This window comes from Oncorhynchus tshawytscha, unplaced genomic scaffold, assembly GCF_018296145.1.
Source record: "Oncorhynchus tshawytscha isolate Ot180627B unplaced genomic scaffold, Otsh_v2.0 Un_contig_3602_pilon_pilon, whole genome shotgun sequence".
Taxonomy (NCBI): Eukaryota; Metazoa; Chordata; class Actinopteri; order Salmoniformes; family Salmonidae; genus Oncorhynchus; species Oncorhynchus tshawytscha.
This window is the reverse complement of record NW_024609728.1, coordinates 30,668-174,846: the sequence shown is the minus strand read 5'-3', so window position 1 is coordinate 174,846 and position 144,179 is coordinate 30,668. Positions and strand designations below refer to the sequence as shown.

Here is a 144,179-nt window from a genome sequence, read left to right as displayed (position 1 = left end):
ATGCATATGAGATGAATAATGTAGGGTAAGTAACATCATATAAGGTAGCATTGTTTAAAGTGGCTAGTGATATATTTACATCATTTCCCATCAATTCCCATTATTAAAGTGGCTGGAGTAGAGTCAGTGTCATTGACAGTGTGTTGGCAGTAGCCACTCAATGTTAGTGGTGGCTGTTTAACAGTCGGATGGCCTTGAGATAGAAGCTGTTTTTCAGTCTCTCGGTCCCAGCTTTGATGCACCTGTACTGACCTCGCCTTCTGGATGACAGCGGGGTGAACAGGCAGTGGCTCGGGTGGTTGATGTCCTTGATGATCTTTATGGCCTTCCTGTAGCATCGGGTGGTGTAGGTGTCCTGGAGGGCAGGTAGTTTGCCCCGGTGATGCGTTGTGCAGACCTCACTACCCTCTGGAGAGCCTTACAGTTGAGGGCGGTGCTGGTCTTAGGCACTGCAATGCAGTGCCTAAGACCAGCCCGCCACTCGGGAGCTAAATGCCTTCTATGCTTGCTTCGAGGCAAGCAACACTGAACCCCGCATGAGAGCACCAGCTGTTCTAGATGACTGTCTGATCTCGCTCTCCGTAGCCGATGTGAGTAAGACCTTTAAACAGGCTAACATTCGCAAGGGCGCAGGGCCAGACGGAATACCAGGATGTGTACTCCGAGCATGCGCTGACCAGCTGGCAAGTGTCTTCACTGACATTTTCAACCTCTCCCTGACCTGGTCTGTAACAATAACATGTTTCAAGCTCACCACCATAGATCCCATGCCCAAGAACGCCAAGGTAACCTGCCTAAATGACTATTGCCCCGTATCACTCACATCTATAGCCATGAAATGCTTTGAAAGACTGGTCATGGCTCACATCACCCTGGACCCACTCAAATTCGCATACCGCCCCAACAGATCATGCGATGTCTATTGCATTCCAGAGTGCCCTCACCCACCTGGACAACAATAATAACTTTGTTAGAATGACTTTCATTGACTACAGCTCAGCATTCAACACCATAGTCCCCTCCAAGCTCATCACTAAGCTAAGGAGCCTGGGACTGAACACCTCCCTTTGCAACTGGATCCTGGACTTCCTGAGAGACCTCAGGTGGTGAGGGTAGGCAACAACAGATCTGCCACGCTGACCCTCAAAACGGGGCCCCTCAGGGGTGCATGCTTAGTCCCCTCCTGCCCTCCCTGTTTACCCAAGACTGCGTGGCCGCGCACGACTCCAACACCATCATCAAGTTTGCTGACGTCATGACGGTGGTTGGACTGATCACTGACAACAATTAGGCAGCCTATAGTAATAGACCTGGCAGTGTAGTGCCAGGACAGCAACCTCTCCATCAACGTCAGCAAGACAAATGAGCTGATGGTGATGATGACTACAGAAAACGGAGGTGCGAGCACGCTCCAATCCACATTGATGGGGCTGTAGTGGAATCGAGAGCGTCAAGTTCCTCGGTGTCCACATCACTAAGGCTCTGTCATGGTCCAAACACACCAGCACAGTCGTGAAGAGGGCATGACAACGCCTCTTCTCCCCCAGGAGGCTGAAAACAATTTGACATGGGCCCTGAGATCCTCAATAAGTTGTACAGCTGCACCATTGAGAACATCTTGACTGGCTGCATCAACACTTGGTACGGCGGGGCAAGATGCAGAACACCTGCTCGTCCAACATCTCATTCCATCATCATGGGCATTAATATGGAGTTGGTCCCCCCTTTGCTGCTAGGAAGGCTTTCCACTAGATGTTGGAACATTGCTGCTATAACAGCCTCCACTCTTCTAGGAAGGCTTTCCACTAGATGTTGGAACATTGCTGCTATAACAGCCTCCACTCTTCTAGGAAGGCTTTCCACTAGATGTTGGAACATTGCTGCTATAACAGCCTCCACTCTTCTAGGAAGGCTTTCCACTAGATGTAGGAACATTGCTGCTATAACAGCCTCCACTCTTCTAGGAAGGCTTTCCACTAGATGTTGGAACATTGCTGCTATAAAAACCTCCACTCTTCTAGGAAGGCTTTCCACTAGATGTTGGAACATTGCTGCGGGGACTTGCTTCCATTCAGCCACAAGAGCATTAGTGAGGTCGGGCACTGATGTTGGGCGATTAGGCTTGGCATCCGCCAAACCCAGATTCGTCCATCGCATTGCCAGATGGTGAAGTGTGATTCATCACTCCAGAGAACACATTTCCACTGCTCCAGAGTCCAATGGCGGCGAGCTTTACACCACTCCTGCCGACGGTTTGCATTGCATATGGTGATCTTAGGCTAGTGTGTGCCTGCTCGGCCAAGGAAACCTATTTATAGAAGCTCCTGAATGAACAGTTCTTGTGCTGATGTTGCTTCTACAGGCAGTTTGGAACTTGGTAGTGACTGTTGCAAACGAGGGCAGACTCTTTTTACGTGGTCCTCAGCACTCGGCGGTCTTCTTCTGTGAACTTGTATAGCCTACCACTTCGCGACTGAGACATGTCCACTTCACAATAACAGCACTTACTGGGGCAGCTCTAGCAGGACAGCTCTGGGGCAGCTCTAGCAGGGCAGCTCTGGGGCAGCTCTGGGGCATCTCCAGCAGGGCGGATTTTTTGATGAACTGACTTCCTGGAAAGGGGGCATCCTATGACGGAGCCACGTTGAAAGTCACTTAGCTCTTCAGGAAGGCCATTTTACTGTCAATGTCTGTCTATGGAGATCGCATGGCTGTGTGCTCGATTAATACACCTGTCAGCAACGGGTGTGGCTGAAAAAGACAAATCCACTCATTTGAAGGGGTGTCCACATACTTTTGTATATATAGTGTAGCTAATCAAATGGCTTCCTGGACTACCTGCATTGACCCTTTTTGTTGAGGGTTGAAGGCGATGTGAGTCTGGACCTCCAGTCTAGAGAAATTACCCAGCGAGAAGCGGAGAGAATACAAACTGGCTCAGTGGGCCCCTACAGCCTGGCTGCAGTCAGTGGTTTCCATAGCACTACATGCTATTTATCTAACGTATTGACCCATTACCCACCCCTGTGTTACATAGAACTGCCGAGGGATATCATGCAGTCCCCAGCAGGCACAGAGGAGGACGGGGCTGGGAGGAGGACGGGGCTGGGAGGAGGACGGGGCTGGGGCTGGGAGGAGGACGGGGCTGGGAGGAGGACGGGGCTGGGAGGAGGACGGGGCTGGGAGGAGGACGGGGCTGGGGCTGGGAGGAGGAAGGGGCTGGGAGGAGGGGCTGGGGCTGGGAGGAGGACGGGGCTGGGAGGAGGATGGGGCTGGGAGGAGGATGGGGCTGGGGCTGGGAGGAGGATGGGGCTGGGAGGAGGATGGGGCTGGGGGGCTGGGGCTGGGGCTGGGGGCTGGGAGGAGGATGGGGCTGGGAGGAGGATGGGGCTGGGGCTGGGAGGGAGGGGCTGGGAGGAGGATGGGGCTGGGAGGAGGATGGGGCTGGGAGGAGGATGGGGCTGGGAGGAGGATGGGGCTGGGAGGGGAGGAGGGGGCTGGGAGGAGGATGGGGCTGGGAGGAGGATGGGGCTGGGAGGAGGGGAGGAGGACGGGGCTGGGAGGAGGACGGGCTGGGAGGAGGATGGGGCTGGGGCTGGGAGGAGGACAGGGCTGGGAGGAGGATGGGGCTGGGGCTGGGAGGAGGATGGGGCTGGGAGGAGGATGGGGCTGGGAGGAGGATGGGGCTGGGAGGAGGACAGGGGCTGGGAGGAGGACGGGGCTGGGAGGAGGAATGGGGCTGGGAGGAGGATGGGGCTGGGAGGAGGATGGGGCTGGGAGGAGGATGGGGCTGGGAGGAGGATGGGGCTGGGAGGAGGATGGGGCTGGGGAGGGAGGAGGATGGGGCTGGGAGGAGGATGGGGCTGGGAGGAGGATGGGGCTGGGAGGAGGATGGGGCTGGGAGGAGGACGGGCTGGGAAGAGGATGGGGCTGGGAGGAGGACGGGGCTGGGAAGAGGATGGGGCTGGGGCTGGGAGGAGGATGGGGCTGGGAGGAGGACGGGGCTGGGAGGAGGACGGGGCTGGGAGGAGGACAGGGCTGGGAGGAGGACGGCGCTGGGGCTGGGGCTGGGAAGAGGATGGGGCTGGGAGGAGGACGGGGCTGGGAGGAGGATGGGGCTGGGGGAGTCCGGGGCTGGGAGGAGGACCGGGGCTGGGGCTGGGAGGAGGACGGGGCTGGGGCTGGGAGGAGGATGGGGCTGGGAGGAGGATGGGGCTGGGAGGAGGATGGGGCTGGGAGGAGGATGGGGCTGGGAGGGGGAGGACGGGGCTGGGGCTGGGAGGAGGATGGGGCTGGGAGGAGGATGGAGGGGAGGAGGATGGGGCTGGGAGGAGGATGGGGCTGGGGCTGGGGAGGACGAGGCTGGGGCTGGGAGGGACGAGGCTGGGGCTGGGAGGAGGATGGGGCTGGGAGGAGGACAGGGCTGGGAGGAGGATGGGAGGAGGATGGGGCTGGGAGGAGGATGGGGCTGGGAGGAGGATGGGGCTGGGAGGAGGACAGGGCTGGGAGGAGGATGGGGCTGGGAGGAGAATGTGGCTGGGTGGAGGATGGGGCTGGGAGGAGGATGGGGCTGGAGCTGGGAGGAGGATGGGGCTGGGAGGAGGACGGGGCTGGGAGGAGGACGGGGCTGGGGATGGGAGGAGGATGGGGCTGGGAGGAGGATGGGGCTGGGAGGAGGATGGGGCTGGGAGGAGGATGGGGCTGGGAGGAGGACGGGGCTGGGAAGAGGATGGGGCTGGGAGGAGGACGGGGCTGGGGAGGATGGGGCTGGGGCTGGGAGGAGGACGGGGCTGGGAGGAGGACGGGGCTGGGAGGAGGACGGGGCTGGGAGGAGGACAGGGCTGGGAGGAGGACGGCGCTGGGAGGAGGCTGGCTGGGAAGAGGATGGGGCTGTGAGGAGGACGGGGCTGGGAGGAGGATGGGGCTGGGAGGAGGAAATGTCCGGGGCTGGGAGGAGTCCGGGGCTGGGGCTGGGAGGAAAAAAAACTACTGGGCTGGGGCTGGGAGGAGGATGGGGCTGGGAGGAGGATGGAGTTGGGAGGAGGATGGGGCTGGGAGGGATGGGGCTGGGGCTGGGGAGGATGGGGCTGGGGCTGGGAGGAGGATGGGGTTGGGGGAGGAGGATGGGGCTGGGAGGAGGATGGGGCTGGGGCTGGGGAGGACGAGGCTGTGGCTGGGAGGGACGAGGTGTGGCTGGGAGGAGGATGGGGCTGGGAGGAGGATTTGGCTGGGAGACTCTAATTTGGATCATGGGGCTGGGAGGAGGATGGGGCTGGGGCTGAGAGGAGGATGGGGCTGGGAGGAGGATGGGGCTGGGAGGAGGATGGGGTTGGGAGGAGGATGGGGCTGGGAGGAGGACAGAGCTGGGGCTGGGAGGAGGATTGATTTGGGAGTTATTCTATTTCTGCAGACAGACTCTTAATCATCCTGCAGGTTGTGCGTCTCTATCTCTCTCTTTCTGTTTCTCTCTCTCTCTCTCTCTCTGTGTGTCTCTATCTCTCTCTCTGTGTGTCTCTATCTCTCTCTCTCTCTGTGTGTCTCTATCTCTCTCTTTCTCTGTCTATCTCTCTCTCTCTCTCTCTCTCTCTCTCTGTGTCTCTCTCTCTCTCTGTGTGTCTCTATCTCTCTCTCTCTGGTGACAAGCCTCTCTCTCTCTGTGTTTCTCTCTCTCTCTCTGTGTTTCTCTCTCTCTCTCTCTCTCTCTGTTTCTCTCTCTCTGTTTCAATTCAATTCTAATGGCTTTATTGGCATGGGGAAACATATGTTTACATTGCCAAAGCAAGTGAAACAGATAAATAATCTATTTTCTTTCTCTCCCCCTCCCTCCTCCCCTCCCTCCCTCCCTCCCTCCCTCCCTGAGGGTCAGCAGCACAAACAAGCATTGTCAGGCAGTTCCTACAGTTTGGTAACATACTTCTAACTCTAGATGAAATCAAAGGCTCAGCTCTCTGGTTAAACATTTCTCCATAAAAACAACCAATGTTTCCCCCCGGTGCTTGTTTTGGTTTCTTTGTCTCTATTACCTTCCCAGAGAGTTTGTGTGGATACAATTGCCCAATGTGTTTGAAATGGATATTTAATTGTCTCATTTAGAGACTTAAATAGTTCGATCAATTCTGTACTGATAAATAAGGCTATGTGTTGTCATCAGAAAGAGACAGGCCTCTAACTGAATCACACCGGTTCTTAAGTCATAACCAGGATATGGAAAGTGATTATTGTGTTGTCATCAGAAAGAGACAGGCCTCTAACTGAATCACACCGGTTATTAAGTCATAACCAGGATATGGAAAGTGATTATTGTGTTGTCATCAGAAAGAGACAGGCCTCTAACTGAATCACACCGGTTATTAAGTCATAACCCTTGATATGGAAAGTGATTATTGTGTTGTCATCAGAAAGAGACAGGCCTCTAACTGAATCACACCGGTTCTTAAGTCATAACCAGGATATGGAAAGTGATTATTGTGTTGTCATCAGAAAGAGACAGGCCTCTAACTGAATCACACCGGTTATTAAGTCATAACCAGGATATGGGAAGTGATTATTGCATCTCAGAAACAAAGTGTTTTTAAGAACGATGCTAAGGACAGGAAACACAGCGGATCGTTTTAAGTAGCTTTAAGTGACTCTGTTTATTCCAGGTTGATGAATACGGCTGAACAGTAATGTCTCTTATCGATGGCAGTTATGATGTCATTTAGGACCTTGAGCGTGGCTGAGGTGCACCCATGACCAGCTCTGAAACCAGATTGCATAACGGAGAAGGTACGGTGGGATTTGAAATGGTCGGTGATCTGTTTGTTGACTTGGCTGTCGAAGACCTTAGAAAGGCATGGTAGGATAGATATAGGTCTGTATCAGCTTGGGTCAAGAGTGTCCCCCCCTTTGAAGAGGGGGATGACCGCAGCTGCTTTCCAATCTTTGGGAATCTCAGATGATATGAAAGAGAGGTTGAATAGGCTAGTGATAGGGGTTGCAACTATTTCGACAGATAATTTTAGAAAGAGAGGGTCCAGATTGTCTAGCCCGGTTGATTTGTAGGGGTCCAGATTTTGCAGCTCTTTCAGAACATCAGCTGTCTGGATTTGGGTGAAGGAGTTGCGGGGAGTGCAGGGCTGTTGACCGTTGTAGGGGTAGCGAGGTGGAACGCATGGCCAGCCGTAGAAAAATGCTTATTGAAATGCTCAATTATCGTATATTTATCTGTGGTGACAGTGTTTCCTAGCCTCAGAGCAGTGGGCAGCTGGGAGGAGGTGCTCTTATTCTCCATGGTCTTTACAGTGTCCCAGAAGGAGGTGCTCTTATTCTCCATGGTCTTTACAGTGTCCCAGAACTTTTTTGAGTTTGTGCTACAGGATACAAAAATCTGCTTGAAAAAGCTAGCCTTTGCTTTCCTAACTGCCTGTGTACATTGGTTCCTAACTTCCCTGAAAAGTTGCATATCTCGGGGGCTATTCGATACTAATGCAGAACGCCACAGGATGTTTTCATGCTGGTCAAGGGCTGTCAGGTCTGGAGAGAACCATGGGCTCTATCTGTTCCTGGTTCTACATTTTTTGAAAGGGGCATGCTATTCTATGATTGTGAGGAAGGCACTTTTAAAGAATGACCAGGCATCCTCTACTGATGGGATGAGGTCAATTCCCTTCCAGGATACCCGGGCCAGGTCGATTAGAAAGGCCTGCTTGCTGAAGTGTTTTAGGGAGCGTTTGACAATGGTTAAGGCAATGGTTAGAGGTAATGTTTGGAGGTAATGGTTGGAGGTAATGGTTGGAGGTAATGGTTGGAGGTAATGGTTGGAGGTAGTGGTTGGGTAGGTGGTGGTAGTGGTTGGAGGTAGTGGTTGGAGGTAGTGGTTGGAGGTAGTGGTTGGAGGTAATGGTTGGAGGTAATGGTTGGAGGTAATGGTTGGGTAGGTAATGGTTGGTTAGGTAGTGGTTAGAGGTAATGGTTAGTGCTAATGGTTAGTGCTAATGGTTGGAGGTAATGGTTGGAGGTAATGGTTAGAGGTAATGGTTAGTGGTAATGGTTGGAGGTAATGGTTGGTGGTAGTGGTTGGTGGTAATGGTTAGAGGTAATGGTTGGTGGTAATGGTTGGAGGTAATGGTTGGAGGTAATGGTTAGTGGTAATGGTTGGTGGTAATGGTTGGAGGTAATCAAAATCAAATCAAATCAAATCAAATTTTATTTGTCACATACACATGGTTAGCAGATGTTAATGCGAGTGTAGCGAAATGCTTGTGCTTCTAGTTCCGACAATGCAGTAATAACCAACAATTAATCTAACTAACAATTCCAAAACTACTGTCTTATACACAGTGTAAGGGGATACAGAATATGTACATAAGGATATATGAATGAGTGATGGTACAGAGCAGCATAGGCAAGATACAGTAGATGATATCGAGTACAGTATATACATATGCATTTTAGTCACCTCAGCACTCCCATAATCAGGAGTTCATTCTTTAGCCTGTCAGCTTCCTACTGGGAGGGGTGACTCTGTAGTCAATTTCTCCCTCCGGCAGCGTGACCTCATCTCTACCTGGCTGAGTCCCAAATGGCAACCTGTACTCTATAAAGTGGTACTGAGCCCTAGTCCCAACTCTCTGACTCAGCAATACTCACCCTGTACTCTATAAAGTGGTACTGAGCCCTAGTCCCACCTCTCTGACTCAGCAATACTCACCCTGTACTCTATAAAGTGGTACTGAGCCCTAGTCCCACCTCTCTGACTCAGCAATACTCACCCTGTACTCTATAAAGTGGTACTGAGCCCTAGTCCCACCTCTCTGACTCAGCAATACTCACCCTGTACTCTATAAAGTGGTACTGAGCCCTAGTCCCACCTCTCTGACTCAGCACTACTCACCCTGTACTCTATAAAGTGGTACTGAGCCCTAGTCCCAACTCTCTGACTCAGCACTACTCACCCTGTACTCTATAAAGTGGTACTGAGCCCTAGTCCCAACTCTCTGACTCAGCACTACTCACCCTGTACTCTATAAAGTGGTACTGAGCCCTAGTCCCACCTCTCTGGCTCAGCACTACTCACCCTGTACTCTATAAAGTGGTACTGAGCCCTAGTCCCACCTCTCTGGCTCAGCACTACTCACCCTGTACTCTATAAAGTGGTACTGAGCCCTAGTCCCACCTCTCTGGCTCAGCACTACTCATACTGGGATGATGATGGATATCTTTAGAGGGAGGGATGGAGGCAGCTGCAGGTATGCAGAGGTAGTCCTCTCTCCAGTCCTCTGCTTGTCCCAACACTAGGAGAGAGGATAGAGGGGGGGGGTGGAGGTATGCTCTCTCCAGTCCTCTGCTTGTCCCAACACTAGGAGAGAGGATAGAGGGGGGGTGGAGGTATGCTCTGTCCAGTCCTCTGCTTGTCCCAACACTAGGAGAGAGGATAGAGGGGTGGAGGTATGCTCTCCCCAGTCCTCTGCTTGTCCCAACACTAGGAGAGAGGATAGATGGGAGGGGGGGTGGAGGTATGCTCTCTCCAGTCCTCTGCTTGTCCCAACACTAGGAGAGAGGATAGAGGGGGTGGAGGTATGCTCTCTCCAGTCCTCTGCTTGTCCCAACACTAGGAGAGAGGATAGAGGATAGAGTCCTCTGGTCCCAACACTAGGAGAGAGGATAGGGGGTATGCTCTGTCCAGTCCTCTGCTTGTCCCAACACTAGGAGAGAGGATAGAGGGGGGGGTGGAGGTATGCTCTCTCCAGTCCTCTGCTTGTCCCAACACTAGGAGAGAGGATAGGGGGGGTCCCACCTCTCTCCAGTCCTCTGCTGTCCCAACACTAGAGGTATGCTCTCTCCAGTCCTCTGCTTGTCCCAACACTAGGAGAGAGGATAGAGGGGTCCCAACACTCTGTGGAGGTATGCTCTGTCTAGTCCTCTGCTTGTCCCAACACTAGGAGAGAGGATAGAGGGGGGGTGGAGGTATGCTCTCTCCAGTCCTCTGCTTGTCCCAACACTAGGAGAGAGGATAGAGGGGGGAGGGCTCTGGTCCTCTGCTTGTCCCAACACTAGGAGGTATGCTCTGTCCAGTCCTCTGCTTGTCCCAACACTAGGAGAGAGGATAGGGGGGTGGAGGTATGCTCTCTCCAGTCCTCTGCTTGTCCCAACACTAGGAGAGAGGATAGGGGGTGGGGGGATGGAGGCAGCTGCAGGTAAACATCCAATGATTTTGCAGAGAGCCACATCAATTTACAAAAATTCTCATAATACATTTTGGTGAAAATACAAGTGTTATGCATGGAACTTTAGATACTCTTCTCCTTAATGCAACCGCTGTGTCAGATTTCAAAAAAGCTTTACGGAAAAAGCAAACCATGCAATAATCTGAGTACGGCTCTCAGAGAACAAACCAGCCAAAGAAATATCCAGTCAGAAATAAAATTATAAATATTCACTTACATTTGATGATCTTCATCAGAATGCACTCCCAGGAATCCCAGTTCCACAATAAATGTTTGTTTTGTTCGATAAGGTCCATCATTCATGTCCAAATAGGTACTTTTGTTAGCGCTTTTGGAAAACAAATCCAACCTCACGAAGTGTTCACTAGGAGCACTCAAGAGAAAGCTTCAAACTGTAACCAGTGCCTGCAACCTGGTTCAGGTTATCAGTCAACCTACCAGGGTAGTTACAAACAGCACAGGAATGACATCATCAATATGTATTGATCACATCTTTACTAATGCTGCAGAAATCTGCTCTAAAGCAGTATCCAGATCCATTGGATGTAGTGATCATAATATAGTAGCCATGTCTAGGAAAACCACAGTTCCAAAGGCTGGTCCTAATATAGTGTATAAGAGGTCAGGCTGGGTCTAATATAGTGTATAAGAGGTCAGGCTGGGCCTAATATAGTGTATAAGAGGTCAGGCTGGGTCTAATATAGTGTATAAGAGGTCAGGCTGGGCCTAATATAGTGTATAAGAGGTCATACAATAAGTTGTGTAGTTATTGATGTAAAGAACATTTGTTGGTCCATGGTGTGTAATGAGGATAAACAGACACTGCACATTTATGAAATTGCTTATCCCAGTTACTAATAAGCACCCATTAAGGAAATGACTGTAAAAACTGTTAAATCCCTGTGGCTTGATGAGGAATTGAAGAATTGTATGGTTGAGAGGGAAGAGGCAAAAGGAATGGCAAGTAAGTCTGGCTGCACAACCGATTTGGCAAACATACTGCAAACTGAGAAATCATGTGACTAAACTGTGTAAAAATAAGAAGAAACTGCACAATGAAACAAAGAAACATGACACAAAGAATGATAGTTAAAAAGCTTTGGAGCACCTTGAATTAAAGTTTGGGAAAGAAAGGCAAACTCAGCTCCATCATTCAGTGAATCAGATGGCTCATTCATCACAAAACCCACTGATATTGCCAAGTACTTTGTAATAGGGACAGCCCCATTTTTTTCAATGTTCGCCTGAAATGACCCAAATCCAACTGCCTGTAGCTCAGGCCCTGAAGCAAGGATATGCACATTCTTGGTACCATTTGAAAGGAAACACTTTGAAGTTTGTGGAAATGTGAAATGAATGTAGGAGAATATAACACATTAGATCTGGTAGAAGAAAATACAAAGAAAAAAAACGGTCTTTTTCTACCACCATCTTTGAAATGCAACAGAAAGGTCCCAGTTCCAGCCATCACTCTGGTCCCACATCTAGCCATCACTCTGGTCCCACATCTAGCCATCACTCTTGTCCCACATCTAGCCATCACTCTTGTCCCACATCTAGCCATCACTCTGGTCCCACATCTAGCCATCACTCTGGTCCCACATCTAGCTATCACTCTGGTCCCACATCTAGCCATCACTCTGGTCCCACATCTAGCCATCACTCTGGTCCCACATCTAGCCATCACTCTGGTCCCACATCTAGCCATCACTCAGGCTGGGTATAATATAGGTCCCACATCTAGCTATCACTCTGGTCCCACATCTAGCCATCACTCTTATCCCACATCTAGCCATCACTCTGGTCCCACATCTAGCTATCACTCTGGTCCCACATCTAGCCATCACTCTGGTCCCACATCTAGCCATCACTCTGGTCCCACATCTAGCCATCACTCTGGTCCCACATCTAGCCATCACTCTGGTCCCACATCTAGCCATCACTCTGGTCCCACATCTAGCCATCACTCTGGTCCCACATCTAGCCATCACTCTGGTCCCACATCTAGCCATCACTCTGGTCCCACATATAGCTAGCCAGTTCACCATCTTCTGGTCCCACATCTAGCCATCACTCTGGTCCCACATCTAGCCATCACTCTGGTCCCACATCTAGCCATCACTCTTGTCCCACATCTAGCCATCACTCTTATCCCACATCTAGCCATCACTCTTGTCCCACATCTAGCCATCACTCTGGTCCCACATCTAGCCATCACTCTGGTCCCACATCTAGCCATCACTCTGGTCCCACATCTAGCCATCACTCTGGTCCCACATCTAGCCATCACTCTGGTCCCACATCTAGCCATCACTCTGGTCCCACATCTAGCCATCACTCTGGTCCCACATCTAGCCATCACTCTTATCCCACATCTAGCCACCACTCTTGTCCCACATCTAGCCATCACTCTTGTCCCACATCTAGCCATCACTCTTGTCCCACATCTAGCCATCACTCTGGTCCCACATCTAGCCATCACTCTGGTCCCACATCTAGCCATCACTCTGGTCCCACATCTAGCCATCACTCTGGTCCCACATCTAGCCATCACTCTGGTCCCACATCTAGCCATCACTCTGGTCCCACATAGTTCTAGCCATCACTCTGGTCTTTTTCTACCACCATCTTTGAAATGCAACAGAAAGGTCCCAGTTCCAGCCATCACTCTGGTCCCACATCTAGCCATCACTCTGGTCCCACATCTAGCCATCACTCTAGCCATCTGTCCCACATCTAGCCATCACTCTTGTCCCACATCTAGCCATCACTCTTGTCCCACATCTAGCCATCACTCTTGTCCCACATCTAGCCATCACTCTTATCCCACATCTAGCCATCACTCTTGTCCCACATCTAGCCATCACTCTGGTCCCACATCTAGCCATCACTCTGGTCCCACATCTAGCCATCACTCTGGTCCCACATCTAGCCATCACTCTGGTCCCACATCTAGCCATCACTCTGGTCCCACATCTAGCCATCACTCTGGTCCCACATCTAGCCATCACTCTGGTCCCACATCTAGTCACTCTTATCCCACATCTAGCCAACTCTTGTCCCACATCTAGCCATCACTCTTGTCCCACATCTAGCCATCACTCTTGTCCCACATCTAGCCATCACTCTGGTCCCACATCTACATCTAGCCATCACTCTGGTCCCACATCTAGCCAGCCATCAGCTCTGGTCCCACATCTAGCCATCAGGTCCCACATCTAGCCATCACTCTGGTCCCACATCTAGCCATCACTCTGGCTGTAGTTCTAGCCATCACTCTGGTCTTTTTCTACCACCATCTTTGATATGCAACAGAAAGGTCCCAGTTCCAGCCATCACTCTGGTCCCACATCTAGCCATCACTCTGGTCCCACATCTAGCCATCACTCTGGTCCCACATCTAGCCATCACTCTTGTCCCACATCTAGCCATCACTCTGGTCCCACATCTAGCCATCACTCTGGTCCCACATCTAGCCATCACTCTGGCTGTAGTTCTAGCCATCACTCTGGTCCCACATCTAGCCATCACTCTGGTTGTAGTTCTAGCATCACTCTGGGTGTAGTTCTAGCCATCACTCTGGTTGTAGTTCTATCCATCACTCTGGTTGTAGTTCCAGCCATCACTCTGGTTGTAATTCTAGCCATCACTCTGGTTGTAGTTCCAGCCATCACTCTGGAGGTAGTTCTAGCAATCACTCTGGTACAACATCTAGCCATCACTCTGGTCCCACATCTAGCCACCACTCTGGTTGTAGTTCTAGCCATCACTCTGGTCATAGTTCTAGCCATCACTCTGGTCCCACATCTAGCCATCACTCTGGACCCACATCTAGCCATCACTCTGGTCCCACATCTAGCCATCACTCTGGTTGTAGTTCTAGCCATCACTCTGGTCCCACATCTAGCCATCACTCTGGTTGTAGTTCTAGCCATCACTCTGGTCCCACATCTAGCCATCACTCTGGTTGTAGTTCTAGCCATCACTCTGGTCCCACATCTAGCCATCACTCTGGACCCACATCTAGCCATCACTCTGGACCCACATCTAGCCATCACTCTGGTCCCACATCTAGCCATCACTCTGGTCCCACATCTAGCCATCACTCTGGTCGTAGTTCAGATGGTGTCCACAAGATGGCAGCAGTGTATGTGCAATGTTTCAGACGGATAACTTGAAGTATGAGTGAACTACATGACATTTAGTGTGAAGTCACCCAGGTACATTTGGGCAAATCGTGACGGAGACATTCGCATTCATGTAATATTTTTCTGCAAGAATATCGTCAAATCTGTGTACTTGGACTTTGATTCAGCTTTTCCAGTATTAGTAGACATTATAAGTTCAACATTTCCAAAACAACCAGTTTTCATAACTTCATAACTCTGAATATTCTTATGATTTTTGTCCGAAAGGAAAAGGCATGCTGTCGCACAAGGTTAGTAGCTACATTTTACGACAGATACAGGGTTTCCTGATACTCCCGTAAAGCCCAGCTCATTGGCTATCTAGCTAGCTTTGTTTGATCCCATTTGGTGTTTATTTGACAAAGATACAGTCGATCAAATGAAGACCGGCCACGTCATCAAATTATTTTTGTCTATCAACAATGACAAGCCACCGAGGTCTGACAACTTGGATGGAAAATTACTGAGGATAATAGCAGACGATATTGCCGCTCCTATTTGTCACATCTTCAATCTAAGCTTACTAGAAAGTGTCTCAGGCCTGGAGGGAAGCTAAATCATTCCGCCCCCTAAGAATAGTAAAGCATTTACTGGCTCAAATAGCCAACCAATCAGCCTGTTACCGACCCTTAGTAAACTTCTGTAAAAAATGGTGTTTGACCAGATACAATGCTATTTTACACCAAATTGACAACAGACTTACAGCATGCTGATAGGGAAGGCATTCAACAAGCACAGCTCTTACACAAATGACTGATTGGCTGAGAGACATTTATGACAACATTTTGTGGGGGCTGTTTTGTTAGACTTCATTGCTGCTCTTGACCTATGGATCATAGTCTGCTGCTGGAGAAACGTCTGTGTCACGGCTTTACACCCCCTGCTGTAATGTGGATAAAGAGTTACCTGTCTAACAGAACACAGAGGGTGTTATGGCTTTACACCCCCTGCTATAATGTGGATAAAGAGTTACCTGTCTAACAGAACACAGAGGGTGTTATGGCTTTACACCCCCTGCTGTAATGTGGATAAAGAGTTACCTGTCTAACAGAACACAGAGGGTGTTATGGCTTTACACCCCCTGCTGTAATGTGGATAAAGAGTTACCTGTCTAACAGAACACAGAGGGTGTTATGGCTTTACACCCCCTGCTGTAATGTGGATAAAGAGTTACCTGTCTAACAGAACACAGAGGGTGTTATGGCTTTACACCCCCTGCTGTAATGTGGATAAAGAGTTACCTGTCTAACAGAACACAGAGGGTGTTATGGCTTTACACCCCTGCTGTAATGTGGAGAAAGAGTTACCTGTCTAACAGAACACAGAGGGTGTTATGGCTTTACACCCCTGCTGTAATGTGGATAAAGAGTTACCTGTCTAACAGAACACAGAGGGTGTTATGGCTTTACACCCCTGCTATAATGTGGATAAAGAGTTACCTGTCTAACAGAACACAGAGGGTGTTATGGCTTTACACCCCTGCTGTAATGTGGATAAAGAGTTACCTGTCTAACAGAACACAGAGGGTGTTATGGCTTTACACCCCTGCTGTAATGTGGATAAAGAGTTACCTGTCTAACAGAACACAGAGGGTGTTATGGCTTTACACCCCCTGCTGTAATGTGGAGAAAGAGTTACCTGTCTAACAGAACACAGAGGGTGTTATGGCTTTACACCCCCTGCTGTAATGTGGAGAAAGAGTTACCTGTCTAACAGAACACAGACGGTGTTATGGCTTTACACCCCCTGCTGTAATGTGGATAAAGAGTTACCTGTCTAACAGAACACAGAGGGTGTTCTTTAATGGAAGCCTCTCCAACATAATCAAACCAAACCAAATCTAATTTTATCAGTCACATATGCCCCGAATACAACAGTGAAATTATTACTTACAAGCCCTTAACCAACAATGCAGTGTTCAGAAAATATTTACTAAATAAACTGAAAAAAATAAATAAACATGAACACAATAAAACGTAAATCTCCTGTGTGTTTGGACCATGATAGTTTGTTGATGATGTGAACACCAAAGAACTTACAACTCTCGACCCGCTACACTACAGCCCCGTCAATGTGAATGGGGTCGTGTTCAGCCATCCTTTTCCTGTAGTCCACGATCATCTCCTTTGTCTTGCTCACGTTGAGGGAGAGGTTGTTGTCCTGGCACCACACAGCTAGGTCTCTGACCTCCTCCCTTATTGGCTGTCTCATTGTTGTCGGTGATCAGGCCTACCACCGTTGTGTCATCAGAAAACTTAATGATGGTGTTGAAGTCGTGCTTGGCCACGCAGTCGTGGGTGAACTGGGAGTACAGGAGGGGTCTGAGCACGCACCCCTGAGGGGCCCCCGTGTCGAGGATCAGCGTGGCAGATGTTTTGTTGCCTACCCTTTCCACCTGGGGGCGGACCGTCAGGAAGTCCAGGATCCAGTTGCAGAGGGAGGTGTTTAGTTCCAGGGTCCTTAGCTTAGTGATGAGCTTTATGGGCATTATGGTGTTGAACGCTGAGCTGTAGTCAATGAACAGCATTCTCACATAGGTGTTCCTTTAGTCCAGGTTGGAAAGGGCAGTATGGAGTGCGATTGAGATTGTGTCATCTGTGGATCTGTTGGGGTGGTATGTGAATTATTGTTGGGGTGGTATGCAATTCATGGCTACAGACGTGAGTGCTACGGGGCGGTAATCATTTAGCCAGATTACCTTCGCTTTCTTGGGCACAGGGACTGTGGTGGTCTGCTTGAAACATGTTGGTATTACAGACTCAGTCAGGGAGAGGTTGAAAATGTCAGTGAGGACACTTGCCAGTTGGTCTCCGCATGCTCTGAGTACACGTCCTGGTAATCCGTCTGGCCCCCACGGCCTTGTGAATGCTGACCTATTTAAAGGTCTTGTCCACATCGGCTACAGAGAAACCAGGTAGAATCAGGAATTCCCAGGGCAGATGTGTAGGCCCCTTACTTTTTCAATCTTTACTAACGATATGCCACTGGCTTTGTGTAAAGCTCGTGTGTCTATGTATGCTGATGACTCAACACTATACACGTCAGCGACTGAAATGACTGCAACACTCAACAAAGAACTGCAGTTAGTTTCAGAATGGGTGGCAAGGAATAAGTTCATCCTAAATATTTAAAAAACGAAATCATTCACAGATCATAATTATAAACTAAACCTCAACTAAATATTGAAATAAATAAGTTGAGGAGAGTGAACCACATGGAGTAAACCTGGATTGTTAACTGTCATGGTCAAAACATATTGATACAACAGTAGCTAAAATGGGGAGAAGTCTGTCCATAATAAAACACTACTCTACCTACTACCTCTGCCTATCTTCATCTTTTCTTTTTATTGGTTTCATCACTTTTTTCAATCTTCCTCTGTCCAGTGTCTGTGTTCTTTTGCCCATCTTAATCTTTTATTTGCATTTGCCAGTCTGAGATATGGCCTTTTCTTTGCAACTCTGCCTAGAAGGCAGTCATCCCGGAGTTGCCTCTTCACTGTTGATGTTGAGACTGGTGTTTTGCGGGTACTATTTAAGGAAGCTGACAGTTGAGGAATTGTAAGGCGTCTGATTCTCAAACTAGACACTCTAATGTACTCTTGCTCAGCTGTGCACCAGGGCCTCCCACTCCTCTTTCTATTCTGGTTAGTGCCAGCCTGCGCTGTTCTGTGAAGGTAGTAGTACACAGCATTGTACGAGATATTTAGTTTTTTGGCAATTTCTCGCATGGAATAGCCATCATTTCTTAGAACAAGAATAGACTGAAGACTTTCAGAAGAAAGTCTTTGTTTCTGGCCATTTTGAGCCTGTAATCAAACCCACAAATGCTGATTCTCCAGATACTCAACTAGTCTAAAGAAGGCCAGTTTTATTGCTTCTTTAACCAGAAAGACAGTTTTCCGCTTTGCTAACATAATTGCAAAAGGGTTTTCTAATGATCAATTATCCTTTTAAACTGATCATCTTGGATTAGCTAACACAACGTGTCATTGGAACACAGGAGTGATGGTTGCTGATAATGAGCCTCTGTACGCCTATGGAGATATTACATAAATCATCCGTTTCCAGCTACAATAGTCATTTACAGCATTAATAATGCCTTGGTTTCTCAAATGATTGCCTCGCCTGGTTCACCAACTACTTCTCTGATAGAGTTCAGTGTGTCAAATCGGAGGGTCTGCTGTCCGGACCTCTGGCAGTCTCTATGGGGGTGCCACAGGGTTCAATTCTTGGACCGACTCTCTTCTCTGTATACATCAATGAGGTCGCTCTTGCTGCTGGTGAGTCTCTGATCCACCTCTACGCAGACGACACCATTCTGTATACTTCCGGCCCTTCTTTGGACACTGTGTTAACAACCCTCCAGGCAAGCTTCAATGCCATACAACTCTCCTTCCGTGGCCTCCAATTGCTCTTAAATACAAGTAAAACTAAATGCATGCTCTTCAACCGATCACTACCTGCACCTACCCGCCTGTCCAACATCACTACTCTGGACGGCTCTGACTTAGAATACGTGGACAACTACAAATACTTAGGTGTCTGGTTAGACTGTAAACTCTCCTTCCAGACCCATATCAAACATCTCCAATCCAAAGTTAAATCTAGAATTGGCTTCCTATTTCGCAACAAAGCATCCTTCACTCATGCTGCCAAACATACCCTTGTAAAACTGACCATCCTACCAATCCTCGACTTTGGCGATGTCATTTACAAAATAGCCTCCAATACCCTACTCAACAAATTGGATGCAGTCTATCACAGTGCAATCCGTTTTGTCACCAAAGCCCCATGTACTACCCACCATTGCGACCTGTACGCTCTCGTTGGCTGGCCCTCGCTTCATACTCGTCGCCAAACCCACTGGCTCCATGTCATCTACAAGACCCTGCTAGGTAAAGTCCCCCTTATCTCAGCTCGCTGGTCACCATAGCATCTCCCACCTGTAGCACACGCTCCAGCAGGTATATCTCTCTAGTCACCCCCAAAACCAATTCTTTCTTTGGCCGCCTCTCCTTCCAGTTCTCTGCTGCCAATGACTGGAACGAACTACAAAAATCTCTGAAACTGGAAACACTTATCTCCCTCACTAGCTTTAAGCACCAACTGTCAGAGCAGCTCACAGATTACTGCAACGGGACATAGCCCACCTATAATTTAGCCCAAACAACTACCTCTTTCCCTACTGTATTTAATTTTAATTTATTTATTTATTTTGCTCCTTTGCACCCCATTATTTTTATTTCTACTTTGCACATTCTTCCATTGCAAAACTACCATTCCAGTGTTTTACTTGCTATATTGTATTTACTTTGCCACCACGGCCTTTTTTGCCTTTACCTCCCTTCTCACCTCATTTGCTCACATTGTATATAGACTTGTTTATACTGTATTATTGACTGTATGTTTGTTTTACTTCATGTGTAACTCTGTGTCGTTGTATCTGTCAAACTGCTTTGCTTTATCTTGGCCAGGTCGCAATTGTAAATGAGAACTTGTTCTCAACTTGCCTCCCTGGATTAAATAAAGGTGAAATAAAAATAAGTAAAATAAATACAAATAATGAGTTATTAGTTTATAATGGGTTATTAGTTTATAATGGGTGTTAGTTTATAATGGGTGATTAGTTTATAATGGGTGTTAGTTTATAATGGGTTATTAGTTTATAATGGGTTATTAGTTTATAATGGGTGATTAGTTTATAATGTGTTATTAGTTTATAATGGGTTATTAGTTTATAATGGGTTATTAATTTATAATGGGTTATTAGTTTATAATGGGTTATTAGTTTATAATGGGTTATTAATTTATAATGGGTTATTAGTTTACAATGGGTTATTAATATATAATGGGTTATTAGTTTATAATGGGTGTTAGTTTATAATGGGTTATTAGTTTATAATGGGTATTAGTTTATAATGGGTTATTAATTTATAACAGGTTATTAGTTTATATATTGTATTTCTAATCAATTTGATGTTATTTTAATGGACATAAAAATGTGCTTTTCTTTCAAAACAAGGACATTTCTATTAATTTATAATGGGTTATTAGTTTATAATGGGTTATTAGTTTATAATGGGTGTTAGTTTATAATGGGTTATTAGTTTATAATGGGTTATTAATTTATAATGGGTTATTGGTTTATAGTGGGTGTTAGTTTATAATGTTTATTAGTTTATAATGGGTTATTAGTTTATAATGGGTTATTCATTTATAATGGGTTATTCATTTATAATGGGTTATTAGTTTATGATGGGTTATTAGTTTATAATGGGTTATTAGTTTATAATGGGTTATTAATTTATAATGGGTTATTAGTTTATAATGGTTTATTAGTTTATAATGGGTGTTAGTTTATAATGGGTTATTAGTCTATAATATTAATTCATAATGGGTTATTAGTTTATAATGGGTTATTGGTTTATAATGGGTTATTAATTTATAATGGGTTATTAGTTTATAATGGGTTATTAGTTTATAATGGGTTATTAATTATAATGGGTTATTAGTTTATAATGGGTGTTAGTTTATAATGGGTTATTAGTTTATAATGGGTATTAGTTTATAATGGGTTATTAATTTATAACAGGTTATTAGTTTATATATTGTATTTCTAATCAATTTGATGTTATTTTAATGGACATAAAAATGTGCTTTTCTTTTAAAACAAGGACATTTCTAAGTGACCCCAAACTTTTGAATGGTGGTCTGTACAGTACCAGTCTGTGTGGATTTGATTTGATTTGAGTGGTGGTCTATACAGTACCAGTCTGTGTGGATTTGATTTGAGTGGTGGTCTGTACAGTACCAGTCTGTGTGTGGATTTGATTTGATTTGAGTGGTGGTCTATACAGTACCAGTCTGTGTGGATTTGATTTGATTTGAGTGGTGGTCTGTATAGTACCAGTCTGTGTGTGGATTTGATTTGAGTGGTGGTCTGTACAGTACCAGTCTGTATGTGGGATTTGATTTGATTTGAGTGGTGGTCTGTACAGTACCAGTCTGTATGTGTGGATTTGATTTGATTTGAGTGGTGGTCTGTACAGTACCAGTCTGTGTGTGGATTTGATTTGATTTGAGTGGTGGTCTATACAGTACCAGTCTGTGTGGATTTGATTTGATTTGAGTGGTGGTCTGTATAGTACCAGTCTGTATGTGTGGATTTGATTTGATTTGAGTGGTGGTCTGTACAGTACCAGTCTGTATGTGTGGATTTGATTTGATTTGAGTGGTGGTCTGTATAGTACCAGTCTGTATGTGTGGATTTGATTTGATTTGAGTGGTGGTCTGTACAGTACCAGTCTGTATGTGTGGATTTGATTTGATTTGAGTGGTGGTCTGTACAGTACCAGTCTGTATGTGTGGATTTGATTTGATTTGAGTGGTGGTCTGTACAGTACCAGTCTGTATGTGTGGATTTGATTTGATTTGAGTGGTGGTCTGTACAGTACCAGTCTGTATGTGTGGATTTGATTTGATTTGAGTGGTGGTCTGTATAGTACCAGTCTGTATGTGTGGATTTGATTTGATTTGAGTGGTGGTCTGTACAGTACCAGTCTGTATGTGTGGATTTGATTTGATTTGAGTGGTGGTCTGTACAGTACCAGTCTGTATGTGTGGATTTGATTTGATTTGAGTGGTGGTCTGTACAGTACCAGTCTGTGTGGATTTGATTTGAGTGGTGGTCTGTACAGTACCAGTCTGTGTGTGGATTTGATTTGATTTGAGTGGTGGTCTGTACAGTACCAGTCTGTGTGGATTTGATTTGATTTGAGTGGTGTTCTGTACAGTACCAGTCTGTGTGGATTTGATTTGATTTGAGTGGTGGTCTATACAGTACCAGTCTGTGTGGATTTGATTTGAGAGGTGGTCTGTACAGTACCAGTCTGTGTGGATGTGATTTGATTTGAGCGGTGGTCTGTACAGTACCAGTCTGTGTGGATTTGATTTGAGAGGTGGTCTGTACAGTACCAGTCTGTGTGGATTTGATTTGATTTGAGCGGTGGTCTGTACAGTACCAGTCTGTGTGGATTTGATTTGATTTGAGTGGTGGTCTGTACAGTACCAGTCTGTGTGTGGATGTGATTTGATTTGAGTGGTGGTCTGTACAGTACCAGTCTGTGTGGATTTGATTTGATTTGAGTGGTGGTCTGTACAGTACCAGTCTGTGTGGATTTGATTTGATTTGAGTGGTGGTCTGTACAGTACCAGTCTGTGTGGATTTGATTTGATTTGAGTGGTGGTCTGTACAGTACCAGTCTGTGTGTGGATGTGATTTGATTTGAGTGGTGGTCTGTACAGTACCAGTCTGTGTGTGGATGTGATTTGATTTGAGTGGTGGTCTGTACAGTACCAGTCTGTGTGTGGATGTGATTTGATTTGAGTGGTGGTCTGTACAGTACCAGTCTGTGTGTGGATGTGATTTGATTTGAGTGGTGGTCTGTACAGTACCAGTCTGTGTGTGGATGTGATTTGATTTGAGTGGTGGTCTGTACAGTACCAGTCTGTGTGGATGTGATTTGATTTGAGTGGTGGTCTGTACAGTACCAGTCTGTGTGGATTTGATTTGATTTGAGTGGTGGTCTGTACAGTACCAGTCTGTGTGTGGATGTGATTTGATTTGAGTGGTGGTCTGTACAGTGCCAGTCTGTGTGGATGTGATTTGATTTGAGTGGTGGTCTGTACAGTACCAGTCTGTGTGTGGATGTGATTTGATTTGAGTGGTGGTCTGTACAGTACCAGTCTGTGTGGATGTGATTTGATTTGAGTGGTGGTCTGTACAGTACCAGTCTGTGTGGATTTGATTTGAGAGGTGGTCTGTACAGTACCAGTCTGTGTGGATGTGATTTGATTTGAGTGGTGGTCTGTACAGTACCAGTCTGTGTGGATGTGATTTGATTTGAGTGGTGGTCTGTACAGTACCAGTCTGTGTGGATGTGATTTGATTTGAGTGGTGGTCTGTACAGTACCAGTCTGTGTGGATGTGATTTGATTTGAGTGGTGGTCTGTACAGTACCAGTCTGTGTGGATGTGATTTGATTTGAGCGGTGGTCTGTACAGTACCAGTCTGTGTGGATGTGATTTGATTTGAGCGGTGGTCTGTACAGTACCAGTCTGTGTGGATGTGATTTGATTTGAGTGGTGGTCTGTACAGTACCAGTCTGTGTGGATGTGATTTGATTTGAGTGGTGGTCTGTACAGTACCAGTCTGTGTGGATGTGATTTGATTTGAGTGGTGGTCTGTACAGTACCAGTCTGTGTGGATGTGATTTGATTTGAGTGGTGGTCTGTACAGTACCAGTCTGTGTGGATGTGATTTGATTTGAGCGGTGGTCTGTACAGTACCAGTCTGTGTGGACGGTGTCCAGTCAATCATTGAGAGAGACTCAGATATTACATTCATTTGTATCGACTGAATACTTGAGTCACGGCAAAGTTGTTTTCTGTTTCAGTCACGTCTTTGGTCACATTCACCTGTCAAACAAAACCCCTCCTAATGATTGGTTCACAATAGCTCCTCCCACAGTGCAGCTGATGATTGGTTGACAATAGATCCTCCCACAGTGCAGCTGATGATTGGTTGACAATAGATCCTCCCACAGTGCAGGTGATGATTGGTTGACAATAGATCCTCCCACAGTGCAGGTGATGATTGGTTGACAGTAGATCCTCCCACAGTGCAGGTGATGATTGGTTGACAGTAGATCCTCCCACAGTGCAGGTGATGATTGGTTGACAGTAGATCCTCCCACAGTGCAGGTGATGGCTGCTGGAGGAAGCTGGTGAAGAGCAACAGCAGAAACCTGCAGTCGACTGCAGTCCAAACTTCATGACCTTTTGATCACAAGATGTTTGTAAAGTTGGTGCAAGTCCGAAAGTGTTTGACCCCATAATGCAACAGTTTGACCCTGACACAAATGATCTGCTCGAACAAGCCCTTTGTCACAGGTCATCACTGGAGTGTGTGTAGCGTGTCACTGGAGTGTGTGTAGCGTGTCACTGGAGTGTGTGTAGCGTGTCACTGGAGTGTGTGTAGCGTGTCACTGGAGTGTGTGTAGCGTGTCACTGGAGTGTGTGTAGCGTGTCACTGGAGTGTGTGTAGCGTGTCACTGGAGTGTGTGTAGCGTGTCACTGGAGTGTGTGATATTGAATTCAATATTACACCTTTTAAATCTCAAACACCTTTTAAATCTCAAACACCTTTTAAATATCCTACAGGGAGGAGACATGATGAGAGGGGAGGGCAGGGGAGGAGACAAGAGGGGAGGGTAGGGGAGGAGACAAGAGGGGAGGGTAGGGGAGGAGACAAGAGGGGAGGGCAGGGGAGGAGACAAAAGGGGAGGGCAGGGGAGGAGACATGAGGGGAGGGCAGGGGAGGAGTCATGAGGAGAGGGGGAGGGCAGGGGAGGAGTCATGAGGAGAGGGGAGGGCAGGGGAGGAGTCATGAGGAGAGGGGAGGGCAGGGGAGGAGACAAGATGAGAGGGGGAGGGCAGGGGGAGGAGACAAGAGGAGAGGGGAGGGCAGGGGAGATTACAAGAGGAGAGGGGAGGGCAGGGAGGAGTCATGAGGAGAGGGAGGGCAGGGGAGGAGTCATGAGGAGAGGGGAGGGCAGGGGAGGAGACAAGAGGAGAGGGGAGGGCAGGGGAGGAGACATGATGAGAGGGGAGGGCAGGGGAGGAGATAAGAGGAGAGGGGAGGGCAGGGGAGGAGATAAGAGGAGAGGGGAGGGCAGGGGAGGAGACATGATGAGAGGGGAGGGCAGGGGAGGAGAGGGGAGGGGAGGGCAGGGGAGGAGACAAGAGGAGAGGGGAGGGCAGGGGGAGGAGACATGAGGAGAAGAATAGACAGAATAGAAGAGAGGTTGATTTTAGGTAGGTAGAGTGCAGCTCTATCTGCTGATGTCTATCAGAAAGAAGAGGAGGGGAGAGGGAGGAGAGGAGGGGAGGCAAGAGGGGAAGAGGAGAGGAGGGGAGGCGAGAGAGGAAGAGGAGAGAGCGAGAGATCCTCTCTAGATAAGATGAATCACTGTACGTACAGTCCTCTGACTCACTGTTATGTAACCTCATACATTCAAACCAGATGCAGAGGAGGGAAAGAGGAAGGAAGCTGCATCTAAACAGAGTTTCACGCCTGTCTCCCAAACGACTCCTTATTCTCTATATAGTGTGTTACTTTAGCCCAGGGCCCTATGGAGGGATTAGAGTGCCATTTGGGACTCATCACCTCGTGATCTGCATAAAGTTACCATGGATACTATGTTACGATTAGTGAGGTGACACCATGTATACTACGTTACCATGGATACTACGTTACGATTAGTGAGGTGAGACCATGTATACAACGTTACCATGGATACTACATTACGAATAGTGAAATGAGACCACGTATACAACGTTACCATGGATACTACATTACGAATAGTGAAATGAGACCACGTATACAACGTTACCATGGATACTATGTTACGGTTAGTGAGTTGAGACCATGGACACTACGTTACCATAGATGTTACATTACGATTAGTGAGGTGAGACCATGGACACTACGTTACCATGGATACAACGTTACGATTAGTGAGGTCAGACCACGGACACTGCGTTACCATGGATACTACATTACGATTAGTGAGGTGAGACCATGGACACTACGTTACCATGGATACAACGTTACGATTAGTGAGGTCAGACCACGGACACTGCGTTACCATGGATACTACGTTACGATTAGTGAGGTGAAACCACAGACCTGTCAGAGAGACAAGGTGTGACTGTCAAACTGACTCCACCAGGCTCCTTCCTGTCAGAGAGACAAGGTGTGACTGTCAAACTGACTCCTTCCTGTCAGAGAGACAAGGTGTGACTGTCAAACTGACTACTTCCTGTCAGAGAGACAAGGTGTGACTGTAAATCAGAGAGAGACCTCCATGACAGGTGGTTGTTTTATCAGAGAGAGACCTCCATGACAGGTGGTTGTTTTATCAGAGAGACCTCCATGACAGGTGGTGGTTTTATCAGAGAGACCTCCATGACAGGTGGTTGTTTTATCAGAGACCTCCATGACAGGTGGTTGTTTTATCAGAGACCTCCATGACAGGTGGTTGTTTTATCAGAGAGACGTCCACGACAGGTGGTTGTTTTATCAGAGACCTCCATGACAGGTGGTTGTTTTATCAGAGAGACCTCCAGGACAGGTGGTTCTTTTATCAGAGAGACCTCCAGGACAGGTGGTTGTTTTATCAGAGACCTCCATGACAGGTGGTTGTTTTATCAGAGAGAGACCTCCATGATAGGTGGTTGTTTTATCAGAGAGACCTCCATGACAGGTGGTTGTTTTATCAGAGAGACCTCCATGACAGGTGGTTGTTTTATCAGAGAGAGACCTCCATGACAGGTGGTCGTTTTATCAGAGACCTCCATGACAGGTGGTTGTTTTATCAGAGAGACCTCCATGACAGGTGGTTGTTTTATCAGAGACCTCCATGACAGGTGGTTGTTTTATCAGAGACCTCCATGACAGGTGGTTGTTTTATCAGAGAGACCTCCATGACAGGTGGTTCTTTTATCAGAGAGACCTCCATGACAGGTGGTTGTTTTATCAGAGAGACCTCCATGACAGGTGGTTGTTTTATCAGAGACCTCCATGACAGGTGGTTGTTTTATCAGAGACCTCCATGACAGGTGGTTGTTTTATCAGAGAGACCTCCATGACAGGTGGTTGTTTTATCAGAGAGACCTCCATGACAGGTGGTTGTTTTATCAGAGACCTCCATGACAGGTGGTTGTTTTATCAGAGAGAGACCTCCATGACAGGTGGTTGTTTTATCAGAGAGAGACCTCCATGACAGGTGGTGGTTTTATCAGAGACCTCCATGACAGGTGGTTGTTTTATCAGAGAGACCTCCATGACAGGTGGTTGTTTTATCAGAGACCTCCATGACAGGTGGTTGTTTTATCAGAGAGACCTCCACGACAGGTGGTTGTTTTATCAGAGACCTCCATGACAGGTGGTTGTTTTATCAGAGACCTCCATGACAGGTGGTTGTTTTATCAGAGAGAGACCTCCATGACAGGTGGTTGTTTTATCAGAGAGACCTCCATGACAGGTGGTTGTTTTATCAGAGAGACCTCCATGACAGGTGGTTGTTTTATCAGAGACCTCCATGACAGGTGGTTGTTTTATCAGAGACCTCCATGACAGGTGGTTGTTTTATCAGAGAGACCTCCATGACAGGTGGTTGTTTTATCAGAGAGACCTCCATGACAGGTGGTTGTTTTATCAGAGACCTCCATGACAGGTGGTTGTTTTATCAGAGAGACCTCCATGACAGGTGGTTGTTTTATCAGAGAGAGACCTCCATGACAGGTGGTGGTTTTATCAGAGACCTCCATGACAGGTGGTTGTTTTATCAGAGAGACCTCCATGACAGGTGGTTGTTTTATCAGAGAGACCTCCATGACAGGTGGTTGTTTTATCAGAGACCTCCATGACAGGTGGTTGTTTTATCAGAGAGACCTCCATGACAGGTGGTTGTTTTATCAGAGAGACCTCCATGACAGGTGGTTGTTTTATCAGAGTGACCTCCATGACAGGTGGTTGTTTTGTCAGAGACCTCCATGACAGGTGGTTGTTTTATCAGAGAGAGACCTCCATGATAGGTGGTTGTTTTATCAGAGAGACCTCCATGACAGGTGGTTGTTTTATCAGAGACCTCCATGACAGGTGGTTGTTTTATCAGAGAGACCTCCATGACAGGTGGTTGTTTTATCAGAGAGACCTCCATGACAGGTGGTTGTTTTATCAGAGACCTCCATGACAGGTGGTTGTTTTATCAGAGAGACCTCCATGACAGGTGGTTGTTTTATCAGAGAGAGACCTCCATGACAGGTGGTCGTTTTATCAGAGACCTCCATGACAGGTGGTTGTTTTATCAGAGAGACCTCCATGACAGGTGGTTGTTTTATCAGAGACCTCCATGACAGGTGGTTGTTTTATCAGAGAGACCTCCAGGACAGGTGGTTCTTTTATCAGAGAGACCTCCAGGACAGGTGGTTGTTTTATCAGAGACCTCCATGACAGGTGGTTGTTTTATCAGAGAGAGACCTCCATGATAGGTGGTTGTTTTATCAGAGAGACCTCCATGACAGGTGGTTGTTTTATCAGAGAGACCTCCATGACAGGTGGTTGTTTTATCAGAGAGACCTCCATGACAGGTGGTTGTTTTGTCAGAGACCTCCATGACAGGTGGTTGTTTTATCAGAGAGACCTCCATGATAGGTGGTTGTTTTATCAGAGAGCGACCTCCATGACAGGTGGTTGTTTTATCAGAGACCTCCATGACAGGTGGCTGTTTTATCAGAGACCTCCATGATAGGTGGTTGTTTTATCAGAGAGACCTCCATGACAGGTGGTTGTTTTATCAGAGACCTCCATGACAGGTGGTTGTTTTATCAGAGAGACCTCCATGACAGGTGGTTGTTTTATCAGAGAGAGACCTCCATGACAGGTGGTTGTTTTATCAGAGACCTCCATGACAGGTGGTTGTTTTATCAGAGAGAGACCACCATGACAGGTGGTTGTTTTATCAGAGAGACCTCCATGACAGGTGGTTGTTTTATCAGAGACCTCCATGACAGGTGGTTGTTTTATCAGAGAGACCTCCATGACAGGTGGTTGTTTTATCAGAGAGACCTCCATGACAGGTGGTTGTTTTATCAGAGACCTCCATGACAGGTGGTTGTTTTATCAGAGAGACCTCCATGACAGGTGGTTGTTTTATCAGAGACCTCCATGACAGGTGGTTGTTTTATCAGAGAGAGACCTCCATGACAGGTGGTTGTTTTATCAGAGACCTCCATGACAGGTGGTTGTTTTATCAGAGACCTCCATGACAGGTGGTTGTTTTATCAGAGACCTCCATGACAGGTGGTTGTTTTATCAGAGAGACCTCCAGGACAGGTGGTTGTTTTATCAGAGAGACCTCCATGACAGGTGGTTGTTTTATCAGAGAGAGACCTCCATGACAGGTGGTTGTTTTATCAGAGAGACCTCCATGACAGGTGGTTGTTTTATCAGAGAGACCTCCATGACAGGTGGTTGTTTTATCAGAGAGAGACCTCCATGACAGGTGGTTGTTTTATCAGAGAGAGACCTCCATGACAGGTGGTTGTTTTATCAGAGAGAGACCTCCATGACAGGTGGTTGTTTTATCAGAGACCTCCATGACAGGTGGTTGTTTTATCAGGGACCTCCATGACTCCCTCCCTCTCTCTCTCTGTCCAACCCTGTCCTACCCCCCACCCCCCACCACTCTGTCTTGAATAGTTTTTGAAAAGCAATTCCCTTTTCAAAAGTTTTCAGAACCCTTGACTTTACAAATTGTTAGTTTACAACCTCAATATAAAATTTATTAAATAATTGGTCTCCCCTTTTTTTTGTTGCAACCTTCCAGTTACTAGTCCAACGCTCCAACCACTAGGCTACCCTGCCGTCCCTCATCAATCTACACACAATACCTCATAATGACAAAGCAAAAACAGGTTTTTGGAAATGTTTGCAAATTTATCACAATTAAAAACAGAAAAATGACATTTCCATAAGTATTCAGACCCTTTACTCAGTACTTTGTTGAAGCACCTTTGGCAACGATTACAGCCTTGAGTCTTCTTGGGTATGACGCTACAAGCTTGGCACACCTGTATTTGGGGAGTTTCTCCCATTCTTCTCTGCAGATCCTCTCAAGCTCTGTCAGGTAGGATGGGGAGTTTCTCCCATTCTTCTCTGCAGATCCTCTCAAGCTCTGTCAGGTAGGATGGGGAGCGTCGCTGCACAGCTGTTTGCAGGTCTCTCCAGAGTCCCGGCTCTGGCTGGGCCACTCAGGGACATCAGAGACTTGTCCCGAAGCCACCCCTGCATTGTCTTGGCTGTGTGCTCAGGGTCATTGTCCTGTTAGAAGGTTAACCTTAGTCCTAGTCTGAGGTCCTGAGCGGTCTGGAGCATGTTTTCAACTCTACAGACAATTCCTTTGACCTCATGGCTTGATTTTTGCTCTTACATGAACCTTATATAAATAGGTGTGTGCCTTTCCAAATCATGTCCAATCAATTGAATTTACCACAGGTAGACTCCAATCAAGTTGTAGAAACATCTCAAGGATGATCAATGGAAACAGGATGACCTGAGATCAATTTGGAGTCTCATAGCGAAGGGTCTGAATACTTATGTAAATAAGGTGTTTTAAATGTGTTTTTAAATGCCACATAAAGGGTCTGAATACTGATGTAAATAAGGTATTTCAGGTTTTTTTTTTGTACATTTGCAAATAAATCTAAAATACTGTTTTCGCTTTGTTATTATGGTGTATTGTGAGTAGATTGATGAGGAAAACGTTTTATTTAATCCGTTTAAGAATAAGGCTGTACTGTAACAAAATGTGTAAAAGGGGAAGGGGTCTGAATGCTCCCAGGTTTGTGTTCATGGATGTTCCCAGGTGTCAGATATGACCCTGCCCTGCCTTGCCAGGAGGAGGGACTTGATGCTTGGTACAAACTTCTGCTCTGTTCGTTTTCCCTTCAAGTGCCAGGGCCCTAGTCCTTCTTGCTACGACGAGTCCGACCACCGAGAACTTGGAGTCCGGTAACGTTACAAGCGTACAGACACGACCGTGGAACCTAGAATACACCACACCGCGGTTAAAATATGAAAAGAGAACGCTTTCATATCTTTATCGTATAATATATATATTTTATTTTCCTCATCGGGGGTCTTGGAAAACGGAAGACCATAAGTACACTACAGAAGCGAGGATATAGCAGCGATACCTTCCTTCACACGCACGGTCACATATCCTCCATATACACCCTCACAGACACACAACTAGAACCAAAACAGTCATATCTACAATTCTACTCCAGCCCACAAACGAAGACTTATTTTTGGATAAACACCCTTTTCTGGACCGAGTCATGGATGTGTGTTCGTACTGGAGCAGGATATGCTGTCGGAGGGTGTTGTTTCTGTTCTGTGTGTTCCAGGAATATCTCAGCTCGATGTTGGACTGCCCGCCAACCTGCAGCTGCTCGCTCACCGAGATATATTGTAATAAATCCGACACCGGGAAATTCTTCCCTGTGGTGGCGCTCCAAGACACCGGGAGCTCAGGCAACAGCAGTGTGGATATAGCCGAGCTTTTCAACAATATCTCGTCCATGTAAGTAGCCTAGCCTGTCCTGCAGTAAAATGTTTGATGTGTGAAGTGTCTAACTGTCCGTAGCCTAGATAGTTATGCCCTTATTGGTCATATAATGCCATATCAGTCAGGAGCCCGCTCTGTCTACATCATACCCGCAATATCATTCAGTCATAATGATTCACTCCTGTAACCTTAAGGTACTCGACTGTAAGACGTTGATTTAAATCCGTTATGTTCAGCTCACAGCAAATATGTAAGGTCATATTGGCCCCAAGACTGACACAAGGTATTGTTGTCTTTAATGGCTTAGTTGTAGTCGTTTTATACCACATCATTAGCCGATGCATCAAGCCTCAACGCGAAGAGGTGGAACGTGACCAAAGAAAAACTTTGTGTGTAACATGACAGTAGTCTATCGTAACACGGTAAAACACCGGTTAAAACACTTAACATTAGAATTATTGTCACATTTCTGTGTAGATAAATGCTGCGATACACGACGAAGAAGAGGGAGCCTCCATGAAAGATATGGTGTTGGTTAAATGTTGATCTTTCAGCCATTTACCGAGGGACTGACTGACTATATACGTCTTAGAAAAGAACCGTCAATTTGAAATAGAACACACAGAGCGCCGATGACGCGTACGTCTCTCGGAGGCTTTCCTCTCCTCTCCTTTCCTCTCCTCTCCTTTCCTTTCCTCTCCTCTCCTCTCCTTTCCTTTCCTCTCCTTTCCTCTCCTCTCCTCTCCTTTCCTTTCCTTTCCTTTCCTCTCCTTTCCTTTCCTCTCCTTTCCTTTCCTTTCCTCTCCTTTCCTCTCCTTTCCTTTCCTCTCCTTTCCTCTCCTTTCCTCTCCTTTCCTTTCCTTTCCTCTCCTTTCCTTTCCTTTCCTTTCCTTTCCTTTCCTTTCCTTTCCTTTCCTTTCCTCTCCTTTCCTTTCCTCTCCTTTCCTTTCCTTTCCTCTCCTTTCCTCTCCTTTCCTTTCCTTTCCTTTCCTTTCCTTTCCTTTCCTCTCCTTTCCTTTCCTTTCCTTTCCTCTCCTTTCCTCTCCTTTCCTTTCCTTTCCTCTCCTTTCCTTTCCTTTCCTCTCCTTTCCTTTCCTCTCCTTTCCTTTCCTTTCCTCTCCTTTCCTTTCCTCTCCTTTCCTTTCCTCTCCTTTCCTCTCCTTTCCTTTCCTTTCCTTTCCTCTCCTTTCCTTTCCTTTCCTTTCCTCTCCTTTCCTTTCCTCTCCTTTCCTTTCCTTTCCTCTCCTTTCCTCTCCTCTCCTTTCCTATCCATTCCTTTCCTTTCCTTTCCTCTCCTTTCCTTTCCTCTCCTTTCCTTTCCTCTCCTTTCCTTGCCTTTCCTTTCCTCTCCTTTCCTCTCCTTTCCTTTCCTTTCCTTTCCTTTCCTCTCCTTTCCTTTCCTTTCCTCTCCTTTTCTTTCCTCTCCTTTCCTTTCCTTTCCTCTCCTTTCCTTTCCTCTCCTTTCCTTTCCTCTCCTTTCCTCTCCTTTCCTTTCCTTTCCTTTCCTCTCCTTTCCTTTCCTTTCCTTTCCTCTCCTTTCCTTTCCTCTCCTTTCCTTTCCTTTCCTCTCCTTTCCTTTCCTTTCCTCTCCTTTCCTTTCCTTTCCTTTCCTTTCCTTTCCTTTCCTTTCCTTTCCTTTCCTTTCCTTTCCTCTCCTCTCCTTTCCTTTCCTTTCCTCTCCTTTCCTCTCCTTTCCTTTCCTCTCCTTTCCTCTCCTTTCCTCTCCTTTCCTTTCCTCTCCTTTCCTTTCCTCTCCTTTCCTCTCCTTTCCTTTCCTTTCCTTTCCTCTCCTTTCCTCTCCTTTCCTTTCCTTTCCTCTCCTTTCCTTTCCTTTCGAGCCGAAGTCAGTGTATTATCTCTCTCTCACATCATCACCATCCCCACAGTCATCCTCTCTCTCTCTCTCTCTGTCTCTCTCTCTCTCTGTCTCTCTCTCTCTCTGACTCTCTCTCTGTCTCTCTCTCTGTCTCTCTCTCTCTCTCTCTGTCTCTCTCTCTGTCTCTCTCTGTCTCTCTCTCTCTCTGTCTCTCTCTCTCTCTCTCTCTCTCTCTCTCTCTCTCTCTCTCTCTCTCTCTCTCTCTCTGTCTCTCTCTCTCTCTGACTCTCTCTCTGTCTCTCTCGATTCCACAGCAGAGCAGACATCACATAGCTTTTTTGTTGTTGTGAAAAGTCAATGCAATAAGAAGGGTGGCTATATTATGACTGACAACACTCCATGCAAGCTGTCATGTTTTATAAGAAGGGTGGCTATATTATGACTGACAACACTCCATGTAAGCTGTCATGTTTTATAAGAAGGGTGGCTATATTATGACTGACAACACTCCATGTAAGCTGTCATGTTTTATAAGAAGGGTGGCTATATTATGACTGACAACACTCCATGTAAGCTGTCATGTTTTATAAGAAGGGTGGCTATATTATGACTGACAACACTCCATGCAAGCTGTCATGTTTTATAAGGGTGGCTATATTATGACTGACAACACTCGGCAGACGCATAAAGGCCATTAACCTGTGATGTGATTCGTTGAGTGTCTGTCGCTTGTTATCGAGTGATTGACATCTGAGGAGCTAAGCTTAGGCTACGGTTGGGTTGCCTACTCTCTCACCCCATCTCTCAAACAGATAACGGCTAATGTTGTGTGAGTGGGCTCATTTTGCTCGCCACCTGCCCAGACCGCTACATGGTAGGCTGCCTTGTAGCGAAGGTAGGAAACACGTTACAATGCTAGAAATCATGAAATCAGAAATCCGGAGGTATTTCTAATGGATTTGTCAACGCAAACTAAACACGTGGTTGAGCTGTATGCGTGTCCGCTGGGCTGCCTCAGTCCAGCTGCAGTTAGCTCAGTACAACCTAGAGGCAGAGAAAGCGGCTTGGTTTTCAGCACCAGGTTGGCTGGACAGCTCCCACTGTTAGCGGAACGGCCTCGCGTTATATGGCCTGCACTGGGCACTCTGAATACGGTGGATTTTCTCTCTCTCTCTGTCTCTCTCTGTCTCTCTCTCTCTCAAATTCAAGCTGCTTTATTGGCATGAAAAACATTGTGTCAATATTACCAAAGCAACAATGTATACAATATACATTGTAACAAAAATATAAATGATAGCAAATGGTAGTAAATAATAATACAAAATTAAATATAATAACAATAAAATGGTAACAGTCAATAGTAGAAATGCAATAAATATAAAATCAAATTATGGAAAATGAAACTATAACTAACTTATAACTAAATAACGGTCATCTTCTTCTTTATATCAGTACTACAACTACAATCATCATTACTACGACTACTACAACCATCACTAAACTGTTATCACTACCATTACCACCCATATTTGGAATGATAAACATGAATAATTAAAGTAATAACAATAATAGTAATAATAAGTAAGTTACTGTTTACTATGCAGATGTTATTATTCAGTGTCCCTCAGGCTATGGCAGGAAAATACATATTTGGCTGCAAGAGGAGCCATTGCTCCTTCGCCCATGAGTATTCTTAGTTTTTCCTCTGGGTTCAATTTGTAAAAATGTGGAATACATGTAGTCATTTCTGTGAATAATGAATCTCTTTGTGAGGAATATTTATCACAGTAAAGGAGAAAGTGCATCTCTGTCTCTACCTCCCCTGTCATGCATTGACCACATACACGCTCCTCTTTGGGTAGCCATGTCTTTTTATGTCTGCCGGTTTCTATTGCCAATCGGTGGTCACTCAGCCTGTACTTGGTAAGGTTCTGTCTCTGCTTCGTATCTCTGACAGAGTAGAGATAATCAGCCAATTCATAATCTCTGTTTAGGGTCAGATAGCAATTTAGTCGGCTTTGGGATTTTGTTTAGTTTTTCCAATATTGTAAATATGAGTCCTTTGATTGGTTCATGATTTTGCTTATTGGAATTCTTTCTTTTGAAGCAGTGCTGGTGTCAGCTTGGTTGGTGAGGTCCAACACCAGCTGACTGAGAGGGCTCGTTTCTGGGCTCAGCTCTTGGGTTTGAAGTGCTTTAAATTGCAGACTCGAATTTGGACTTGAATTTAGATGATTTTTTAGATAAATTTTAATGATCTTTTCTGTATTTTCATTATTACTGGAAAACGGCCCAATTCTGCCCTACATGCATTAGTTGGTGTATTTCTCTGGACTTGTAGGATTTTCCGACAGAATTCTGCATGTAGGGCTTCAATTGGATGTTTGTCCCACATTTTAAAATCCAGTTTATTGAGTGGCCCCCAAACCTCACTTCCATAAAGTGCTATTGGTAGGATTACACTGTCAAATATTTTAGTCCAAATTTTAATTGGGATGTTGATTTTGAATAATTTCATTTTTATTGCATACATTGCTCTGCGGGCTTTTTCTTTGAGTCCATTCACTGCCATATTAAAGTTTCCCGATGCAGATATGGTCAGACCAAGGTAGGTGTAATTTTTTGTGTGTTCAATTAAGGTGTTGTTCAGGGTGAATTTACATTTGTGTTTCTGACATCTGTTTTTTTTTGGGAAAATCATGATTTTAGTTTTTGGAAATTTACTGCCAGGGCCCAATTATGGCAATATTGCTCCAGAATATTCATGTTTTGTTGAAGACCTTCTTTGGTTGGTGATAGAAGTACCAAGTCATCAGCATATAGCAGGTATTTCACCTCTGTGTCAAATAGTGTGAGTCCTGGGGCTGGAGATTGGTCCAACATGTCTGCTAATTCATTGATATAAATGTTGAAAAGATTTGGACTCAAATTGCAGCCTTGTCTCACACCTCGACATTGTGAAAAAAATTCTGTTCTTTGGTTTTTGATTTTTATTGCACACTTGTTTTCTGTGTACATACATTTTATTAAGTCATACACCTTACCACCACTTTGGAGAATATTGCAGAATAGCCCTTCGTGCCAAATCGAATCAAAAGCTTTTTTAAAGTCAATAAAGCAAGCAAAGATTTTGCCCTCTTTTTTTTGAAAGACGTGTTTATTAATTAGTGTGTGTAAGGTGTATATATGGTCAGTAGTGCAATGGTTAGGAAGAAAGCCAATTTGATATTTACTTATTACATTTTTTTCTTGAAGAAAGGTTTGAATTCTTGAATTCAAAATGCTACAGAAAATCTTTCCCAAGTTACTGTTTACGCAAATTCCCCTGTAATTATTGGGGTCTGATTTGTCTCCACTTTTGTGGATAGGGGAGATGAGCCCCTGGTTCCAGACATCAGGGAAGCAGCCAGAAGTTAACACCATGTTGAACAATTTAAGCACAGCATTTTGCAACTCAGGTGTGCTGTGTTTCAGCATTTCATTTCTGATGTTGTCTACACCACAAGCCTTCTTTGATTTAATAGATTTGAGCTTTTCATTTAGTTCTTGTTGTGTTATTGGGTAATCTAAGGGATTTTGGTTGTTTTTAATGACTGATTCAAGGATGTTCAATTTTTCTTTAATTTCTAATTGGTTCTGTTGTAAGTCTTTTTGTGGGATGTTTTTGTATAGATTATCAAAATAAGTTTTCCAAATTCCTACATCTTGTATGGCTAATTCTTGTGGCTTTGTTGTGCTTAAATTGTTCCACATGTCCCAGAACTGATTTTGGTCAATTGCGTTTTCAATTTCATCAAGTGTCTTGTTGGTATAATTCAATTTCATGCATTTCAGTGTTTGTTTATACTGTTTCAGAGTTTCAAAGTATTCATATCGTAGCTCTGGGTTGTTTTGCTGCTTATGTTTTTTGTTTGACATTTGTCTTAGGTGTTTTCTAATTGTTTTACATTCATTATCAAACCATTTGTCAGAAACATTTAGATTTTTGCTTCTGATGTTGCATTGCTTTGGTTTTCTCAAATTTGCTTTTGATGCTGCTTTTGGAATATGCAGTTGATGTTTTGGGTGGATGAATTGACACCATCTTTATTGTTTTGGTACTGTGAGTTATTGAAAAACTGTATAGAGTTCATCATTTCATTTGAGTTCAATGTTTCAATGAATGTCTCTGCACTGTTTGGAGCCCATCTGTACGATTGGTTTATGTTGTAGAGTTTATTGGGCTGTTTTTTTGAATATATATATATATATATATATATATATATACATACATACATACATACATACATACATACATACATACATACATACATACATACATACATACATACAGTGCCTTGCGAAAGTATTCGGCCCACTTGAACTTTGCGACCTTTTGCCACATTTCAGGCTTCAAACATAAAGATATAAAACTGTATTTTTTTGTGAAGAATCAACAACAAGTGGGACACAATCATGAAGTGGAACGACATTTATTGGATATTTCAAACTTTTTTAACATCAAAAACTGAAAAATTGGGCGTGCAAAAATATTCAGCCCCCTTAAGTTAATACTTTGTAGCGCCACCTTTTGCTGCGATTACAGCTGTAAGTCGCTTGGGGTATGTCTATCAGTTTGTGGGTCTAGTAGAGCTGTGTTGTGATGGGACGGGTCTAGTAGAGCTGTGTTGTGATGGGACGGGTCTAGTAGAGCTGTGTTGTGACGGGCCGGGTCTAGTAGAGCTGTGTTGTGATGGGACGGGTCTAGTAGAGCTGTGTTGTGATGGGCCGGGTCTAGTAGAGCTGTGTTGTGATGGGCCGGGTCTAGTAGAGCTGTGTTGTGATGGGCCGGGTCTAGTAGAGCTGTGTTGTGATGGGCCGGGTCTAGTAGAGCTGTGTTGTGATGGGCCGGGTCTAGTAGAGCTGTGTTGTGATGGGCCGGGTCTAGTAGAGCTGTGTTGTGATGGGCCGGGTCTAGTAGAGTTGTGTTGTGATGGGCCGGGTCTAGTAGAGCTGTGTTGTGATGGGCCGGGTCTAGTAGAGCTGTGATGGGCCGGGTCTAGTAGAGCTGTGTTGTGATGGGCCGGGTCTAGTAGAGCTGTGTTGTGATGGGCCGGGTCTGGTAGAGCTGTGTTGTGATGGGGTCTAGTAGAGCTGTGTTGTGATGGGACGGGTCTAGTAGAGCTGTGTTGTGATGGGACGGGTCTAGTTGTGCTGTGTTGTGATGGGGTCTAGTAGAGCTGTGTTGTGATGGGCCGGGTCTAGTAGAGCTGTGTTGTGATGGGCCAGGTCTAGTAGAGCTGTGTTGTGATGGGACGGGTCTAGTAGAGCTGTGTTGTGATGGGACGGGTCTAGTTGTGCTGTCCTGAGGCAGGTCTGGTCTGGTAAATATGTGCTGTGTTGGGCCTGGTCTAGTAGAGCTGTGCTGTAATAAGCCATGTCTGGCTCTTTTCTCTTCGGGATGGTGGAGGTACTGTTGTTTCAGAAGGTGGGGCGGGGGACCTCTGTAGCTGGGGTGGTGGGTGTGTGGGTCCCTGCCAAGTGTTGCATGTTTTAGGTCCTTGGCAAAGGTTCTGATGCTGTCCTGATCAAGATGTATATTATCATATAAGTGTTGACATGTCAGAGTGGGGTGGTGAGCCGTTCTGACGTTGAGCAGTGAGGCACAGTCCACAGTGATCTGTTGATTTATTTTGTCCATCAACTTTCCTGGGAAGTCTTTTCTTGGTAGGAGGGTGGACACAACTATATTGGTTGTTGGGAACATAGCCTGTGCCCGTTCTGCCACTCTTCTCACTGCCCCAGATACATTTTCACCTTTGGCATGAAGGTCGTTTGTGCCAGTGTGGATGATGATGTTGTCAGGGGTGTCAATCCTGTTCTGACTGAGTAGCTGCATTACACTCTCAGTTGTAGGACACCAGAACTTATACACCTGGTGTCTAGGGAATCATCTTTCCTGGACTAAGAACTTCCCATTTGAATCAATTAGGATTGCAGTTGTGGGTGAGGCTGGTAGGTTGACCTGGGCTGGAGCAGACTGGGAGGCTGGTATTCTGACCTGGGCTGGAGCAGACTGGGAGGCTGGTATTCTGACCTGGGCTGGAGCAGACTGGGAGGCTGGTAGGTTGACCTGGGCTGGAGCAGACTGGTAGGCTGGTGCAGTGTCATCAGGCTGTGTGGTGGAGGCCATGCTGGTCTCAGGTTCTGCTTGTGTTGTACCAAGCTGGTGGACATGTTCTCTAGATGCAGAGGACACAATGACTCTCTGCCGGTTGAGGGTGTCAATGTACCTCTCTTTTTGTTCGAGCTCCTTTCTTGTTGTGCTCAGATGGTCTCTGAGGTCATTATTTGTCTGACTCAGTTTGTCCATTCTGCTTTCTAATTTAGCAATAGATGCTCTGCTCTCCTCCCTGTTCCCTCTCCTCCCTGAACTGTTTCATCTCTTCTTTTAGTTTCTGGACAGTGTCCTCCTCTTGAAGCTTGTTCTCTCTGAGTTCTATGACCTCTGCTTCGACTAGAGAGAGGGTGTTGTGGAAACGTTGTTTCTCTCTGTTTCTCTCTGTCTCTGTCTCTGTCTCTGTCTCTGTCTCTGTCTCTCTCTGTCTCTGTCTCTGTCTCTGTGTCTCTCTCTCTCTGTTTCTCTCTCTCTCTGTCTGTCTCTCTCTCTGTCTCTGTCTCTGTCTCTCTCTCTCAATTCAATTCAATTCAAGGGCTTTATTGGCATGGGAAACATGTGTTAACATTGCCAAAGCAAGTGAGGTAGATAATATATAAAGTGAATATATAAAGTGAAATAAACAATACAAATTAACAGTAAACATCACACATACAGAAGTTTCAAAACAATAAAGACAATAAAGATATTACAAATGTCATATATATATACAGTGTTTTAACAATGTTTCTCTCTCTGTCTCTCTCTGTTTCTCTCTCTCTTTCTCTCTCTCTCTTTCTCTCTCTCTGTTTCTCTCTCTCTGTTTCTCTCTCTCTGTTTCTCTCTCTCTGTTTCTCTCTCTCTGTTTCTCTCTCTCTGTTTCTCTGTCTCTGTTTCTCTCTCTGTGTCTGTCTCTCTGTGTCTCTCTGTGTCTGTCTCTCTGTGTCTGTCTCTCTGTGTCTCTCTCTGTCTCTCTCTGTTTCTCTCTCTCTGTTTCTCTCTCTCTTTCTCTCTCTCTGTTTCTCTCTCTCTGTTTCTCTCTCTCTGTTTCTCTCTCTCTGTCTCTCTCTCTCTGTTTCTCTCTCTCTGTTTCTCTCTCTCTGTTTCTCTCTCTCTGTTTCTCTCTCTCTGTTTCTCTCTCTGTGTCTGTCTCTCTGTGTCTCTCTCTGTCTCTGTCTCTCTGTGTCTGTCTCTCTCTCTCTCTGTTTCTCTCTCTGTCTCTGTCTCTCTATCCTTCTCTCTCTGCACACATTTACTTCCCGTCTTGATCTGTGGTACTGATAATTAGAGGGAATATGAAACGGTAACAGCACCAGCTACCAGGGACCCCAGGCTACAGTGTATTCCCACCAGCTACCCATCCCGAAACTAGGGGACTTGGGACCCCAGGCTACAGTGTATTCCCACCAGCTACCCATCCCGAAACTAGGGGACTTGGGACCCCAGGCTACAGTGTATTCCCACCAGCTACCCATCCCGAAACTAGGGGACTTGGGACCCCAGGCTACAGTGTATTCCCACCAGCTACCCATCCCAAAACTAGGGGACTTGGGACCCCAGGCTACAGTGTATTCCCACCAGCTACCCATCCCAAAACTAGGGGACTTGGGACCCCAGGCTACAGTGTATTCCCACCAGCTACCCATCCCGAAACTAGGGGACTTGGGACCCCAGGCTATAGTGTATTCCCACCAGCTACCCATCCCGAAACTAGGGGACTTGGGACCCCAGGCTACAGTGTATTCCCACTAGTGTATGAAAACTAGAGGACTAGAGACCCTATATTCCCACTAGTGTATGAAAACTAGAGGACTAGAGACCCTATATTCCCACTAGTGTATGAAAACTAGAGGACTAGAGACCCTATATTCCCACTAGTGTATGAAAACTAGAGGACTAGAGACCCTATATTCCCACTAGTGTATGAAAACTAGAGGACTAGAGACCCTATATTCCCACTAGTGTATGAAAACTAGAGGACTAGAGACCCTATATTCCCACTAGTGTATGAAAACTAGAGGACTAGAGACCCTATATTCCCACTAGTGTATGAAAACTAGAGGACTAGAGACCCTATATTCCCACTAGTGTATGAAAACTAGAGGACTAGAGACCCTATATTCCCACTAGTGTATGAAAACTAGAGGACTAGAGACCCTATATTCCCACTAGTGTATGAAAACTAGAGGACTAGAGACCCTATATTCCCACTAGTGTATGAAAACTAGAAACACTTGGGACCCCAGGCTACAATGTATTCCCACTAGTGTTTTTCACAGTAATTTTTCTCAGAATGATCTCTGTTCAGTGAGTAACATAAGGCTTCATGTGGAAAGCAGAGCACTTTGTTTCTAGACAGCAGGCAGCTGAAGTCTTGTACATGCAACTCTGCTCTGTTGAAGTGTTTGAGAGGCTGAGAGACTGAGAGACTGAGAGACTGAGAGGCTGAGAGGCTGAGAGGCTGAGAGGCTGCTTGATGAGACCATTAAGAGTCCCTGTCTGCGTCCCAAATGGGACCCTATTCCCTTTATAGTGCACTGCTTTTGACCAGAGCTGAGAAGCATAGCTGTCCTAAACGCCACCCTATTCTCCATAAGTTCCATTTGTCTCTGGTCTAAAGTAGTGCACTATAAACGGAATAGGGTACCATTTGGCCTGCAGAATAGTCTCTCTTACATCTCCTGGTACACTCTTAGAAAGAAAGGTGCTATCTAGAACTAAAAACCGTTCTTCAGCTATAGGAGAACCCTTTGAAGAACCAAAGTAGAACCATTTTAGTTCCATGTGGAAACCTTTTGGAGGAGTAGAGAGTAGTGTGGGAGTAGAGAGGAGGGTGGGAGTAGAGAGGAGGGATGGAGGGAGTAGAGGGGATGTGATCTGATAGGGCCATGATGTAGATCAAGGAGAGGTTTTCTTCTTTCAGAGCGAATTGTTTGTTTTCTGGTTTCCGAGATTCATCAACAGTTTAGTCATTTGTCTGGATCTGTGGGTGGACATGGAGGAGACCTCTTCTGCTAATTAGCCATCCCTAAGGCCTGTAGTGTAATGGAGGAGACCTCGTCTGCTCATCAGCCATCCCTAAGGCCTGTAGTGGAGGACACCTCGTCTGCTCATCAGCCATCCCTAAGGCCTGTAGTGTAGTGGAGGAGTCCTCTTCTGCTAATTAGCCATCCCTAAGGGCTGTAGTGTAGTGGAGGAGAACTCGTCTGCTAATTAGCCATCCCTAAGGCCTGTAGTGTAGTGGAGGACACCTCGTCTGCTCATCAGCCATCCCTAAGGCCTGTAGTGTAGTGGAGGAGACCTCGTCTGCTCATCAGCCATCCCTAAGGCCTGTAGTGTAGTGGAGGAGACCTTGTCGGCTCATCAGCCATCCCTAAGGCCTGTAGTGGAGGAGACCTCTTCTGCTCATCAGCCATCCCTAAGGCCTGTAGTGTAGTGGAGGAGACCTCTTCTGCTAATTAGCCATCCCTAAGGCCTGTAGTGGAGGAGACCTTGTCTGCTCATCCGCCATCCCTAAGGCCTGCAGTGTAGTGGACTAGACCTCGTCTGCTCATCAGCCATCCCTAAGGCCTGTAGTGTAGTGGAGGAGACCTCGTCTGCTCATCAGCCATCCCTAAGGCCTGTAGTGTAGTGGAGGAGACCTCGTCTGCTCATCAGCCATCCCTAAGGCCTGTAGTGTAGTGGACTAGACCTCGTCTGCTCATCAGCCATCCCTAAGGCCTGTAGTGGAGGAGACCTCGTCTGCTCATCAGCCATCACTAAGGCCTGTAGTGTAGTGGAGGAGACCTCGTCTGCTCATCAGCCATCCCTAAGGCCTGTAGTGGAGGAGACCTCGTCTGCTCATCAGCCATCACTAAGGCCTGTAGTGTAGTGGAGGAGACCTCGTCTGCTCATCAGCCATCCCTAAGGCCTGTAGTGTAGTGGAGGAGACCTCTTCTGCTCATTAGCCATCCCTAAGGCCTGTAGTGTAGTGGAGGAGACCTCGTCTGCTCATCAGCCATCCCTAAGGCCTGTAGTGGAGGAGACCTCGTCTGCTCATCAGCCATCCCTAAGGCCTGTAGTGTAGTGGAGGAGACCTTGTCTGCTCATCAGCCATCCCTAAGGCCTGTAGTGTAGTGGAGGAGACCTCTTCTGCTCATCAGCCATCCCTAAGGCCTGTAGTGGAGGAGACCTCGTCTGCTCATTAGCCATCCCTAAGGCCTGTAGTGTAGTGGAAGAGACGTCTTCTGCTCATCAGCCATCCCTAAGGCCTGTAGTGTAGTGGAGGAGACCTCGTCTGCTCATCAGCCATCCCTAAGGCCTGTAGTGTAGTGGACTAGACCTCATCTGCTCATCAGCCATCCCTAAGGCCTGTAGTGGAGGAGACCTCGTCTGCTCATTAGCCATCCCTAAGGCCTGTAGTGTAGTGGAGGAGACCTCTTCTGCTCATCAGCCATCCCTAAGGCCTGTAGTGTAGTGGAGGAGACCTCGTCTGCTCATCAGCCATCCCTAAGGCCTGTAGTGTAGTGGAGGAGACCTCTTCTGCTAATTAGCCATCCCTAAGGCCTGTAGTGGAGGAGACCTTGTCTGCTCATCCGCCATCCCTAAGGCCTGCAGTGTAGTGGACTAGACCTCGTCTGCTCATCAGCCATCCCTAAGGCCTGTAGTGGAGGAGACCTCGTCTGCTCATCAGCCATCACTAAGGCCTGTAGTGTAGTGGAGGAGACCTCGTCTGCTCATCAGCCATCCCTAAGGCCTGTAGTGTAGTGGAGGAGACCTCGTCTGCTCATTAGCCATCCCTAAGGCCTGTAGTGTAGTGGAGGAGACCTCTTCTGCTCATCAGCCATCCCTAAGGCCTGTAATGTAGTGGACTAGACCTTGTCTGCTCATCAGCCATCCCTAAGGCCTGTAGTGGAGGAGACCTCGTCTGCTCATCAGCCATCACTAAGGCCTGTAGTGTAGTGGAGGAGACCTCGTATGCTCATCAGCCATCCCTAAGGCCGGTAGTGTAGTGGAGGAGACCTCGTCTGCTCATCAGCCATCCCTAAGGCCTGTAGTGTAGTGGAGGAGACCTCTTCTGCTCATCAGCCATCCCTAAGGCCTGTAGTGTAGTGGAGGAGACCTCGTCTGCTCATCAGCCATCCCTAAGGCCTGTAGTGTAGTGGAGGAGACCTCGTCTGCTCATCAGCCATCCCTAAGGCCTGTAGTGTAGTGGACTAGACCTCGTCTGCTCATCAGCCATCCCTAAGGCCTGTAGTGGAGGAGACCTCGTCTGCTCATCAGCCATCACTAAGGCCTGTAGTGTAGTGGAGGATACCTCGTCTGCTCATCAGCCATCCCTAAGGCCTGTAGTGGAGGAGACCTCGTCTGCTCATCAGCCATCACTAAGGCCTGTAGTGTAGTGGAGGAGACCTCGTCTGCTCATCAGCCATCCCTAAGGCCTGTAGTGTAGTGGAGGAGACCTCTTCTGCTCATCAGCCATCCCTAAGGCCTGTAGTGTAGTGGAGGAGACCTCTTCTGCTCATCAGCCATCCCTAAGGCCTGTAGTGGAGGAGACCTCGTCTGCTCATTAGCCATCCCTAAGGCCTGTAGTGTAGTGGAAGAGACGTCTTCTGCTCATCAGCCATCCCTAAGGCCTGTAGTGTAGTGGAGGAGACCTCGTCTGCTCATCAGCCATCCCTAAGGCCTGTAGTGGATGAGACCTCGTCTGCTCATTAGCCACCCCTAAGGCCTGTAGTGTAGTGGAGGAGACCTCTTCTGCTCATCAGCCATCCCTAAGGCCTGTAGTGTAGTGGAGGAGACCTCGTCTGCTCATCAGCCATCCCTAAGGCCTGTAGTGTAGTGGAGGAGACCTCTTCTGCTCATCAGCCATCCCTAAGGCCTGTAGTGTAGTGGAGGAGACCTTGTCTGCTCATTAGCCATCCCTAAGGCCTGTAGTGTAGTGGAGGAGACCTCTTCTGCTCATCAGCCATCCCTAAGGCCTGTAGTGTAGTGGAGGAGACCTCTTCTGCTCATCAGCCATCCCTAAGGCCTGTAGTGTAGTGGAGGAGACCTCTTCTGCTCATCAGCCATCCCTAAGGCCTGTAGTGTAATGGAGGAGACCTCTTCTGCTCATCAGCCATCCCTAAGGCCTGTAGTGTAGTGGAGGAGACCTCTTCTGCTCATCAGCCATCCCTAAGGCCTGTAGTGTAGTGGAGGAGACCTCGTCTGCTCATCAGCCATCCCTAAGGCCTGTAGTGTAGTGGAGGAGACCTCTTCTGCTCATCAGCCATCCCTAAGGCCTGTAGTGTAATGGAGGAGACCTCTTCTGCTCATCAGCCATCCCTAAGGCCTGTAGTGTAGTGGAGGAGACCTCTTCTGCTCATCAGCCATCCCTAAGGCCTGTAGTGTAGTGGAGGAGACCTCGTCTGCTCATCAGCCATCCCTAAGGCCTGTAGTGTAGTGGAGGAGACCTTGTCTGCTCATTAGCCATCCCTAAGGCCTGTAGTGTAGTGGAGGAGACCTCTTCTGCTCATCAGCCATCCCTAAGGCCTGTAGTGTAGTGGAGGAGACCTCGTCTGCTCATCAGCCATCCCTAAGGCCTGTAGTGTAGTGGAGGAGACCTCTTCTGCTCATCAGCCATCCCTAAGGCCTGTAGTGTAGTGGAGGAGACCTCGTCTGCTCATCAGCCATCCCTAAGGCCTGTAGTGGAGGACACCTCGTCTGCTCATCAGCCATCCCTAAGGCCTGTAGTGTAGTGGAGGAGTCCTCTTCTGCTAATTAGCCATCCCTAAGGGCTGTAGTGTAGTGGAGGAGAACTCTTCTGCTAATTAGCCATCCCTAAGGCCTGTAGTGTAATGGAGGAGAACTCTTCTGCTAATTAGCCATCCCTAAGGCCTGTAGTGTAATGGAGGAGACCTCGTCTGCTCATCAGCCATCCCTAAGGCCTGTAGTGTAGTGGAGGAGACCTCTTCTCCTCATCAGCCATCCTTAAGGCCTGTAGTGTAGTGGAGGAGACCTCTTCTCCTCATCAGCCATCCCTAAGGCCTGTAGTGTAGTGGAGGAGACCTCTTCTCCTCATCAGCCATCCCTAAGGCCTGTAGTGTAGTGGAGGAGACCTCATCTGCTCATCAGCCATCCCTAAGGCCTGTAGTGTAGTGTAAATGGAGGAGACCTTGTCTGCTCGGTAGTGACACTGTAAATTCTGTGTTATATGCATATCATCAAGTTTGCATGAGGCTGTCTTTGTGTTAACTAGGTCAGCTTCACCATGTGAGAATTAGGAGAGAAGAGGAGAGGAGAGGCGAGCATAGTCAGAGAACAAGAGGGGATAGGAGAGAAGATAAGAGGGAGGAGAAGAGGAGAGGGAGTAAAGAAGAGGATGGTATAGAAGAGAGTAGAGGGGAGGTAGGGGGAGGAGAGGAGGGGAGGGGAGGAGGGTGGGGGAGGAGTGGGGAGGGGAGGAGGGTGGGGGAGGGGTGTAGGGGTGGTGTGAGGAGAGGAGGGGGAGTGGGGAGGGGAGTGTTTGGATCCCCTGCATACAGAGCTGTAATGAAAAGACCATGTGACCCGTCTTCTCCCACGCAGTCACACATCTGCAGCTAGCGAGGAGCAGGAACACGCATACTAATGAAGCATCTGTATCTTAATAACCAGAAGATGCTTTCAGAACTAGAACCAGGGATGTGACTGACTAGCCTGAAGGCTACGCTAGCAACATAAAGTCAGAGGGAGGTGTGTGAGTGACTGACTAGCCTGAAGGCTACGCTAGCAACATAAAGTCAGAGGGATGTGTGTGAGTGACTGACTAGCCTGAAGGCTACGCTAGTAACATAAAGTCAGAGGGGTGTGTGTGTGAGGACAGCAACATCAAGTCAGAGGGATGTGTGTGAGGACAGCAACATCAAGTCAGAGGGATGTATGTGAGGACAGCAACATCAAGTCAGAGGGATGTGTGTGAGGACAGCAACATCAAGTCAGAGGGCAGATGGATGTGTGTGAGGACAGCAACATCAAGTCAGATGGATGTGTGTGAGGACAGCAACATCAAGTCAGATGGATGTGTGAGGACAGCAACATCAAGTCAGAGGGATGTGTAGTGAGGACTGCAACATCAAGTCAGAGGGATGTGTGTGAGGACAGCAACATCAAGTCAGAGGGGTGTGTGTGAGGACAGCAACATCAAGTCAGAGGGATGTGTGTGAGGACAGCAACATCAAGTCAGAGGGATGTGTGTGAGGACAGCAACATCAAGTCAGAGGGATGTGTATGAGGACTGCAACATCAAGTCAGAGGGATGTGTAGTGAGGACAGCAACATCAAGTCAGATCGATGTGTAGTGAGGACAGCAACATCAAGTCAGAGGGGTGTGTGTGAGGACAGCAACATCAAGTCAGAGGGATGTGTGTGAGGACTGCAACATCAAGTCAGATCGATGTGTAGTGAGGACAGCAACATCAAGTCAGAGGGGTGTGTGTGAGGACAGCAACATCAAGTCAGAGGGATGTGTGTGAGGACAGCAACCTCAAGTCAGAGGGATGTGTGTGAGGACAGCAACCTCAAGTCAGAGGGATGTGTAGTGAGGACAGCAACATCAAGTCAGATCGATGTGTAGTGAGGACAGCAACATCAAGTCAGATCGATGTGTAGTGAGGACTGCAACATCAAGTCAGAGGGATGTGTAGCGAGGACAGCAACATCAAGTCAGAGGGATGTGTAGTGAGGACAGCAACATCAAGTCAGAGGGGTGTGTGTGAGGACAGCAACACCAAGTCAGAGGGATTCAGATTCAGAAAACTTGAATGTCCCCAAAGAGACATTCAGCAGTCATAAAACATATAACATCTAAAAATGTAAAATAAATAGTAAAGGATATTTACAAACTAATAGGCAGGATAAGTGCTGTTTCACAGTGCAAGTGCTAAGTGAAATTAGTCCAACATTATTAAGTTGCAGAATTGCATTCGGAATTAAAGGGAACTTGGCCCTATTTTTTATTTTACGTTAGGTAGTCTGTACCTGTGTCCAGAGGGAAGGAGCTGGAATTCAGGGTGGAGTGGATGGGAAGAGTCAAACACTGTATGGAGGGCTCTGCCCAGGTAGAGAGATGGAGGGCTCTGCCCAGGTAGAGAGATGGAGGGCTCTGCCCAGGTAGAGAGATGGAGGGCTCTGGCCAGGTAGAGAGATGGAGGGCTCTGACCAGGTAGAGAGATGGAGGGCTCTGCCCAGGTAGAGAGATGGAGGGCTCTGCCCAGGTAGAGAGATGGAGGGCTCTGCCCAGGTAGAGAGATGGAGGGCTCTGCCCAGGTAGAGAGATGGAGGGCTCTGCCCAGGTAGAGAGATGGAGGGCTCTGCCCAGGTAGAGAGATGGAAGGCTCTGGCCAGGTAGAGAGATGGAGGGCTCTGACCAGGTAGAGAGATGACCAGGTAGAGAGATGGAGGGCTCACATGGGGTTTACTGCCCACCAAATGTATGATACGCACATGGGGTTTACTGCCCTCCAAATGTATGATACGCACATGGGGTTTACTGCCCTCCAAATGTATGATACTCACATGGGGTTTACTGCCCTCCAAATGTATGATACTCACATGGGGTTTACTGCCCTCCAAATGTATGATACTCACATGGGGTTTACTGCCCTCCAAATGTATGATACGCACATGGGGTTTACTGCCCTCCAAATGTATGATACTCACATGGGGTTTACTGCCCTCCAAATGTATGATACGCACATGGGGTTTACTGCCCTCCAACTGTATGATACTCACATGGGGTTTACTGCCCTCCAAATGTATGATACGCACATGGGGTTTACTTCCCTCCAAATGTATGATACGCACATGGGGTTTACTTCCCTCCAAATGTATGATACTCACATGGGGTTTACTGCCCTCCAAATGTATGATACTCACATGGGGTTTACTGCCCTCCAAATGTATGATACTCACATGGGGTTTACTGCCCTCCAAATGTATGATACGCACATGGGGTTTACTGCCCTCCAAATGTATGATACGCACATGGGGTTTACTGCCCTCCAAATGTATGATACGCACATGGGGTTTACTGCCCTCCAAACACATGTACACCAGATGTAAGATCAAAAGGTCCCTCTCTCTGACCGGTATGCAAATTGGAGGGGGTCAATAAGGTGGGGTTGATGTATGCCTTGATGATCTTTTCAAGAGATTTAATCAAGAGAGGGGGTCAGAGTGAACAGATCTGTAATCATTTGATGCAGACAGATGAGAGGTTTTTGGGACAGGTACAACAATAGATCTTTTTCCCATAAAGATGGAATTTCCAATGTATCCAGGGACCTCTGAAAGAGAGAGCAGAAGACACCTCTCAGCTGAACAGTGTTTCAAGACACGACCACTGATGTGATCAGGCCCCGGGCTCTTTCGTGCTCCAGTGCTTTTGAACACTCGTTGTACGACTTCCTCATCAATGACAAGCGCGCTCTTGGTTGCCATGACACCCTCCTCCAGACAGGCCAGGGTAGTGGGGGTGACCCCAGAATTGGTTTAGTTCATTGGCTGTAGAGAGGCTGTGTGTTTTTGTGAGGACAGCAATATAAAGTCAGAGAGATGTGTGTGAGGACAGACTACACTGAATCATCGGACCCACTGAAGAGATGAGTCTCCATAAAGACTTAAAGGTTTCGACAGAGTCTGCGTCTCTGACATGGGTAGGCAGACCGTTCCATAACAATGGAGCTGTATAGGAGAAAGCCCTGCCTCCAGCTGTTTGCTTAGAAATTCAAGGGACAATAAGGAGGCCTGCTTCTTGTGACCGTAGTATCCGTTTAGGTATGTACGGCAGGACCATATCGGAGGTAGGAGCAAGTCCATGTAATGCTTTGTAAGTTAGCAGTAAAACCTTGAAATCAGCCCGAGCTTTAACAGGAAGTCAGTGTAGAGAGGCTAGCACTAGTACTACTGGTCTCTACAGTCGTGGCCAAAAGTATTGACAATGACACAAATATAAATTTTCACAAAGTCTGCTGCCTCAGTTTGTATGATGGCAATTTGCATATACTCCAGAATGTTATGAAGAGTGATCAGATGAATTGCAATTAATTGCAAAGTCCCTCTTTGCCATACAAATGAACTGAATCCCCCCCAAAAAAATTCTCTGCATTTCAGCCCTGCCACAAAAGGACCAGCTGACATCATGTCAGTGGTGGAGCTTGGAATCATTATTCTTCCTCTGTCAACCATGGTTAACTGCAAGGAAACATGTGCAGTCATCATTGCTTTGCACAAATAGGGCTTCACAAGCAAGGATATTGCCTCCAGTAAGGTTGTACCTAAATCAACCATTTATCGGATCATCAAGAACTTCAAGGAGAGCAGTTCAGTTGTTGTGAAGAAGGCTTCAGGGCGCCCAAGAAAGTCCAGCAAGTGCCAGGACCGTCTCCTAAGTTGATTCAGCTGTGGGATCGGGGCACCACCAGTACAGAGCTTGCTCAGGAATGGCAGCAGGCAGGTGTGAGTGCATCTGCACGCACAGTGAGGCGAAGACTTTGGTGTCAAGAAGGGCAGCAAAGAAGCCACTTCTCTCCAGGAAAAACATCAGGGACAGACTGATATTCTGCAAAAGGTACAGGGATTGGACTGCTGAGTACTTGGGTAAAGTAATTTTCTCTGATGAATCCCCTTTCCGATTGTTTGGGGCATCCCGAAAAAAGCTTGTCCGGAGAAGACAAGGTGAGCGCTACCATCAGTCCTGTGTCATGCCAACAGTAAAGCATCCTGAGACCATTCATGTGTGGGGTTGCTTCTCAGCCAAGGGAGTGGGCTCACTCACAATTTTGCCTGAGAACACACCCATGAATAAATAATGGTACCAACACATCCTCCGAGAGCAACTTCTCCCAACCATCCAGGAACAGTTTGGTGATGAACAATGCCTTTTCCAGCATGATGGCGCACCTTGCCATAAGGCAAAAGTGGCCAACTAAGTGGCTCGGGAACAAAACATCAATATTTTGGGTCCATGGCCAGTGTCGTGTCTTTACTATCATTAACTGAAGACTGATAGTTTTTATCAAAGATTCTCTGTAATTAGTTACTATGCGATCAACTGATTAATCAAAATCAAATCAAATCAAATTTATTTATATAGCCCTTCGTACATCAGCTGATATCTCAAAGTGCTGTACAGAAACCCAGCCTAAAACCCCAAACAGCAAGCAATGCAGGTGTAGAAGCACGGTGGCTAGGAAAAACTCCCTAGAAAGGCCAAAACCTAGGAAGAAACCTAGAGAGGAACCAGGCTATGTGGGGTGGCCAGTCCTCTTCTGGCTGTGTCGGGTGGAGATTATAACAGAACATGGCCAAGATGTTCAAATGTTCATAAATGACCAGCATGGTCGAATAACAATAAGGCAGAACAGTTGAAACTGGAGCAGCAGCACAGTCAGGTGGAAGTTGAAACTGGAGCAGCAGCATGGCCAGGTGGACTGGGGACAGCAAGGAGTCATCATGTCAGGTAGTCCTGGGGCATGGTCCTAGGGCTCAGGTCCTCCGAGAGAGAGAAAGAAAGAGAGAAGGAGAGAATTAGAGAACGCACACTTAGATTCACACAGGACACCGAATAGGACAGGAGAAGTACTCCAGATATAACAAACTGACCCCAGCCCCCGACACATAAACTACTGCAGCATAAATACTGGAGGCTGAGACAGGAGGGGTCAGGAGACACTGTGGCCCCATCCGAGGACACCCCGGACAGGGCCAAACAGGAAGGATATAACCCCACCCACTTTGCCAAAGCACAGCCCCCACACCACTAGAGGGATATCTTCAACCACCAACTTACCATCCTGAGACAAGGCTGAGTATAGCCCACAAAGATCTCCGCCACGGCACAACCCAAGGGGGGCGCCAACCCAGACAGGATGACCACAACAGTGAATCAACCCACTCAGGTGACGCACCCCCTCCAGGGACGGCATGAGAGAGCCCCAGTAAGCCAGTGACCCAGCCCCTGTAATAGGGTTAGAGGCAGAGAATCCCAGTGGAAAGAGGGGAACCGGCCAGGCAGAGACAGCAAGGGCGGATCGTTGCTCCAGAGCCTTTCCGTTCACCTTCCCACTCCTGGGCCAGACTACACTCAATCATATGACCCACTGAAGAGATGAGTGGTTTGATTTGGTAATCACGTAACTAATTAACTAGGAAGTCGGGGCACCAAGGAAATATATTCAGATTATAATGTTATCATTTCCTAAAATAACTTTTCAGATATTTTATCTGATCAATTAGTCTTCTTTCCCATAAAGATGGAATTTCCAATGTATCCAAGGACCGCTGAAAGAGAGAGCAGAAGACACCTCTCAGCTGAACAGTGTTTCAAGACACGACCACTGATGTGATCAGGCCCCGGGCTCTTTCGTGCTCCAGTGCTTTTGAACACTCGTTGTACGACTTCCTCATCAATGACAAGCGCGCTCTTGGTTGCCATGACACCCTCCTCCAGACAGGCCAGGGTAGTGGGGGTGACCCCAGAATTGGTTTAGTTCATTGGCTGTAGAGAGGCTGTGTGTGTTTTTGTGAGGACAGCAATATAAAGTCAGAGAGATGTGTGTGAGGACAGACTACACTGAATCATCGGACCCACTGAAGAGATGAGTCTCCATAAAGACTTAAAAGGTTTCGACAGAGTCTGCGTCTCTGACATGGGTAGGCAGACCGTTCCATAACAATGGAGCTGTATAGGAGAAAGCCCTGCCTCCAGCTGTTTGCTTAGAAATTCAAGGGACAATAAGGAGGCCTGCTTCTTGTGACCGTAGTATCCGTTTAGGTATGTACGGCAGGACCATATCGGAGGTAGGAGCAAGTCCATGTAATGCTTTGTAAGTTAGCAGTAAAACCTTGAAATCAGCCCGAGCTTTAACAGGAAGTCAGTGTAGAGAGGCTAGCACTAGTACTACTGGTCTCTACAGTCGTGGCCAAAAGTATTGACAATGACACAAATATAAATTTTCACAAAGTCTGCTGCCTCAGTTTGTATGATGGCAATTTGCATATACTCCAGAATGTTATGAAGAGTGATCAGATGAATTGCAATTAATTGCAAAGTCCCTCTTTGCCATACAAATGAACTGAATCCCCCCCCAAAAAATTCTCTGCATTTCAGCCCTGCCACAAAAGGACCAGCTGACATCATGTCAGTGGTGGAGCTTGGAATCATTATTCTTCCTCTGTCAACCATGGTTAACTGCAAGGAAACATGTGCAGTCATCATTGCTTTGCACAAATAGGGCTTCACAAGCAAGGATATTGCCTCCAGTAAGGTTGTACCTAAATCAACCATTTATCGGATCATCAAGAACTTCAAGGAGAGCAGTTCAGTTGTTGTGAAGAAGGCTTCAGGGCGCCCAAGAAAGTCCAGCAAGTGCCAGGACCGTCTCCTAAGTTGATTCAGCTGTGGGATCGGGGCACCACCAGTACAGAGCTTGCTCAGGAATGGCAGCAGGCAGGTGTGAGTGCATCTGCACGCACAGTGAGGCGAAGACTTTGGTGTCAAGAAGGGCAGCAAAGAAGCCACTTCTCTCCAGGAAAAACATCAGGGACAGACTGATATTCTGCAAAAGGTACAGGGATTGGACTGCTGAGTACTTGGGTAAAGTAATTTTCTCTGATGAATCCCCTTTCCGATTGTTTGGGGCATCCCGAAAAAAGCTTGTCCGGAGAAGACAAGGTGAGCGCTACCATCAGTCCTGTGTCATGCCAACAGTAAAGCATCCTGAGACCATTCATGTGTGGGGTTGCTTCTCAGCCAAGGGAGTGGGCTCACTCACAATTTTGCCTGAGAACACACCCATGAATAAATAATGGTACCAACACATCCTCCGAGAGCAACTTCTCCCAACCATCCAGGAACAGTTTGGTGATGAACAATGCCTTTTCCAGCATGATGGCGCACCTTGCCATAAGGCAAAAGTGGCCAACTAAGTGGCTCGGGAACAAAACATCAATATTTTGGGTCCATGGCCAGTGTCGTGTCTTTACTATCATTAACTGAAGACTGATAGTTTTTATCAAAGATTCTCTGTAATTAGTTACTATGCGATCAACTGATTAATCAAAATCAAATCAAATCAAATTTATTTATATAGCCCTTCGTACATCAGCTGATATCTCAAAGTGCTGTACAGAAACCCAGCCTAAAACCCCAAACAGCAAGCAATGCAGGTGTAGAAGCACGGTGGCTAGGAAAAACTCCCTAGAAAGGCCAAAACCTAGGAAGAAACCTAGAGAGGAACCAGGCTATGTGGGGTGGCCAGTCCTCTTCTGGCTGTGTCGGGTGGAGATTATAACAGAACATGGCCAAGATGTTCAAATGTTCATAAATGACCAGCATGGTCGAATAACAATAAGGCAGAACAGTTGAAACTGGAGCAGCAGCACAGTCAGGTGGAAGTTGAAACTGGAGCAGCAGCATGGCCAGGTGGACTGGGGACAGCAAGGAGTCATCATGTCAGGTAGTCCTGGGGCATGGTCCTAGGGCTCAGGTCCTCCGAGAGAGAGAAAGAAAGAGAGAAGGAGAGAATTAGAGAACGCACACTTAGATTCACACAGGACACCGAATAGGACAGGAGAAGTACTCCAGATATAACAAACTGACCCCAGCCCCCGACACATAAACTACTGCAGCATAAATACTGGAGGCTGAGACAGGAGGGGTCAGGAGACACTGTGGCCCCATCCGAGGACACCCCGGACAGGGCCAAACAGGAAGGATATAACCCCACCCACTTTGCCAAAGCACAGCCCCCACACCACTAGAGGGATATCTTCAACCACCAACTTACCATCCTGAGACAAGGCTGAGTATAGCCCACAAAGATCTCCGCCACGGCACAACCCAAGGGGGCGCCAACCCAGACAGGATGACCACAACAGTGAATCAACCCACTCAGGTGACGCACCCTCCAGGGACGGCATGAGAGAGCCCCAGTAAGCCAGTGACCCAGCCCCTGTAATAGGGTTAGAGGCAGAGAATCCCAGTGGAAAGAGGGGAACCGGCCAGGCAGAGACAGCAAGGGCGGATCGTTGCTCCAGAGCCTTTCCGTTCACCTTCCCACTCCTGGGCCAGACTACACTCAATCATATGACCCACTGAAGAGATGAGTGGTTTGATTTGGTAATCACGTAACTAATTAACTAGGAAGTCGGGGCACCAAGGAAATATATTCAGATTATAATGTTATCATTTCCTAAAATAACTTTTCAGATATTTTATCTGATCAATTAGTCTTCTAATTAATTATTTACTTTACCTCACGTTAGTCTCATTCCAAACGCCGTAAATTGTTGGTTATCTGCACGAACCCAGTCTTCACTATGAGTCATCCATACATCAATTGTCTTAAATCATTTATTTATTACTAACTAAGTAATTCACAGAAATGCATAAACAAACAAACAAAGGTAAATGTAATTATAGGAGGATGTGCCCTAGTGGGCTAAACCGGCATGGCGGCTTGTTGGACAAAGGAGAAGTGGGGGTCGACTAAGAAGTCACTACAGAGTTAATATAACAATTGAAATGCTAATCCTTCACTCATTCTGGGAACAATTGCAATCAATATATATACACTGCTCAAAAAAATAAAGGGAACACTTAAACAACACAATGTAACTCCAAGTCAAACACTTCTGTGAAATCAAACTGTCCACTTAGGAAGCAACACTGATTGACAATAAATTTCACATGCTGTTGTGCAAATGGAATAGACAACAGGTAGAAATTATAGGCAATTAGCAAGACACCCCCAATAAAGGAGTGGTTCTGCAGGTGGGGACCACAGACCACTTCTCAGTTCCTATGCTTCCTGGCTGATGTTTTGGTCACTTTTGAATGCTGGCGGTGCTTTCACTCTAGTGGTAGCCTGAGACGGAGTCTACAACCCACACAAGTGGCTCAGGTAATGCAGCTCATCCAGGATGGGATATCAATGCGAGCTGTGGCAAGAAGGTTTGCTCTGTCTGTCAGCGTAGTGTCCAGAGCATGGAGGCGCTACCAGGAGACAGGCCAGTACATCAGGAGACGTGGAGGAGGCCGTAGGAGGGCAACAACCCAGCAGCAGGACCGCTACCTCCGCCTTTGTGCAAGGAGGAGCAGGAGGAGCACTGCCAGAGCCCTGCAAAATGACCTCCAGCAGGCCACAAATGTGCATGTGTCTGCTCAAACGGTCAGAAACAGACTCCATGAGGGTGGTATGAGGGCCCGATGTCCACAGGTGGGGGTTGTGCTTACAGCCCAACACCGTGCAGGACGTTTTCATTTGCCAGAGAACACCAAGACTGGTAAATTCGCTACTGGCGCCCTGTGCTCATCACAGATGAAAGCAGGTTCACACTGAGCACATGTGACAGACGTGACAGTCTGGAGACGCCGTGGGAGAATGTTCTGCTCCTGCAACATCCTCCAGCATGACCGGTTTGGCGGTGGGTCAGTCATGGTGTGGGGTGGCATTTCTATGGGGGGCCGCACAGCCCTCCATGTGCTCGCCAAAGGTAGCCTGACTGCCATTAGGTACCGAGATGAGATCCTCAGACCCCTTGGTGCGGTTGGCCTTGGGTTCCTCCTAATGCAAGACAATGCTAGACCTCATGTGGCTGGACTGTGTCAGCAGTTCCTGCAAGAGGAAGGCATTGATGCTATGGACTGGCCCGCCCGTTCCCCAGACCTGAATCCAATTGAGCACATCTGGGACATCATGTCTCGCTCCATCCACCAACGCCACGTTGCACCACAGACTGTCCAGGAGTTAGCGAATGCTTTAGTCCAGGTCTGGGAGGAGATCCCTCAGGAGACCATCCGCCACCTCATCAGGAGCATGCCCAGGTCCTACAGGTATGTGGAGGCCACACACACTACTGAGCCTCATTTTGACTTGTTTTAAGGACATTACATCAAAGTTGGATCAACCTGTAGTGTGGTTTTCCACTTTAATTTTGAGTGTGACTCCAAATCCAGACCTCCATGGGTTGATAAATTTGATTTCCATTGATAATTTTTGTGTGATTTTGTTGTCAGCACATTCAACTATGTAAAGAAAAAAAGTACTTAATAAAAATATTTCATTCACTGTGAATTAAAAATCCTTCAATGTGATTTTCTAGATTTTTTTCTAATTTTGTCTGTCATAGTTGAAGTGTACCTATGATGAAAATGACAGGCCTCTCTCATCTTTTTAAGTGGGAGAACATGCACAATTGGTGGCTGACTAAATACTTTTTTTTTTTTTTTTACCCCACTGTATAACAGTATATATACAGGATATATAACAGTATTCCTCTACAGTATATAACAGTATATATAACAGTATTCCTCTACAGTATATATAACAGTATTCCTCTACAGTATATATAACAGTATTCCTCTACAGTATATAACGGGGTAGCCCCCGCTCTGTGCTCTGCCGGCAGACTGGGGGCTACCCCGGCAGGGCGCAGACTGTGGGCTACCCTGGCAGAGCGCAGACTGTGGGCTACCCCGGCAGAGAGCAGACTGTGGGCTACCCCGGCAGACTGTGGGCTACCCCGGCACACTGTGGGCTACCCCGGCAGAGGGCAGACTGGGGGCTACCCCGGCAGGGCGCAGACTGTGGGCTACCCCGGCAGAGCGCAGACTGTGGGCTACCCTGGCGGAGCGCAGACTGTGGGCTACCCCGGCAGAGAGCAGACTGTGGGCTACCCCGGCAGACTGTGGGCTACCCCGGCACACTGTGGGCTACCCCGGCAGAGGGCAGACTGGGGGCTACCCCCGGCAGGGCGCAGACTGTGGGCTACCCCGGCAGAGCGCAGACTGTGGGCTACCCCGGCAGAGAGCAGACTGTGGGCTACCCCGGCAGACTGTGGGCTACCCCGGCAGACTGTGGGCTACCCCGGCAGACTGTGGGCTACCCCGGCAGACTGTGGGCTACCCCGGCAGACTGTGGGCTACCCCGGCAGACTGTGGGCTACCCCGGCACACTGTAGGCTACCCCGGCAGAGCGCAGACTGGGGGCTACCCCGGCAGAGCCCAGACTGGGGGCTACCCCGGCAGAGCCCAGACTGGGGGCTACCCCGGCAGAGCGCAGACTGGGGGTTACCCCGGGCAGAGCGCAGACTGGGGGTTACCCCGGGCAGAGCCCAGACTGTGGGCTACCCCCGGCAGAGCGCAGACTGTGGGCTACCCCGGCAGAGAGCAGACTGTGGGCTACCCCGGCAGAGAGCAGACTGTGGGCTACCCCGGCAGAGAGCAGACTGTGGGCTACCCCGGCAGAGAGCAGACTGTGGGCTACCCCGGCAGAGCGCAGACTGTGGGCACCCCGGCAGAGCGCAGACTGTGGGCTATCCCGGCAGAGCGCAGACTGTGGGCTACCCCGGCAGAGCGCAGACTGTGGGCTACCCCGGCAGAGCGCAGACTGTGGGCTACCCCGGCAGAGCGCAGACTGTGGGCTACCCCGGGCAGAGCGCAGACTGGGGGCTACCCCGGGCAGAGCGCAGACTGGGGGCTACCCCGGGCAGAGCGCAGACTGGGGGCTACCCCGGGCAGAGCGCAGACTGGGGCTACCCCGGGCAGAGCGCAGACTGGGGGCTACCCCGGGCAGAGCGCAGACTGGGGCTACCCCGGGCAGAGCGCAGACTGGGGGCTACCCCGGGCAGAGCGCAGACTGGGGGCTACCCGGCAGAGCGCAGACTGGGGGCTACCCCGGGCAGAGCGCAGACTGGGGGCTACCCCGGGCAGAGCGCAGACTGAGGGCTACCCCGGGCAGAGCGCAGACTGGGGGCTACCCCGGGCAGAGCGCAGACTGGGGGCTACCCCGGGCAGAGCGCAGACTGGGGGCTACCCCGGGCAGAGCGCAGACTGGGGGCTACCCCGGGCAGAGCGCAGACTGGGGGCTACCCCGGGCAGAGCGCAGACTGGGGGCTACCCCGGCAGAGCGCAGACTGGGGGCTACCCCGGGCAGAGCGCAGACTGGGGGCTACCCCGGGCAGAGCGCAGACTGGGGGCTACCCCGGGCAGAACCCAGACTGGGGGCTACCCCGGCAGAACTCAGACTGTGGGCTACCCCGGCAGAGAGCAGACTGTGGGCTACCCCGGCAGAGAGCAGACTGTGGGCTACCCCGGCAGAGAGCAGACTGTGGGCTACCCCCGGCAGAGAGCAGACTGTGGGCTACCCCGGCAGAGCGCAGACTGTGGGCTACCCCGGCAGAGAGCAGACTGTGGGCTACCCCGGCAGAGCGCAGACTGTGGGCTACCCCGGCAGAGCGCAGACTGGGGGCTACCCCGGCAGAGCGCAGACTGGGGGCTACCCCGGCAGAGCGCAGACTGGGGGCTACCCCGGCAGAGAGCAGGCTGTGGGCTACCCCGGCAGAGAGCAGGCTGTGGGCTACCCCGGCAGAGCGCAGACTGTGGGCTACCCCGGCAGAGAGCAGACTGTGGGCTACCCCAGCAGAGAGCAGAATGGGGGCTACCCCGGCAGAGAGCAGAATGGGGGCTACCCCGGCAGAGAGCAGAATGGGGGCTACCCCGGCAGAGAGCAGAATGGGGGCTACCCCGGCAGAGAGCAGAATGGGGGCTACCCCGGCAGAGAGCAGAATGGGGCTACCCCGGCAGAGAGCAGAATGGGGGCTACCCCGGCAGAGAGCAGAATGGGGGCTACCCCGGCAGAGAGCAGAATGGGGGCTACCCCGGCAGAGAGCAGAATGGGGGCTACCCCGGCAGAGAGCAGAATGGGGGCTACCCCGGCAGAGAGCAGAATGGGGGCTACCCCGGCAGAGAGCAGAATGGGGGCTACCCCGGCAGAGAGCAGAATGGGGGCTACCCCGGCAGAGAGCAGACTGTGGGCTACCCCGGCAGAGAGCAGACTGTGGGCTACCCCGGCAGAGAGCAGAATGGGGGCTACCCCGGCAGAGAGCAGAATGGGGGCTACCCCCGGCAGAGAGCAGAATGGGGGCTACCCCGGCAGAGAGCAGAATGGGGGCTACCCCGGCAGAGAGCAGAATGGGGGCTACCCCGGCAGAGAGCAGAATGGGGGCTACCCCGGCAGAGAGCAGAATGGGGGCTACCCCGGCAGAGAGCAGAATGGGGGCTACCCCGGCAGAGAGCAGAATGGGGGCTACCCCGGCAGAGAGCAGAATGGGGGCTACCCCGGCAGAGAGCAGAATGGGGGCTACCCCGGCAGAGAGCAGAATGGGGGCTACCCCGGCAGAGAGCAGAATGGGGGCTACCCCGGCAGAGAGCAGAATGGGGGCTACCCCGGCAGAGAGCAGAATGGGGGCTACCCCGGCAGAGAGCAGAATGGGGGCTACCCCGGCAGAGAGCAGAATGGGGGCTACCCCGGCAGAGAGCAGAATGGGGGCTACCCCGGCAGAGAGCAGAATGGGGGCTACCCCAGCAGAGAGCAGAATGGGGGCTACCCCAGCAGAGAGCAGAATGGGGGCTACCCCAGCAGAGAGCAGAATGGGGGCTACCCCAGCAGAGAGCAGAATGGGGGCTACCCCAGCAGAGAGCAGAATGGGGGCTACCCCAGCAGAGAGCAGAATGGGGGCTACCCCAGCAGACCTCGCTAGACTATAATTATCACAACATGATTATGTTTGTCCTGTTTACAGAAGAGCTCAGAACACCTAAGTTTGTTAATATAGTATTTGTAATGCTTGATGCTCATATTCCATATTTTTGGGTGGGTATTTATTTATTTATTTGATTTGGATTAGACAGTGAAGAGGAGGCAGGAATGGTAGGAGAGTTTGTGAGTCAGAAGGGCATGAGTCAGCTGTGAACCTGTGCTGACTCTAGTAGTCTAGACTGGACATGTGATCCAAGGTCCACCACACTAACTGTTGGACCACACAGAACACAGGGCTCCATACTGTACATTATGGATGTAACTTTCTCTCGCAGAACGGGACCAGAAAGGAAACAGAAAGGAAGTAGAAAGGACACAGAAAGGAAACAGAAAGGGAACAGAAAGGGAACAGAAGGACACAGAAGGACACAGAAAGGGAACAGAAAGGGACAGAGAGGGAACATAAAGGAAACAGAAAGGAAGTAGAAAGGAAACAGAAAGGAAGTAGAAAGGAAACAGAAAGGAAACAGAAAGGGAACAGAAAGGACACAGAAAGGAAACAGAAAGGGAACAGAAAGGGAACAGAAAGGGAACAGAAGGACACAGAAGGACACAGAAAGGGAACAGAAAGGGACAGAGAGGGAACAGAAAGGAAACAGAAAGGAAAATAAGTGAATGTAGAATGCAGGGAGAGCACTCCTGAGATGTTATATTTTATTTAACATTGCCCCATTAAGTCAGAAGTAGCAGTGTTGTAGATCATAATAACCACCTCATAAATCATGTAGAGACAGTCCTGTTGGAATCAATAGAGAGAATCAGCCCTATTGGAAACAAGAGAGAATCAGAGAAGATTACAATTTGGGAGACCTTGGATGTTTGTGTAGGGTGGCCTCTTGACAAGATCGTGAAATAGTGAGTTGGTTTAACAACAAATAGAAGTGATTCCTCAGAGGAGAGGAGAGGAGGGAGGGAGGGACAGTTTCACACAGTATTACATCTATTACACTACTTCTTTATTTTGGAAAGCACTCAAATGGCACCCTATTCCCTACATTCCTATAGGGCTCTGGTCAAAAGTAGTGCACTATCTCTGGTCAAAAGTAGTGCACTATTTAGGAAATAGGGTGTCATTTGGGACAGTAACTTGTTGTCTCTGAGGGTATACTTTGGTGTGCTACAGTATGATAAAGGACTATCATATTCCCCTCCTAGTATACACCCCTCTCATCTGTCAACACTACTCTGATGTTGGACAGGATTCCTCCTCTCATCTGTCAACACTATGTTGTTGGACAGGATTCCTCCTCTCATCAGTCAACACTAGACTGTTGTTGGACAGGATTCCTCCTCTCATCAGTCAACACTACTCTGATGTTGGACAGGATTCCTCCTCTCATCAGTCAACACTACTCTGATGTTGGACAGGATTCCTCCTCTCATCAGTCAACACTACTCTGTTGTTGGACAGGATTCCTCCTCTCATCAGTCAACACTAGACTGTTGTTGGACAGGATTCCTCCTCTCATCAGTCAACACTAGACTGTTGTTGGACAGGAGTCCTCCTCTCATCAGTCAACACTAGACTGTTGTTGGACAGGATTCCTCCTCTCATCAGTCAACACTACTCTGATGTTGGACAGGATTCCTCCTCTCATCAGTCAACACTACTCTGTTGTTGGACAGGATTCCTCCTCTCATCAGTCAACACTAGACTGTTGTTGGACAGGATTCATCCTCTCATCAGTCAACACTAGACTGTTGTTGGACAGGATTCCTCCTCTCATCAGTCAACACTACTCTGTTGTTGGACAGGATTCCTCCTCTCATCAGTCAACACTACTCTGTTGTTGGACATGATTACCTCTGTCACCTGTCTGCATCAGTCATCTGTCAACACTACTGTGTTGTTGGACATGATTACCTCTGTCATCTGTCTGCATCAGTCATCTGTCAACACTACTGTGTTGTTGGACAGGATTACCCCTGTCATCTGTCTTCAACAGTCATCTGTCAACACTACTGTGTTTTTGGACAGGATTACCCCAGTCATCTGTCAACACTACTGTGTTGTTGGACAGGATTACCCCATTACCACTAGTATCATTTATTCAACGACACATTCAATCAGTTAAAACCCTATTTTAATAGGTATTGAATTAGTTTTTTAATTAAGTAGAATGCCCTGCATACTATCTCAGTTAATTCACTGCATCATTAAGGTTACCAGTTTAGCTTATTTTTTAACCTAAGTAATTGTAGTGTGCGCAGTACTCTATATATTTTGGTCTAATTCCCTGAGATCTGGATCTTCTCTGGAAAATCATTATTTTAGTATTTTTGGGGTTTACTGCCAGGGCCCAGGTCTGGTCGTACTGCTCTAGCAGGTCCAGGCTCTGCTGTAGGCCATGTGCTGTGGGTATTTACTGCCAGGGCCCAGGTCTGGCAGTACTGCTCTAGCAGGTCCAGGCTCTGCTGTAGGCCATGTGCTGTGGGTGACAGCAGGCATAGGTCATCTGCTGAAGAGCAGGCATTTAACCTCTGAACTGTGGAGACTAACACCATGAGTTGAGGATTTTTCTAGAATAGTGGCCAATTCGTTGATGTAAATATTGAAGACTGCAGGGCTTTTGCAACCCTGGCGAAGGCTCCGCCCCCTGGTTAAAGAATGATGTTATTTTCTTGCCAGTTTTGATGCTGCACATATTGGCAGTAGACATTGATTTAATTATGTCATGTTTTACCCCCTACACCACTTTCAATAACTTTGTAGAACAGTCCTGTATGCCAAATAGAATCAAATGCTTTTTGGAAGTCGATAAAGCAAGAATACATTTTAGTATTATTTTGGTGGACATGTTAATCTATCAGGGTGTGTAGGGTGTAAATATGGTCAGTCGTGTGATGTTTTGGTATTATTTTGGTGTAAATATGTTCAGTCATGTGATGTTTTGGTATTATTTTGGTGTAAATATGGTCAGTCGTGTGATGTTTTGGTATTATTTTGGTGTAAATATGGTCAGTCGTGTGATGTTTTGGTATTATTTTGGTGTAAATATGGTCAGTCGTGTGATGTTTTGGTATTATTTTGGTGTAAATATGGTCAGTCGTGTGATGTTTTGGTATTATTTTGGTGTAAATATGGTCAGTCGTGTGATGTTTTGGTATTATTTTGTTACTGCTGCCCTGTTACTACTGCCCTTATTTTGTTACTACTGCCCTGTTACTGCTGACCTGTTACTACTGCCCTGTTACAACTGCCCTGTTACTACTGCCCTGTTACTACTGCCCTGTTACTACTCACCTGTTACTGCTGCCCTGTTACTACTGACCTGTTACTACTGCCCTGTTACTACTGCCCTGTTACTGCTGCCCTGTTACTGCTGCCCTGTTACTACTGCCCTGTTACAGCTGCCCTGTTACTACTGCCCTGTTACTACTGCCCTGTTACTGCTGACCTGTTACTACTGCCCTGTTACTGCTGCCCTGTTACTACTGCCCTGTTACTACTGCCCTGTTACTACTGACCTGTTACTGCTGCCCTGTCACTACTGACCTGTTACTGCTGCCCTGTTACTGCTGCCCTGTTACTGCTGCCCTGTTACTGCTGCCCTGTTACTACTGACCTGTTACTACTGCCCTGTTACTACTGCACTGTTACTACTGCACTGTTACTACTGCCCTGTTACTACTGCCCTGTTACTGCTGATGAATGAAAATGATTTGTTACTCTGTTTCAGACACATAGAGAACTGGACAGGACTGCAGACTCTGAGAGACGTGGACATGGAGCTGTACACTGGACTACAGAGGCTGTAAGTGTTGATACAACAGGGTAGCATCCCAAGTGTTACCCTATTCCCTATAAATTGCACTACTTTAGAGCCCTATGGCACCCGATTCCCTATATAGTGCACTACTTTAGACCAGGGCTCTATGACACCCTATTCCCTATATAGTGCACTACTTTAGACCAGGGCCCTATGACACCCTATTCCCTATATAGTGCACTACTTTAGACCAGGGCTCTATGGCACCCTATTCCCTATATAGTGCACTACTTTAGACCAGGGCCCTATGACACCCTATTCCCTATATAGTGCACTACTTTAGACCAGAACCCTACGGAGCCCTATTCCCTATAAATTGCACTACTTTAGAGCCCTATGGCACCCGATTCCCTATATAGTGCACTACTTTAGACCAGAGCCCTATGCCACCCTATCCCCTATATAGTGCACTACTTTAGACCAGAGCCCGACGGCACCCTATTCCCTATATAGTGCACTACTTTACACCAGGGCCCTATGGCACCCGATTCCCCTATATAATCCACTACTTTTGACTTTGAAGTAGTGACCTATGTTTAGCAATACAGCCATAGGCAGCTGTCTAAAGAAAGGCTAAGCTATGGGAATATAGGCAGCTGTCTAAATAAAGGCTAAGCTATGGGAATATAGGCAGCTGTCTGAAGAAAGGCTAAGTTATGGGAATATAGGCAGCTGTCTAAAGAAAGGCTAAGCTATGGGAATATAGGCAGCTGTCTAAAGAAAGGCTAAGTTATGGGAATATAGGCAGCTGTCTAAAGAAAGGCTAAGTTATGGGAATATAGGCAGCTGTCTAAAGAAAGGCTAAGCTATGGGAATATAGGCAGCTGTCTAAAGAAAGGCTAAGTTATGGGAATATAGGCAGCTGTCTAAAGAAAGGCTAAGCTATGGGAATATAGACAGCTGTCTGAAGAAAGGCTAAGCAGCTGTCTAAAGAAAGGCTAAGCTATGGGAATATAGACAGCTGTCTAAAGAAAGGCTAAACTATGGGAATATAGGCAGCTGTCTAAAGAAAGGCTAAACTATGGGAATATAGACAGCTGTCTAAAGAAAGGCTAAGCTATGGGAATATAGACAGCTGTCTAAAGAAAGGCTAAGCTATGGGAATATAGGCAGCTGTCTAAAGAAAGGCTAAGTTATGGGAATATAGACAGCTGTCTAAAGAAAGGCTAAGCTATGGGAATATTTGCTGCAAACGTGGAACTAGACCCAGAGAGCTAGCCATGGGAATGTGTCCATTATGGGGACTGGTAGAGGGGTGCTAGCCATGGGAATGTGTCCATTATGGGGACTGGTAGAGGGGGTGCTAGCCATGGGAATGTGTCCATTATGGGGACTGGTAGAGGGGGTGCTAGCCATGGGAATGTGTCCATTATGGGGACTGGTAGAGGGGGTGCTAGCCATGGGAATGTGTCCATTATGGGGACTGGTAGAGGGGGTGCTAGCCATGGGAATGTGTCCATTATGGGGACTGGTAGAGCAGCATATGCTGTTTGCACTGTAACTCTTAGAAGAACGGTGAATCAATGTGGAGGCTATAAACAGGGGACTGGTACTGAGTCAATGTGGAGGCTATATACAGGGGGTACCGGTACAGAGTCAATGTGGAGGCTATAAACAGGGCTACCGGTACTGAGTCAATGTGGAGGCTATATACAGGGGGTACCGGTACAGAGTCAATGTAGAGGCTATATACAGGTTGTACTGGTACTGAGTCAATGTGGAGGCTATATACAGGGGTACCAGTACAGAGTCAATGTGGAGGCTATAAACAGGGCTACCGGTACTGAGTCAATGTGGAGACTATATACAGGTTGTACCGGTACTGAGTCAATGTGGAGGCTATATACAGGGGGTACCGGTACAGAGGCTATATGGAGGCTATATACAGGGGTACCGGTACCGGTACTGAGTCAATGTGGAGACTATATAAAGGGGGTACCAGTACAGAGTCAATGTGGAGGTTATATACAGGGGGTACCGGTACAGAGTCAATGTGGAGGCTATATACAGGGGGTATACTGTGTCAATGTGGAGGCTATATACAGGGGGTACCGGTACTGTGTCAATGTGGAGGCTATATACAGGGGGTACCGGTACTGTGTCAATGTGGAGGCTATATACAGGGGGTACCGGTACTGAGTCAATGTGGAGGCTATATACAGGGGGTACCGGTACTGTGTCAATGTGGAGGCTATATACAGGGGGTACCAGTACAGAGTCAATGTGGAGGCTATATACAGGGGGTACCGGTACAGAGTCAATGTGGAGGCTATATACAGGGGGTACCGGTACAGAGTCAATGTGGAGGCTATATACAGGGGGTACCGGTACAGAGTCAATGTGGAGGCTATATACAGGGGGTACCGGTACTGAGTCAATGTGGAGGCTATATACAGGGGGTACCGGTACTGTGTCAATGTGGAGGCTATATACAGGGGGGTACCGGTACAGAGTCAATGTGGAGGCTATATACAGGGGGTACCAGTACAGAGTCAATGTGGAGGCTATATACAGGGGGTACCGGTACAGAGTCAATGTGGAGGCTATGTACAGGGGGTTCTTGTACTGAGTCAGTGTGCGGGGGTACAGGTTAGTCAAGGTAATTTGTACATGTAGGTAGGGGGAAGTGACTAGGCATAGATAATAAACAGCGAGTAGCAGCAGTGTACAAAACAATTGGAAAGGGGGGTCAATGTAAATTGTCCGGTTGCCATTTGATGAATTGTTCAGCAGTGTTATGGCTTGGGGGTAGAAGCTATTTGCTCTTTGCATAAATCCATGTAGATGACACACAGGCAACGGGACAGTCACCATTCACACCGCCATTGTCCATGACCAAGCTGATTATAATATGACCAAGCTGATTAAAGACCAAGCTATTATAATATGACCAAGCTGATTATAATATGACCAAGCTGATTATAATATGACCAAGCTGATTAAAGACCAAGCTGATTATAATATGACCAAGCTGATTATAATATGACCAAGCTGATTAAAGACCAAGCTATTATAATATGACCAAGCTGATTAAAGACCAATTATAATATGACCAAGCTGATTATAATATGACCAAGCTGATTATAATATGACCAAGCTGATTAAAGACCAAGCTGATTATAATATGACCAAGCTGATTATAATATGACCAAGCTGATTAAAGACCAAGCTGATTATAATGTGACCAAGCTGATTAAAGACCAAGCTGATTATAATATGACCAAGCTGATTAAAGACCAAGCTGATTAAGGACCAAGCTGATTATAATATGACCAAGCTGATTAAAGACCAAGCTGATTAAAGTCCAAGTTGATTATAATATGACCAAGCTGATTAAAGACCAAGCTGATTAAAGTCCAAGCTGATTATAATATGACCAAGCTGATTAAGACCAAGGTGATTATAATATGACCAAGCTGATTAAAGACAGAGCTGATTATAATATGACCAAGCTGATTAAAGACCAAGGTGATTATAATATGACCAAGCTGATTAAAGACAGAGCTGATTATAATATGACCAAGCTGATTATAATATGACCAAGCTGATTAAAGTCCAAGCTGATTAAAGTCCAAGCTGATTAAAGTCCAAGCTGATTAAAGACCAAGCTGATTATAATATGACCAAGCTGATTATAATATGACCAAGCTGATTAAAACATGACCACGCTGATTATAACATGACCAAGCTGATTATAATAAGACCAAGCTGATTATAATATGACCACGCTGATTAAAGACCAAGCTGATTATAAAATGACCAAGCTGATTATAATATGACCAAGCTGATTATAATATGACCAAGCTGATTAAAGACCAAGCTGATTATAATATGACCAAGCTGATTATAACATGACCAAGCTGATTATAATATGACCAAGCTGATTACAGACCAAGCTGATTATAATATGACCAAGCTGATTATAATATGACCAAGCTGATTATAATACGACCAAGCTGATTAAAGACCAAGCTGATTATAATATGATCAAGCTGATTATAATATGATCAAGCTGATTATAATATGACCAAGCTGATTATAATATGACCACGCTGATTAAAGACCAAGCTGATTATAATATGACCAAGCTGATTAAAGACCAAGCTTATTGTAATATGACCAAGCTGATTAAAGACCAAGCTGATTATAATATGACCACGCTGATTATAATAAGACCAAACTGATTATAATATTACCAAGCTGATTAAAGACCAAGCTGATTATAATAAGACCAAGCTGATTATAATATGACCAAGCTGATTATAATATGACCAAGCTGATTATAATATGACCAAGCTGATTAAAGACCAAGCTGATTATAATATGACCAAGCTGAATAAAGACCAAGCTGATTATAATAAGACCAAGCTGATTAAAGACCAAGCTGATTATAATATGACCAAGCTGATTAAAGACCAAGCTGATTATAATAAGACCAAGCTGATTATAATATGACCAAGCTGATTATAATATGACCAAGCTGATTATAATATGACCAAGCTGATTAAAGACCAAGCTGATTAAAGACCAAGCTGATTATAATATGACCAAGCTGATTATAATATGACCAAGCTGATTATAATATGACCAAGCTGATTATAATATGACCAAGCTGACTATAATATGACCAAGCTGATTAAAGACCAAGCTGATTAAAGACCCAGCTGATTAAAGACCAAGCTGATTAAAGACCAGGCTGATTATAATATGACCAAGCTGATTAAAGACCAAGCCTATTATAATATGACCAAGCTGATTATAATATGACCAAGATGATTAAAGACCAAACTGATTATAATATGACCAAGATGATTAAAGACCAAGCTGATTATAATATGACCAAGCTGATTAAAGACCAAGCTGATTATAATATGACCAAGCTGATTAAAGACCAAGCTGATTATAATATGACCAAGCTGATTATAATATGACCAAGATGATTAAAGACCAAACTGATTATAATATGACCAAGATGATTAAAGACCAAGCTGATTATAATATGACCAAGCTGATTAAAGACCAAGCTGATTATAATATGACCAAGCTGATTAAAGACCAAGCTGATTATAATATGACCAAGCTGATTATAATATGACCAAGCCGATTAAAGACCAAGCTGATTATAACATGACCAAGCTGATTATAATATGACCAAGCTGATTATAATATGACCAAGCTGATTATAATATGACCAAGCTGATTATAATATGACCAAGCTGATTATAATATGACCAAGCTGATTATAGACCAAGCTGATTATAATATGACCAAGCTGATTATAATATGACCAAGCGGATTATAATATGACCAAGCGGATTATAATATGACCAAGCTGATTAAAGACCAAGCTGATTATAATATGACCAAGCTGATTAAAGACCAAGCTGATTATAATATGACCAAGCTGATTATAATATGACCAAGCTGATTATAATATGACCAAGCTGATTATAATATGACCAAGCGGATTATAATATGACCAAGCGGATTATAATATCACCAAGCTGATTAAAGACCAAGCTGATTATAATATGACCAAGCTGATTAAAGACCAAGCTGATTATAATATGACCAAGCTGATTATAATATGACCAAGCTGATTATAATATGACCACGCTGATTAAAGACCAAGCTGATTATAATATGACCAAGCTGATTAAAGACCAAGCTTATTGTAATATGACCAAGATGATTATAATATGACCAAGCTGATTAAAGACCAAGCTGATTATAATATGAACAAGCTGATTATAATATGACCAAGCTGATTAAAGACCAAGCTGATTATAATATGACCAAGCTGATTATAATATGACCAAGCTGATTATAATATGACCAAGCTGATTATAATATGACCAAGCTGATTATAATATGACCAAGCTGATTATAATATGACCAAGCTGATTATAATATGACCAAGCTGATTATAATATGACCAAGCTGATTAAAGACCAAGCTGATTATAATATGACCAAGCTGATTAAAGACCAAGCTGATTATAATATGACCAAGCTGATTATAATATGACCAAGCTGATTAAAGACCAAGCTGATTATAATATGACCAAGCTGATTATAATATGACCAAGCTGATTATAATATGACCAAGCTGACTATAATATGACCAAGCTGACTATAATATGACCAAGCTGATTATAATATGACCAAGCTGATTATAATATGACCAAGCTGATTATAATATGACCAAGCTGATTAAAGACCAAGCTGATTATAATATGACCAAGCTGATTAAAGACCAAGCTGATTATAATATGACCAAGCTGATTATAATATGACCAAGCTGATTATAATATGACCAAGCTGATTATAATATGACCAAGCTGATTATAATATGATCAAGCTGATTATAATATGACCAAGCTGATTATAATGTGACCAAGCTGATTATAATATGACCAAGCTGATTATAATATGACCAAGCTGATTATAATATGACCAAGCTGATGATAATATGACCAAGCTGATTATAATATGACCAAGCTGATGATAATATGACCAAGCTGACTATAATATGACCAAGCTGATTATAATATGACCAAGCTGATTATAATATGACCAAGCTGATTAAAGACCAAGCTGACTATAATATGACCAAGCTGATTATAATATGACCAAGCTGATTATAATATGACCAAGCTGATTAAAGACCAAGCTGACTATAATATGACCAAGCTGATTATAATATGACCAAGCTGACTATAATATGACCAAGCTGACTATAATATGACCAAGCTGATTAAAGACCAAGCTGACTATAATATGACCAAGCTGATTATAATATGACCAAGCTGATTATAATATGACCAAGCTGACTATAATATGACCAAGCTGACTATAATATGACCAAGCTGATTATAATATGACCAAGCTGATTATAATATGACCAAGCTGATTAAAGACCAAGCTGATTATAATATGACCAAGCTGATTATAATATGACCAAGCTGATTATAATATGACCACGCTGATTATAATATGACCAAGCTGATTATAATATGACCACGCTGATTATAATATGACCAAGCTGACTATAATATGACCACGCTGATTATAATATGACCAAGCTGATTATAATATGACCAAGCTGATTATAATATGACCAAGCTGACTATAATATGACCAAGCTGATTATAATATGACCAAGCTGACTATAATATGACCAAGCTGATTATAATATGACCAAGCTGACTATAATATGACCAAGCTGATTATAATATGACCAAGCTGATTATAATATGACCAAGCTGATTATAATATGACCAAGCTGACTATAATATGACCAAGCTGATTATAATATGACCAAGCTGATTATAATATGACCAAGCTGACTATAATATGACCAAGCTGATTATAATATGACCAAGCTGACTATAATATGACCAAGCTGATTATAATATGACCAAGCTGATTATAATATGACCAAGCTGATTATAATATGACCAAGCTGATTATAATATGACCAAGCTGACTATAATATGACCAAGCTGACTATAATATGACCAAGCTGATTATAATATGACCAAGCTGACTATAATATGACCAAGCTGATTATAATATGACCAAGCTGACTATAATATGACCAAGCTGACTATAATATGACCAAGCTGACTATAATATGACCAAGCTGATTATAATATGACCAAGCTGACTATAATATGACCAAGCTGACTATAATATGACCAAGCTGACTATAATATGACCAAGCTGATGATAATATGACCAAGCTGACTATAATATGACCAAGCTGATTATAATATGACCAAGCTGATTATAATATGACCAAGCTGACTATAATATGACCAAGCTGATTATAATATGACCAAGCTGATTATAATATGACCAAGCTGATTATAATATGACCAAGCTGATTATAATATGACCAAGCTGACTATAATATGACCAAGCTGACTATAATATGACCAAGCTGATGATAATATGACCAAGCTGATTATAATATGACCAAGCTGATGATAATATGACCAAGCTGATTATAATATGACCAAGCTGATTATAATATGACCAAGCTGATTATAATATGACCAAGCTGACTATAATATGACCAAGCTGACTATAATATGACCAAGCTGATGATAATATGACCAAGCTGATTATAATATGACCAAGCTGATGATAATATGACCAAGCTGATTATAATATGACCAAGCTGATTATAATATGACCAAGCTGATTAAAGACCAAGCTGACTATAATATGACCAAGCTGATGATAATATGACCAAGCTGACTATAATATGACCAAGCTGATTATAATATGACCAAGCTGATTATAATATGACCAAGCTGACTATAATATGACCAAGCTGATTATAATATGACCAAGCTGATTATAATATGACCAAGCTGATTATAATATGACCAAGCTGATTATAATATGACCAAGCTGACTATAATATGACCAAGCTGATGATAATATGACCAAGCTGATTATAATATGACCAAGCTGATGATAATATGACCAAGCTGATTATAATATGACCAAGCTGATTATAATATGACCAAGCTGATTAAAGACCAAGCTGACTATAATATGACCAAGCTGATTATAATATGACCAAGCTGATTATAATATGACCAAGCTGATGATAACATGGGAGAACATTAGAAGACTCCTGCCTTCTGAAATCATTCAGTACTTCTTCTACTGTCTGTTTGTTCACGTGTCTTTCAGAATCATTATAAACTGCAGTCTGCACTCTATCCAGGCCCGGGCTTTCTCCCAGAACCCTCATCTACGATACATGTGAGTCTATAAATATGACCTGAACTTTGACTTCAGACAGAACGTCCTGCTGGGCCATGGGGACAGGCTACAATAAAGAGTTCAGGCTGAATGTCTGTCTCTGGGTTGGTAGAGAGGCTTCTATGACACCTACCTACACAACCACTGGCTGTATGATGCATGACATCAGTTACTGTCTCTGTGTAACACGTGTCTCAGAGTGACCCCTATGTAACCTTGTGTCTCAGAGTGACCCCTATGTCACCTTGTCCCTCAGAGTGACCCCTATGTCACCTTGTCCCTCAGAGTGACCCCTATGTAAACTTGTCTCTCAGAGTGACCCCTATGTAACCTTGTCTCTCAGTGTGACCCCTATGTAACCTTGTCTCTCAGTGTGACCCCTATATAACCTTGTCTCTCAGTGTGACCCCTATGTAACCTTGTCTCTCAGTGTGACCCCTATATAACCTTGTCTCTCAGTGTGACCCCTATATAACCTTGTCTCTCAGTGTGACCCCTATGTAACCTTGTCCCTCAGAGTGACCCCTATATAACCTTGTCTCTCAGTGTGACCCCTATGTAACCTTGTCCCTCAGAGTGACCCCTATATAACCTTGTCCCTCAGAGTGACCCCTATGTCACCTTGTGTCTCAGAGTGACCCCTATGTCACCTTGTGTCTCAGAGTGACCCCTATGTAACCTTGTCTCTCAGTGTGACCCCTATATAACCTTCTCTCAGTGTGACCCCTATGTAACCTTGTGTCTCAGAGTGACCCCTATATAACCTTGTCTCTCAGAGTGACCCCTATGTCACCTTGTGTCTCAGAGTGACCCCTATATAACCTTGTGTCTCAGAGTGACCCCTATGTCACCTTGTGTCTCAGAGTGACCCCTATATAACCTTGTCCCTCAGAGTGACCCCTATGTAACCTTGTCTCTCAGTGTGACCCCTATATAACCTTCTCTCAGTGTGACCCCTATGTAACCTTGTCCCTCAGAGTGACCCCTATATAACCTTGTCCCTCAGAGTGACCCCTATATAACCTTGTCTCTCAGAGTGACCCCTATATAACCTTGTCTCTCAGAGTGACCCCTATATAACCTTGTCTCTCAGTGTGACCCCTATGTCACCTTGTCTCTCAGTGTGACCCCTATATAACCTTGTCTCTCAGTGTGACCCCTATATAACCTTGTCTCTCAGTGTGACCCCTATATAACCTTGTCTCTCAGAGTGACCCCTATGTAACCGTGTCTGAGAACATTAGATTTGTGTTAGCTCACTGAGCCTAATTCCCAAGCTTTATCTCAGCAGCTGACACAGTCTTGTGATGTGCATGACACCCAGACTGGAACAGTTGGTGTCAACAGCACAAACAGACTATTAGAAATACCTGACTGGTACATGCCCTTTGTAGAGATATGAGGATATGCTTTTGAGACAACTGACTCAACTATATATGAGACAACTGACTCAACTATATATGAGACTACTGACTCAACTATATATGAGACTACTGACTCAACTATATATGAGACTACGGACTCAACTATATATGAGACTACTGACTCAGATATATATGAGACAACTGACTCAACTATATATGAGACTACTGACTCAACTATATATGAGACAACTGACTCAACTATATATGAGACTACTGACTCAACTATATATGAGACTACTGACTCAACTATATATGAGACTACTGACTCAACTATATATGAGACTACGGACTCAACTATATATGAGACTACTGACTCAGATATATATGAGACTACTGACTCAACTATATATGAGACAACTGACTCAACTATATATGAGACTACTGACTCAACTATATATGAGACTACTGACTCAACTATATATGAGACTACGGACTCAACTATATATGAGACTACTGACTCAGATATATATGAGACAACTGACTCAACTATATATGAGACAACTGACTCAACTGTATATGATACAACTGACTCAACTATATAAGAGACAACTGACTCAATTATATATGAGACAACTGACTCAATTATCTGAGACAACTGACTCAACTATATATGAGACAACTGACTCAACTAAATGAGACAACTGACTCACCTATATATGAGACAACTGACACACCTATATATGAGACAACTGACTCAACTTCATATGAGACAACTGACTCAACTTCATATGAGACAACTGACTCAACTTCATATGAGACAACTGACTCAACTGTACATGAGACAATTAATTTGAAACAACTATATATGAGACAACTGACTCAACTTCATATGAGACAACTGACTCAACTATATATGAGACAACTGACTCAACTATATATGAGACAACTGACTCAACTATATATGAGACAACTGACTCAACTATATATGAGACAACTGACTCAACTATATATGAGACAACTGACTCAACTATATGTGAGACAACTGACTCAACTATATATGAGACAACGGACTCAGCTATATATGAGACAACTGACTCAACTTCATTTGAGACAACTGACTCAACTATATATGAGACAACTGACTCAACTTCATTTGAGACAACTGACTCAACTTCATTTGAGACAACTGACTCAACTTCATTTGAGACAACTGACTCAACTTCATTTGAGACAACTGACTCAACTTCATTTGAGACAACTGACTCAACTTCATATGAGACAAACTATTGTTTTGGCAAGTCGGTTAGGACATCTACTTTGTGCATGACACAAGTAATTTGTCCAACAATTGTTTACAGACAGATTATTTCACTTATAATTCACTGTATCACAATTCCAGTGGGTCAGAAGTTTACATACACTAAGCTGACTGCCTTTAAACAGTTTGGAATATTCCAGAAAATGATGTCATGGCTTTAGAAGCTTCTGATAGGCTAATTGACATCATTTGAGTCAATTGGAGGTGTACCTGTGGATATATTTCAAGGCCTACCTTCAAACTCAGTGCCTCTTTGCTTGACATCATGGGAAAATCAAAAGAAATCAGCCAAGTCCTCAGAATGTTTTTTGTAGACCTCCACAAGTCTGGTTCATCCTTGGGAGCAATTTCCAAACACCTGAAGGTACCACGTTCATCTGTACAAACACCATGGGACCACGCAGCCATCATAACGCTCAGGAAGGAGACGCGTTCTGTCACCGAGAGAATAATGTACCTTGGTGCGAGAAGTGCAAATCAATCTTGGAACAACAAACAGCAAAAGCCCTTGTGAAGATGCTGGAGGAAACAGGTACAAAAGCATCTATATCCACAGCAAAACGAGGCCTATATTGACATAACCTGAAAGGCCGCTCAGCAAGGAAGAAGCCACTGCTCCAAAACCGCCATAAAAAAGCCAGACTTTGGTTTGCAACTGCACATGGGGACAAAGATCATACTGCACATGGGGACAAAGATCATACTGCACATGGGGACAAAGATCATACTGCACATGGGGACAAAGATCATACTGCACATGGGGACAAAGATCATACTGCACATGGGGACAAAGATCATACTGCACATGGGGACAAAGATCATACTGCACATGGGGACAAAGATCATACTGCACATGGTGACAAAGATCATACTGCACATGGAGACAAAGATCATACTGCACATGGGGACAAAGATCATACTGCACATGGGGACAAAGATCATACTGCACATGGGGACAAAGATCATACTTCTTGGAGAAATGTCCTCCGGCCTGATGAAACAAAAATATAACTATTTGGCCATAATGACCATCGTTATGTTTGGATGAAAAACGGGGATGCTTGCAAGCCGAAGAACACCTTCCCAACCATGAAGCACGGGATGGCAGCATCATGTTGTGGGGGTGCTCTGCTGCAGGAGGGACTGGTGTACTCCACAAAATAGGTGGCATCATGAGGATGGAAAATGATGTGGATATATTGAAGCCACATCTCAAGACATCAGTCAGGAAGTTGTAGCATGGTCGCAAATGGGTCTTCCTAATGGACAATGACCCCAAGCATACTTCTAAAGTTGTGGCAAAATGGCTTAAGGACAGCAAAGTCAAGATACTGGAGTAGCCATCACAAAGCCCTGACCTCAATCCTATAGAAAATTTGTGGGCAGAACTGAAAAAGCATGTGCGAGCAAGGAGCCCTACAAACCTGACTCAGTTACACCAGCTCTGTCAGGAGGAATGTGCCAAAATGCACCCAACTTATTGTGGGAAAGTTGTGGAAGGCTACCCGAAACGTTTAAACGACTTGCCAAAACTATAGTTTGTTAAAACTGAGTTTTAATGACTCCAACTTATGGCTTGGAGACAGAGAGAGTTGAGTCTGTATGTTGGGAGCAGCCTCTCCATGTTAGTGATGGCTGTTAACAGTCTGATGGATTGGAGACAGAGAGAGTTGAGTCTGTATGTTGGGAGCAGCCTCTCCATGTTAGTGATGGCTGTTAACAGTCTGATGGATTGGAGACAGAGAGAGTTGAGTCTGTATGTTGGCAGCAGCCTCTCCATGTTAGTGATGGCTGTTTAACAGTCTGATGGCTTGGAGACAGAGAGAGTTGAGTCTGTATGTTGGGAGCAGCCTCTCCATGTTAGTGATGGCTGTTAACAGTCTGATGGATTGGAGACAGAGAGAGTTGAGTCTGTATGTTGGGAGCAGCCTCTCCATGTTAGTGATGGCTGTTTAACAGTCTGATGGATTGGAGACAGAGAGAGTTGAGTCTGTATGTTGGCAGCAGCCTCTCCATGTTAGTGATGGCTGTTTAACAGTCTGATGGATTGGAGACAGAGAGAGTTGAGTCTGTATGTTGGCAGCAGCCTCTCCATGTTAGTGATGGCTGTTAACAGTCTGATGGCTTGGAGACAGAGAGAGTTGAGTCTGTATGTTGGCAGCAGCCTCTCCATGTTAGTGATGGCTGTTTAACAGTCTGATGGCTTGGAGACAGAGAGAGTTGAGTCTGTATGTTGGGAGCAGCCTCTCCATGTTAGTGGTGGCTGTTTAACAGTCTGATGGCTTGGAGACAGAGAGAGTTGAGTCTGTATGTTGGGAGCAGCCTCTCTATGTTAGTGATGGCTGTTTAACAGTCTGATGGCTTGGAGACAGAGAGAGTTGAGTCTGTATGTTGGCAGCAGCCTCTCCATGTTAGTGATGGCTGTTAACAGTCTGATGGCTTGGAGACAGAGAGAGTTGAGTCTCTATGTTGGCAGCAGCCTCTCTATGTTAGTGATGGCTGTTAACAGTCTGATGGCTTGGAGACAGAGAGAGTTGAGTCTGTATGTTGGCAGCAGCCTCTCTATGTTAGTGGTGGCTGTTTAACAGTCTGATGGATTGGAGACAGAGAGAGTTGAGTCTGTATGTTGGGAGCAGCCTCTCTATGTTAGTGATGGCTGTTTAACAGTCTGATGGCTTGGAGACAGAGAGAGTTGAGTCTGTATGTTGGCAGCAGCCTCTCCATGTTAGTGATGGCTGTTAACAGTCTGATGGCTTGGAGACAGAGAGAGTTGAGTCTGTATGTTGGGAGCAGCCTCTCCATGTTAGTGGTGGCTGTTTAACAGTCTGATGGCTTGGAGACAGAGAGAGTTGAGTCTGTATGTTGGGAGCAGCCTCTCTATGTTAGTGATGGCTGTTAACAGTCTGATGGCTTGGAGACAGAGAGAGTTGAGTCTGTATGTTGGCAGCAGCCTCTCCATGTTAGTGATGGCTGTTAACAGTCTGATGGCTTGGAGACAGAGAGAGTTGAGTCTGTATGTTGGGAGCAGCCTCTCCATGTTAGTGGTGGCTGTTTAACAGTCTGATGGCTTGGAGACAGAGAGAGTTGAGTCTGTATGTTGGGAGCAGCCTCTCTATGTTAGTGGTGGCTGTTTAACAGTCTGATGGCTTGGAGACAGAGAGAGTTGAGTCTGTATGTTGGGAGCAGCCTCTCTATGTTAGTGATGGCTGTTAACAGTCTGATGGCTTGGAGACAGAGAGAGTTGAGTCTGTATGTTGGCAGCAGCCTCTCTATGTTAGTGATGGCTGTTAACAGTCTGATGGCTTGGAGACAGAGAGAGTTGAGTCTGTATGTTGGGAGCAGCCTCTCCATGTTAGTGGTGGCTGTTTAACAGTCTGATGGCTTGGAGACAGAGAGAGTTGAGTCTGTATGTTGGCAGCAGCCTCTCCATGTTAGTGATGGTTGTTTAACAGTCTGATGGCTTTGAGATAGAAGCTGTTTTTCAGTCTCTCGGTCCCAACTTTGATGCACCTGTACTGACCTCGCCTTCTGGATGATAGCGGGGTGAACAGGCAGTGGCTCGGCTGGTTGTTGTCCTTGATGATCTTTATGGCCTTCCTGTGACATCGGGTGGTGTAGGTGTCCTGGAGGTTAGGGAGTTTGCCCCTGGTGATACGTTGTGCAGACCTCACTACCCTCTGGAGAGCCTTACGGTTGTGGGCGGAGCAGTTGCCGTACCAGGCGGTGATGCAGCCCGACAGGATGCTCTCGATTGCGCATCTGTAAAAGTTTGAGTGTTTTTGATGACAATCCACATTTCTTCAGCCTCCTGAGGTTCTTCACCACATCGTCTGTGTGGGTGGACCATTTCAGTTTGTCCGTGATGTGTACGCCGAGGAACTTAACTTTCCATCTTCTCCGCTACTGTCCTGTCGATGTGGATAGGGGGGTGCTCCCTCTGCTGTTTCCTGAAGTCCACGATCATCTCCTTTGTTTTGTTGACGTTGAGTGTGAGGTTATTTTCCTGGCACCACACTCCGAGGGCCCTCACATCCTCCCTGTAGGCCGTCTCGTCGTTGTTGGTAATCAAGCCTACCACTGTAGTGTCGTCTGCAAAGTTGATGATTGAGTTGGAAGTGGCCACGCAGTCATGGGTGAACAGGGAGTACAGAAAAGGGCTGAGAACGCACCCTTGTGGGGCCCCCAGTGGGGTGCATTCTCAGCCCTCTCCTGTACTCATCATGAGGCTAATGGTGACGTTAAATGGGGGGCCCGAGTGGGGCAGCGGTCTAAGGCACTGCATTGTAGTGCTAGAGGCGTCACTACAGACCCTGGTTCAGTGGTCTAAGGCACTGCATCTCAGTGCTAGAGGCGTCACTACAGACCCTGGTTCAGCGGTCTAAGGCACTGCATTGTAGTGCTAGAGGCGTCACTACAGACTCGGGTTCACACAATTGGCCCAGCATCGTCCGGGTTAGGGGAGGGTTTGACCGGGGTAGGCCGTCATTGTAAATAAGAATTTGTTCTTAACTGACTTGCCTAGTTAAATAAAGGTTAAATAATAAAACATAAAAAATTATTACAGAGTTTAATGGTTGTGAGGAGAAAACTGAGGATGGATCAACAGCATTGTTACTCCAGATTAGTAACCTAATTGACAGAGTGAAAAGAAGGAAGCCTGTACAGAATAAAAATATTCCACAACATGCATCCTGTTTACAACAAGGCACTAAAGTAAAGCTGCAAAAAAATGTGGCAAAGCAATTAACTTCTTGTGTGAATATGAAGTGTTATGTTTGGGGCAAATCCAACACTTTACTGAGTACCGCTCTCCAGATGTTCCAGGATAGTGTTGGCTGCATCAGGTGGTGGTGGCTGCATCAGGTGGTGGTGGCTGCATCAGGTGGTGGCTGCATCAGGTGGTGGTAGCTGCATCAGGTGGTGGTGGCTGCATCAGGTGGTGGTGGCTGCATCAGGTGGTGATGGCTGCATCAGGTGGTGGTGGCTGCATCAGGTGGTGGTGGCTGCATCAGGTGGTGGTGGCTGCATCAGGTGGTGGTGGCTGCATCAGGTGGTGGTGGCTGCATCAGGTGGTGGTGGCTGCATCAGGTGGTGATGGCTGCATCAGGTGGTGGTGGCTGCATCAGGTGGTGGTGGCTGCATCAGGTGGTGGTAGCTGCATCAGGTGGTGGTAGCTGCATCAGGTGGTGGTGGCTGCATCAGGTGGTGGTGGCTGCATCAGGTGGTGGTGGCTGCATCAGGTGGTGGTGGCTGCATCAGGTGGTGGTGGCTGCATCAGGTGGTGATGGCTGCATCAGGTGGTGGTGGCTGCATCAGGTGGTGGCTGCATCAGGTGGTGGCTGCATCAGGTGGTGGCTGCATCAGGTGGTGGTGGCTGCATCAGGTGGTGGTGGCTGCATCAGGTGGTGTTGGCTGCATCAGGTGGTGGTGGCTGCATCAGGTGTTGGCTGCATCAGGTGGTGGTGGCTGCATCAGGTGGTGATGGCTGCATCAGGTGGTGGTGGCTGCATCAGGTGGTGGTGGCTGCATCAGGTGGTGGTGGCTGCATCAGGTGGTGATGGCTGTATCAGGTGGTGTTGGCTGCATCAGGTGGTGGTGGCTGCATCAGGTGGTGGTAGCTGCATCAGGTGGTGGTGGCTGCATCAGGTGGTGGTGGCTGCATCAGGTGGTGGTGGCTGCATCAGGTGGTGATGGCTGCATCAGGTGGTGATGGCTGCATCAGGTGTTGGCTGCATCAAGTGGTGATGGCTGCATCAGGTGGTGGTAGCTGCATTAGGTGGTGGTGGCTGCATCAGGTGGTGGTGGCTGCATCAGGTGGTGGTGGCTGCATCAGGTGGTGGTAGCTGCATCAGGTGGTGGTAGCTGCATCAGGTGGTGGTGGCTGCATCAGGTGGTGGTGGCTGCATCAGGTGGTGGTGGCTGCATCAGGTGGTGGTGGCTGCATCAGGTGGTGGTGGCTGCATCAGGTGGTGGTGGCTGCATCAGGTGGGGGCTGTATCAGGTGTTGGCTGCGTCAGGTGGTGGTGGCTGCATCAGGTGGTGGTGGCTGAATCAGGTGGTGGTGGCTGAATCAGGTGGTGGCTGAATCAGGTGGTGGCTGAATCAGGTGGTGGCTGCATCAGGTGGTGGTAGCTGCATCAGGTGGTGGTAGCTGCATCAGGTGGTGGTAGCTGCATCAGGTGGTGGTAGCTGCATCAGGTGGTGGTGGCTGAATCAGGTGGTGGCTGCATCAGGTGGTGGTGGCTGCATCAGTTGGTAGCTGCATCAGGTGGTGGTAGCTGCATCAGGTGACGGCTGCATCAGGTGGCGGCTGCATCAGGTGGTGGTGGTTGCATCAGGTGGTGGTAGCTGCATCAGGTGACGGCTGCATCAGGTGGTGGCTGAATCAGGTGGTGGTGGCTGCATCAGGTGGTGGTGGCTGCATCAGGTGGTGGTGGCTGCATCATGTGGTGGCTGCATCAGGTGGTGGCTGCATCAGGTGGTGGCTGCATCAGGTGGTGGCTGCATCAGGTGGTGGCTGCATCAGGTGGTGGCTGCATCAGGTGGTGGCTGCATCAGGTGGTGGCTGCATCAGGTGGTGGCTGCATCAGGTGGTGGCTGCATCAGGTGGTGGCTGCATCAGGTGGTGGTGGCTGCGTCAGGTGGTGGTGGCTGCATCAGGTGGTGGTGGCTGCATCAGGTGGTGGTGGCTGCATCAGGTGGTGGTAGCTGCATCAGGTGGTGGTAGCTGCATCAGGTGGTGGTGGCTGCATCAGGTGGTGGTAGCTGCATCAGGGGTGGTGGCTGCATCAGGTGGTGGCTGCATCAGGTGGTGGCTGCGTCAGGTGGTGGTTGCTGCATCAGGTGGTGACTGCATCAGGTGGTGGCTGCATCAGGGGTGGTGGCTGCATCAGGTGGTGGTGGCTGCATCAGGTGGTGGTGGCTGCATCAGGTGGTGGCTGCATCAGGTTGTGGTGGCTGCATCAGGTGGTGGTGGCTGCGTCAGGTGGTGGTGGCTGCGTCAGGTGGTGGTGGCTGCGTCAGGTTGTGGTGGTTGCATCAGGTTGTGGTGGCTGCATCAGGTGGTGGTGGCTGCATCAGGTGGTGGTGGCTGCATCAGGTGGTGGTGTCTGCGTCAGGTGATGGTGGCTGCATCAGGTGGTGGTGGCTGCATCAGGTGGTGGTAGCTGCATCAGGTGGTGGTAGCTGCATCAGGTGGTGGTGGCTGCATCAGGTGGTGGTAGCTGCATCAGGTGGTGACTACATCAGGGGGTGGTGGCTGCATCAGGGGGTGGTGGCTGCATCAGGTGGTGGCTGCATCAGGTGGTGGTTGCTGCATCAGGTGGTGACTGCATCAGGTGGTGGCTGCATCAGGAGGTGGTGGCTGCATCAGGTGGTGGCTGCGTCAGGTGGTGGTTGCTGCATCAGGTGGTGGCTGGATCAGGTGGTGGTGGTTGCATCAGGTGGTGGTGGCTGCATCAGGTGGCTGCATCAGGTGGTGGCTGCATCAGGTGGTGGTGGCTGCATCAGGTGGTGGTGGCTGCATCAGTTGGTGGTGGCTGCATCAGGTGGTGGCTGCATCAGGTGGTGGTGGCTGCATCAGGTGGTGGTGGCTGCATCAGGTGGTGGTGGCTGCATCAGGTGGTGGTGGCTGCATCAGGTGGTGGTGGCTGCATCAGGTGGTGGTGACTGCATCAGGTGGTGGTGACTGCATCAGGTGGTGATGGCTGCATCAGGTGGTGGTGACTGCATCAGGTGGTGGTGGTGGCTGCATCAGGTGGTGGTGGTGGCTGCATCAGGTGGTGGTGGCTGCATCAGGTGGTGGTGGCTGCATCAGGTGGTGGTGGCTGCATCAGGTGGTCGTGGCTTCATCAGGTGGTGGTGACTGCATCAGGTGGTGGTGGCTGCATCAGGTGGAGTGTTGCATCAGATTACCTTGCCTCCACAATCACCCGACCTCAACCTAATTGAGATGGTTTCAGATGAGTTGGACCACAGAGTGAAGGAAAAGCAGCCAACAAGTGCTCAGTATATGTGGGAACTGGTTCAAATTTATTCCAGGTGAAGCTGGTTGAGAGAATGCCAAGATAATGCAAAGCTGTCATCAAGGCAAAGGGTGGCTACTTTGAAGAATCTAAAATCAAAAATATTTTTAATTTGTTTAACACATTTTTGGTTACGACATGATTCCATATGTGTTATTTCATAGTTTTGATATATTCACTAATGTTCTACAATGTAGAAAATAGTAAAAATAAAGAAAAACCTTTGAATGAGAAGGCGTGTCCGACCCTTTGACTGGTACTATAGGTAAATAAAATATTTATTTTTCTTTTTCAATAAATTTGCAAGATTTTAAATAAATGTTTTTACTATGTCATTATTGTGTTTTGTGTGTAGATGGGTGAGAGAGAAAAACTCTTCTGGTGCAACATCCCAAAAAATCACAAAGTTTATCTAACTCTGAATCTATATTTTTGTAAAAACATGCTCTCTCTCTCTCCTTTCTCTCTCTCTCTCTCTCTCTCTCTCTCTCTCTCTCTCTCCTTCCCCTCTTTCTCCCTCTCTCTCTCTGCTCTTCTCTCTCTTCCTCTCTCTCTCACTCTCTCCTCTGTCTCTCTCTCTCTCTCCTTCTCTCTCTCTCACTCTCTCCTCTGTCTCTCTCTGCTCTTCTCTCTCTTCCTCTGTCTCTGCCTCTCTCTCTCTGTCTCTCTCTCTCTGTCTGTCTCTCTCTCTCTCTCTCTCTCTCTCTCTCTCTCTCTCTCTCTATCTTCCTCTGTCTCTCTCTCTCTCTCTCTCTCTCTCTCTTCCTCTCTCTCCCTCTCTCTCTCTCCTCTGTCTCTCTCTCTCTCTCTCTCTCTCTCTCTCTCTCTCACACTCTCACTCTCTCCTCTGTCTTTCTCTCTCTCTCTCTCTCTCTCTCTTTCTAGAAACCTATCCAAGAACCCTCTAACCACCTTGTCCTGGCAACTGTTCCAGAACCTGCAACTTTCCGAGCTGTAAGTTACATTCTCATTCAAGCTAAAGTGTGTGTGTGTGTGTTTCAGAACCTGCACACAGCAAAACAACCACGTAAAACACAACACACTATCTGTGTGAGTCTCAAACAGCATCTTGTTCTATATATAGTCCCATAGGGCTCTGGTCTAAAGTAGTGCACTACATAGGGAATAGGGTGTCATTTGGGACCTACCGGCGGTGTCATGGCACTGTGATCTGGAAGTCAGTTACCAGCATAATTAAGACACTGCAGAGAGTTAGAGGCAGTCTGACCTCATTGTCCTGTTAGTTATGAATATTGCAGTAAAAGTCAGGCGCAATCTGATGCTCCTTCAGCACCACTAGTAGAATATTACAGTCCGGTCCAGTCTGGTCCAGTCTGATGCTCCTTCAGCACCACCAGTAGAATATTACAGTCTGGTCCAGTCTGGTCCAGTCTGATGCTCTTTCAGCACCAACAGTAGAATATTACAGTCCGGTCCAGTCTGGTCCAGTCTGATGCTCTTTCAGCACCGCCAGTAGAATATTACAGTCTGGTCCAGTCTGATGCTCCTTCAGCACCACCAGTAGAATATTACAGTCTGGTCCAGTCTGATGCTCTTTCAGCACCAACAGTAGAATATTACAGTCTGGTCCAGTCTGATGCTCCTTCAGCACCACCAGTAGAATATTACAGTCTGGTCCAGTCTGATGCTCTTTCAGCACCACCAGTAGAATATTACAGTCTGGTCCAGTCTGATGCTCTTTCAGCACCAACAGTAGAATATTACAGTCTGGTCCAGTCTGATGCTCTTTCTGCACCACCAGTAGAATATTACAGTCTGGTCCAGTCTGTTCCAGTCTGATGCTCTTTCAGCACCAACAGTAGAATATTACAGTCTGGTCCAGTCTGGTCCAGTCTGATGCTCCTTCAGCCCCGCCAGGAGAATATTACAGTCTGGTCCAGTCTGATGCTCTTTCAGCACCACCAGTAGAATATTACAGTCTGGTCCAGTCTGATGCTCCTTCAGCACCACCAGTAGAATATTACAGTCTGGTCCAGTCTGGTCCAGTCTGATGCTCCTTCAGCACCACCAGTATAATATTACAGTCTGGTCCTGTCTGGTCCAGTCTGATGCTCCTTCAGCACCACCAGTAGAATATTACAGTCTGGTCCAGTCTGGTCCAGTCTGATGCTCCTTCAGCACCACCAGTAGAATATTACAGTCTGGTCCAGTCTGATGCTCTTTCTGCACCACCAGTAGAATATTACAGTCCGGTCCAGTCTGATGCTCTTTCAGCACCAACAGTAGAATATTACAGTCTGGTCCAGTCTGATGCTCTTTCAGCACTGCCAGTAGAATATTACAGTCCTCCCCCTCCTCATCTCAGGGAAGGTCTGCCTCCCTGTTTCCTCCCCCTCCTCATCTCAGGGAAGGTCTGCCTCCCTGTTTCCTCCCCCTGCTCATCTCAGGGAAGGTCTGCCTGCCTGTTTCCTCTCCCTCCTCATCTCAGGGAAGGTCTGCCTCCCTGTTTCCTCCCCCTCCTCATCTCAGGGAAGGTCTGCCTCCCTGTTTCCTCCCCCTCCTCATCTCAGGGAAGGTCTGCCTCCCTGTTTCCTCCCCCTCCTCATCTCAGGGAAGGTCTGCTCCCCTGTTTCCTCCCCCTCCTCATCTCAGGGAAGGTCTCCCCTCTGTTTCCTCTCCTCTCCTCCTCATCTCAGGGAAGGTCTGCCTCCCTGTTTCCTCTCCTCTCCCTCCTCATCTCAGGGAAGGTCTGCCTGCCTGTTTCCTCCCCCTGCTCATCTCAGGGAAGGTCTGCCTCCCTGTTTCCTCCCCCTCCTCATCTCAGGGAAGGTCTCCCTCCCTGTTTCCTCTCCTGCCCCGCCTCATCCCATTCCTCGTCAAAGAGGTTCCCAATCAACATGTTGAACTGCCTGAGAGGCAGCAGTACATCCTGTTGGAGGGAACTCTTTATATTGCTCCATAGATGGGGTACAGACAAACTAAAAGCTGCTGTACCTAACTCTGAGGAGACCCAAGGGATTTCCATCCCTGAGACCAGGTAACTTGGAATTCCATGTGGGACACATTCCGCCATGTTTAATACAGTTATGTTTACTCAGCAGATAATTATCAAACCCAGTCAAATTGGAAAAAAACATTACAGATTATCTTTGTTTTACAATTTTTCTCAGCAATTCAGTACCCTGATCTTTTGTCATTCTAGTGAAAGAGGCCCAATGTGATGTTGAACAATGATGTGATGCTGAACAATGTAGTCTGACTCCATATTATGCTTCACTGCTTGGGATACAGAGGAAACAGAGGAAACAGATGGTGTTTTTGTCTCTCTGGGCCCTGCAGTGGAGCTACAGTAGCCAGCTTGGCCTTCCAGAACTGCTGCACAGCCAGCCTAACCCTTCTCTTGGGAAGCAGCCCTAATGTATTACAGTGGTGGGTTATACATGATAAATGATCCATCTGCTGTAGTTTCTCTGAGGGGATATGATGGGAGACCATTTGAGAAAGGCTGGGTCACTTCAGACCACATTTTCATTCTTCAGCAGCTACTGTAAATCCATCTGCTAGAAGCTGTCTGTCTGTCTGTCTGTCTGTCTGTCTGTCTGTCTGTCTGTCTGTCTGTCTGTCTGTCTGTCTGTCTGTCTGTCTGTCTGTCTGTCTGTCTCCGTCTGTCTCTGTCTGTCTGTCTGTCTCCGTCTGTCTCTGTCTGTCTGTCTGTCTGTCTGTCTGTCTGTCTGTCTGTCTGTCTGTCTCTGTCTGTCTGTCTGTCTGTCTGTCTGTCTGTCTGTCTGTCTGTCTGTCTGTCTGTCTGTCTGTCTGTCTGTCTGTCTGTCTGTCTGTCTGTCTGTCTGTCTGTCTGTCTGTCTGTCTGTGTTTGTGAGCTTCCTCTTTAATCCTGGCTTCCTCTATTGAAGCTCATAGCTTCCTCTTTAATCCTGGCTTCCTCTATTGAAGCTCTTAGCTTCCTCTTTAATCCTGGCCTCCTCTATTGAAGCTCATAGCTTCCTCTTTAATCCTGGCTTCCTCTATTGAAGATCAGAGCTTCCTCTTTAATCCTGGCTTCCTCTATTGAAGCTCTTAGCTTCCTCTTTAATCCTGGCCTCCTCTATTGAAGCTCATAGCTTCCTCTTTAATCCTGGCTTCCTCTATTGAAGGTCAGAGCTTCCTCTTTAATCCTGGCTTCCTCTATTGAAGATCAGAGCTTCCTCTTTAATCCTGGCCTCCTCTATTGAAGATCAGAGCTTCCTCTTTAATCCTGGCTTCCTCTATTGAAGACCAGAGCTTCCTCTTTAATCCTGGCTTCCTCTATTGAAGCTCTTAGCTTCCTCTTTAATCCTGGCCTCCTCTATTGAAGCTCATAGCTTCCTCTTTAATCCTGGCCTCCTCTATTGAAGATCAGAGCTTCCTCTTTAATCCTGGCTTCCTCTATTGAAGATCAGAGCTTCCTCTTTAATCCTGGCTTCCTCTATTGAAGCTCATAGCTTCCTCTTTAATCCTGGCTTCCTCTATTGAAGCTCATAGCTTCCTCTTTAATCCTGGCTTCCTCTATTGAAGATCAGAGCTTCCTCTTTAATCCTGGCTTCCTCTATTGAAGCTCATAGCTTCCTCTTTAATCCTGGCTTCCTCTATTGAAGATCAGAGCTTCCTCTTTAATCCTGGCTTCCTCTATTGAAGCTCATAGCTTCCTCTTTAATCCTGGCTTCCTCTATTGAAGATCAGAGCTTCCTCTTTAATCCTTCCTCTATTGAAATGTAGAGCTTCACATATTCAAACATTGGTGCTTCTCTGTGAGTGGATTTTCTCCTGACTGGAATAGTCTGATCAAACCTGCAGTCCTTTGATAGGCCTTGGTTTAGATGACAGAGAATTAGACAGTAAAGACTGCAGTCCTTTTGATAGGCCTTGGTTTAGATGACAGAGAATTAGACAGTAAAGACTGCAGTCCTTTGATAGGCCTTGGTTTAGATGACAGAGAATTAGACAGTAAAGACTGCAGTCCTTTTGATAGGCCTTGGTTTAGATGACAGAGAATTAGACAGTAAAGACTGCAGTCCTTTTGATAGGCCTTGGTTTAGATGACAGAGAATTAGACAGTAAAGACTGCAGTCCTTTTGATAGGCCTTGGTTTAGATGACAGAGAATTAGACAGTAAAGACTACAGCCCTTTGGTTTAGATGGGGCGGCAGGGTATCCTAGTGGTTAGAGCGTTGGACTAGTAACCGAAAGGTTGCAAGTTCAAATCCCCGAGCTGACAAGGTACAAATCTGTCATTCTGCCCCTGAACAGGCAGTTAACCCACTGTTCATAGGCTGTCATTGAAAATAAGAATTTGTTCGTAAACTAGCTGTTTTCCTTCACTACAGTATAATCATCCCTCATATCTTAAACTAGCTGGTTTCCTGTTACAGTATAATCATCCCTCATATCTTAAACTAGCTGGTTTCCTGTTACAGTATAATCATCCCTCATATCTTAAACTAGGCTGGACGGTGTGGTGTTTGACTGGTTGTGGTGTGTTTCTATTTACAGGAGGCTGGACGGTGTGGTGTTTGACTGGTTGTGGTGTGTTTCTATTTACAGGAGGCTGGGCGGTGTTTGACTGGTTGTGGTGTGTTTCTATTTACAGGAGGCTGGACGGTGTTTGACTGGTTGTGGTGTGTTTCTATTTACAGGAGGCTGGACGGTGTTTGACTGGTTGTGGTGTGTTTCTATTTACAGGAGGCTGGACGGTGTGGTGTTTGACTGGTTGTGATGTGTTTCTATTTACAGGAGGCTGGACGGTGTTTGACTGGTTGTGGTGTGTTTCTATTTACAGGAGGCTGGACGGTGTGGTGTTTGACTGGTTGTGGTGTGTTTCTATTTACAGGAGGCTGGACGGTGTTTGACTGGTTGTGATGTGTTTCTATTTACAGGAGGCTGGACGGTGTGGTGTTTGACTGGTTGTGGTGTGTTTCTATTTACAGGAGGCTGGACGGTGTGGTGTTTGACTGGTTGTGATGTGTTTCTATTTACAGGAGGCTGGACGGTGTTTGACTGGTTGTGGTGTGTTTCTATTTACAGGAGGCTGGACGGTGTTTGACTGGTTGTGGTGTGTTTCTATTTACAGGAGGCTGGACGGTGTGGTGTTTGACTGGTTGTGATGTGTTTCTATTTACAGGAGGCTGGACGGTGTGGTGTTTGACTGGTTGTGACGTGTTTCTATTTACAGGAGGCTGGACGGTGTTTGACTGGTTGTGACGTGTTTCTATTTACAGGAGGCTGGACGGTGTGGTGTTTGACTGGTTGTGATGTGTTTCTATTTACAGGAGGCTGGACGGTGTTTGACTGGTTGTGGTGTGTTTCTATTTACAGGAGGCTGGACGGTGTGGTGTTTGACTGGTTGTGGTGTGTTTCTATTTACAGGAGGCTGGACGGTGTGGTGTTTGACTGGTTGTGGTGTGTTTCTATTTACAGGAGGCTGGGCGGTGTTTGACTGGTTGTGGTGTGTTTCTATTTACAGGAGGCTGGACGGTGTTTGACTGGTTGTGGTGTGTTTCTATTTACAGGAGGCTGGACGGTGTTTGACTGGTTGTGGTGTGTTTCTATTTACAGGAGGCTGGACGGTGTGGTGTTTGACTGGTTGTGATGTGTTTCTATTTACAGGAGGCTGGACGGTGTTTGACTGGTTGTGGTGTGTTTCTATTTACAGGAGGCTGGACGGTGTGGTGTTTGACTGGTTGTGGTGTGTTTCTATTTACAGGAGGCTGGACGGTGTTTGACTGGTTGTGATGTGTTTCTATTTACAGGAGGCTGGACGGTGTGGTGTTTGACTGGTTGTGGTGTGTTTCTATTTACAGGAGGCTGGACGGTGTGGTGTTTGACTGGTTGTGGTGTGTTTCTATTTACAGGAGGCTGGGCGGTGTTTGACTGGTTGTGGTGTGTTTCTATTTACAGGAGGCTGGACGGTGTTTGACTGGTTGTGGTGTGTTTCTATTTACAGGAGGCTGGACGGTGTTTGACTGGTTGTGGTGTGTTTCTATTTACAGGAGGCTGGACGGTGTGGTGTTTGACTGGTTGTGATGTGTTTCTATTTACAGGAGGCTGGACGGTGTTTGACTGGTTGTGGTGTGTTTCTATTTACAGGAGGCTGGACGGTGTGGTGTTTGACTGGTTGTGGTGTGTTTCTATTTACAGGAGGCTGGACGGTGTTTGACTGGTTGTGATGTGTTTCTATTTACAGGAGGCTGGGCGGTGTGGTGTTTGACTGGTTGTGGTGTGTTTCTATTTACAGGAGGCTGGACGGTGTTTGACTGGTTGTGATGTGTTTCTATTTACAGGAGGCTGGACGGTGTTTGACTGGTTGTGATGTGTTTCTATTTACAGGAGGCTGGACGGTGTGGTGTTTGACTGGTTGTGATGTGTTTCTATTTACAGGAGGCTGGACGGTGTTTGACTGGTTGTGGTGTGTTTCTATTTACAGGAGGCTGGACGGTGTTTGACTGGTTGTGATGTGTTTCTATTTACAGGAGGCTGGACGGTGTGGTGTTTGACTGGTTGTGATGTGTTTCTATTTACAGGAGGCTGGACGGTGTTTGACTGGTTGTGGTGTGTTTCTATTTACAGGAGGCTGGACGGTGTTTGACTGGTTGTGATGTGTTTCTATTTACAGGAGGCTGGACGGTGTTTGACTGGTTGTGATGTGTTTCTATTTACAGGAGGCTGGACGGTGTGGTGTTTGACTGGTTGTGGTGTGTTTCTATTTACAGGAGGCTGGACGGTGTGGTGTTTGACTGGTTGTGATGTGTTTCTATTTACAGGAGGCTGGACGGTGTGGTGTTTGACTGGTTGTGATGTGTTTCTATTTACAGGAGGCTGGACGGTGTGGTGTTTGACTGGTTGTGGTGTGTTTCTATTTACAGGAGGCTGGACGGTGTGGTGTTTGACTGGTTGTGGTGTGTTTCTATCTACAGGAGGCTGGACGGTGTGGTGTTTGACTGGTTGTGGTGTGTTTCTATTTACAGGAGGCTGGACGGTGTGGTGTTTGACTGTGGTTGTGATGTGTTTCTATTTACAGGAGGCTGGACGGTGTTTGACTGGTTGTGGTGTGTTTCTATTTACAGGAGGCTGGACGGTGTTTGACTGGTTGTGGTGTGTTTCTATTTACAGGAGGCTGGACGGTGTGGTGTTTGACTGGTTGTGATGTGTTTCTATTTACAGGAGGCTGGACGGTGTGGTGTTTGACTGGTTGTGACGTGTTTCTATTTACAGGAGGCTGGACGGTGTTTGACTGGTTGTGACGTGTTTCTATTTACAGGAGGCTGGACGGTGTGGTGTTTGACTGGTTGTGATGTGTTTCTATTTACAGGAGGCTGGGCGGTGTTTGACTGGTTGTGATGTGTTTCTATTTACAGGAGGCTGGACGGTGTGGTGTTTGACTGGTTGTGACGTGTTTCTATTTACAGGAGGCTGGACGGTGTGGTGTTTGACTGGTTGTGATGTGTTTCTATTTACAGGAGGCTGGACGGTGTGGTGTTTGACTGGTTGTGATGTGTTTCTATTTACAGGAGGCTGGACGGTGTTTGACTGGTTGTGGTGTGTTTCTATTTACAGGAGGCTGGACGGTGTTTGACTGGTTGTGATGTGTTTCTATTTACAGGAGGCTGGACGGTGTTTGACTGGTTGTGATGTGTTTCTATTTACAGGAGGCTGGACGGTGTGGTGTTTGACTGGTTGTGGTGTGTTTCTATTTACAGGAGGCTGGACGGTGTGGTGTTTGACTGGTTGTGATGTGTTTCTATTTACAGGAGGCTGGACGGTGTGGTGTTTGACTGGTTGTGATGTGTTTCTATTTACAGGAGGCTGGACGGTGTGGTGTTTGACTGGTTGTGGTGTGTTTCTATTTACAGGAGGCTGGACGGTGTGGTGTTTGACTGGTTGTGGTGTGTTTCTATCTACAGGAGGCTGGACGGTGTGGTGTTTGACTGGTTGTGGTGTGTTTCTATTTACAGGAGGCTGGACGGTGTGGTGTTTGACTGTGGTTGTGATGTGTTTCTATTTACAGGAGGCTGGACGGTGTTTGACTGGTTGTGGTGTGTTTCTATTTACAGGAGGCTGGACGGTGTTTGACTGGTTGTGGTGTGTTTCTATTTACAGGAGGCTGGACGGTGTGGTGTTTGACTGGTTGTGATGTGTTTCTATTTACAGGAGGCTGGACGGTGTGGTGTTTGACTGGTTGTGACGTGTTTCTATTTACAGGAGGCTGGACGGTGTTTGACTGGTTGTGACGTGTTTCTATTTACAGGAGGCTGGACGGTGTGGTGTTTGACTGGTTGTGATGTGTTTCTATTTACAGGAGGCTGGGCGGTGTTTGACTGGTTGTGATGTGTTTCTATTTACAGGAGGCTGGACGGTGTGGTGTTTGACTGGTTGTGACGTGTTTCTATTTACAGGAGGCTGGACGGTGTGGTGTTTGACTGGTTGTGATGTGTTTCTATTTACAGGAGGCTGGATGGTGTGGTGTTTGACTGGTTGTGGTGTGTTTCTATTTACAGGAGGCTGGACGGTGTGGTGTTTGACTGGTTGTGGTGTGTTTCTATTTACAGGAGGCTGGACGGTGTTTGACTGGTTGTGGTGTGTTTCTATTTACAGGAGGCTGGACGGTGTTTGACTGGTTGTGATGTGTTTCTATTTACAGGAGGCTGGACGGTGTTTGACTGGTTGTGGTGTGTTTCTATTTACAGGAGGCTGGACGGTGTTTGACTGGTTGTGGTGTGTTTCTATTTACAGGAGGCTGGACGGTGTTTGACTGGTTGTGGTGTGTTTCTATTTACAGGAGGCTGGACGGTGTGGTGTTTGACTGGTTGTGGTGTGTTTCTATTTACAGGAGGCTGGACGGTGTTTGACTGGTTGTGGTGTGTTTCTATTTACAGGAGGCTGGACGGTGTTTGACTGGTTGTGGTGTGTTTCTATTTACAGGAGGCTGGACGGTGTTTGACTGGTTGTGGTGTGTTTCTATTTACAGGAGGCTGGACGGTGTTGTGTTTGACTGGTTGTGGTGTGTTTCTATTTACAGGAGGCTGGACGGTGTTTGACTGGTTGTGATGTGTTTCTATTTACAGGAGGCTGGGCGGTGTGGTGTTTGACTGGTTGTGGTGTGTTTCTATTTACAGGAGGCTGGACGGTGTTTGACTGGTTGTGATGTGTTTCTATTTACAGGAGGCTGGACGGTGTTTGACTGGTTGTGATGTGTTTCTATTTACAGGAGGCTGGACGGTGTGGTGTTTGACTGGTTGTGATGTGTTTCTATTTACAGGAGGCTGGACGGTGTTTGACTGGTTGTGGTGTGTTTCTATTTACAGGAGGCTGGACGGTGTTTGACTGGTTGTGATGTGTTTCTATTTACAGGAGGCTGGACGGTGTGGTGTTTGACTGGTTGTGATGTGTTTCTATTTACAGGAGGCTGGACGGTGTTTGACTGGTTGTGGTGTGTTTCTATTTACAGGAGGCTGGACGGTGTTTGACTGGTTGTGATGTGTTTCTATTTACAGGAGGCTGGACGGTGTTTGACTGGTTGTGATGTGTTTCTATTTACAGGAGGCTGGACGGTGTGGTGTTTGACTGGTTGTGGTGTGTTTCTATTTACAGGAGGCTGGACGGTGTGGTGTTTGACTGGTTGTGATGTGTTTCTATTTACAGGAGGCTGGACGGTGTGGTGTTTGACTGGTTGTGATGTGTTTCTATTTACAGGAGGCTGGACGGTGTGGTGTTTGACTGGTTGTGGTGTGTTTCTATTTACAGGAGGCTGGACGGTGTGGTGTTTGACTGGTTGTGGTGTGTTTCTATCTACAGGAGGCTGGACGGTGTGGTGTTTGACTGGTTGTGGTGTGTTTCTATTTACAGGAGGCTGGACGGTGTGGTGTTTGACTGGTTGTGGTGTGTTTCTATTTACAGGAGGCTGGACGGTGTTTGACTGGTTGTGATGTGTTTCTATTTACAGGAGGCTGGACGGTGTGGTGTTTGACTGGTTGTGATGTGTTTCTATTTACAGGAGGCTGGACGGTGTTTGACTGGTTGTGGTGTGTTTCTATTTACAGGAGGCTGGACGGTGTTTGACTGGTTGTGATGTGTTTCTATTTACAGGAGGCTGGACGGTGTTTGACTGGTTGTGATGTGTTTCTATTTACAGGAGGCTGGACGGTGTGGTGTTTGACTGGTTGTGGTGTGTTTCTATTTACAGGAGGCTGGACGGTGTGGTGTTTGACTGGTTGTGATGTGTTTCTATTTACAGGAGGCTGGACGGTGTGGTGTTTGACTGGTTGTGATGTGTTTCTATTTACAGGAGGCTGGACGGTGTGGTGTTTGACTGGTTGTGGTGTGTTTCTATTTACAGGAGGCTGGACGGTGTGGTGTTTGACTGGTTGTGGTGTGTTTCTATCTACAGGAGGCTGGACGGTGTGGTGTTTGACTGGTTGTGGTGTGTTTCTATTTACAGGAGGCTGGACGGTGTGGTGTTTGACTGTGGTTGTGATGTGTTTCTATTTACAGGAGGCTGGACGGTGTTTGACTGGTTGTGGTGTGTTTCTATTTACAGGAGGCTGGACGGTGTTTGACTGGTTGTGGTGTGTTTCTATTTACAGGAGGCTGGACGGTGTGGTGTTTGACTGGTTGTGATGTGTTTCTATTTACAGGAGGCTGGACGGTGTGGTGTTTGACTGGTTGTGACGTGTTTCTATTTACAGGAGGCTGGACGGTGTTTGACTGGTTGTGACGTGTTTCTATTTACAGGAGGCTGGACGGTGTGGTGTTTGACTGGTTGTGATGTGTTTCTATTTACAGGAGGCTGGGCGGTGTTTGACTGGTTGTGATGTGTTTCTATTTACAGGAGGCTGGACGGTGTGGTGTTTGACTGGTTGTGACGTGTTTCTATTTACAGGAGGCTGGACGGTGTGGTGTTTGACTGGTTGTGATGTGTTTCTATTTACAGGAGGCTGGACGGTGTGGTGTTTGACTGGTTGTGGTGTGTTTCTATTTACAGGAGGCTGGACGGTGTGGTGTTTGACTGGTTGTGGTGTGTTTCTATTTACAGGAGGCTGGACGGTGTTTGACTGGTTGTGGTGTGTTTCTATTTACAGGAGGCTGGACGGTGTTTGACTGGTTGTGATGTGTTTCTATTTACAGGAGGCTGGACGGTGTTTGACTGGTTGTGGTGTGTTTCTATTTACAGGAGGCTGGACGGTGTTTGACTGGTTGTGGTGTGTTTCTATTTACAGGAGGCTGGACGGTGTTTGACTGGTTGTGGTGTGTTTCTATTTACAGGAGGCTGGACGGTGTGGTGTTTGACTGGTTGTGGTGTGTTTCTATTTACAGGAGGCTGGACGGTGTTTGACTGGTTGTGGTGTGTTTCTATTTACAGGAGGCTGGACGGTGTTTGACTGGTTGTGGTGTGTTTCTATTTACAGGAGGCTGGACGGTGTTTGACTGGTTGTGGTGTGTTTCTATTTACAGGAGGCTGGACGGTGTTGTGTTTGACTGGTTGTGGTGTGTTTCTATTTACAGGAGGCTGGACGGTGTTTGACTGGTTGTGATGTGTTTCTATTTACAGGAGGCTGGGCGGTGTGGTGTTTGACTGGTTGTGGTGTGTTTCTATTTACAGGAGGCTGGACGGTGTTTGACTGGTTGTGATGTGTTTCTATTTACAGGAGGCTGGACGGTGTTTGACTGGTTGTGATGTGTTTCTATTTACAGGAGGCTGGACGGTGTGGTGTTTGACTGGTTGTGATGTGTTTCTATTTACAGGAGGCTGGACGGTGTTTGACTGGTTGTGGTGTGTTTCTATTTACAGGAGGCTGGACGGTGTTTGACTGGTTGTGATGTGTTTCTATTTACAGGAGGCTGGACGGTGTGGTGTTTGACTGGTTGTGATGTGTTTCTATTTACAGGAGGCTGGACGGTGTTTGACTGGTTGTGGTGTGTTTCTATTTACAGGAGGCTGGACGGTGTTTGACTGGTTGTGATGTGTTTCTATTTACAGGAGGCTGGACGGTGTTTGACTGGTTGTGATGTGTTTCTATTTACAGGAGGCTGGACGGTGTGGTGTTTGACTGGTTGTGGTGTGTTTCTATTTACAGGAGGCTGGACGGTGTGGTGTTTGACTGGTTGTGATGTGTTTCTATTTACAGGAGGCTGGACGGTGTGGTGTTTGACTGGTTGTGATGTGTTTCTATTTACAGGAGGCTGGACGGTGTGGTGTTTGACTGGTTGTGGTGTGTTTCTATTTACAGGAGGCTGGACGGTGTGGTGTTTGACTGGTTGTGGTGTGTTTCTATCTACAGGAGGCTGGACGGTGTGGTGTTTGACTGGTTGTGGTGTGTTTCTATTTACAGGAGGCTGGACGGTGTGGTGTTTGACTGTGGTTGTGATGTGTTTCTATTTACAGGAGGCTGGACGGTGTTTGACTGGTTGTGGTGTGTTTCTATTTACAGGAGGCTGGACGGTGTTTGACTGGTTGTGGTGTGTTTCTATTTACAGGAGGCTGGACGGTGTGGTGTTTGACTGGTTGTGATGTGTTTCTATTTACAGGAGGCTGGACGGTGTGGTGTTTGACTGGTTGTGACGTGTTTCTATTTACAGGAGGCTGGACGGTGTTTGACTGGTTGTGACGTGTTTCTATTTACAGGAGGCTGGACGGTGTGGTGTTTGACTGGTTGTGATGTGTTTCTATTTACAGGAGGCTGGGCGGTGTTTGACTGGTTGTGATGTGTTTCTATTTACAGGAGGCTGGACGGTGTGGTGTTTGACTGGTTGTGACGTGTTTCTATTTACAGGAGGCTGGACGGTGTGGTGTTTGACTGGTTGTGATGTGTTTCTATTTACAGGAGGCTGGACGGTGTGGTGTTTGACTGGTTGTGGTGTGTTTCTATTTACAGGAGGCTGGACGGTGTTTGACTGGTTGTGGTGTGTTTCTATTTACAGGAGGCTGGACGGTGTTTGACTGGTTGTGATGTGTTTCTATTTACAGGAGGCTGGACGGTGTTTGACTGGTTGTGGTGTGTTTCTATTTACAGGAGGCTGGACGGTGTGGTGTTTGACTGGTTGTGGTGTGTTTCTATTTACAGGAGGCTGGACGGTGTTTGACTGGTTGTGGTGTGTTTCTATTTACAGGAGGCTGGACGGTGTGGTGTTTGACTGGTTGTGATGTGTTTCTATTTACAGGAGGCTGGACGGTGTGGTGTTTGACTGTGGTTGCGACGTGCGTTGGATCCAGCTTTGGCAGCAGAGAGGAGAGGCGGGGCTTCACACCCAGATGCTGTTCTGCAGAAACGGGGCCTTTAAGATACGATTGCAAAACATGTACATTACCTTATGTGGTAAGGAAACACACACACACACACACACACACACACACACACGTGTGCTCACACACACATGTAGACACACACACGTGTGCTCACACACGCACGCAGACACACACACACACGTGTGCTCACACACACACGCAGACACACACACACACGTGTGCTCACACACACACGCAGACACACACACACACGTGTGCTCACACACGCACGCAGACACACACACATAAATGAAGTGCATTCGGAAAGTATTCAGACCCCTTGACTTTTTGCAAAAAAAAGCAAAAAAATATGAAATATCACATTTACCAAAGTATTTGTTGAAGCACCTTTGGCAGCGATTACAGCCTCGAGTCTTCTTGGGTAGGACGCTACAAGCTTGGCACACCTATATTTGGGGAGTTTCTCCTATTCTTCCCTGCAGATCCTCTCAAGCTCTGTCAGGTTGGATAGGGAGCGTCGCTGCACAGCTGTTTTCAGGTCTCTCCAGAGATGTTGGATCGGGTTCAAGTCCAGGCTCTGGATGGGCCACTAAAGGACATTCAGAGACTTGTCCCGAAACCACTACTGCATTGTCTTGGCTGTGTGCTTAGGGTCGTTGTCCTGTTGAAAGGTGAACCTTCACCCCAGTCTGAGGTCCTGAACGCTCTGGATTCAGAGACGTCCCGAAACCACACAGTGATCTGCTGCTCTCTCTCTCTCTCAATTTGTTTTCAAATTCTTTGTGGGTCTGTGTAATCTGACGGAAATAATTGTCTCCAATATGGTCATACATTTAACAGCTTTGTTTCCACCTCATTTTGTGGGCAGTGTGCTCATAGCCTGTCTGCCTACGGCGGCCTTTCTCAATAGCAAGGCTATGCTCACTGAGTCTGTACATAGTCAAAGCTTTCCTAAAGTTTGTGTCAGTCACAGTGGTCAGGTACTCTCCCACTGTGTGCTCTCTGTTTTTTGTTAATTCTTTCCAATGTGTAATTATCTTTTAGTTTTCTCATGATTTTGGTTGGGTCTACTTGTGTTGTTATCCTGGGTCTCTGTGGGGTGTGTTTGTGTTTGTGAACAGAGCACCAGGACCAAATCTTCTCCAGGTTCATTTCTCTGTAGGTAATGGCTTTGTTATGGAAGGTTTGGGAATCACATCCATTAAATTTGAGTATTTCATGGCTCTTTTATGGATTTTGATAATTAGTGGGTATCGACCTATTCTGCTCTGCATGCATAATTTTGTGTTTGTTCCATTATGTGATTTCTTGGTTGGTGAGCGGACCCCAGACCTCACAACCATAAAGACAATGGGTTCTAGAACTGAGTCAAGTATTTTTAGCCAGATCCTAATTGGGATGTCTAATTTGATGTTCCTTTTGATGGCGTAGAATGCCCTTCTTGCCTTGTCTCTCAGATCGTTCACAGCTTTGTGGAAGTTACCTGTGGCGCTGATGTTTAGGCCAATGCATGTATAGTTTTTTGTGTGCTCTAGGGCAACGATGTCTAGATGGAATTTGTATTTGTGATCCTGGCAACTGGATCTTTTTTGGAACACCAGTATTTTTGACTTACTGAGATTTACTGTCAGGGCCCAGGTCTGACAGAATCTGTGCAGAAGATCTAGGTGCTGCTGTAGGCCCTCCTTGGTTGGTGACAGAAGCACCAGATCATCAGCAAACAGTAGACATTTGACTTCAGATTCTAGCAGGGTGAGGCCGGGTGCTGCAGACTGTTCTAGTGCCCTCGTCAGGGTGTTGATATGTATGTTGAAGAGGACGAGGCCGGGTGCTGCAGACTGTTCTAGTGCCCTCGTCAGGGTGTTGATATGTATGTTGAAGAGGGTGGGGCCGGGTGCTGCAGACTTTTCTAGTGCCCTCGTCAGGTTGTTGATATGTATGTTGAAGAGGGTGAGGCTTAAGCTGTATCCCCGTCTCACCCCACGGCCCTGTGGGAAGAAATGTGTGTTTTTGCCAATTCTAACCGCACACTTGCTGTTTGTGTACATGGATTTTATAATGTTGTTTGTTTTCCCCATATACCATTTCCCATCAGTTTAAATAGCAGACTGTCATGACTGAAATCAACACAGAACAGTGGGTTAACTGGTCTAGGAACAGTGGGTTAACTGGTCTAGGAACAGTGGGTTAACTGCCTTGTTCAGGGGAACAGTGGGTTAACTGCCTTGTTCAGGGGAACAGTGGGTTAACTGCCTTGTTCAGGGGAGCAGTGGGTTAACTGCCTCGTTCAGGGGAACAGTGGGTTAACTGCCTTGTTCAGGGGAACAGTGGGTTAACTGCCTTGTTCAGGGGAACAGTGGGTTAACTGCCTTGTTCAGGGGAACAGTGGGTTAACTGCCTTGTTCAGGGAACAGTGGGTTAACTGCCTTGTTCAGGGGAACAGTGGGTTAACTGCCTTGTTCAGGGAACAGTGGGTTAACTGCCTTGTTCAGGGAACAGTGGGTTAACTGCCTTGTTCAGGGGAACAGTGGGTTAACTGCCTTGTTCAGGGGAACAGTGGGTTAACTGCCTTGTTCAGGGGAAGAGTGGGTTAACTGCCTTGTTCAGGGGAACAGTGGGTTAACTGCCTTGTTCAGGGGAACAGTGGGTTAACTGCCTTGTTCAGGGGAACAGTGGGTTAACTGCCTTGTTCAGGGGAACAGTGGGTTAACTGCCTTGTTCAGGGGCACAGTGGGTTAACTGCCTTGTTCAGGGGCACAGTGGGTTAACTGCCTTGTTCAGGGGAACAGTGGGTTAACTGCCTTGTTCAGGGGCACAGTGGGTTAACTGCCTTGTTCAGGGGAACAGTGGGTTACCTGCCTCGTTCAGGGGAACAGTGGGTTAACTGCCTCGTTCAGGGGAAGAGTGGGTTAACTGCCTTGTTCAGGGGAACAGTGGGTTAACTGCCTTGTTCAGGGGAACAGTGGGTTAACTGCCTTGTTCAGGGGCAGTTACCTTGTTAACTCGGGGATTCGATCTTGCAACCTTTCGGTTGCTCTAACCACTAGGCTACCTGCCCCCTCGCCTGAGAAGACTTTGCCTTTGTTTTGGTTCATTTGTTTGTCAATTAGGGTGTGCAGGGTGAATACGTGGTCTGTCGTATGGCAATTTTACATTTGCTCATTACATTGTTTTCACTGATGTATGTGTCTGCTCTTAATGATAATGCAGAGGATTTCCCCAAGGTTGCTGTTGACGCTTATCCCACGGTCGTTATTGGGTTCAAATTTGTCTTTACTTTTGTGGATTGGGTTAATCAGTCCTTGGTTCTAAATATTGAGGGAAAATGCCAGAGCTGATTGATGATTGATTGAGGTTGATGTTAGATTCTCTGGTTTCTTCCATTACATTGAGCTGATTGATGATTGATTGAGGTTGATGTTAGATTCTCTGGTTTCTTCATTACATTGAGCTGATTGATGATTGATTGAGGTTGATGGTAGATTCTCTGGTTTCTTCCATTACATTGAGCTGATTGATGATTGATTGAGGTTGATGTTAGATTCTCTGGTTTCTTCATTACATTGAGCTGATTGATGATTGATTGAGGTTGATGGTAGATTCTCTGGTTTCTTCCATTACATTGAGCTGATTGATGATTGATTGAGGTTGATGTTAGATTCTCTGGTTTCTTCATTACATTGAGCTGATTTCTGAGGTGCTGTTCCCTAGTGTATTTCTGTTTTTTTAGTGATTCACCATAGAGAAGAAGTAGACTCAGGTTTTCTGGGTCTCTATGTTTTTGGTTGGATAGGTTTCTCAATTTCCTTCTTAGGTGTTTGCATTCTTCATCAAACCATTTGTCATTGTTGTTCATTTTAGATTGTCTGCTTGAAATTTTTTGATTTGATAGGGAAGCTGAGAGGTAAAATATACTGCTTAGGTTTTCTACTGCCAAGTTTACACCTTCACTATTACAGTGAAATGTTTTGTCCAGGAAATCATCTAAAAGGGATTGAATGAGTTGTTGCCTAATTGTATTTTGGCAGGTTTCTACACTACTTTCCTTCCATCTATGATATTTCTTAATATCATGCAGTTCCTTTGGCGCCTCATGATTGAGTATTGTTCTGTTCAAGTAGATGTGATGTTGCTGTGGTCTGATAGGGGTGTCCGTGGGCTGACTGTGAACGCTCTGAGAGACTCTGGGTTGAGGTCAGTGATAAACTGGTCTACAGTACTACTGCAAAGGAATGAGCTATAGGTGTACCTACCATAGGAGTCCCCTCGAAGCCTCCCATTGACTATGTACATACCCAGCGTCGAACAGAGATGCAGGAGTTGTGACCCATTTTTGTTGGTTAAGTTGTGTCTAGGGGGGCATATGTGGGAGGGAAAGCTGTCACCTCCAGGCAGGTGTTTGTCCCCCTGTGTGCTGAGGGTGTCAGGTTCTTGTCCACTTCTGGCATTTAGGTCACCACATGTCCCCGGGCCTGGAAATAGTCGATCTCCCCCTCCAGGATGGAGAATCTGGGATTGTTAAAGTATGGGGATTCTAGTGGGGGGATATAGGTAGCACACATGAGGAAATGTTTCTCTGTCTGTCTGTCTGTCTCTCTCTCCTTCCTCTCTCTCTCTTTGTCTTTTTCTGTCTCTCTGTCTCTCTCTTTCTCTTTGTCTCTCTCTGTCTCTCTCTCTCTCTGTCTGTCTCTCTGTCTCTCTCTCTCTCTTTCTCTCTCTTTCTCTGTCTCTCTGTCTCTCTTTGTCTTTCTCTGTCCCTCTCTCTCGCTCTCTCTCTCGGTCTTTCTCTTTCACTCTGTCTCTCTCTGTCTCTCGCTCTTTCACTCTGTCTCTCTCTCTTGTCTTTCTCTCCTCTCTCTCTCTCTGTCTCCTACTCCTCCAGACGTACCAGAGATCAGTGTAAGCCACAACAGTAGCCTGATGATGATAGAGGGTGATAATGTAACGGTCAGCTGTAATGGGTCAGGAGCTCCCCTCCCCGAAGTCGACTGGACCGTCGCTGGACTACACTCCATCAACACACACCTGGTGAGACATACACACACCTGGTGAGACATACAGACACCTGGTGAGACATACACACACCTGGTGAGACATACACACACCTGGTGAGACATACACACACCTGGTGAGACATACACACACCTGGTGAGACATACAGACACCTGGAGAGACATACACACCTGGTGAGACATACACACACCTGGTGAGACATACACACACCTGGAGAGACATACACACACCTGGTGAGACATACAGACACCTGGTGAGACATACACACACCTGGTGAGACATACAGACACCTGGTGAGACATACAGACACCTGGTGAGACATACACACACCTGGTGAGACATACACACACCTGCAGGTGTGAGACATACACACACCTGGAGAGACATACACACACCTGGTGAGACATACACACACCTGGTAAGACATACAGACACCTAGTGAGACATACACACACCTGGTGAGACATACACAACCCTGGTGAGACATACACACATCTGGTGAGACATACACACACCTGGTGAGACATACACATACCTGGTGAGGCATACACACACCTGGTGAGGCATACACACACCTGGTGAGACATACACATACCTGGTGAGACATACACATACCTGGTGAGGCATCAGACACCTGGTGAGACATATACATACCTGGTGAGACATACACATACCTGGTGAGACATACACATACCTGGTGAGACATACACATACCTGGTGAGACATACACACACCTGGTGAGGCATACACACACCTGGTGAGACATACACATACCTGGTGAGGCATACACACACCTGGTGAGACATACACACACCTGGTGAGACATACACACACCTGGAGAGACATACACACACCTGGTGAGACATACACACACCTGGTAAGACATACAGACACCTAGTGAGACATACACACACCTGGTGAGACATACACACACATGCAGGTGTGAGACATACACACACCTGGAGAGACATACACACACCTGGTGAGACATACACACACCTGGCAAGACATACAGACACCTAGTGAGACATACACACACCTGGTGAGACATACACAACCCTGGTGAGACATACACACACCTGGTGAGACATACACACACCTGGTGAGACATACACATACCTGGTGAGACATACACATACCTGGTGAGGCATCAGACACCTGGTGAGACATACACACACCTGGTGAGACATACACACACCTGGTGAGGCATCAGACACCTGGTGAGACATACACACACCTGGTGAGACATACACACACCTGGTGAGACATACACATACCTGGTGAGGCATACAGACACCTGGTGAGGCATACAGACACCTGGTGAGACATACAGACACCTGGTGAGACATACAGACACAGGCACGGACGGACGGATGGATGCACACATGTAACCAGGCACACACACAGGTCACCTTAATGATCTCCTGTCCTCTAGTTCTCCAGTCTAACGTGTACTGTAGTTTAATGTCCACCAACCCTATTCATCTCCTCTAGTTCTCCAGTCTAACGTGTACTGTAGTTTAATGTCCACCAACCCTATTCATCTCCTCTAGTTCTCCAGTCTAACGTGTACTGTAGTCTAATGTCCACCAACCCTATTCATCTCCTCTAGTTCTCCAGTCTAACCTGTACTGTAGTCTAATGTCCACCAACCCTATTCATCTCCTCTAGTTCTCCAGTCTAACGTGTACTGTAGTTTAATGTCCACCAACCCTATTCATCTCCTCTAGTTCTCCAGTCTAACGTGTACTGTAGTCTAATGTCCACCAACCCTATTCATCTCCTCTAGTTCTCCAGTCTAACCTGTACTGTAGTCTAATGTCTATAGTCTAATGTCCACCAACCCTATTCATATCCTCTAGTTCCCCCAGACTAATGTCCACCAACCCTATTCATCTCCTCTAGTTCTCCAGTCTAACCTGTACTGTAGTCTAATGTCCACCAACCCTATTCATCTCCTCTAGTTCTCCAGTCTAACCTGTACTGTAGTCTAATGTCCACCAACCCTATTCATCTCCTCTAGTTCTCCAGTCTAACGTGTACTGTAGTTTAATGTCCACCAACCCTATTCATCTCCTCTAGTTCTCCAGACTAATGTCCACCAACCCTATTCATCTCCTCTAGTTCTCCAGTCTAACGTGTACTGTAGTCTAATGTCCACCAAACCTCTCCTCTAGTTCTCCAGTCTAACGTGTACTGTAGTCTAATGTCCACCAACCCTATTCATCTCCTCTAGTTCTCTAGACTAATGTCCACCAACCCTATTCATCTCCTCTAGTTCTCCAGTCTAACGTGTACTGTAGTCTAATGTCCACCAACCCTATTCATCTCCTCTAGTTCTCCAGACTAATGTCCACCAACCCTATTCATTTCCTCTAGTTCTCCAGTCTAACCTGTACTGTAGTCTAATGTCCACCAACCCTATTCATCTCCTCTAGTTCTCCAGTCTAACCTGTACTGTAGTCTAATGTCCACCAACTCTATTCATCTCCTCTAGTTCTCCAGACTAACGTGTACTGTAGTCTAATGTCCACCAACCCTATTCATCTCCTCTAGTTCTCCAGTCTAACCTGTACTGTAGTCTAATGTCCACCAACCCTATTCATCTCCTCTAGTTCTCCAGTCTAACCTGTACTGTAGTCTAATGTCCACCAACCCTATTCATCTCCTCTAGTTCTCCAGTCTAACCTGTACTGTAGTCTAATGTCCACCAACCCTATTCATCTCCTCTAGTTCTCCAGTCTAACCTGTACTATAGTCTAATGTCCACCAACCCTATTCATCTCCTCTAGTTCTCCAGTCTAACCTGTACTGTAGTCTAATGTCCACCAACCCTATTCATCTCCTCTAGTTCTCCAGTCTAACCTGTACTATAGTCTAATGTCCACCAACCCTATTCATCTCCTCTAGTTCTCCAGACTAACATGTACTGTAGTCTAATGTTGTGTTCTCTGCTCATCTCCTTTCCTCTCGTCAGTCAATCAATTGTATTTGTATTTATTTTTACATCAGCATATGCCACAACGTGTTTATACAGAAACCCAGCATTAATCCCCCAATCAGCACGCAATGTAGATGAAGAAGCATGGTGGCTAGGAAAAACTCCCCAGAAAGGCAGGAACCTAGGAAGAAACCTAGCGAGGAACCAGGCTCTCAGGGGTGGCCAGTCCTCTTCTGGCTGTACTGGGTAGAGAGGAACCAGGCTCTGAGGGGTGGCCAGTCCTCTTCTGGCTGTACTGGGTAGAGAGGAACCAGGCTCTCAGGGGTGGTCAGTCCTCTTCTGGCTGTACTGGGTAGAGAGGAACCAGGCTCTGAGGGTGGCCATTCCTCTTCTGTCTGTACTGGGTAGAGAGGAACCAGGCTCTCAGGGGTGGCCAGTCCTCTTCTGGCTGTACTGGGTAGAGAGGAACCAGGCTCTCAGGGGTGGCTAGTCCTCTTCTGGCTGTACTGGGTAGAGAGGAACCAGGCTCTGAGGGGTGGCCAGTCCTCTTCTGGCTGTACTGGGTAGAGAGGAACCAGGCTCTGAGGGGTGGCCAGTCCTCTTCTGTCTGTACTGGGTAGAGAGGAACCAGGCTCTCAGGGGTGGCCAGTCCTCTTCTGGCTGTACTGGGTAGAGAGGAACCAGGCTCTCGGGGGTGGCCAGTTCTCTTCTGGCTGTACTGGGTAGAGAGGAACCAGGCTCTCAGGGGTGGCTAGTCCTCTTCTGGCTGTACTGGGTAGAGAGGAACCAGGCTCTGAGGGGTGGCCAGTCCTCTTCTGGCTGTACCGGGTAGAGAGGATCCAGGCTCTGAGGGGTGGCCAGTCCTCTTCTGGCTGTACCGGGTAGAGAGGAACCAGGCTCTGAGGGTGGCCAGTCCTCTTCTGGCTGTACTGGGTAGAGAGGAACCAGGCTCTCAGGGGTGGCCAGTCCTCTTCTGGCTGTACTGGGTAGAGAGGAAACAGGCTCTCAGGGTGGCCAGTCCTCTTCTGGCTGTACTGGGTAGAGAGGAACCAGGCTCTCAGGGGTGGCCAGTTCTCTTCTGGCTGTACTGGGTAGAGAGGAACCAGGCTCTGAGGGGTGGCCAGTCCTCTTCTGGCTGTACTGGGTAGAGAGGAACCAGGCTCTCAGGGGTGGCCAGTCCTCTTCTGGCTGTACTGGGTAGAGAGGAACCAGGCTCTCAGGGGTGGCCAGTCCTCTTCTGGCTGTACTGGGTAGAGAGGAACCAGGCTCTCAGGGGTGGCCAGTCCTCTTCTGGCTGTACTGGGTAGAGAGGAACCAGGCTCTCAGGGGTGGCCAGTCCTCTTCTGGCTGTGCTGGGTAGAGAGGAACCAGGCTCTGAGGGGTGGCCATTCCTCTTCTGGCTGTACTGGGTAGAGAGGAACCAGGCTCTCAGGGGTGGCTAGTCCTCTTCTGGCTGTACTGGGTGTAGAGGAACCAGGCTCTGAGGGGTGGCCAGTCCTCTTCTGGCTGTACTGGGTAGAGAGGAACCAGGCTCTCAGGGGTGGCTAGTCCTCTTCTGGCTGTACTGGGTGGAGAGGAACCAGGCTCTGAGGGGTGGCCAGTCCTCTTCTGGCTGTACTGGGTAGAGAGGAACCAGGCTCTCAGGGGTGGCCAGTTCTCTTCTGGCTGTACTGGGTAGAGAGGAACCAGGCTCTGAGGGGTGGCCAGTCCTCTTCTGGCTGTACTGGGTAGAGAGGAACCAGGCTCTCAGGGGTGGCCAGTCCTCTTCTGGCTGTACTGGGTAGAGAGGAACCAGGCTCTCAGGGGTGGCCAGTCCTCTTCTGGCTGTGCTGGGTAGAGAGGAACCAGGCTCTGAGGGGTGGCCATTCCTCTTCTGGCTGTACTGGGTAGAGAGGAACCAGGCTCTGAGGGTGGCCAGTCCTCTTCTGGCTGTACTGGGTAGAGAGGAACCATGCTCTCAGGGGTGGCTAGTCCTCCTCTGGCTGTACTGGGTGTAGAGGAACCAGGCTCTGAGGGGTGGCCAGTCCTCTTCTGGCTGTACTGGGTAGAGAGGAACCAGGCTCTCAGGGGTGGCTAGTCCTCTTCTGGCTGTACTGGGTGGAGAGGAACCAGGCTCTGAGGGGTGGCCAGTCCTCTTCTGGCTGTACTGGGTAGAGAGGAACCAGGCTCTGAGGGTGGCCAGTCCTCTTCTGGCTGTACTGGGTAGAGAGGAACCAGGCTCTCAGGGGTGGCCAGTCCTCTTCTGGCTGTACTGGGTAGAGAGGAACCAGGCTCTCGGGGGTGGCCAGTTCTCTTCTGGCTGTACTGGGTAGAGAGGAACCAGGCTCTCAGGGGTGGCTAGTCCTCTTCTGGCTGTACTGGGTAGAGAGGAACCAGGCTCTGAGGGGTGGCCAGTCCTCTTCTGGCTGTACCGGGTAGAGAGGATCCAGGCTCTGAGGGGTGGCCAGTCCTCTTCTGGCTGTACCGGGTAGAGAGGAACCAGGCTCTGAGGGGTGGCCAGTCCTCTTCTGGCTGTACTGGGTAGAGAGGAACCAGGCTCTCAGGGGTGGCCAGTCCTCTTCTGGCTGTACTGGGTAGAGAGGAAACAGGCTCTCAGGGTGGCCAGTCCTCTTCTGGCTGTACTGGGTAGAGAGGAACCAGGCTCTCATGGGTGGCCAGTCCTCTTCTGGCTGTGCCGAGAGGAGATTATAAGAGTACATGGCCATCAAGACCAGATCGTTCTTCAAGATGTTTATAGATGACCAGGAGGGTCAAATAGTCATTATAGAGGCTGCAACAGCTCAGCACCTCAGGAGTAAATGTCAGTTGGGTTTTCATAGCTGAGCATTCAGAGGTAGAGAGGTAGAGAGGTAGAGAGGTATAGAGAGACAGAGAGACAGAGGGGTAGAGAGACAGAGAGACAGAGAGGTAGAGAGACAGAGAGGTAGAGAGACAGAGAGGTAGAGAGACAGAGAGGTAGAGAGACAGAGAGACAGAGAGGTAGAGAGACAGAGAGGTAGAGAGACAGAGAGGTAGAGAGACAGAGAGGTAGAGAGACAGAGAGGTAGAGAGACAGAGAGGTAGAGAGACAGAGAGGTAGAGAGACAGAGAGACAGAGAGGTAGAGAGACAGAGAGGTAGAGAGACAGAGAGGTAGAGACTAATGTGTATGGTAGTCTAATGCCTTGTTCTCTTCTCTCCTCTTCTCTTCTCTTCTCTTCTCTTCTCTTCTCTTCTCTTCTCTTCTCTTCTCTTCTCTCCTCTTCTCTTCTCTTCTCTTCTCTTCTCTTCTCTCTTCTCCTCTCCTCTCCTGTCTCTCTAGTCTAATGTCTACTGGCCTAACATCCATTCTATTAACCTGACGCTAGTCAACGTAAGTCGAGACGACAACGGCTTCCTGCTCACCTGCATAGCAGAGAACCTAGTGGGAATGACCAACGCTTCCATCCAGCTGGCTGTACAGTGTAGGTTTCAAACCACTGGTGTGTGTGTGTGTGTGTCCAATGGTTATCATTCCCAACTGTACAGTGTAGGTTTCAATCCACTGGTGTCTGTGTGTGTGTGTGTGTGTGTGTGTGTGTGTGTGTGTGTGTGTGTCTTGTGACTGTGGTTGTCCTACCTAGCCTATCATGTGACTGTGGTTGTCCACCTAGCTATCACGTGATATGTGGTTGTCCCCCTAGCCTATCATGTGATATGTGGTTGTCCCACCTAGCTATCTTGTGATATGTGGTTGTCCCACCTAGCTATCATGTGATATGTGGTTGTCCACCTAGCTATCATGTGACTGTGATATGTGGTTGTCCACCTAGCTATCATGTGATATGTGGTTGTCCACCTAGCTATCATGTGACTGTGATATGTGGTTGTCCACCTAGCTATCATGTGACTGTGATATGTGGTTGTCCACCTAGCTATCAAGTGACTGTGATATGTGGTTGTCCACCTAGCTATCATGTAACTGAAATATGTGGTTGTCTACCTAGCTAAATCAAATCAAATCAAATTTTATTTGTCACATACACATGGTTAGCAGATGTTAATGCGAGTGTAGCGAAATGCTTGTGCTTCTAGTTCCGACAATGCAGTAATAACGAGCAAGTAATCTAACTAACAATTCCCAAAAAAACTACTGTCTTATACACAGTGTAAGGGGATAAAGAATATGTACATAAGGATATATGAATGAGTGATGGTACAGAGCAGCATAGGCAAGATACAGTAGATGATATCGAGTACAGTATATACATATGAGATAAGTATGTAAACCAAGTGGCATAGTTAAAGTGGCTAGTGATACATGTATTACATAAGGATGCAGTCGATGATATAGAGTACAGTATCAACGTATGCATATGAGATGAACAATGTAGGGTAAGTAACATTATATAAGGTAGCATTGTTTAAAGTGGCTAGTGATATATTTACATCATTTCCCATCAATTCCCATGATTAAAGTGGCTGGAGTAGAGTCAGTGTCATTGACAGTGTGTTGGCAGTAGCCACTCAATGTTAGTGGTGGCTGTTTAACAGTCTGATGGCCTTGAGATAGAAGCTGTTTTTCAGTCTCTCGGTCCCAGCTTTGATGCACCTGTACTGACCTCGCCTTCTGGATGATAGCGGGGTGAACAGGCAGTGGCTCGGGTGGTTGATGTCCTTGATGATCTTTATGGCCTTCCTGTAGCATCGGGTGGTGTAGGTGTCCTGGAGGGCAGGTAGTTTGCCCCCGGTGATGCGTTGTGCAGACCTCACTACTACTGAGGGCGGTGCAGTTGCCATACCAGGCGGTGATACAGCCCGCCAGGATGCTCTCGATTGTGCATCTGTAGAAGTTTGTGAGTGCTTTTGGTGACAAGCCGAATTTCTTCAGCCTCCTGAGGTTGAAGAGGCGCTGCTGCGCCTTCCTCACGATGCTGTCTGTGTGAGTGGACCAATTCAGTTTGTCTGTGATGTGTATGCCGAGGAACTTAAAACTTGCTACCCTCTCCACTACTGTTCCATCGATGTGGATGGGGGTGTTCCCTCTGCTGTTTCCTGAAGTCCACAATCATCTCCTTAGTTTTGTTGACGTTGAGTGTGAGGTTATTTTCCTGACACCACACTCCGAGGGCCCTCACCTCCTCCCTGTAGGCCGTCTCGTCGTTGTTGGTAATCAAGCCTACCACTGTTGTGTCGTCCGCAAACTTGATGATTGAGTTGGAGGCGTGCATGGCCACGCAGTCGTGGGTGAACAGGGAGTACAGGAGAGGGCTCAGAACGCACCCTTGTGGGGCCCCAGTGTTGAGGATCAGCGGGGAGGAGATGTTGTTGCCTACCCTCACCACCTGGGGGCGGCCCGTCAGGAAGTCCAGTACCCAGTTGCACAGGGCGGGGTCGAGACCCAGGGTCTCGAGCTTGATGACGAGCTTGGAGGGTACTATGGTGTTAAATGCCGAGCTGTAGTCGATGAACAGCATTCTCACATAGGTATTCCTCTTGTCCAGATGGGTTAGGGCAGTGTGCAGTGTGGTTGAGATTGCATCGTCTGTGGACCTATTTGGGCGGTAAGCAAATTGGAGTGGGTCAAGGGTGTCAGGTAGGGTGGAGGTGATATGGTCCTTGACTAGTCTCTCAAAGCACTTCATGATGACGGATGTGAGTGCTACGGGCGGTAGTCGTTTAGCTCAGTTACCTTAGCTTTCTTGGGAACAGGAACAATGGTGGCCCTCTTGAAGCATGTGGGAACAGCAGACTGGTATAGGGATTGATTGAATATGTCCGTAAACACACCGGCCAGCTGGTCTGCGCATGCTCTGAGGGCGCGGCTGGGGATGCCGTCTGGGCCTGCAGCCTTGCGAGGGTTAACACGTTTAAATGTCTTACTCACTTCAGCTGCAGTGAAGGAGAGACCGCATGTTTCCGTTGCAGGCCGTGTCAGTGGCACTGTATTGTCCTCAAAGCGGGCAAAAAGTTATTTAGTCTGCCTGGGAGCAAGACATCCTGGTCCGTGACTGGGCTGGGTTTCTTCCTGTAGTCCGTGATTGACTGTAGACCCTGCCACATACCTCTTGTGTCTGAGCCGTTGAATTGAGATTCTACTTTGTCTCTGTACTGGCGCTTAGCTTGTTTGATAGCCTTGCGGAGGGAATAGCTGCACTGTTTGTATTCAGTCATGTTACCAGACACCTTGCCCTGATTAAAAGCAGTGGTTCGTGCCTTCAGTTTCACACGAATGCTGCCATCAATCCACGGTTTCTGGTTAGGGAATGTTTTAATCGTTGCTATGGGAACGACATCTTCAACGCACGTTCTAATGAACTCGCACACCGTATCAGCGTATTCGTCAATGTTGTTGTCTGACGCAATACTGAAACATCTCCCAGTCCACGTGATGGTAGCAGTCTTGGAGTGTGGAGTCAGCTTGGTCGGACCAGCGTTGGACAGACCTCAGCGTGGGAGCTTCTTGTTTTAGTTTCTGTCTGTAGGCAGGGATCAACAAAATGGAGTCGTGGTCAGCTTTGCCGAAAGGGGGCGGGGCAGGGCCTTATATGCGTCGCGGAAGTTAGAGTAACAATGATCCAGGGTCTTTCCACCCCTGGTTGCGCAATCGATATGCTGATAAAATTTAGGGAGTCTTGTTTTCAGATTAGCCTTGTTAAAATCCCCAGCTACAATGAATGCAGCCTCCGGATAAATCGTTTCCAGTTTGCAGAGAGTTAAATAAAGTTCGTTCAGAGCCATCGATGTGTCTGCTTGGGGGGGGATATATACGGCTGTGATTATAATCGAAGAGAATTCTCTTGGTAGATAATGCGGTCTACATTTGATTGTGGGGAATTCTAAATCAGGTGAACAGAAGGATTTGAGTTCCTGTATGTTTCTTTCATCACACCATGTCACGTTGGCCATAAGACATACGCCCCCGCCCGTCTTCTTACCAGAAAGATGTTTGTTTCTGTCGGCGCGATGCGTGGAGAAACCCGCTGGCTGCACCGCTTCGGGATTGCGTCTCTCCAGTTAGCCATGTTTCCGTGAAGCAGAGAACGTTACAGTCTCTGATGTCCCTCTGGAATGCTACCCTTGCTCGGATTTCGTCAACCTTGTTGTCAAGAGACTGGATATTGGCAAGAAGAATGCTAGGGAGTGGTGCACGATGTGCCCGTCTCCGGAGTCTGACCAGAAGACCGCTCGTTTCCCTCTTTTTCTGAGTCGTTTTTTTTTTTTTGGTCGCTGCATGTGATCCACTCCGTTACACTGGTTGTAAGGCAGAACACAGGATCCGCATCGCGAAAAACATATTCTTGGTCGTACTGATGGTGAGTTGACGCTGATCTTATATTCAGTAGTTCTTCTCGGCTGTATGTAAAGAAACCTAAGATGACCTGGGGTACTAGTGTAAGAAATAACACGTAAAAAAACAAAAAACTGCATAGTTTCCTAGAACGCGAAGCGAGGCGGCCATCTCTGTCGGCGCCGGAATTCAATGTACCACAGCTATCATGTGACTGTGGTTGTCCACCTAGCTATCACGTGATATGTGGTTGTCCCCTAGCCTATCATGTGATATGTGGTTGTCCCACCTAGCTATCTTGTGATATGTGGTTGTCCCACCTAGCTATCATGTGATATGTGGTTGTCCACCTAGCTATCACGTGATATGTGGTTGTCCACCTAGCTATCATGTGATATGTGGTTGTCCACCTAGCTATCACGTGATATGTGGTTGTCCACCTAGCTATCATGTGATATGTGGTTGTCCACCTAGCTATCATGTGACTGTGATATGTGGTTGTCCACCTAGCTATCATGTGATATGTGGTTGTCCACCTAGCTATCATGTGACTGTGATATGTGGTTGTCCACCTAGCTATCTTGTGACTGTGGTTGTCCACCTAGCTATCATGTGACTGTGATATGTGGTTGTCCACCTAGCTATCATGTGACTGTGATATGTGGTTGTCCACCTAGTTATCATGTGACGGTGGTTGTCCACCTAGCTATCATGTGACTGTGATATGTGGTTGTCCAACTAGCTATCATGTGACTGTGATATGTGGTTATCCACCTAGCTATCTTGTGATATGTGGTTGTCCACCTAGCTATGATGTGATATGTGGTTGTCCACCTAGCTATCATGTGACTGTGATATGTGGTTGTCCACCTAGCTATCATGTGACTGTGATATGTGGTTATCCACCTAGCTATCATGTGACTGTGATATGTGGTTGTCCACCTAGCTATCATGTAACTGAAATATGTGGTTGTCTACCTAGCTATCATGTAACTGTATTATGTGGTTGTCCAACTAGCTATCTTGTGATATGTGGTTGTCCAACTAGCTATCTTGTGATATGTGGTTGTCCACCTAGCTATCTTGTGAAATGTGGTTGTCCAACTAGCTATCTTGTGATATGTGGTTGTCCACCTAGCTATCTTGTGATATGTGGTTGTCCTACCTAGCTATCATGTAACTGTATTATGTGGTTGTCCAACTAGCTATCTTGTGATATGTGGTTGTCCACCTAGCTATCTTGTGACTGTGGTTGTCCACCTAGCTATCATGTGATATGTGGTTGTCCCACCTAGCTATCATGTGATATGTGGTTGTCCACCTAGCTATCACGTGATATGTGGTTGTCCCACCTAGCTATCATGTGATATGTGGTTGTCCCACCTAGCTATCATGTGATATGTGGTTGTCCCACCTAGCTATCATGTGATATGTGGTTGTCCACCTAGCTATCACGTGATATGTGGTTGTCCACCTAGCTATCATGTGACTGTGATATGTGGTTGTCCACCTAGCTATCATGTGACTGTGATATGTGGTTGTCCACCTAGCTATCATGTGACTGTGATATGTGGTTGTCCAACTAGCTATCTTGTGATATGTGGTTGTCCAACTAGCTATCTTGTGATATGTGGTTGTCCACCTAGCTATCTTGTGACTGTGGTTGTCCTACCTAGCTATCATGTGATATGTGGTTGTCCCACCTAGCTATCATGTGATATGTGGTTGTCCCACCTAGATATCATGTGATATGTGGTTGTCCCACCTAGCTATCATGTGATATGTGGTTGTCCCACCTAGCTATCATGTGATATGTGGTTGTCCCACTTGGGATCCAAGATGGCGGTGCAGTAGAACGTGTGTATCTGTCGCATCCCGTGTAAATAGCTGGTATAGCTTAATCTCACTTTCTGTCTACGAACTGAATATATTTTCCTGCAACCCGCCTCACCTAATTTGGTACGGATCTGCTATTTCTATTCCTTATAACTGGAACTTCCATCAGGAGCTATCCAGCTAACTAGCTACTAGTCTCTATTAGCCATGGCTAGCTGTCCTCTAGCCAGCTAGCTAGCTACTAGTTTTTATTAGCCATGGCTAGCGGTCCTCTAGCCACCTAACCAACTACGAGTCTTTATTAGCCACGGCTAGCTGTCCTCTAGCCAGCTAACTAGCTACTAGTCTTTATTAGCCACGGCTAGCTGTCCTCTAGTCACCTAACCAACTACGAGTCTTTATTAGCCACGGCTAGCTGTCCTCTAGCCAGCTAACTAGCTACTAGTCTTTATTAGCCACGGCTAGCTGTCCTCTAGCCACCTAACCAACTACGAGTCTTTATTAGCCACGGCTAGCTGTCCTCTAGCCAGCTAACTAGCTACTAGTCTTTATTAGCCACGGCTAGCTGTCCTCTAGCCAGCTAACCAGCTACTAGTCTTTATTAAGTGGTTTAATCTTTTTTATTTATTTATTTATTTTACCTTTATTTAACTAGGCAAGTCAGTTAAGAACAAATTCTTATTTTCAATGACGGCCTAGGAACAGTGGGTTAACTGCCTGTTCAGGGGCAGAATGACAGATTTGTACCTTGTCAGCTCGGGGATTCGAACTTGCAACCTTTCGGTTACTAGTCCAACGCTCTAACCACTAGGCTACCCTGCCGCCCCAATCATATCAGTGTTGAATCATATCAGTGTTGAATCATATCAGTGGTTAATCATATCAGTGTTGAATCATAACAGTGTTTTAATCATATCAGTGGTTAATCATATCAGTGGTTAATCATATCAGTGTTGAATCATAACAGTGTTTTAATCATAACAGTGTTTAAATTATTAATGTTTTGCATTGTGAAATCTAGCTTGTGGAATTGGCCAACCATTAGAAGTTAGAAGACACCATTGTGTGTCAAAATCGTCAGTTTCCTCTGTCCTCAGTTTCCCCTTCCAGTTCCACCAGTCATCCTGAAACTGTCCGAGCCATGCTGTGTCAAAACCTTCACAGTTTCCTCTGCTCCCCTTCCAGTTCTACCAGTCATCCTGAAACTGTCCGAGCCATGCTGTGTCAAAACCTTTACAGTTTCCTCTGCTCCCCTTCCAGTTCTACCAGTCATCCTGAAACTGTCCGAGCCATGCTGTGTCAAAACCTTCACAGTTTCCTCTGCTCCCCTTCCAGTTCTACCAGTCATCCTGAAACTGTCCGAGCCATGCTGTGTCAAAACCTTCACAGTTTCCTCTGCTCCCCTTCCAGTTCCACCAGTCATCCTTAAACTGTCCGAGCCATGCTGTGTCAAAACCTTCACAGTTTCCTCTGCTCCCCTTCCAGTTCCACCAGTCATCCTGAAACTGTCCGAGCCATGCTGTGTCAAAACCTTCACAGTTTCCTCTGCCCCCTTCCAGTTCCACCAGTCATCCTTAAACTGTCCGAGCCATGCTGTGTCAAAACCTTCACTGTTTCCTCTGCTCCCCTTCCAGTTCTACCAGTCATCCTGAAACTGTCCGAGCCATGCTGTGTCAAAACCTTCACAGTTTCCTCTGCTCCCCTTCCAGTTCCACCAGTCATCCTTAAACTGTCCGAGCCATGCTGTGTCAAAACCTTCACAGTTTCCTCTGCTCCCCTTCCAGTTCCACCAGTCATCCTGAAACTGTCCGAGCCATGCTGTGTCAAAACCTTCACAGTTTCCTCTGCTCCCCTTCCAGTTCCACCAGTCATCCTGAAACTGTCCGAGCCATGCTGTGTCAAAACCTTCACAGTTTCCTCTGCTCCCCTTCCAGTTCCACCAGTCATCCTGAAACTGTCCGAGCCATGCTGTGTCAAAACCTTCACAGTTTCCTCTGCTCCCCTTCCAGTTCCACCAGTCATCCTGAAACTGTCCGAGCCTGAGCGACGCCATGACACCTGCATAGAGTTCACAGTGAGAGGCTATCCCTACCCGACGCTGCGATGGTACCACAAACAGGTGTGATTTTATTCCTTTTTATTAATTTCTAATATGTAAAGCAGCATGTACATATTCTGGTCTTAGAGACCACAAGAGGTGCAGGTTTTAGTCTTTACCCCAGAACTACACAGCTAACTGAAACAATCAACGGCTTGATGCTGAGATATCAATCAGGCGACTAATGCTGGGGGAAAACCCAAAACAGCCTCCCCTTGGGGTTCCCCCAGAATCAGGATTCAGAACCACTGATGTCAAGAGTTTGGGTCTTTTGAAAAGGACAAAAAAAATGAAACCGTATTCTAATCATGATTGTACACAGAGAGAGATCCTGCAGAGTGAGTACATCAGGACAGAGATGGATTTCTACCGGGACTATCTGGAGGGATGTCTGACTCTTCTCAACCCAACACACTACGATAACGGAAACTACACGCTGGAGGCCTCCAACTCCCTGGGGACCGTCACCAAGACGGTCTACGGACACTTCCTCACGGCTCCGCCCTTTGACCCTGACGGTAACCACAACATTTTCTTAGACAGGGACACATCGTACAGCAAAAGCTATAGGTCTCAGAACAGTGACAAAGGATGTATTGCAGCAGATTTAGCTATAAACGATGACAGTCTGACCCCATTGGGATGATTCACATCACTCAGAGATTCTCTAATGGTAGAAGACAGTCTGACCCCATTGGGATTATTCACATCACTCAGAGATTCTCTAATGGTAGAAGACAGTCTGACCCCATTGGGATTATTCACATCACTCAGAGCTTCTCTAGGGGTAGAAGACAGTCTGACCCCATTGGGATTATTCACATCACTCAGAGATTCTCTAGTGGTAGAAGACAGTCTGACCCCATTGGGATGATTCACATCACTCAGAGATTCTCTAATGGTAGAAGACAGTCTGACCCCATTGGGATGATTCACATCACTCAGAGATTCTCTAGTGGTAGAAGACAGTCTGACCCCATTGGGATGATTCACATCACTCAGAGATTCTCTAGTGGTAGAAGACAGTCTGACCCCATTGGGATGATTCACATCACTCAGAGATTCTCTAGTGGTAGAAGACAGTCTGACCCCATTGGGATGATTCACATCACTCAGAGATTCTCTAGTGGTAGAAGACAGTCTGACCCCATTGGGATGATTCACATCACTCAGAGATTCTCTAGTGGTAGAAGACAGTCTGACCCCATTGGGATGATTCACATCACTCAGAGATTCTCTAGTGGTAGAAGACAGTCTGACCCCATTGGGATGATTCACATCACTCAGAGATTCTCTAGTGGTAGAAGACAGTCTGACCCCATTGGGATGATTCACATCACTCAGAGATTCTCTAGTGGTAGAAGACAGTCTGACCCCATTGGGATGATTCACATCACTCAGAGATTCTCTAGTGGTAGAAGACAGTCTGACCCCATTGGGATGATTCACATCACTCAGAGATTCTCTAGTGGTAGAAGACAGTCTGACCCCATTGGGATGATTCACATCACTCAGAGATTCTCTAGTGGTAGAAGACAGTCTGACCCCATTGGGATGATTCACATCACTCAGAGATTCTCTAGTGGTAGAAGACAGTCTGACCCCATTGGGATGATTCACATCACTCAGAGATTCTCTAGTGGTAGAAGACAGTCTGACCCCATTGGGATGATTCACATCACTCAGAGATTCTCTAGTGGTAGAAGACAGTCTGACCCCATTGGGATTATTCACATCACTCAGAGATTCTCTAGTGGTAGAAGACAGTCTGACCCCATTGGGATGATTCACATCACTCAGAGATTCTCTAGTGGTAGAAGACAGTCTGACCCCATTGGGATGATTCACATCACTCAGAGATTCTCTAGTGGTAGAAGACAGTCTGACCCCATTGGGATGATTCACATCACTCAGAGATTCTCTAGTGGTAGAAGACAGTCTGACCCCATTGGGATGATTCACATCACTCAGAGATTCTCTAGTGGTAGAAGACAGTCTGACCCCATTGGGATGATTCACATCACTCAGAGATTCTCTAATGGTAGAAGACAGTCTGACCCCATTGGGATGATTCACATCACTCAGAGATTCTCTAGTGGTAGAAGACAGTCTGACCCCATTGGGATGATTCACATCACTCAGAGCTTCTCTAGGGGTAGAAGACAGTCTGACCCCATTGGGATTATTCACATCACTCAGAGATGCTCTAATGGTAGAAGACAGTCTGACCCCATTGGGATGATTCACATCACTCAGAGATTCTCTAGTGGTAGAAGACAGTCTGACCCCATTGGGATTATTCACATCACTCAGAGATTCTCTAATGGTAGAAGACAGTCTGACCCCATTGGGATTATTCACATCACTCAGAGCTTCTCTAGTGGTAGAAGACAGTCTGACCCCATTGGGATGATTCACATCACTCAGAGATTCTCTAGTGGTAGAAGACAGTCTGACCCCATTGGGATTATTCACATCACTCAGAGATTCTCTAGTGGTAGAAGACAGTCTGACCCCATTGGGATGATTCACATCACTCAGAGCTTCTCTAGTGGTAGAAGACAGTCTGACCCCATTGGGATGATTCACATCACTCAGAGATTCTCTAGTGGTAGAAGACAGTCTGACCCCATTGGGATGATTCACATCACTCAGAGATTCTCTAGTGGTAGAAGACAGTCTGACCCCATTGGGATGATGATTCACATCACTCAGAGATTCTCTAGTGGTAGAAGACAGTCTGACCCCATTGGGATGATTCACATCACTCAGAGATTCTCTAGTGGTAGAAGACAGTCTGACCCCATTGGGATGATTCACATCACTCAGAGATTCTCTAGTGGTAGAAGACAGTCTGACCCCATTGGGATGATTCACATCACTCAGAGATTCTCTAGTGGTAGAAGACAGTCTGACCCCATTGGGATGATTCACATCACTCAGAGATTCTCTAGTGGTAGAAGACAGTCTGACCCCATTGGGATGATTCACATCACTCAGAGATTCTCTAGTGGTAGAAGACAGTCTGACCCCATTGGGATGATTCACATCACTCAGAGATTCTCTAGTGGTAGAAGACAGTCTGACCCCATTGGGATGATTCACATCACTCAGAGATTCTCTAGTGGTAGAAGACAGTCTGACCCCATTGGGATGATTCACATCACTCAGAGATTCTCTAGTGGTAGAAGACAGTCTGACCCCATTGGGATGATTCACATCACTCAGAGATTCTCTAGTGGTAGAAGACAGTCTGACCCCATTGGGATGATTCACATCACTCAGAGATTCTCTAGTGGTAGAAGACAGTCTGACCCCATTGGGATGATTCACATCACTCAGAGATTCTCTAATGGTAGAAGACAGTCTGACCCCATTGGGATGATTCACATCACTCAGAGATTCTCTAGTGGTAGAAGACAGTCTGACCCCATTGGGATGATTCACATCACTCAGAGATTCTCTAGTGGTAGAAGACAGTCTGACCCCATTGGGATGATTCACATCACTCAGAGATTCTCTAGGGTAGAAGACAGTCTGACCCCATTGGGATTATTCACATCACTCAGAGATTCTCTAGGGGTAGAAGACAGTCTGACCCCATTGGGATGATTCACATCACTCAGAGATTCTCTAGTGGTAGAAGACAGTCTGACCCCATTGGGATGATTCACATCACTCAGAGATTCTCTAATGGTAGAAGACAGTCTGACCCCATTGGGATGATTCACATCACTCAGAGATTCTCTAGTGGTAGAAGACAGTCTGACCCCATTGGGATGATTCACATCACTCAGAGATTCTCTAGTGGTAGAAGACAGTCTGACCCCATTGGGATGATTCACATCACTCAGAGATTCTCTAATGGTAGAAGACAGTCTGACCCCATTGGGATGATTCACATCACTCAGAGATTCTCTAGTGGTAGAAGACAGTCTGACCCCATTGGGATGATTCACATCACTCAGAGATTCTCTAGTGGTAGAAGACAGTCTGACCCCATTGGGATGATTCACATCACTCAGAGATTCTCTAGTGGTAGAAGACAGTCTGACCCCATTGGGATGATTCACATCACTCAGAGATTCTCTAGTGGTAGAAGACAGTCTGACCCCATTGGGATGATTCACATCACTCAGAGATTCTCTAGTGGTAGAAGACAGTCTGACCCCATTGGGATGATTCACATCACTCAGAGATTCTCTAGTGGTAGAAGACAGTCTGACCCCATTGGGATGATTCACATCACTCAGAGATTCTAGTGGTAGAAGACAGTCTGACCCCATTGGGATGATTCACATCACTCAGAGATTCTCTAATGGTAGAAGACAGTCTGACCCCATTGGGATGATTCACATCACTCAGAGATTCTCTAGTGGTAGAAGACAGTCTGACCCCATTGGGATGATTCACATCACTCAGAGATTCTCTAGTGGTAGAAGACAGTCTGACCCCATTGGGATGATTCACATCACTCAGAGATTCTCTAGTGGTAGAAGACAGTCTGACCCCATTGGGATGATTCACATCACTCAGAGATTCTCTAGTGGTAGAAGACAGTCTGACCCCATTGGGATGATTCACATCACTCAGAGAGAAGACAGTCTGACCCCATTGGGATGATTCACATCACTCAGAGATTCTCTAGAAGACAGTCTGACCCCATTGGGATGATTCACATCACTCAGAGATTCTCTACCCCATTGGGATGATTCACATCACTCAGAGATTCTCTAGAAGACAGTCTGACCCCATTGGGATTATTCACATCACTCAGAGATTCTCTAGGGTAGAAGACAGTCTGACCCCATTGGGATGATTCACATCACTCAGAGATTCTCTAGTGGTAGAAGACAGTCTGACCCCATTGGGATGATTCACATCACTCAGAGATTCTCTAGTGGTAGAAGACAGTCTGACCCCATTGGGATGATTCACATCACTCAGAGATTCTCTAGTGGTAGAAGACAGTCTGACCCCATTGGGATGATTCACATCACTCAGAGATTCTCTAGTGGTAGAAGACAGTCTGACCCCATTGGGATGATTCACATCACTCAGAGATTCTCTAGTGGTAGAAGACAGTCTGACCCCATTGGGATGATTCACATCACTCAGAGATTCTCTAGTGGTAGAAGACAGTCTGACCCCATTGGGATGATTCACATCACTCAGAGATTCTCTAGTGGTAGAAGACAGTCTGACCCCATTGGGATGATTCACATCACTCAGAGATTCTCTAATGGTAGAAGACAGTCTGACCCCATTGGGATTATTCACATCACTCAGAGATTCTCTAATGGTAGAAGACAGTCTGACCCCATTGGGATGATTCACATCACTCAGAGATTCTCTAGTGGTAGAAGACAGTCTGACCCCATTGGGATGATTCACATCACTCAGAGATTCTCTAGTGGTAGAAGACAGTCTGACCCCATTGGGATGATTCACATCACTCAGAGATGCTCTAATGGTAGAAGACAGTCTGACCCCATTGGGATGATTCACATCACTCAGACAGTCTGACCCCATTGGGATGATTCACATCACTCAGAGATTCTCTAATGGTAGAAGACAGTCTGACCCCATTGGGATGATTCACATCACTCAGAGATTCTCTAGTGGTAGAAGACAGTCTGACCCCATTGGGATGATTCACATCACTCAGAGATTCTCTAGTGGTAGAAGACAGTCTGACCCCATTGGGATGATTCCCCATTCTCTAATGGTAGAAGACAGTCTGATTGATTCACATCACTCAGAGATTCTCTAGTGGTAGAAGACAGTCTGACCCCATTGGGATGATTCACATCACTCAGAGCTTCTCTAGGGGTAGAAGACAGTCTGACCCCATTGGGATTATTCACATCACTCAGAGATGCTCTAATGGTAGAAGACAGTCTGACCCCATTGGGATGATTCACATCACTCAGAGATTCTCTAGTGGTAGAAGACAGTCTGACCCCATTGGGATTATTCACATCACTCAGAGATTCTCTAGTGGTAGAAGACAGTCTGACCCCATTGGGATGATTCACATCACTCAGAGATTCTCTAGTGGTAGAAGACAGTCTGACCCCATTGGGATTATTCACATCACTCAGAGCTTCTCTAGGGGTAGAAGACAGTCTGACCCCATTGGGATTATTCACATCACTCAGAGCTTCTCTAGTGGTAGAAGACAGTCTGACCCCATTGGGATTATTCACATCACTCAGAGATTCTCTAGTGGTAGAAGACAGTCTGACCCCATTGGGATTATTCACATCACTCAGAGCTTCTCTAGTGGTAGAAGACAGTCTGACCCCTGAGAATTGGTGGCGTATTAACATGATGAATGTTAGCAGAATATCCCTCTTTTCACTCATTCATTAGTTTCACATGACCACTTTTTCATAAATTTTTCAGAAATTGTGGACTACGGTCAGTGTTTTGACTTACTAGTGTTATTCTATTATTATGTTGTGAATGTTAGTTCTGTATTGTGGAGTTACGGCGCGCTGCTCTGTTTTGAGACAGCTTGTAATGGAGACGCAGGGAGTCAGGAAGCAGGAGTCAGGAAGAAGGAAGCAGGAAGCAGGAGTCAGGAAGCAGGAGTCAGGAAGAAGGAAGCAGGAAGCAGGAGTCAGGAAGCAGGAGTCAGGAAGCAGGAGTCAGGAAGCAGGTGTCAGGAAGCAAGTTTCAGGAAGAAGGAATCAGGAAGCAGCAGTCAGGAAGCAGCAGGCAGGAAGCAGCAGTCAGGAAGCAGGAGGCAGGAAGCAGCAGTCAGGAAGCAGGAAGCAGGAAGCAGGAGTCAGGAAGCAGGAGTCAGGAGTCAGAGTCAAAAGCAGGTGTCAGGAAGCAGGAGTCAGGAAGAAGGAAGCAGGAGTCAGGAAGCAGGAGTCAGGAAGCAGGTGTCAGGAAGCAAGTTTCAGGAAGAAGGAGTCAGGAATCAGGAAGCAGGCAGCAGTCAGGAAGCAGCAGTCAGGAAGCAGGAAGCAGGAGTCAGGAAGCAGGAGTCAGGAAGCAGGAGTCAGGAAGCAGGTGCAGTTTGTGAGTTTAATAATAATGAACATGGAGAGATACAAAACAAGAGATGCGTCTGGACAAGAGAACAGAACCAATACTACCTGATGAGTGAGGCTACAGAGAGCTAGATAAAAGGGGAGTAATCAAGATAGTGATGAAGTCCGAGTGGGCATAATTATGGTTGCCAGGTGTGGATAATGATGTTTGCCAGGTGACATAATGAGGGTTGCCAGGTGTGCATAATGAGGGTTTCCAGGTGTGCATAATGAGGGTTGCCAGGTCACATAATGAGGTTTGCCAGGTGACATAATGAGGGTTTCCAGGTGTACATAATGATGGTTGCCAGGGGTACGTAATGATGGTTGCCAGGGGTACGTAATGATGGTTGCCAGGTGTACGTAATGATGGTTGCCAGGTGTGCATAATGAGGGTTGCCAGGTGTGCATAATGAGGGTTGCCAGGTGTGCATAATGAGGGTTGCAAGGTGTGCATAATGACGGTTGCCAGGTGTACGTAATGATGGTTGCCAGGTGTACGTAATGATGGTTCCCAGGTGTACGTAATGATGGTTGCCAGGTGAGGGAGGAGGGCTCATAATAATGTCTGGAATGGAGTCGATGGAACGGGGATCTAGCTGTTCTAACAGAGAGGGAGGAGGGCTCATAATAATGTCTGGAATGGAGTCGATGGAACGGTGATCTAGCTGTTCTAACAGAGAGGGAGGAGGGCTCATAATAATGTCTGAAATGGAGTCAATGGAAGGGGGATCTAGCTGTTCTGACAGAGAGGGAGGAGGGCTCATAATAATGTCTGGAATGGAGTCAATGGAAGGGGGATCTAGCTGTTCTAACAGAGAGGGAGGAGGGCTCATAATAATGTCTGGAATGGAGTCAATGGAAGGGGGATCTAGCTGTTCTAACAGAGAGGGAGGAGGGCTCATAATAATGTCTGGAATGGAGTCGATGGAAGGGGGATCTAGCTGTTCTGACAGTGAGGAGGTGTGACAGTGTATGATTGGAGTTACCTTGGATTGTATGATTGGAATAACCCTGGATTGTATGATGGAATAACCCTGGATTGTATGATGGAATAACCCTGGATTGTATGATGGAATAACCCTGGATTGTGTGATTGGAATAACCCTGGATTGTATGATTTGAGTTACCTTGGATCGTATGATTGGAGTTACCCTGGATGAAGGGAGGGAGGGTTGAAGGGAGGGTGGGTGGGAAGAAGGGAGGGATGAAGGGAGGGAGGAAGGGATGACGGGAGGGATGGAGGGAGGGGGCTGAAGGGAGGAAAGGTTGAAGGGCGGGAGGGATAAAGAGAGGGAAGGAGGGTTGAAGGGAGGGAAGGAGGTTTGAGGGAGGGTTGGAGGGAGGGGGATGAAGAGAGAGTTGGAGGGAGGGAGGGTTTAAGAGAGGGAAGGAGGGTTGGAGGGAGGGAGGGGTGAAGAGAGGGAAGGAGGTTTGAAGGGAGGGTTGGAGGGAGGGAGGGATGAAGAGAGGGAAGGAGGGTTGAAGGGAGTGTTGGAGGGATGAAGAGAGGGAAGGAGGGTTGAAGGGCGGGAAGGAAGGAGGGTTGAAGTGTAGGTTGGAGGGAGGGATGAAGAGAGTGAAGGAGGGTTGAAGGGAGGGTTGGAGGGAGGGAGGGATGAAGAAAGGGAAGGAGGGTTGAAGGGCGGAAGGAAGGAGGGTTGAAGAGTAGGTTGGAGGGAGGGAGGGATGAAGAGAGGGAAGGAGGGTTGAAGGGAGGGAAGGAAGGAGGGTTGGAGGGAGGGAAGGAAGGAGGGTTGAAGGGAGGGTTGGAGGGAGGGAGGGAGGGATGAAGAGAGGGAAAGAGGGTTGAAGGGGGTTGGAGGGAGGGAAGGAGGGTTGAAGGAGGGTTGGAGGGAGGGAGGGAGGGTTGGAGGGAGGGAAGGAGCTTTGAAGGGAGGGTTAAAGGGAGGGAGGGGAGGGGGGTTGTAGGGAGGTTGGGAAGGAGGGTTGAAGGGCGGGTTGAAGAGAGGGAAGGAGGGTTGAAGGGAGGGGTAATGGGAGGGAAGGAGGGAGGGTTGGAGGGAGTGAGGGATGAAGAGAGGGAAGGAGGGTTGAAGGGAGGGTTGGAGGGAGGGAAGGAAGGAGGGTTGAAGAGTAGGTTGGAGGGAGGGATGAAGAGAGGGAAGGAGGGTTGAAGGGAGGGAAGGAAGGAGGGTTGGAGGGAGGGTTGGAGGGAGGGAAGGAAGGAGGGTTGAAGGGAGGGTTGGAGGGAGGGGGGAGGGATGAAGAGAGGGAAAGAGGGTTGAAGGGAGGGTTGGAGGGAGGGAAGGAGGGTTGAAGGGAGGGTTGGAGGGAGGGAGGGGGGTTGGAGGGAGGGAAGGGGGTTGGAGGGAGGGAGGGAAGGAGGATTGAAGGGAGGGTTGAAGAGAGGGAAGGAGGGTTGAAGGGAGGGAAGGAAGGAGGGTTGAAGGGAGGGTTGGAGGGAGGGAGGGATGAAGAGAGGGAAGGAGGGTTGAAGGGAGGCTGGAAGGAGGAAAGGAACGTTGAGGGGAGGGTTGGAGGGAGGGAAGGAGGTTTGAAGGGAGGGAGGGATGAAAAGAGGGAAGGAGGGTTGAAGGTAGGGTTGGGGAGAGGGAAGGATGAAGAGAGGGTTGGAGGGTTGAAGGGAGGTTGGCGGGAGGGAGGGATGAAGAGAGGGAAGGAGGGTTGAAGGGAGGGTTGGAGGGAGGGAAGGGGGTTGAAGGGAGGGTTGGAGGGTGGGAAGGAGGGTTGGAGGGAGGGAAGGAGGGTTGAAGGGAGGGTGGGTGGGAAGAAGGGAGGGATGAAGGGAGGGAGGAAGGGATGACGGGAGGGATGGAGGGAGGGGGCTGAAGGGAGGAAAGGTTGAAGGGCGGAGGGATAAAGAGAGGGAAGGAGGGTTGAAGGGAGGGAAGGAGGTTTGAGGGGAGGGTTGGAGGGAGGGGGATGAAGAGAGAGTTGGAGGGAGGGAGGGTTTAAGAGAGGGAAGGAGGGTTGAAGGGAGGGTTGGAGGGAGGAAGGGGTGAAGAGAGGGAAGGAGGTTTGAAGGGAGGGTTGGAGGGAGGGAGGGATGAAGAGAGGGAAGGAGGGTTGAAGGAGGGTTGGAGGGAGGGAGGGGTGAAGAGAGGGAAGGAGGTTTGAAGGAGGGTTGGAGGGAGGGAGGGATGAAGAGAGGGAAGGAGGGTTGAAGGGAGTGTTGGAGGGAGGGAGGGATGAAGAGAGGGAAGGAGGGTTGAAGGGCGGGAAGGAAGGAGGGTTGAAGAGTAGGTTGGAGGGAGGGATGAAGAGAGTGAAGGAAGGTTGAAGGAGGGTTGGAGGGAGGGAGGGATGAAGAGAGGGAAGGAGGGTTGAAGGGCGGGAAGGAAGGAGGGTTGAAGAGTAGGTTGGAGGGAGGGAGGGATGAAGAGAGGGAAGGAGGGTTGAAGGGAGGGAAGGAAGGAGGGTTGGAGGGAGGGAAGGAAGGAGGGTTGAAGGGAGGGTTGGAGGGAGGGAGGGAGGGATGAAGAGAGGGAAAGAGGGTTGAAGGGAGGGTTGGAGGGAGGGAAGGAGGGTTGAAGGGAGGGGAGGGTTGGAGGGAGGGAAGGAGCTTTGAAGGGAGGGTTAAGGGGAGGAGGGGAGGGGGTTGTAGGGAAGGAGGGAAGGAGGGTTGAAGGGCGGTTTGAAGAGAGGGAAGGAGGGTTGAAGGGAGGGGTAATGGGAGGGAAGGAGGGAGGGTTGGAGGGAGTGAGGGATGAAGAGAGGGAAGGAGGGTTGAAGGGAGGGTTGGAGGGAGGGAAGGAAGGAGGGTTGAAGAGTAGGTTGGAGGGAGGGATGAAGAGAGGGAAGGAGGGTTGAAGGGAGGGAAGGAAGGAGGGTTGAAGGGAGGGTTGGAGGGAGGGAGGGAGGGATGAAGAGAGGGAAAGAGGGTTGAAGGAGGGTTGGAGGAGGGAAGGAGGGTTGAAGGGAGGGTTGGAGGGAGGGAGGGGGATTGGAGGGAGGGAAGGGGTTGGAGGGAGGGAAGGAGGGTTGGAGGGAGGGTTGAAGAGAGGGAAGGAGGGTTGAAGGGAGGGAAGGAAGGAGGGTTGAAGGAGGGTTGGAGGGAGGGAGGGAGGGTTGAAGGGAGGGAAGGAAGGAGGGTTGAAGGGAGGGTTGGAGGGAGGGAGGGATGAAGAGAGGAAGGAGGGTTGAAGGGAGGCTGGAAGGAGGAAAGGAACGTTGAGGGAGGGAAGGAGGTTTGAAGGGAGGGAGGGATGAAAAGAGGGAAGGAGGGTTGAAGGTAGGGTTGGGGAGAGGGAAGGATGAAGGTAGGGTTGGGGAGAGGGGAAGGATGAAGAGAGGGTTGGAGGGTTGAAGAGAGGTTGGAATGGGAGGGAGGGATGAAGAGAGGGAAGGAGGGTTGAAGGGAGGGTTGGAGGGAGGAAGGGGGCTTGAAGGGAGGGTTGGAGGGTGGGAAGGAGGGTTGGAGGGAGGGAAGGAGGGTTGAAGGGAGGGTGGGTGGGAAGAAGGGAGGGAGGAAGGGATGAGTGTGTTAATGTCTGGAATGGAGTCAATGGAAGGGGGATCTAGCTGTTCTAACAGAGAGGGAGGAGGGCTCATAATAATGTCTGGAATGGAGTCAATGGAAGGGGGATCTAGCTGTTCTAACAGAGAGGGAGGAGGGCTCATAATAATGTCTGGAATGGAGTCGATGGAAGGGGGATCTAGCTGTTCTGACAGTGAGGAGGTGTGACAGTGTATGATTGGAGTTACCTTGGATTGTATGATTGGAATAACCCTGGATTGTATGATGGAATAACCCTGGATTGTATGATGGAATAACCCTGGATTGTATGATTGGAATAACCCTGGATTGTATGATGGAATAGCCCTGGATTGTATGATGGAATAACCCTGGATTGTATGATGGAATAACCCTGGATTGTATGATTGGAATAACCCTGGATTGTATGATTTGAGTTACCTTGGATCGTATGATTGGAGTTACCCTGGATGAAGGGAGGGAGGGTTGAAGGGAGGGTGGGTGGGAAGAAGGGAGGGATGAAGGGAGGGAGGAAGGGATGACGGGAGGGATGGAGGGAGGGGGCTGAAGGGAGGAAAGGTTGAAGGGCGGGAGGATAAAGAGAGGGAAGGAGGGTTGAAGGGAGGGAAGGAGGTTTGAAGGGAGGGTTGGAGGGAGGGGGGATGAAGAGAGAGTTGGAGGGAGGGAGGGTTTAAGAGAGGGAAGGAGGGTTGAAGGAGGGTTGGAGGGAGGGAGGGGTGAAGAGAGGGAAGGAGGTTTGAAGGGAGGGTTGGAGGGAGGGAGGGATGAAGAGAGGGAAGGAGGGTTGAAGAGAGGGTTGGAGGGAGGGAGGGGTGAAGAGAGGGAAGGAGGTTTGAAGGGAGGGTTGGAGGGAGGGAGGGATGAAGAGAGGGAAGGAGGGTTGAAGGGAGTGTTGGAGGGAGGGAGGGATGAAGAGAGGGAAGGAGGGTTGAAGGGCGGGAAGGAAGGAGGGTTGAATAGTAGGTTGGAGGGAGGGATGAAGAGAGTGAAGGAGGGTTGAAGGGAGGGTTGGAGGGAGGGAGGGATGAAGAAAGGAAGGAGGGTTGAAGGGCGGGAAGGAAGGAGGGTTGAAGAGTAGGTTGGAGGGAGGGAGGGATGAAGAGAGGGAAGGAGGGTTGAAGGGAGGGAAGGAAGGAGGGTTGGAGGGAGGGAAGGAAGGAGGGTTGAAGGGAGGGTTGGAGGGAGGGATGAAGAGAGGGAAAGAGGGTTGAAGGGGGTTGGAGGGAGGGAAGGAGGGTTGAAGGGAGGGAGGGGAGGGTTGGAGGGAGGGAAGGAGCTTGAAGGGAGGGTTAAAGGGATGGAGGGGAGGGGGTTGTAGGGAGGGAGGGAAGGAGGGTTGAAGGGCGGGTTGAAGAGAGGGAAGGAGGGTTGAAGGGAGGGGTAATGGGAGGGAAGGAGGGAGGGTTGGAAGGAGTGAGGGATGAAGAGAGGGAAGGAGGGTTGAAGGAGGGTTGGAGGGAGGGAAGGAAGGAGGGTTGAAGAGTAGGTTGGAGGGAGGGATGAAGAGAGGAAGGAGGGTTGAAGGGAGGGAAGGAAGGAGGGTTGAAGGGAGGGTTGGAGGAGGGAAGGAAGGAGGGTTGAAGGGAGGGTTGGAGGGAGGGAGGGAGGGATGAAGAGAGGAAAGAGGGTTGAAGGGAGGGTTGGAGGGAGGGAAGGAGGGTTGAAGGAGGGTTGGAGGGAGGGAGGGGCGGTTGGAGGGAGGGAAGGGGTTGGAGGGAGGGAGGGAAGGAGGGTTGGAGGGAGGGAAGGAGGATTGAAGGGAGGGTTGAAGGGAGGGAAGGAGATGTTGAAGGGAGGGAAGGAAGGAGGGTTGAAGGGAGGGTTGGAGGGAGGGAGGGATGAAGAGAGGGAAGGAGGGTTGAAGGGAGGCTGGAAGGAGGAAAGGAACGTTGAGGGAGGGTTGGAGGGAGGGAAGGAGGTTTGAAGGGAGGGAGGGATGAAAAGAGGGAAGGAGGGTTGAAGGTAGGGTTGGGGAGAGGGAAGGATGAAGAGAGGGTTGGAGGGTTGAAGGGAGGTTGGCGGGAGGGAGGGATGAAGAGAGGGAAGGGGGTTGAAGGGAGGGTTGGAGGGTGGGAAGGAGGGTTGGAGGGAGGGAAGGAGGGTTGAAGGGAGGGTGGGTGGGAAGAAGGGAGGGATGAAGGGAGGAGGAAGGGATGACGGGAGGGATGGAGGGAGGGGGCTGAAGGGAGGAAAGGTTGAAGGGCGGGAGGGATAAAGAGAGGGAAGGAGGGTTGAAGGGAGGGAAGGAGGTTTGAGGGTTGGAGGGAGGGGGATGAAGAGAGAGTTGGAGGGAGGGAGGGTTTAAGAGAGGGAAGGAGGGTTGAAGGGAGGGTTGGAGGGAGGGAGGGGTGAAGAGAGGGAAGGAGGTTTGAAGGAGGGTTGGAGGGAGGGAGTGATGAAGAGAGGGAAGGAGGGTTGGAGGGAGGGTTGGAGGGAGGGAGGGGTGAAGAGAGGGAAGGAGGTTTGAAGGGAGGGTTGGAGGGAGGGAGGGATGAAGAGAGGGAAGGAGGGTTGAAGGGCGGGAAGGAAGGAGGGTTGAAGAGTAGGTTGGAGGGAGGGATGAAGAGAGTGAAGGAGGGTTGAAGGGAGGGTTGGAGGGAGGAGGGATGAAGAGAGGGAAGGAGGGTTGAAGGGCGGGAAGGAAGGAGGGTTGAAGAGTAGGTTGGAGGGAGGGAGGGATGAAGAGAGGGAAGGAGGGTTGAAGGGAGGGAAGGAAGGAGGGTTGGAGGGAGGGAAGGAAGGAGGGTTGAAGGGAGGGAAGGAAGGAGGGTTGGAGGAGGGAGGGAAGGAGGACTGAAGGGGAGGGTTGAAGAGAGGGAAGGAGGGTTGAAGGGAGTGAAGGAAGGAGGGTTGAAGGGAGGGTTGGAGGGAGGGAGGGATGAAGAGAGGGAAGGAGGGTTGAAGGGAGGCTGGAAGGAGGAAAGGAACGTTGAGGGAGGGTTGGAGGGAGGAAGGAGGTTTGAAGGGAGGGAGGGATGAAGAGAGGAAGGAGGGTTGAAGGGAGGGTTGGAGGGAGGGAAGGAAGGAGGGTTGAAGAGTAGGTTGGAGGGAGGGATGAAGAGAGGAAGGAGGGTTGAAGGGAGGGAAGGAAGGAGGGTTGAAGGAGGGAAGGAAGGAGGGTTGAAGGGAGGGTTGGAGGGAGGAGGGAGGGATGAAGAGAGGGAAAGAGGGTTGAAGGGAGGGTTGGAGGGAGGGAAGGAGGGTTGAAGGGAGGGTTGGAGGGAGGAAGGGGGGGTTGGAGGGAGGAGGGAAGGGGGTTGGAGGGAGGAGGAGGAAGGAGGGTTGGAGGGAGGAAGGAGGATTGAAGGGAGGGTTGAAGAGGGAAGGAGGGTTTAAGGCAGGGTTGGAGGGAGGGAGGGATGAAGAGAGGGAAGGAGGGTTGAAGGGAGGCTGGAAGGAGGAAAGGAACGTTGAGGGAGGGTTGGAGGGAGGGAAGGAGGTTTGAAGGGAGGGAGGGATGAAAAGAGGGAAGGAGGGTTGAAGGTAGGGTTGGAGGGAGGGAAGGATGAAGAGAGGGTTGGAGGGCTGAAGGAGGTTGGCGGGAGGGAGGGATGAAGAGAGGGAAGGAGGGTTGAAGGGAGGGTTGGAGGGAGGGAAGGGGGTTGAAGGAGGGTTGGAGGGTGGGAAGGAGGGTAGGAGGGAGGAAGGAGGGTTGGAGGGAGGGAAGGGGGTTGAAGGGAGGGAAGGAGGGTTGAAGGAGGGGTTGGAAGGAGGGAAGGAGGGTTGAAGGGAGGGAAGGAGGGTTGAAGGGATGGGTTGGAGGGAGGGAGGGATGAAGAGAGGAAGGAGGGTTGAAGGGAGGAGGGATGAAGAGAGGGAAGGAGGTTTGAAGGAGGGTTGGAGGAGGGAGGGATGAAGAGAGGGAAGGAGGGTTGAAGGGATGGGTTGGAGGGAGGGAGGGAGGGATGAAGAGAGGGAAGGAGGGTTGAAGGAGGGTTGGAGGGAGGGTTGAAGGGAGGGAGGGAGGGATGAAGAGAGGGAAGGAGGTTTGAAGGGAGGGTTGGAGGGAGGGAGGATGAAGAGAGGAAGGAGGGTTGAAGGGGGGAAGGAAGGAGGGTTGAAGGAGGGTTGAAGAGAGGAAGGAGGGTTGAAGGGAGGGAAGGAAGGAGGGTTGAAGGGAGGGTTGGAGGAGGAGGGATGAAGAGAGGGAAGGAGGGTTGAAGGGAGGCTGAAGGAGGAAAGGAACGTTGAGGGGAGGGTTGGAGGATCGAAGGAGGTTTGAAGGAGGGAGGGATGAAAAGAGGGAAGGAGGGTTGAAGGTAGGGTTGGGGAGAGGAAGGATGAAGAGAGGGTTGGAGGGTTGAAGGGAGGTTGGCGGGAGGGAGGGATGAAGAGAGGGAAGGAGGGTTGAAGGGAGGGTTGGAGGGAGGGAAGGGGGGTTGAAGGAGGGTTGGAGGGTGGGAAGGAGGGTTGGAGGAGGGAAGGAGGGTTGAAGGGAGGGTGGGTGGAAGAAGGGAGGGATGAAGGAGGGAGGAAGGGATGACGGGAGGGATGGAGGGATGACGGCTGAAGGAGGAAAGGTTGAAGGGCGGGAGGGATAAAGAGAGGGAAGGAGGGTTGAAGGAGGGAAGGAGGTTTGAGGAGGGGTTGGAGGGAGGGGGGATGAAGAGAGAGTTGGAGGGAGGGAGGGTTTAAGAGAGGGAAGGAGGGTTGAAGGGAGGGTTGGAGGGAGGGAGGGGTGAAGAGAGGGAAGGAGGTTTGAAGGAGGGTTGGAGGAGGGAGGGATGAAGAGAGGGAAGGAGGGTTGAAGGAGGGTTGGAGGGAGGGAGGGTGAAGAGAGGGAAGGAGGTTTGAAGGGAGGGTTGGAGGGAGGGAGGGATGAAGAGAGGGAAGGAGGGTTGAAGGGAGTGTTGGAGGGAGGGAGGGATGAAGAGAGGGAAGGAGGGTTGAAGGGCGGGAAGGAAGGAGGGTTGAAGAGTAGGTTGGAGGGAGGATGAAGAGAGTGAAGGAAGGTTGAAGGGAGGGTTGGAGGGAGGGAGGGATGAAGAGAGGGAAGGAGGGTTGAAGGGCGGGAAGGAAGGAGGGTTGAAGAGTAGGTTGGAGGGAGGGAGGGATGAAGAGAGGGAAGGAGGGTTGAAGGGAGGGAAGGAAGGAGGGTTGGAGGGAGGGAAGGAAGGAGGGTTGAAGGGAGGGTTGGAGGGAGGAGGAGGGATGAAGAGAGGAAAGAGGGTTGAAGGGAGGGTTGGAGGGAGGGAAGGAGGGTTGAAGGAGGGAGGGTTGGAGGGAGGAAGGAGCTTTGAAGGGAGGGTTAAAGGGAGGGAGGGAGGGGGTTGTAGGGAAGGAGGAAGGAGGGTTGAAGGGCGGTTTGAAGAGAGGAAGGAGGGTTGAAGGGAGGGGTAATGGGAGGGAAGGAGGGAGGGTTGGAGGGAGTGAGGGATGAAGAGAGGGAAGGAGGGTTGAAGGGAGGGTTGGAGGGAGGGAAGGAAGGAGGGTTGAAGAGTAGGTTGGAGGGAGGGATGAAGAGAGGGAAGGAGGGTTGAAGGGAGGGAAGGAAGGAGGGTTGAAGGGAGGGTTGGAGGGAGGAGGGAGGGATGAAGAGAGGGAAAGAGGGTTGAAGGGAGGGTTGGAGGGAGGAAGGAGGGTTGAAGGGAGGGTTGGAGGGAGGGAGGGGGTTGGAGGGAGGGAAGGGGGTTGGAGGGAGGAAGGAGGGAAGGAGGGTTGGAGGGAGGGTTGAAGAGAGGGAAGGAGGGTTGAAGGAGGGAAGGAAGGAGGGTTGAAGGAGGGTTGGAGGGAGGAGGGATGAAGAGAGGGAAGGAGGGTTGAAGGAGGTTGGAGGGAGGAGGGATGAAGAGAGGAAGGAGGGTTGAAGGGCGGGAAGGAAGGAGGGTTGAATAGTAGGTTGGAGGGAGGGATGAAGAGAGGAAGGAGGGTTGAAGGAGGGTTGGAGGGAGGGAGGGATGAAGAAAGGGAAGGAGGGTTGAAGGGCGGGAAGGAAGGAGGGTTGAAGAGTAGGTTGGAGGGAGGAGGGATGAAGAGAGGGAAGGAGGGTTGAAGGGAGGAAGGAAGGAGGGTTGGAGGGAGGGAAGGAAGGAGGGTTGAAGGGAGGGTTGGAGGGAGGGAGGGATGAAGAGAGGGAAAGAGGGTTGAAGGGGGTTGGAGGGAGGAAGGAGGGTTGAAGGGAGGGAGGAGGGTTGGAGGAGGGAAGGAGCTTTGAAGGAGGGTTAAAGGGATGGAGGGGAGGGGGTTGTAGGGAGGAGGGAAGGAGGGTTGAAGGGCGGGTTGAAGAGAGGAAGGAGGGTTGAAGGAGGGGTAATGGGAGGGAAGGAGGGAGGGTTGGAAGGAGGAGGATGAAGAGAGGGAAGGAGGGTTGAAGGGAGGGTTGGAGGGAGGAGGGAAGGAGGGTTGGAGGGAGGGAAGGAGGATTGAAGGAGGGTTGAAGAGAGGGAAGGAGGGTTGAAGGGAGGGAAGGAAGGAGGGTTGAAGGGAGGGTTGGAGGGAGGGAGGGAGGGATGAAGAGAGGGAAGGAGGGTTGAAGGAGGCTGAAGGAGGAAAGGAACGTTGAGGGAGGGTTGGAGGGAGGGAAGGAGGTTTGAAGGGAGGGAGGGATGAAAAGAGGGAAGGAGGGTTGAAGGTAGGGTTGGGGGAGGGAAGGATGAAGAGAGGGTTGGAGGGTTGAAGGGAGGTTGGCGGGAGGGAGGGATGAAGAGAGGGAAGGGGGTTTGAAGGGAGGGTTGGAGGGTGGGAAGGAGGGTTGGAGGGAGGGAAGGAGGGTTGAAGGGAGGGTGGGTGGGAAGAAGGGAGGGATGAAGGGAGGGAGGAAGGGATGACGGGAGGGATGGAGGGAGGGGGGTTGAAGGAGGAAAGGTTGAAGGGCGGGAGGGATAAAGAGGGAAAAGGAGGGTTGAAGGAGGAAGGAGGTTTGAGGGTTGGAGGGAGGGGGATGAAGAGAGAGTTGGAGGGAGGAGGGTTTAAGAGAGGGAAGGAGGGTTGAAGGGAGGGGTTGGAGGGAGGGAGGGGGTGAAGAGAGGAAGGAGGTTTGAAGGGAGGGTTGGAGGGAGGGAGGGATGAAGAGAGGGAAGGAGGGTTGGAGGGAGGGTTGGAGGAGGAGGGTTGAAGAGAGGGAAGGAGGTTTGAAGGGAGGGTTGGAGGGAGGGAGGGATGAAGAGAGGGAAGGAGGGTTGAAGGGAGTGTTGGAGGGAGGGAGGGATGAAGAGAGGAAGGAGGGTTGAAGGGCGGGAAGGAAGGAGGGTTGAAGGGTTGGAGGGAGGATGAAGAGAGTGAAGGAGGGTTGAAGGAGGGTTGGAGGGAGGGAGGGATGAAGAGAGGGAAGGAGGGTTGAAGGGCGGGAAGGAAGGAGGGTTGAAGAGTAGGTTGGAGGGAGGGAGGGATGAAGAGAGGGAAGGAGGGTTGAAGGGGGGAAGGAAGGAGGGTTGGAGGGAGGGAAGGAAGGAGGGTTGAAGGAGGGTTGGAGGGAGGGAGGGAGGAGGGAGGGATGAAGAGAGGAAAGAGGGTTGAAGGGAGGGTTGGAGGAGGAAGGAGGGTTGAAGGGAGGGCTGGAGGGAGGAGGGAGGGTTGGAGGAGGGAAGGAGCTTTGAAGGAGGGTTAAAGGGAGGGAGGGGAGGGGGTTGTAGGGAGGGAGGGAAGGAGGGTTGAAGGGAGGGTTGAAGAGAGGGAAGGAGGGTTGAAGGAGGGGTAATGGGAGGGAAGGAGGGAGGGTTGGAGGGAGTGAGGGATGAAGAGAGGGAAGGAGGGTTGAAGGAGGAAGGGAAGGAAGGAGGGTTGAAGAGAGGTTGGAGGAGGGATGAAGAGAGGAAGGAGGGTTGAAGGGAGGGAAGGAAGGAGGGTTGGAGGAGGGAGGGAAGGAGGACTGAAGGAGGGTTGAAGAGAGGAAGGAGGGTTGAAGGGAGTGAAGGAAGGAGGGTTGAAGGGAGGGTTGGAGGGAGGAGGGATGAAGAGAGGGAAGGAGGGTTGAAGGAGGCTGGAAGGAGGAAAGGAACGTTGAGGGAGGGTTGGAGGGAGGGAAGGAGGTTTGAAGGGAGGGAGGGATGAAGAGAGGGAAGGAGGGTTGAAGGGAGGGTTGGAGGGAGGGAAGGAAGGAGGGTTGAAGAGTAGGTTGGAGGGAGGGATGAAGAGAGGGAAGGAGGGTTGAAGGAGGGGAAGGAAGGAGGGTTGAAGGGAGGGAAGGAAGGAGGGTTGAAGGAGGGTTGGAGGGAGGGAGGGAGGGATGAAGAGAGGAAAGAGGGTTGAAGGGAGGGTTGGAGGGAGGAAGGAGGGTTGAAGGGAGGGTTGGAGGGAGGGAAGGGGGGTTGGAGGGAGGGAGGGAAGGGGGTTGGAGGGAGGGAGGGAGGGAAGGAGGGTTGGAGGGAGGGAAGGAGGATTGAAGGAGGGTTGAAGAGAGGAAGGAGGGTTTAAGGCAGGGTTGGAGGGAGGGAGGGATGAAGAGAGGGAAGGAGGGTTGAAGGGAGGCTGGAAGGAGGAAAGGAACGTTGAGGGGAGGGTTGGAGGAGGGAAGGAGGTTTGAAGGGAGGGAGGGATGAAAAGAGGGAAGGAGGGTTGAAGGTAGGGTTGGAGGGAGGGAAGGATGAAGAGGGTTGGAGGGTTGAAGGGAGGTTGGCGGGAGGGAGGGATGAAGAGAGGGAAGGAGGGTTGAAGGAGGGTTGGAGGGAGGGAAGGGGGTTGAAGGGAGGGTTGGAGGGTGGAAGGAGGGTAGGAGGGAGGGAAGGAGGGTTGAAGGGAGGGTTGGAGGGAGGGAAGGGGGGTTGAAGGGGAGGAAGGAGGGTTGAAGGAGGGTTGGAAGGGAGGGAAGGAGGGTTGAAGGGATGGGTTGGAGGGAGGGAGGGATGAAGAGAGGGAAGGAGGGTTGAAGGGAGGGAGGGAGGGATGAAGAGAGGGAAGGAGGTTTGAAGGGAGGGTTGGAGGGAGGGAGGGATGAAGAGAGGGAAGGAGGGTTGAAGGGATGGGTTGGAGGGAGGGAGGGAGGGATGAAGAGAGGGAAGGAGGGTTGAAGGAGGGTTGGAGGGAGGGTTGAAGGGGGAGGGAGGGATGAAGAGAGGGAAGGAGGTTTGAAGGGAGGGTTGGAGGGAGGAGGGATGAAGAGAGGGAAGGAGGGTTGAAGGGCGGGAAGGAAGGAGGGTTGAAGGGAGGGTTGGAGGGAGGGAGGGATGAAGAGAGGGAAGGAGGTTGAAGGGAGGAAGGAAGGAGGGTTGGAGGGAGAGAAGGAAGGAGGAGTTGAAGGGAGGGAAGGAAGGAGGGTTGAAGGGAGGGTTGGAGGGAAGGAAGGAAGGAGGGTTGAAGGGAGGGTTGGAGGGAGGGAGGGAGGGATGAAGAGAGGAAAGAGGGTTGAAGGGAGAGTTGGAGGGAGGGAAGGAGGGTTGAAGGAGGCTGAAGCAGGAAAGGAACGTTGAGGGGAGGGTTGGAGGGAGGGAGGGAGGTTTGAAGGAGGGTTGGAGGGAGGGAGGGATGAAGAGAGGAAGGAGGGTTGAAGGTAGGGTTGGAGGGAGGGAAGGAGGGTTGGCGGGAGGGAGGGATGAAGAGAGGGAAGGAGGGTTGGAGGGAGGGTTGGAGGGAGGGAAGGGAGGGTTGGAGGGTGGGAAGGAGGGTTGAAGGGAGGGTTGGAGGGAGGGAAGGAGGGTTGAAGGGAGGGAAGGAGGGTTGAAGGAGGGTTGGAGGGAGGGAAGGGGGTTGAAGGGTGGGAAGGAGGGTTGAAGGAGGGTTGGAGGGAGGGAAGGAGGGTTGAAGGGAGAGGTGATTGGAGGGAGGGAAGGGGGTTGAAGGGAGGGTTGGAGGGAGGGAAGGAGGGTTGAAGGGAGGGTTGGAAGGAGGGAAGGAGGGTTGAAGGGAGGGTTGGAGGGAGGGAAGGAGGCATAAAGGGAGGGAAGGAGTCTTGAAGGGAGGGTTGGCAGGAGGGAGGGATGAAGAGAGGAAGGAGTGTTGAAGGAGGGTTGGAGGGAGGGAAGGGGGGTTGAAGGGAGGGTTGGAGGAGGAAGGGGGTTGAAGGGAGGGTTGGAGGGATGGAAGGAGGTTTGAAGGGAGGGAAGGAGTGTTGAAGGGAGGGTTGGAGGAGGGAGGGGGGGTTGAAGGGAGGGAGGGTTGAAGGGAGGGAAGGAGGGTTGAAGGGAGGGTTGGAGGGTTGAAGGGAGGGTTAGAGGGATGGTTAGAGGGAGGGAGGGTTGAAGGGAGGGAGGGTGAAGGAGGATTGGAGGAGGGAGGGCTGAAGGGAGGATTGGAGGGAGGGAGGGTTGAAGGGAGGATTGGAGGGAGGGAGGGTTGAAGGGAGGTTTGTAGGGAAGGAGGGTTGAAGGGAGGATTGGAGGGAAGGAGGGTTGAAGGGAGGTTTGTAGGGAAGGAGGGTTGAAGGGAGGTTTGGAGGGAGGGAGGGTTGAAGGAGGTTTGTAGGAGGGAGGGTTGAAGGAGGATTGGAGGGAGGGAGGGTTGAAGGAGGTTTGAGGAGGTTTGGAGGGAGGGAGGGTTGAAGGGAGGGTTGAAGGGAGGGTTGAAGGGAGGTTGGGAGGGAGGGTTGAAGGGAGGTTTGGAGGAAGGAGGGTTGAAGGGAGGTTTGGAGGGAAGGAGCTGCGTATAGTTGTTACAGGCTGCTTATAGTTATTACGGGCTGAGAAAAGGGACTGCTTAATTCAACACACTCAGACACACACACACACACACACACACACACACACACACACACACACAGACACAGACACAGACACCCCCAATTCTCTCTGATCTTCAGCCTCCTCTCATCCTTCAAATTGTATCCGACAGCAGCCGACAGAGACTCCATTTCATGGTTGTGAGTCTGTGTGTGTGAGTGTGTATGAGTGAGTGGTGTGTGATTCTGTGTGTGTGTGTGTGGTGTGTGTGAGTGTGTGTGTGTGTGTGTGTGTGTGGTGTGAGTCTGTGTGAGTGTGTGTTTCAGTGTGTGTGTGAGTGTAAGAGTGTGTGAGTGTGTGTGTGTGGTGTGTGTGAGTGTGTGAGTGTGTGTGTGTTTCAGTCCGTGTGTGTGTGTGTTCACTTTGCTCCAGCTTGTCCTGTTCATGTCCTCTGTTCTTTTATATAAATAACCTCCAGTGTATAATATCTTCTGATAAGGAAACTGTTTTATGTGAAATGGGATTTAAAGACTCCAGCCTGTCGGTCGATTTTTACTCCACAATTCTGCTCTGGAGTTAGACTGCATCCCAAATAGAACCCTGTTCCATATATAGCACACTACAAGGCAAGGAGGGCTCTGGTCAAAGCTAGTGTACTATGGAATAGTGTGCCATTTGGGAGTGGGTTGTATTCTCCAGTGCTCCTACTGTCTCTGTCTGTATTCCAGGTAGCCCAGTGCCATCAAACAATGCCATCAGGCCGGAAGAGGAGACGTTTGGGGTGAGTTTATAATGACTCAGGGTCTGTCTCAAATAGCACACTAATCCCTACATAGGGCACTACTTTAGACCACAGTCCATAGGGCTCTGTTCAAAAGTAGTGTAGTGTCTCCTGGTTTCCACAGTACTGGGGCTGGCTAGAATCACCTGTCTCTCTGTCAGTCTCCTAACCTGTCTGTCTGTCTCCTAACCTGTCTGTCTCTCTGTCTGTCTCCTGGTGTCCACAGTACTGGGGGTGGCTAGAATCACCTGTCTGTCTGTCTGTCTGTCTGTCTGTCTGTCTGTCTGTCTGTCTGTCTGTTGCCTAACCTGTCTGTCTGTCTCCTAACCTGTCTGTCTGTCTGTCTGTCTGTCTGTCTGTCTGTCTGTCTGTCTGTCTGTCTCCTAACCTGTCTGTCTGTCTCCAGGTGTCGATAGCAGTAGGTCTGGCTGGTTTCACCTGTCTGTCTGTCTCCTAACCTGTCTGTCTGTCTCCTAACCTGTCTGTCTGTCTCCTAACCTGTCTGTCTGTCTCCAGTCTGTGTCTCCAGGTGTCGATAGCAGTAGGTCTGGCTGGTTTCACCAGTGTTCTCCTCATCGTCCTCTTCATTCTCATCAACAAATATGGCCGACGCAACAAGTATGGATTGAAGGGTAAGTCATAGTGCACTACATGACCAAATGTATGTGGACACCTGCTCCTCCAACATCTCATTCCATAAATCATGGGGATGAATTCAAGTTAAATAAAGGTTAAATACAAAATATATTAAAAATATGGAGCTGGTCCCCCTTTTGTTGCTATAACAGCCTCCACTCTTCTGGGAAGGCTTTAATATGGAGCTGGTCCCCTTTTGTTGCTATAACAGCCTCCACTCTTCTGGGAAGGCTTTAATATGGAGCTGGTCCCCCTTTTGTTGCTATAACAGTCTCCACTCTTCTGGGAAGGCTTTCCACTAGATGTAGGAACATTGTTGCTATAACAGCCTCCACTCTTCTGGGAAGGCTTTAATATGGAGCTGGTCCCCTTTTTCTGGGAAGTTGCTATAACAGCCTCCACTCTTCTGGGAAGGCTTTCCACTAGATGTCCCCCTTTGTTGCTATAACAGTCTCCACTCTTCTGGGAAGGCTTTCCACTAGATGTAGGAACATTGCTGCTATAACAGCCTCCACTCTTCTGGGAAGGCTTTCCACTCTTCTGGGAGATGATGGAACATTGTTGCTATAACAGCCTCCACTCTTCTGGGAAGGCTTTCCACTAGATGTTGGAACATTGCTCTCTTCTGGGAATGCTTTCCACTAGATGCTGGTACATTGTTGCTATAACAGCCTCCACTCTTCTGGGAAGGCTTTCCACTAGATGTTGGAACATTGCTGCTATAACAGCCTCCACTCTTCTGGGAAGGCTTTCCACTAGATGTTAGAACATTGCTGCTATAACAGCCTCCACTCTTCTGGGAAGGCTTTCCACTAGATGTTAGAACATTGCTGCTATAACAGCCTCCACTCTTCTGGGAAGGCTTTCCACTAGATGTTGGAACATTGCTGCTATAACAGCCTCCACTCTTCTGGGAAGGCTTTCCACTAGATGTTAGAACATTGCAGCTGGGACCTCCATTCAGTCACAAGAGCATTAGTGAAGTCTGGCACTGATGTTAGGTGATTAGTCCTGGCTCATCCCCAAAGGTGTTCGATGGGGTTGAGGTCAGGGCTCTGTGTAGGCCAGTCAAGTTCTTCCACGCTGATCTCGACAAACCATTTCTGTATGGATCTTGATTTGTGCACGTTGGCATTGCTGGAACAGCATGCTGAAACAGGAAATGGCCTTCCCCACACTGTTACCACAAAGTTGGAAGCACAGAATTGTCTAGAATGTCACTGTATGCTGCAGCGTTATGATTTCCCTTGACTGGAACTGAGGGGCCCGAACCATGAAAAATGGCCCCAGACTGTTACTCCTCCTCCACCAAACTTTTATTTTAAAAAATTTGATTTCACATTTATTTAACCAGGTAGGCCACTTGAGAAACAAGTTCTCATTTACAACTGTGACCTGGCCAAGAATAAAGCAAAGCAGTTCGACACAAACAACACAGAGTTACACATGGAATAAAGAAACTGGCCAGCTGACTGACTGGGGTCTGACTGGCCAGCTGGTAGACAGGGGTTTGACTGGGGTCTGACTGGCCAGCTGGCTGGCTGGGGTCTGACTGGCCAGCTGGCTGGCTGGGGTCTGACTGGCCAGCTGGCTGGCTGGGGTTTAATTGAGGTCTGACTGGGGTCTGACTGGCCAACTGGTAGACCGGGGTTTGACTGGGGTCTGACTGGGGTCTGCCTGGCCAGCTGGCTGACTGGGGTCTGACTGGCCAGCTGGCTGACTGGGGTCTGACTGGCCAGCTGGCTGACTGCGGTCTGACTGGGGTCTGACTGGCCAGCTGGCTGACTGGGACCTGACTGGGACCTGACTGGGGTCTGACTGGTCACCTGGCTGACTGGGGTCTGACTGGGACCTGACCGGGACCTGACTGGGGTCTGACTGGGACCTGACTGGGACCTGACTGGGACCTGACTGGGACCTGACTGGATTCTGTCTCTCTGGTTGCCACCTGACTGGTGTCTGATTGGGACGTGACTGGAACCTGAAGAGGGCCCAGATAACGATTATGGACAGGACCCACGATCAGATCTAGTAGCCATGGTGGAAAAGAGTCAAATCCATTTTCCATTTTGGCTGCGAAAAACAACGAGAAGGAAGCTTCTTCTTTTAATCAATGATTTTTTTTTGTGGGAGATTAAAATGTATCTTTGACATATTCTGAAAGTTACGAAGCGTGCGGCCAATTCTATTATTTCCAGTGTGGCCATAATAATAACTGTTAAAGCTTCTGCCATTTATAAGCTTTGGTCTCTGCATCTCCCTTTCCTTCTGCCTCCATCTCTCTCTCATGTTTTGCCCTCCACATCTTGGCATTTGGAACGGAACTAGTTTCATATTTTTTATAGTATAGAGTCTATTGACGTACCGGTGCGTCAATCTAAGTAATATAATAAAAATAAAAAACATTTATATCTGTCAGTTTAATGAGCTGGAGATGTTTTCTGCATGGGCTGTGTCTCAATACATCGCATCCTCCTATGTGGCCCTTCCCTATCTGCGGTGGAAAGAGTCCGATTTATACCGCTGTTGGTCAGACTGGTAGACATCCTGAAAATGTCTGTAGCATCCTAACGGTTTGGCCAACAAACTAATATGGTGTTCTCCGTTGTGCTGTACGACCTCCACGAGTGACTCGTCTGAAGTCGGTAACGCCGATGTGTCAGCTTTTGTCTGAGGTGTCTGAACCGTTTTACCCCACTGTAAGAAGGGGAGACTCTCACCAATACGGCGGTGTTCTCCGTTTTGTTCTATTTCCCCCACCAGTGTTATGGGACTGGTCTGAAGGTAACCCTGACAAAATAATGGAAGAACGAAGGTAGTTTTGTGCCAACAACAACAAGGGGTTAAATGTGTCTAAACATTTATAAACATTTCCTGAGCTTTCTTATATCTCCTAGATATATGACATACACTTCAAAAACATTTGTAACAATGATGCTGGG

At 48.2% G+C, this 144,179-nt stretch overlaps 1 protein-coding gene across 1 annotated transcript; it reads left to right on the top strand.

Annotated features, from left to right (window-relative positions):
* Positions 1–30,993: 30,993 nt before the first annotated feature.
* Positions 30,994–141,319, top strand: LOC121845658 (NT-3 growth factor receptor-like). Its single transcript, XM_042317330.1, has 12 exons — positions 30,994–31,607; positions 64,824–64,898; positions 73,622–73,693; positions 85,285–85,353; positions 98,548–98,702; positions 103,515–103,660; positions 109,887–110,028; positions 117,680–117,789; positions 118,091–118,286; positions 139,961–140,034; positions 140,503–140,601; positions 141,131–141,319. Exons 1-12 carry the CDS (start codon positions 31,363–31,365, stop codon positions 141,242–141,244), a joined length of 1,497 nt encoding a protein of 498 aa, XP_042173264.1. The 5' UTR covers positions 30,994–31,362; the 3' UTR covers positions 141,245–141,319.
* The last annotated feature ends 2,860 nt before the right edge of the window (positions 141,320–144,179 follow it).

Bases quoted from the DNA above. Each gene is read 5' to 3' on its own strand.
- LOC121845658 (XM_042317330.1), top strand. From the start codon at position 31,363: ATGGATGTGTGTTCGTACTGGAGCAGGATATGCTGTCGGAGGGTGTTG. The intron at 64,899-73,621 runs GTAAGTGTTGAT...CGTGTCTTTCAG, and splicing joins TACACTGGACTACAGAGGCT to AATCATTATAAACTGCAGTC. The intron at 110,029-117,679 runs GTAGGTTTCAAA...CTCCCCTTCCAG, and splicing joins CATCCAGCTGGCTGTACAGT to TTCCACCAGTCATCCTGAAA.